The sequence below is a fragment of the Nelumbo nucifera genome, chromosome 1 (assembly GCF_055504915.1).
Source record: "Nelumbo nucifera cultivar China Antique chromosome 1, China Antique-T2T, whole genome shotgun sequence".
Taxonomy (NCBI): domain Eukaryota; kingdom Viridiplantae; phylum Streptophyta; class Magnoliopsida; order Proteales; family Nelumbonaceae; genus Nelumbo; species Nelumbo nucifera.
Genome location: NC_142649.1, coordinates 196349900 through 196494078, shown reverse-complemented (window position 1 = coordinate 196494078; position 144179 = coordinate 196349900). Strand labels below are relative to the sequence as shown.

The window sequence follows — 144179 nt, the reverse complement described above, 5'->3', positions numbered from 1 at the left end:
GAATTTAATTCCCAGTCTCCCCTACAAAAGTAGCCAGAAAATTTACCCATTGAGCTGAGCTACGGTGAGATGATGCAAAACATTCCCTCTCCTCAAACCCAATGCAATTAAACGGCCGAGGGAAAATCCATTCATCCTTACAGGGTTACATTCTTCAATCAATCTCTCTAGTCCGTTGTACACCAACACGCAGCTCATCCCGTTGGACCCGTTCCCATATTCTTCCAAAAAAAAAAAAAAGAACATCGGAGGGTGATATTCTTTAAGACCATTGACTGAACTTTGCTTTTTGTTACCACGACAAAAAAAAAAGGTCAATCTAACGGACTCAGAACGCTAAATAACAGATGGGAACGGCTCTGATCAGACAGTTTGTGGCCCGCAACGTACGACAACAGATGAGGTTCAATTCAATCAAAAACCTTTCGTTCATCCCACAACATATGACAACTTTCCTTGTACTAGATTGGGTACTGTACTGGTAATCTCACCTTTATGACCATTGACTGGATTGGACGAGCTGTAGTATCGAGTGCATATAACGTGCAACTTCGATATGACCACAACGATCACAATTAGGGTTTTTGGAACATGATTTCATTCTTTTCATCTCTTCTGGAGGAAGCCTCTACTCGAGAAAAATTCTAAAAAGCATCTTCTCCTTCCAGCTATCTAAAGACAAGCACAAAACAAAATCAAAAGCAAAACCAAAATTTTAAAGCAGGAATGTGGAAGAGCCTTCATCAGCACTCTTCTCGCAATCCCATCTCGCAGTTGGCTCTGAAGAAAATCTCTTTTCTGTTATTGTTCCTCTCTTCCCTCGCTAACCATTCTCACCATATCAATGCTCATACTTTCATCTACGGGGGCTGCTCTCCAGACAAATACCAACCCAGCTCGCCCTTTGAAGCCAACCTCAACTCCCTACTGTCTTCCATTGCAATGTCAGCCTCTCAGTCTGCTTATAACAGTTTTACTGTGGCAAATGGCACCTCAATGCCGGCGGATGCAGCAGTCTATGGGCTATACCAATGCAGAGGTGATTTGAAGACAAGCGACTGTTCGTGGTGTGTCCAAAACGCCGTTAGCCAGATGAGTTTGGTGTGCCCTTACTCAATAGCAGCTAGTTTACAGTTAGAAGGGTGCTTTCTAAGATACGACAATGCCAACTTCCTGGGGAAACTCGACATGGCACTGGTATACAAAAAATGCAGTCGCGATACTAGTAATGATGTTGAGTTCTTTAAGCGCAGGGACGATGTTCTTGCTGACTTGCAGGGAGCAAATGGTTTTCGAGTTAGTAGCCTGGGGTCTGTGGAGGGTTTTGCTCAATGTTTGGGGGATCTCAGTTCTGCCGATTGTTCTTCATGTCTTTCGGAAGCCGTCGGGAAGCTGAAGAATGCATGCGGCTCGGCATCAGCAACCGATGTCTACTTGGCCCAGTGCTATGCTCGATACTGGGCCTCTGGCTACTATGATTCCCCTTCAGGTGCAATTCATAATTTCGTATTACTTCTTTTGCGTTTTTCCTTATATTTCCTTGCTTGTGACTTGTGAGTGTGTTAAGCAGAAATATCAGAAAAATTTCACAGAGAGAGAGACATTAATACCACTAGACGTAGAAGCGGCTAAGCTTCAGTTGATGATCAATTATAAGGTCGTATCCACTACGTAAATAGTTCAACAATCTTAAGCTACTAAGTCTAACTACCAAGGTCGTATCCACTATGTTTGAAGGGTTACTTCTGACTTCCTTTTATAACGTTCAAGGCACTGCATTTTTCTGTTGATCCCATTTCTTTTCTTTTCCTCTTTTTCTCTTTCCTATACTTTGGCAATTGTGCTGTGCCAGCACTCGGAATTTTTTACTCAACCGATGTTGTTTACGGTTTCTTTCTTCCCCTTCTTTTTTTATGTCAATATATACATACTTGTTAATCACTGCTGCTAACGTCAAAAGGGATCGAGGGGTCAAGGGATGTTTGATCCTCGCTTTGCTCCCTCATTAGGCATAGTAATTAGCGCTTCCACTTTCATTCAAATATCGAAATAATTAAATAGTGTTTCTTAAATATACATATATGTGTCTGCATTTCCTTTTCTCTGATGAAGATGTTTTTTGGCTTTCTCATCGCACCCCAACAACCAATGGATGAGAGAGAAAGGCATTGAGTAGACTTGCTTAATTGTAGAAAAATTCCCCTTACTACTTTTGCTTTTTATGGCTGCCTGCAGATTCCTCCACCGATGACCAAATCGGAAAGACGGTGGCAATAATCGTTGGAGTACTGGCAGCGCTCGCTCTGCTCATCGTCCTCCTTTCCTTTATGCAAAAAGCATGTGGTCAGTACTTGTACTTTTCCCTTTTATTCCCTCTCAAATTCTTCTTTCTTTATTCTAACCAACAATGTTCTCCACAGCTTTTTTTTTTTTTTTTTTATTAATTTCAGTTCTTTCTTATTCCTCCTAATAACCCAGGTCCCAGCCTTCAATACCATAGCTAGATGTTGTTCGTCCTTGCATTCAGGCTGAGAGGATAAAGATGAAGATGATGCAGGTCCCTACAGGAATGAAATGAAGATGTCTAATTCATCTTTGTAGAAAGGATCATATGCTTGTTTAATAATTTGTGAGAGTGCAACCAATTTAAAGTTGGAACTATGAACTATCTCTGGCATTGAGTCTCTAAACTCCACACTTTTCGAGAAAAAAAAAACAAAGCATACTGACTTCTTAAAAAGAGCCGCAAGAAGCTTGAAATTCCCCTTCATGAATACTCACTTTACTGTTTTGTTTTGGAAAATGTTAGTATGTGGAAACCAGAGCATGAACTGTCACCACACAACCCCCCTTTTTGACATGCGTTTCCCTTGATTCCAGGTCCCATCGGATTCCACCAGGTACCACCAAGTTAGAGACTGATTTCCTATGTTTTAAAAAGCGGCCTGCAAATAGAACCGTTTTTGTCTCTGATAGTTGGGTCACCGGTTCAACCATCCGGGTTGAACAGGTGAACCTATGACATCATAAATAAATTAATAAGAATATAAATCATTGAGAAATATAAGGGTTAGCCGTAGAGCCGTAAACCGAGCCATGCTGCTAGCGGTCTGGCATGACATGGGCCAAGCTCGGCACATCCCATCACTGTAGCACACGGGCCACGCCAGACATGGCAGGGAGGTATGGGTCATGACGGGCTTAGGTTTTCAGGTCCACGTAATATAGCATTTGGGGACTTGTTTCTGTTTTTTGAGTCTTTTTTGCATAAATACCCCCAACAATTATAAATATAAACAACTAGTTACAGGGTATTTATGTATTTTGACTTGGGGGATGACAACAGTGCCCCCAACAACTATATAATAGATAACTTAAGGGACATTTTGGTAAATTGATAATTAACTTTATAATGACCAAAATACCCCTCTTGACAATTAAAAATGGTTAATTTTTTGGTATTTTGGGCAACTGATTTAATTTCAACTCCTATAAATACCTTTATCCTCCACCATTCTCATACACTCGTACTCCCATACTCTCAAATACTCTCTTATACACTCTCCTAATCTCTTTACTTTTTAATTCTCAGTTTTATTCAAATTTCAATAAGAAGAAGACTTGTTTAAGTATCTCAACTTAACAATTTGGGAGGCTTGGTGGTTTCAACAGTTTAAATCAAGTTGAGATTTCGAATCGGAAGATCGAGTAAGTTGCAATTAAATTAATTTTATTTTTTTTAGAGTTTTAATACTAAGTGGTTGGATTCACTCAAAACCAATTTCCCAACCTACTCAACTTTGATGATGTTTAGTCACAATATGGTAGTGTTAGCACCAATATGGATGCTACTAATATTGCAGGAGTTCCCACTCTTACTACTACTATTAGGGGAAAGAAAAAGCACAATATGTTGACTAGCTCGGTCTGAAAATTATTACATAAAAGAGGTTGAGGGGAAGGGAAAAAGAGTTGTTTGTCGTAAATGTATGAGTGGTTTTAGTTATAGCAGCAAAAGGTGGTAACTAGCCATTTGAGCAAACATATGGCCACTCATCAAAAAAATGAAGAAGAAGAAGGTAACAATCATCACAAACACAAATTGCGTGTGAGTTTTTTTGGTAAATTTAGATACTCTCAAGAAAAAATGAGACAAAAAATAACAAAATATATTATACATGTTAAACAATCATTTTTATTAGCTGAAGACACTAAGTTTGAAAGACTTTTACAACATTCTATAAATCCCCAACTTAAAAAAGTTTTTAGAAATAATATTAGATAAGATGATTTAAAAATTTTCATTTATTTTCTACTTTATCAACACTTAATTCTAAAGTTGCAATTACTTCTGATATTTGAACTTCTAAGTACAATATAAATTATATTTGTCTTATTAGACATTTTATTGATAAAAATTAGCTTTTATAAAAAGAATTTTAAGTTTTAATAGGCTTAAATGACCACATATTGGCCTAGCAATTGCTACAAGTATTTTAAATACTTTACATAAAAATGAAATTGAAAATAATTTTTTTTTCTATTATTTTTGATAATTGTAGTAATAATGATTTAACAATAGATATTTTAAAAATTCAATTAAAACCATGTTTAAATGATAAGTTATTTCATATTAGATGTGCATGTTGCATCTTAAATTAATGTGATCAAGATGCCTTAAATATTGTTTCACATCATATTTCTAAAGTTAAAAATTGTATTATATATATTAGATATTATGGAATAAGAAAACAAGAATTTAAATATTTATGACAAAAATATGGTTTAGAATATAAAAATTATGTATTAGATGTTCAACATATGTTAAATTCCACCTATTCGATGTTAGAAAGTTTTATTTCATACAAAGATATTCTTACTAATTTTTATAATGAAAAATGCCAAATGATTTTATAAGTGGAGATGATTGGGGAATGACAGATTGTATAAATGCTTTTTACAATTTTTTATGATATGACTAATTAATTTTTGAGTGTTTATTACAAAAGTAGTTATATTTTAGTTAATAATTTATTTATGATAAATGAATGTTTTGCAAAATATAATAATAACTCAAATTTTAAATGTATTGTTGAAATAATGGAAGCTAAATTTTAAAAAATATTGGGAAAAAAATTCTCATCTTTATTGCTTAGCTACAATATTAGATCCTAGGATTAGGAAAGATCATTTAGATGCTTTACTTGAATCGTATTGTGAAAATACAAATATTAAAATTGAAAATAAAAAATAAAGAAATTATTTTATTGCTTAGATACAATATTAGATCCAATGATTAGGAAAGATCATTTAGATGCTTTACTTGAATCATATTGTGAAAATATGAATATTAAAATTGAAAATAAAAAAGAATAAATTATTTTGTTGCTTAGCTACAATATTAGATCCTTGGATTATGAAATATCATTTAGATGCTTTACTTGAATCATATTGTGAAAATACGAATATTAAAATTGGAAATAGAAAAAGAAGAAATTAATAATTTATTATTTAAAATGTACATTTTATATGAATCTCAATTATTAGGGCATAGGAAAACTTGTTCAGGTGCAACTTTCATTTCTGAAACATCTAAATTTAATAGTGGAAGAAAAAATTTTTGGTCTTCAATAAATAAAAGGCGGAAATTTACTACCACTTCACCATTAAGTTCATTTACTAAACTTAATTTTTATTTACAAGCTTTTTTTCTAATTTAAATGATTCCTGATTTGAAGGAAATAAATAATTTTGATATTTTAACCTATTGTAATAAACATGGATAAAATTATCCAGTTTTTGCCACCATGGCATGTGGTCTACAAACCCCTCTGGTGTTTATAGTTCCACCGTAGTCTTGTTTTAATGCAGGTATTAAGATGCTAATTAAATGACAAAAGAAGCTATATGAATGATGAAAGGCCTAAGATGTGTATATGTTTGAAAGATTGGCCGGATGCTGAGGATGGGCTGTAAGATAAAGGAGGGCATGACACTTCACTTAGGTTGCGTTTGAAAAGGATGCAAATGGAGTGTAAATCCCGTTTCAGGGTAAATTTGCCTGTGTTTGGCAACATTACGTTTATGCATTAACAAATGATAGAAAACACGTTTTCTAATGCATATTTACATTGATAATAAAAATGTAAAAGTACATCAATAAAAAAGAAATAAATTTGCATTCAACTTCATTAAATTAGACTACTATTAATTTCAACAACAACAACCATTTTTTTCTTTCTGTAAAGCTTTCAACCACATACAACCTATATAGGAAGGTATTTACAAAAGGCATAAGAATGAACACATATTTTACATTGACCTGTTACTCATATGAGGCAAGCCTTGGCACTTGCACCATGATCAAGCACTATAACCTAGGTTTGAAGGATTCAGTGACCCCGATGGACGTCCCCTACAAGCAGCCATACAAGCTTCCTTCATTGCATCCTGTGAGATACCACTGTTGCAAATGTTTGCAAGTGTACGCATGTGTTTCATCCCATATTGAGTCAATGACCCACAATGTGATTCTAACAGCCGGACCTGTGAACCAGTTTTTTATTGTTAGGTCAAGACAAAAATAATTCTTTCTGGAATGGACAAATCAAAGATCATGCATATCAAGTATTCCAACATTGAGCTATTTGGGTTGTCATGGCTGCCCAAATTCAATAAAGGAAACGAACATGGCTACCCAGATCATAAATTCATTTCTTCAGAAAAATTCCTTAGATAAAGATAAATCCATTTCATTTCCAATCGAAAATCACTAGGTCGATCGCTCTACCCATTAAAAATTTATATTCAAACTACCCTGTGTCAGAATTGCCTTCTACTATACTTTGCTGACATTCTCATGAGGCATTATAATTTCTTTGCCTATAATTTTGATAGGCACCTTAAATATTAGGAGCAAAATAACCTCACCCCCCAAAAGCAACAAACCAAATAGAAGGAAAAAAGAACAAAGATACATTACCAATGCTTTCAGACAATCCCAGTTATCAACCAAGGGCCACCCAGATGGCCTCACGGCACTGAGGATAGAAGCAGCTCTTTCAGGTCCAAAGAGAAGATTGCCGATCAACTCAACACTACCATCCAGATGAATTCTATGCTTTATTGTCTCTGCTATTTGCTTGAAAATTTCTTTTTTCTTTTTGGATCCTTCCTCTGACTTCTTGTACTGGAAAAGTGGAAAGCAAACAACTCGTTGAGAAGAGCAAACGGTAGGAAAGAAATAGGGTATGTGAAAAATATGAGAAAGCTAGCCACTGATGATAAACCTTCAAATAGCTCTCAAATGCTAATCTAAGAAAAGTTGAGCGGTCCTAATCCTACATATTCACATCGAACTTCTGGCCATAAGGATTTTATTTTGAAAATTTTTAAAAGAGCATAATCAGTCAACTTTATGACATCAATATTATTTGGGTTAGCTATCTAAATGTTATATTCACTAGGAAGTTCCTGCTTTCAAATAAGACGATGGGCACTTCAACTCACCCTTTGCCACAAGAAGAGGAGATCTGCATCCCTTTGGTTAACAACATCCATATGGAATTGAAGGGAGTTTTGATTGATTTTCTCAGTATCCTGGCTAAAACCTTGATATAGATAAAGCTTCTCAAATTTGATGCTTTTGTTCCCATATTCCATCACATGAGATCCAACATCATAAGTGTTGTAATTGGAAGCCCGATATTTTACCTGCACAAATGAAGAAAAAAATTCAGCTTTGTCTACATTTATTGAAAAACAATTCCATTCTTAGAGAACTAAAGTCCAGAAAATTGTGTTATCTATATCTTACATTTTGATACTGTTGTTGTATTGTTTCTTCCTTCAGACTGTGGATTTCACTGCAATAGAAATAAGCAAAGGTAAGTCAAATAAAAATGCAAGTGATGTTTTTATTTGATTGCCCAACTATTCTTACAACTTTTACACTTTTACACTTTATTTGATTGCCCAACTATTCCTACCCCTGAGTTATGTTTATGCATAAAGTTGTCCTGAACAATTAAAATCATTACCTGAAGTCATAACTCTTCTTTACCTCTAGGAAATAACCAAAGACATGAATACAAGAACTGCCAAATCTGAAGACAACTAGATACCTTAGTGAAGTATTTCTTTAAGCATTATACTTAATCCCTACTTTTTGATAGGCAAACACTAAAGACTAGGACCGAATGTTGGTCCTAGCCATCCAGAATTTGGAAGAGATGCACTGGATACAGACCTATCCTCTAGCATTTTTAGCATGAAATGGCCACTCTCTAATGCAAACCATTGTCTTGACACTTGTCATCCTGAGATTTTACCATCATAGCAACCAGCGGCTCTTAGCTATGCAAAAGCTATATTTTAAATAGCAGAAGTGTCTCTATCTCTGCTTTGATCAGTTTCTCTGCAAATTTGTCTTTTAAGATATGCTTCCTGAGGCTCAGTTTGGAAAGAGTGCAAATAAATATGTAGAGTGCAAAACCTTATATTTTGTATTAATTTGTATGCATCTGCACTGTACATATTTGTATTTGTACTCCTTCCAAACTAAGCTTGAATGATTTCTGACATTTTTGTCACCTTGATGACAAACATTATCAAGATAGGGATGTAATTGATGCTAATTCCAGATATGTCAAGGAAGGCACTAGTATTCCAAAATGTCATATTTCTGAAATTATGAATGGAGGTTTCTGCAATTTACTCATACATGGATAAGATCATAAGAACCCTGAGACTGGACCAAAAGCTATGCCACGAGATTAAGATTCAATTAAAAGAATTTCCTATATAAGACTGTTGGATGGAAGACATGAGAAGCTATATGCACACAATATTTAGCCATACAGTTACAAAGTAGGTTTACAGAAGTGGGTAAAACAAACCTCGATACTTTGTTGAATGCCATACAATGTTTAAAGCCCATTGTAATACTAATCAATAGTAGGGTTACATGAAAAGGTGAAGTTTAGCTATCTTCATATTCATAGGTCCACACACTACTATTAACTCTTAAAAAGTAGCAGCAATTTTACCTATCTTCCATCCAGGCAACGCTGTACAAGTCCCCCAAGCAAGTTAAGAATTCTGGAGGTGGAGAAGGTACCATCCCAGGACAATAAGTTCCCCAACTGAGCTCCTGAGCATTTGATGCTGTTGTAACATAAATATCCAAGTCTTCAGTCATTAGACCTTCAAAAATACTCCCACTCTCACAGGCCTCAACATATATAACCTGCCAAATACATAAGAACAATGTAACAGTGACAAATATCATTCTAACCGAGAACTTCTGTTGTATTGTTGGCCTTTTTATTGGATGTGGGGAAGGGGGGAAGGGGAGGAATGTTTCTCTCACCATCTCTTTGTAACCTCTAGCTGCATGTTTCTTCTTTAAGACCTCAATGAAATTAACAGCATAGATGAAAGGCAAATTGGGCATTCCTAAAAACAAAAGTGAAAAGTTAGCTACACTGCTAAATCCACCCTTATTGTTAGAGGTGTAAATAGATCTACTAAAATTCAGATCAGGGTATATCCCTATCTGATCAAATTAGAATTGGGGATATCCAAATTCAATTTGATATCTAATGGATCCTAACAGATTGGATCAAGCAATATCCAAATTCAATCAAATAAATGGATGACATTTGCAAATCCAACCCGAGCTAATTATGGTTTAACGTATTTGTAGATGGAGAAAGGAAAGACTTATCATACTAACCAAGCACACCTGGGCCTCCATGGTCAGAGTAATAAAAGAAGATTCTGTCATTTGGTTTGCTATCAATGACCTTACCACTTCCACCCCGTACAGCTCTCTTATCACCAAGAAGTACTGCATACAGGTTCTTAGCAGTGACATTCTCCCCTGTGTAGTCCTGCCATGTGAAAATTTTAACAATGTTTTAAGAAAGGAACTGAAATCAAAGGGGGGCAGGGGAAGCAGTTTCACTATGTAAAATTATTGAATCAACTTTTCAACAATGTTGCATAGGCGTAGAGACAAGAAGAAGAATCTGGCGCATGTCCAGGAGTCTAATTCAACAAGAAGAAAAAAAACAAACAAGGATTCATAAATACATCTGTAGAAAAGCATAAAGGCCTCTTTTGCTTTTCAAGAAGTTACTTACCCGGGTAAATACACTTACCCATGTTCTTTTATTTTCCAGATAAATAAGATAATGACTGTTTTAGCCATAAATAACCATTATTAAAGGGGCAATGTTCTCCCATCCAAGTGTAGGCAACTTTCCTCATAGATGAAAAAGTTATTTACCCATCTAGAAGATGAGCTCTAGGAAAATAAGGCCCCATTCGCTTTTCAATAAGTTGCTTACCCGAGTAAATGCAATTAACTGGGTAAGTTTTTCCTAGGAAACACTTACCTAGGTAAGTGCATTTACCCATGTTCTTTTATTTTTCAAGTAAAAAAGGAAATGACCATTTTAACCATAAAAATTCATTATTAAGAGGGCATTTTTGTCTCATTCAAGTGTTGGAAGCTTTCCCCCAAGTGGGAAATGGTACCTAGGAAAATAAACTTTCACTAGTCCCCACATTAATCTGAAAAAAGAATATGGGATTCTTGGTCTCCCCCCTCTCAAAATCCTAAAAAAGAACACCCCCTAAATTTTCTATGAATCTCACATAAACGTGAAAAAAAGAACATGGGTATCTTGGTCAATAAAACCAAAATCCCATTGACCAATTTTCCCCTCTCTCAAAATCCAAAAATCAAACAGGCCCAGAGTATTAAAATGGATTCCCATAGTTTCACAGTGGGTGAAGAGCTTTTGCTTGCAGAGAATCCCCTTTTTGATAATGAGGATTCTACTCCCCATAAAGTAGCTGAGGGTTGCCCTGTCAATGGACCAGATTTGGTTCAATTCAATCTGAACCCAATGGTAATCCGATCCATGATGTTCAAATCCAATCCAATCCTATGTAGGCATTTATCCAAGTGGCCATAACCCAATCAAATCAATCCACTGGATTGGATTTTGATGGTTTTAATAAATCCAAATCCAAAAAGACCCACTAAATTGATAAAAGATGCTATTGAATGTTATTGGATTAATCCAAATCAATGGAATAAGTAGTAACAGCCTTTTTTGTTTGAATCCAATCCAATTTAAGTGGATTGGATAAATTGGATTGGGACAGCAACCAATCCATTAACTATGCACACAGTCAATTGATGAATACCGATCTATTATTGAGAATATTATTGAGAAAGAGATGTAGGAAAATTCTTGTAATGGTAATGCCGTAATGGAATCAAAAAAGGATCTTACCATTTATTATAAGAAAATCACTTGTCTTTTTCATGGGACAACTGAAAAATCTCACCCACAAACTACGTGGGACCCGATGTAGGCATACCGATACAAGCAAGGAAATGATAACTTTAGCATCTATAAGAAAAAACCGAAATTAGTATAGAGATATCAGATATGGGCCTTGGCCGACAGCTCCGGCAGACCAGAATCCCCTGGTCACAAGACCATACAGCCGCATATCAGAAACATTATGTTGTCATTTCACGGTTGTTGGCTTGTTGCTGCTCTGTGGCTGACTTGTGTCTCTCGTACCTAAGCCTAACATATGGAAATGGCCCGCCGCTACAAACGATGATACGATTACGAGCTGAACAGGTCGTCTGATTATAACCGACAGCCGGGGTAACAGCCCCGCCTTCATCCTCTTGCCATCTTGGCTAGTTGGCTCTAGGCTTTCTACGACTAGGAGCAATACTACCGTTGTCAAACGAGAAAAGGTTCCAATTCAACGGTTCTGCAGCCTACTACTGCTACTACCGGAAATAATAAATAGAGAAAAGGGCGTACCATTGTACCGTACCTTAGGGACGCCAGCGTAGACATCTTGACCTTGTGGATGGTTGATGATGATTCCTGGCCTGGGATTGAATTCACTGTAGGCGATGTCATCGTACATAAACACCACTATGTTCTCCTCCTTCAATCCTCCTTTTCTCAGCAGCTGATAAGCGTGGCATACGTCCGCCTGCATCCATCCGCCACACACACAAAAAGTCAGAACGAGATTATTTTCGTTCGTCTATTCTCTCTAAAGTCTAATCTATCAACCCTGGCCATCGATTCTATTTTGTGTATCATCACTTGGTTTTCACGCTAGCTACCTACCAATAACCAACTCGCCAAATCCTTCCTTACCTGATGCCGGTAATTGCCGAAACCCGAAGAACCGGCAACGAGAACAGCCCATCTCGTGCCGATTTCCTCCCCGTTCTCTTCCCGTTCTTCCTTCTCCGTCGGCATTCTGATCCCCGCTTCCCACCTCTCCAGCCGAGCCCGAGCTGCCTCACCGTCGCCGATGGCTTCCAAGAGTAAAAGTAACACCACAACTGCCGACTTGATTACAAATAAAGCAAAGCCATCCATTGCCCATGAATTGGCCATCCAAAAACAGCGGAGTAGGAACTGTACAGTAACACGGGCTGTCAGATAATCAGAGGGGGATGAAAACAGGATTATATTTGATCGCGCAGAATAGAGTTGTCAAGTACATGCATCCAAGAGACTATGAATTGAAGTGTGTATGAAAGTAAAAGAACTGGACTAAAAAGCGTGTCCGTAGCTGGGGTGGTTTCGATCGAAGCTGGGTTGGGTTGGGACTTGGGAATTGGACTTATTTGTTTAGGGTCTGGACTCTGGAGAAGAGATTGATTAGAGACGGATGTTGCACAAAGTAAGCCACAAACCGAAAGGAAGTGCAGTGAACGTGGTATTAGTAGTGGGAGAGAAAAAGTTAAACAGTTGGAGTTTTCTACATGACATGAACACTTCTTCTGCAAGTGGGTATCTGACAATTACGTCAGAAATCAGAAATCGGAATTACTTTGAGAATCGTCCTCGAATTGGAGAAAGCCGTTTTGTACAGTTTCAAAAATACTCTTAATCAACACAAAAGTTAATTAAGAGTGATCTTTTCGCAAGTTGTGATTGGATCTTCTGCTCATCAGATGTTTTTAAGAAATTAAAATATAGACTTATCAAATGTAATATCGGTTGATTAATTTGATAAAGGGAAATAGTCCAAAACCCAACATCAGTTTTTCGGAATTCTCTTAAACCCACCAAAACTTTTTAAAACGTCAAAAACTCACCATGTTACCGAAATTTTATTTTCCAAAACTCACTATCTATTACACCACCGTTAAAAGCTGAATGATCCAAATTGTCCACGTCAGCCTAAATGAATATTTTATGACTAACTGCCCCTGAATGGTGACTCAGCCTGTTAAACAAATTTTTTTGACCGAAATGCCCTTAGGCGCCCAAAATGGCACAGCAAGCCGAATGATCGAGCAAGAGAGAGAGTGAGGAGAAATCATGTCTGGTTTTCTTTCCTTCCTTCACAGTGCGTTCTCTTCTTTACAACAACTCACTCTTGGACCCAAATTCGTAACAGCGAAAGCAAGTCCATCTCTGGTTATTGAAGCAAAGGCCACAGAAAAAGCAGCTGTAATTGGACAGGGGTTCGTCGCTATAAGTATAACGGTTCGCAACACTGCAGGAGAAATCAAGCACCAGGCAGTGGCGGTTCGGAATGGAGCAGACATGTCGATGCCGACCTTCTACAGTTGCAGCTTCGAAGGCTACCAGGATACCTTATGCACCCATTCCCTCGGGCAGTTCTACAGGGAATGTGATATATATGGAACTGTGGACTTCATATTCAGAAATGCTGCCGCTGTTTTCCAAGACTGCAACATATATGCTCGGCTGCCGATGCAAGGCCAGTTCAATGCTCTCACGGCCCAAGGCAGAACAGACCCAAATCAGAACACCGGAATTTCCATTCACAACTATAAAATTATGGCAGCTCCAGACTTGGCTTCTAGCAATGGCACCACAAGATCTTATCAGGGGCGGCCATGGAAAGAATACTCCAAGACTGTGTATATGCAATCTTTCATTGATAGTTTTATAGATCCTACTTGATAAGGGGTGATTTGGCCCGACCTCATAACTGGGTGACACATGTATGTGACAACTCAGCAAGTATCAGCTTGCCATAGAGCAAGCTCGGGTACATTAGTCCCGAGCTGAAGGTACTTCGGGTTGAGTCCCTCCCAGTTCACGAACTAAAACAACAGCACCGAGTTCTCAGTAGTCCGAACCCAAGGAAGTGGGCCACCTCGAAGATGACTTGCCTCGGGCAGAATCACCTCAGCACGCCACCAGTAGCTCGTCGTCAGGTAGCCCGACGTCTCGCAAGAAGCTTCCTGCCTAACAGGACCTTACCTGCCAACCCTGAAGACTGCATCCACGTCCTTTGTCCAGCAGCGCAGTATCTGCCAACCATGAAGGCTGCACTCATGTCTCTCGCCTGGCGGCGTTGTGCCTGCCAACCCCAAAGGTTGTCTCCTACTTGGCGGGACCGTATATAAAGACTTCAACCCCCCAGGGGCCAAGGTATCGCATATTCACCACTCTCTAGCTTTCTCATCTTCTTGCAAACTCATTCTCTTCCAGTTCGCAACCGAGTACTAACTTAAGCATCGGAGTGTTCCCGCCGGATGAACAACCCCGGATTCCTTCATTCTCTCTTCATGCAGGTATCACTTGCCCGTCGCCAACTAGGAGCCCAGTCACTTCCAACTAGGAGTGGCCGGATTGTACATCATCACCACTGGTTGGAGAGAATGGTGTAGTGACTTTGCAGTGAGCACGCTCTACTACGCAGAATACAGCAATACAGGACCCGAAGCAGTGACAACAGACAGTAACCATGAGATAGATGACACAAACGCAGCCGATTTCACTGTCTCTAATTTTGTAGTAGGTGGCTATTGGTTACCTGCCACAGGACTGCTTTATAGTGGAGGCTTGCTGTGAAAAACACTCTGAGTCTAAGATGGGTTTTACTTCTATTGTTCATCCTTTTGTCTCTTGTTTTGTATCGATGGTTTTAGTTAATTAAATAGAGATGCTAATCCTTCAATTCATAATAGCTGAATGAAGAATACGTTCTAATGACTGATCTTTTAATAACCACTAATTAAGCACAAGAGTTCATAACCCTATGCCTTATCTTGATTGATGATGGCACACGGACACACCTGTCAAATTTGTCTTAATGGATACTGATAAACAGGATAAGATCACATTGAGAAAATTTATTAGGTGGCTAGCTAGCTAGGGTTCCCATGGAGTAACTAGTTCAAGGGTGTTCTTATCAAATGTGTTGTCTGGATTCTGAACATGGATAAATGAACATTCAAAATTGAAATTGCATTCTCAATTCATTGCACCGTGGAGCTTCATAAGAAATATATTTGTGGGGAGACTTGCTCCAATGAACTTCCATATGGTCTCCTTTCTTCCTACATTAATCATTGATAAATGCATAGTCATAGCACTAATGGCTTATGGTTCCACCCAAAAGTAATATTCAATTCTCCAATTCACTGAGCTCAAGATAAATTCTTCCTTAAGACCTCAACTTTTAGTTTCTTGATTTATGACTCACAGGGGTAGGGATGCAAATTGGAAGTTTCAGATGTCCATAGATAGTGAACTCCAAGGGAGCACAGCAAGCAGTCCTTGTGATTGGACACTGTGTACTGGGGCAAATAATGTTGCCCAAGAGGTCCATTTCCTCTTTTTCCCATGGCTCTAACTGTGCAGGTTCAGAATCCAGTACTCCAGACTCAGAATAGTGATCAGCAGACAAGAGTGATCAGGGTGGTGCCTCACAATCGTAGGTCTGCAACTGAATCAGCAGCGCGGATTTTCCAGTCCATACGAAAAGAGAGGCAAAAATATGATTCACATTTCATTTCAGAGACACATCCTGTTCTTCAATCTCAAACAAAGGGGAAGCAGCGGCCGAAAGAGCAAGAAAGCAGAGGCTAATGATTGGGTTTTGGGTTGAATAACGACGGGGGTAATTTTAGTATTGCAAAATGGACCGAAAATAATAAAGGGTAAAATGGTAAAATAATGATATCCGTTAGTAAAGCTATTGTTATCTTACTGAGATGGTGAACTTTTTGACGTTTTGAAAAGTTGTGGTGGGTTTAAGAGATTTCGGAAAAACTGATGAGGGGTTTGAACAATTTCCCTTTGATAAAATGAGAAAGATGTGACCCTGAATTTTGGCTCCTTTTACCAGATACCCACTCCAAGTTGCCAAGTGTTTACATATCAACAATATCAACAGACATAATACCATCCACCATGGAGTGATGGAGTGATGGACAGGTTCCTTCCGCCTATTATAAGCAAATGTGAAAACGTTAGCAGATTGCCCATCCTCCACGGCGTCCACGTCGGCTTGACAAGTGGGGAGACCCACGTGTACAAAGCTGACGTGGTATGTGGTGAATGGTCCTCTGCAGAGAGTTGATATTCCGCATGTTTTATATTCGTCTCCGCTAGGGGAACTGATTGACAAGAAAATCTTGGTCCTGTAGTCCACCGAACGAGACAAGAAGCCCGCATTGTTTTATGGGCCCAGGCCGGACCTCAGCTCTATTCTTGGCCTCCTTAGCTTCAATTATTTGGTGGGAACTGTTTGTTAGCAGCCTTCCCCTATAAATCGCATTATGTCCGTAAATTTGGTATCAATTCATGGGTAAGATTCATTCTACCTCTTTGGTAGAGTTAAGATTTTTAAAGGTGGACTGGACAGTTAAAATCTCTTATTTTGTAAGAATTGTTTATTAGCAGCTGAAATGGCTGAATTAAATAATTTATTATTTTATATTTTTATTAAATAAGTTATCAAGGGGATGTGATCTTTTTTCATTTCTTCAATGACTTTGGATAAAGATGAAATGATTATTATACTTTTTATTATTTTATTCAATGTTTTAAAAATCAATTCAGAACTAAAATTGCTTTGCCCACCAGTTTTGAAGTCAGAAGTTCAACCTTCTAGTCCAAACAAACAGTCTATTGCAATTTTAATAAAAGAAGTCATTGTCTGTATCAAATAGATCAAGGTTCAATCACCCGAATCAGTATATTATTTACTAAATCAACATTCAACAGTTTCTTGACAAAAACAAAAAACGGTTCAGAGCTGAAATAGAACCAGATGCCTAGAAGCCCAACGGTTTCAACCATTAGACTCAACAATGAAATTTATCAGCTTGAAAATTCAAAAATAAGTCCACCCTTGGATTCAGCCAATAATATCATAAATAAGTTAGGTGAGCAGACCCACTCAAAAAAGTTGGGCTGTGGGTTTTTAAAATTATTCTTCAACAGTTTTCTAAACATACTCATAATAATGAATGCCATTAAATGCATGCATCAAGCCAATAAAAGCTGAAGAGATGAGACATGACATTGACACCAAGCATGGAATCCCACTCTCTTTTCATCTTTTTTCTTTTCCTGGCCCAATGAGCAAGCTCTTAAACTCTCCACCAATGTCATATCAACAACACGCATAATAACCTTTACTAATATTTTAGGCTATAAATTATAATTATCCTTGGAATGCTTCATTGCTTTAAGTAGTAGGGGTTCAACAAAGTCTGATCCTGATCATGCCGCTATAACTGAAGATGGAACCAGTTTCAAATTAATGAAAAGAACCAGGCTAAGGTTCAACTTGCCAAGTCTGAAATATCGCCATTTATTTACCAAAATTGCAGCTAGATGAGTGGCTATCTAATTCTTCTTTTTCATGTGTTGGATTGTATCTCTTACAACTATTCATATTCTTGTGCATCTCCCCCTGCAGCCCCTGTGACCCTTCAAAACTTTTGGTCTTCTTGGTTTTTTGATAAATTATTTATTTAGGTAAATGTAATTATTTAGATAAGTTTTTTTTTAAAAAATACTTATCTGGATAAATGCATTTATCTATGTTCTTTTATTTCTCATGTAAATAAGATAATGACCATTTTAGTCATAAAAAATTATTATTAAAATAGACATTTTTGTCCCATTCAAGTGTTAGCAATTTTCCTTCTAGATGAAAAAGTTATTTACCTATCTACAAGATGGATACCTAAGAAAATAAACTTTCTTAGCCCCCATATTAATCTGAAAAATGAACATGAGATTCTTGATCAATGGGAATCAAAATCCCATTTAATAGTCTAATCAAATTTTGTACGAAAACTGTTTAGACAGAAAAAACAAATAAGGTTTAATAAAATCTAATTAAATTTCAGAGATTATCAGACTTCAAACTTTAAAACGCCACCAAAAGACTGAAATCCTTGCTGAGGCTCTTGGGGCAGGCATTTGAAATCCCATGTTAAATAAAGAAGATGCTCCGATTGCGAAAAATCACAACTCATAATCACAAAGTGTTTTGTATTTGCAAAAAGACACCTTCTAAAGTTATAGAGGAACAAAGCGAGTAAGTTGAACAAAAAGTTGAGTTCTGCTTAGTGATTAAGCTAGGGATTTGTTAGTAATGGAGTATAGACTAGAGAGAGAGAGAGAGAGGTAAAAGTAAAAGCAAAAGGAGAGGTGCATTTTAATAGTAAGGATTAAGGAACACACATGTGGGCTAGCCCCGCCCCTTCACCCATTTTCCCCCAGCCAAAAGCTCCAAAACAATTAAGTACATGAGGAAGCATCACTGCATCAGTTGGGTGGAGATGGTTTGGGGGGACCCATATTTGGCACGATGGCAGCATTCAGCAATCTGATTTGCTTCTCCGTAACTATATGGAGCTCTACCTCTTATCTACAGGTAATGATATAGATACGTTTGAAAAGTACAGAGATTTTTTTTTTTTAATTGAATATAAGACCCGTCAACCGTGACTTACAATAGTGTCTGTCTGTCTGTCTGTCTAATCATGGAATTATAGTTAGAGGTCTGTTGCCGATTGGTTCTAACTGGCTGACCGGTCACACTTCGATAGTTCGATTATTAATCGGTTCTATAGTAAGGACTCAAAGCCAAACGAATTATTAGTTGGGATAATTAGGCCTGACTCAATTATACTTGGTAAGTTGATATAATAACAACTTAGAACATCCGAGCTCTTTCCCAAGCCTTTGAGCAATAGCATTGCACTTTGGGAAATTCTCTCACACACAAAGAAGATAAATAGAAACAGACAGACACATCTATACCTGGCAATTAGGTTGGGTTCGGGTTAGGTCAAGGTGCTTTGGATTGATTTTGGGTTGCGTTGTCAAATATTCGGGTTAGGGTTGACTCATGGGTCAATTTGGGTTATCTCAAAAAATAATTAAAATTTAAAAAAATAAAGAAAAATTACATAAAAAATGTCAAAATTAAAAGAATTAATCTTAAAATTCCAAATATAAAATAAAATACTTGAACATTTAACAATTTAAAGAGTAAACAATAAAAAGTAAAGACTAAATAGAAAAATTAAAGAGTGGAAACTTCTAACAATGCATAAATAATCCCAATTAGACTTGACAATCAGGTCAGCGGCTTGACCAATGACCCAACCCAGTTTTTTCGGGTTGGGTCGATCGTTTTTACATTCGGGTAGCTAACTATGAGACCCTAACCCTGTTTTTTCGGGTTGGGTTCGCGGGTTGAATCAACTTTTTGCCAGGTCTAGACACATTTATGACCGATTATGATGCTAGACATGATACCAGAAAAACTTACAACCCATCAACAGATATCATAAAAATGGTAACCAATCAAGTGGGTTATCATCAAAACTCACGAGGTTTTAATCGGTCAAAACCTTTCCAGCATCATAATTTTTTCTGCATCTAAATACAATTTTTTCTTAAATATAAATTTTTAGATGTAATTAATAATTAGTTTAAATGAATAGTTTGAATGTGGTAAAACCATTGTTTTAAAAGGCCTAAACCTCAAGGCAAGTCTAGGAAAAAAGGCCTAGCCCCAATAACTAGATCTCAATAGCAAGGCTTAAGCATTGAATTGTTTGAGGCTTATGCCTTTGGGCCATTGGCCTCAAAACGTCCAACGCTTAGCCTCAACTATTTGGCATTCTAAATCTTGAATATGAAGGTTTATATAGGGGTAAAAGAGAAATTTAAGACAAAAGAAAAAGTATGTCTTGTTTTGTATACATTGGTGTATTTAACAAATAAATGCATATAAATGTGTAATAAAATAGATTGCTTTATTTTTCATACTTTATTCTTACTCACTTTCCCATTTACCCTATACTTGAAAATATTTTTCTTCTACAGCATATGTATTAAATAGATGGTTTAATCACTCTTCACTAATGCATACAAGTGCAAAAAAATAATATGATTTTATTATTATTTATGCAAGGTTTAAAATATTGATTGATATGATACGCCCCATATCAAGCACATCATACTGTATCTTTGGGATATTTCTACCCCTTTTAAGGTGTTTTTTTTTAACTTTCTTTAATAATTAAATAATATAAACCTAACCTTGCTGTAAAATTTTGAAAAAAAAAATAACAGAAAAGATGTGGATGGGTCAAAGTGTTGATACTCATACCCCTTTCCGCATATTAGGGTGCATCAATAATTTGAATAATGAACCCATGTCTAATATATCAAACAAGTCAAATAACAACTTAATTTTATATTTTTCATGTCTTTTTTTATTTATGGATTATATCATTTTTTTTTGCTCAAGGCTTACACCTCACCCCTATAAGACTCAATCGCCTCGTCCCTGCCTTTAGCCTTTTAAAACGTTGGGTGAAACCTTAATTATTTTTTTAGATCTTGGGTAGACTCCATGGTTTTAGAAACTATCAGAATTTCCGCTTCTTGGCTTGGCGGGTAGGCGGGTAGGCCTGCTTCTGAATTCTGGTAGATTGTTAACCACAAAAGCCCAAGAAGTGTTCTACCTCGTCTGATCATTTGCAGCCCAAAAAGCTATTGAGGCCAGGTCTGGGCCAACTGAACTCGTAATATGCTGGGACTGGTCCACCAAAGGCAAATTGCCATCCCATAGGCCTAATCCCGATAGATGTTTTACCGCCTAAATCTGTTTGCAGCCCAAAGAGTAAGGCAGGCCAGGTCTGGGACTCTGGGCCTACTGAACTTTTTAAAATATGCTATGATTGGTCTAGCAGATTCAAATTGGCATCCCTGAGGCCCAAGCCCAAGAGATGTACAACCATGTTTTAGTATTTTCGAGTTCAACCCAAAGGGCAAGGTAGGCCAGGTGTGGGCCTACTGAAGAATTAATATACTGTGATTGGTCCACCAGAGAAATATTACCTTTCCCGAGGTCCAAGCCCAAATGTTCAACCGTGTTTCATTATGTGCAGACCAAAGAGCAAGGCAGGCCAGGTCTCGGCCTACAGAAGATTCCCAATATATTGCGTTGGTCCACCAAAGGCAAATTGCCATCCCCCGGAGCCTTGCCATGAGCCCATTACTTAACCTTTTATAAGTTGGGCCACCGACTTGGGCCAAAATGCCCAAGGCAAGAGCTATGTAAAGCGAGTTCTTTTGTAAGCAGCTTTATATGCCATCATTAACCATATCTACCAACTGCTTGGTGGCTCATTCAGTAATCAGTATGGCCGCTAGCTTGTTCCAGCAGAACTGGGATTGAATTCTTCTGCCATCAGGGTTGGGGGAGGGGTTACTATCAGTCCCGATGAGCAGGGGAGAAAATTGTACACACCGGGCTGGATTATCACGAATGAATACGCCAGTGCTCAATACAGATGGCCCACAGTAAACACTGGCGTGTTCACTCGTGATAGGTAACCCAGCCCAATGTGTACAATTTTTTCTCCAGCCAATTCGGGCTCAGGGATTATGGGTATGATGATGGACTACCCACACATCCCTCGGTTGTGTAGTCCAATAAACCAAAATAAAATAAACATATATAGATATATACCAACGTGTGTCCTATTGGTAGGATCTCGTGATTGGAAGTCAGTTGATTTTAACTGCAAAACTGAAAAACTCAAACGACAAACCTATAGAAGTAAATAATGAAAATTGATAGTATGTTGAAAAGTGTTAATATAAGTTTTAAGGTAAGATATAAACACCTCCTTTGAAGTTTTTGACAATCATAAAAACCTCTCCTATAGTTTTATTTTAACAAATACCTTCCTTGAATTTTTCAGAAACTCGACAAAAGCTTCCCTTCTGCTACCTTCCCAGATGGAAAATGTTAGACTGATGCACCAGTTTTTTTCTAAATATCCATTCTACCATTTTATAAATTATTTTACATAAAAATTTACTGAAATAATCCCATTTTAACTCAATAAAGAAACATATTTCAGTAATTTTGTATGTAAAATTACCGAGATGATCGTTAAAAGAGGTTCAGTAATTTTGTATGTGAAATTACCGAGATGATCGTTAAAAGAGGTTTTTGTTGAGTTAAAATGGGGTTATTTCAGTAATTTTGTATGTAAAATAATTTATAAAATGATAGAATGTGTGCTTGAAAAAAACTGGTGCGTCAATCTAACGTTTTCCGTTTGGGATAGTGATGGAAGGGAGGTTTTTGTTGAGTTTCTCAAAAGTTCAGGGGAGGTATTTGTTAAAATAAAACTATAGGGGAGGTTTTTATGATTGTCAGAAACTTTAGAGGAGTTTTTTTTTTTTTTTACCCTAAGTTTTAAAACTGGAAAATGTTTGTACATCAACTTATGATATACTACAAAAAGACACCCAGCCAAAGCCTGTACCCAAACATTACTATCAAGGAAAAGTTTTAGGGCCCGTTTGGTGCGTCTTTTTGGGAAGATCTTTTGGTAGCTCTAACAGTCAAAAGACAATCTGAGCAGCCCGAAGCATGCTTGGTAGACACGTGTCTTTCCATGTCTTTCCGCACAAAAATAAAATGCGAAATATGCAAAAAGTTTCATTTGGAGCTTCCCAAAATGAACTTTTTGTGTCTTTTCGATGCTCTGGCTTTTGACGGCTAAATCTTCTGTGAACCAAATAGAAATAGACCGAAAATTGGCCTGCTCAAATTATAAAGAACCGTAAGACCGCACAGAAAAATATGCCAAACACACCCTTAATTTCCTTGCCGATAGAGCTTTGGTCTGGACATAATGAAACACGGTAGAACATCTCTTGGGCTTGGACCTCGGTAATGGTAATATTTCTCTGGACCAAAGCTCAGAAATCCTTTTTTGCTGTCAAGAGAAGCTAATGGTGCAGTTCATACTGCTGCAAACCTTGGTAGACTTTGTAGCTTTATGTCCAGTACTGACTCAGTTCCTATCAGTCTTTCTAGTGTCTTAACCTTGGATTTCTTTTCCTGCTGTCAGTTCTTTTTTTCCTTTATTTTGTTGTTTCTTTCTGTTTTCCTTTTATCCTTGTTGTTTCTATTGTAGTTGTTTTCTGTTGGTTAATGGAAATGCTTTTCAAATATATATCCATCACGTTAAAAAGTTCAAACTTCAAACCTGAATTTAGGGAAAAAGATAAAATAAATCAGACTGTGTAGAAGGTTAGCTCAAAAGGCACCTAATATAAATCTCAAGTTTAAGAAGGACGACTGCACATTCATGTCCTGAATAGAAACCATTGCGTGAAATTTGTGGATCCTAACCAGTCCATATACTCTTTTAGACTTAGGCCATAGGTCTTAGGTGAGGTTTCAAGAACTATTATTGTCAAGTTGAGATTTGAAAAACCACAACTGCCATTGATAGAGTAGCACTAGCATTAGGTGGGGAGGTCTATGAAAAGAAGACGTCGGAGTCGGAGAGGAGAGAGCCCCCTTTCTGGGTGATACACATTTTCAACATTAAGATTTCCATGTTGGACCCAATCAAAGTCTTCCTACCTAATCTAAGCACATGGGCTTTCTGGTATAGAATTGAAGTGGCCAAAAGAATTGCGAATAAAAGAAATGCAAATGCTAATATATACATTAAGGGTATGTTTCATTTGGAAATTGAAATCTATCAGAATCGGAATCAGAATGGTTTATTCATCCAGTCTGTTTGATTCAAATTAGAATCGGAATCAGTTGGAATGGATTCTCATTCCCTCAAATGGAGGAATGTCATTTCACCATGAGTGAAAATGGGATTCCGATTTCATCTAACCAAACAATTGAAATTCCGGTTTCAATTCCAGACTTTTATTCTTGTAAACCAAACGGACCCTAAAACCCTAATTTGAACCCAAACCTAGCTTAGCAAACACTGCATTAGTGCTTTTCTCTACATCCACTCCATGTCTAACTATGAGATGAGGGCTATGCCTGTTCTATCTTGCATCCTTCGCAAGTTTCTTTGATTCTGAATGATTTGAATTTTGAAGCTAGCCAAGTATTAATGTGTGTGTGTGAGAGAGAGAGAGAGGTAGGTTTATGGCTTGGACAACTATGCATTTTCTTCTAGTAGAAACATGCTAGAGCCTAGAGTGCATCTGGATTGATTTCTCTCTCCCTCTAGAATTTAAACAAATATCCAATACGGATTAGGTAGGTACACATGCACACTGATTAAGTACTTAGAAAATTTTTTAACACCCGTCCTTTAAAATACCCCCAATCTACTCTTGAAAAAAAAAAACAAATTTTACAATTGTCAGAACATTTATTTAGTGCTCATTGAACATGCTGTGCCTGACTCCAACTTATGGTTGAACTGAGTTGAGACCTCTTTCCAATAAAAAACCATCCCAACACTCTTTCAACATGATCTGTATACACAAATCTCACCATAAAACTGGAACCCACCATTTATGAGATGTCTAGACACAAATGATGTTAAAATGTGTTGGATTGCATTTTTATTGGGAGGAGATCCGGACTCAGTTTAACCACTGACCAGTCGATCAATCTCCTAACCAAGTTTCTAGGTCCATTTTAGTTCCCTGGACTATTTATTTGCATAAAGAATTAACTTGGTCAATTACCTGACTACCCAATTTGTATTAAACTGTTTAACCCAGTTAGTGACTCATATGTTAGATATTAATCTTGTTTTTGTGTTTTTTAGCTATTTCGTGATTAATAAGTTCATGACAATTAAATTCTCATCTATCACTTTTATTTCCTTGCAACCCCACGATGAAACATGAACACACTAATGATAGAAGAAAAGAAACAACTTATGATTTTTTAAATTTATTTCCCTAACTGGTGTATATAGGGGTGTCAATTGGACTGGATTTGGTCCAATTTGGTCCAGTCTAATGTGAGTCCATTACAAATGGACCTGATCCAATCCAGTCCAATGAATATTTTGGACTATTTTGTACTGGTCCAAAGATTGTTTAATCTGTTCAAATTCCAGTTAATTTAGATTGGTTTCAACTCAAACCTGGTCCATTGACACCTACATTGACACCTATATTCTTATTTTTTATAAATGAACTAGATATTGACTCAATCTAATATAAATTCATTATGGATGGACCAGGTCCAATCCAATATATCATATTAGTCCATCCAGTCCGTCCAAATTCAATATGTCTTATTGGTCCGTTCAAATGGATTTTGATTTGAACGGAGTCCAACCCAAAACCGATCCATTGACAACCCTAAGTGTATATATGTTAAAGTGGGGCTCAGAAGGGGGAGGCAAATAGGAGTGATCATGGGCTGGGCCCGGCTTTGCACCTAAGATTAGGACTATATCCTTGGCCTGGGGGTGGCCTGGCCCAGGTTACAGGCCTGAAACATAAGCCCAGGTTGTGCCTGATTGCAGGCCTACAGTTATTATGAATAAAATATTAAATATATATCATTTATACATTAGATAGTATATGTAATATATATAATTAGGGTTGGGGTCGGGTGTGGACTTCACTTCCGATCCCCAATCAGGTATACCTATTAATTCCATCCCCATCCTATTCCTGCTAAGGCAATTTCCATCCCATTCTCGCTTGATCAGGGAGATTGGGTACTTGGCAGGGATGAAAAAATTGTCATCCTTACCCTCGGATTATATAGTTCCATAGAACAATCAATTTTAAGTCCAATTTTGTGCATCACTCAGGAGCCTGCTAGTGTGTATGTATGTATATATATATGGCTCAAGCCCGGACCTGAAAGCCAAAGCCCAAGTTATGTCTAAATACAAAACTAGACCAAGCCCAGGCTGCGCTGAAAATGGTCGCCCCTGTATCAAATATGACATCCCTTATAAGTGTCCCCTTACACATTTCATGGAAATGGGACACCTTTTACAAACAAAATGGAAGTGTAAAAGGTCCAAACCCAATAAAACTTTCGACTGTCCACATTAGATATCGTGGATTGTCTTTTTTCTTTTTTTTCTTTTCAAAGGTAGGCTCTTCCCTATGAACAGGAAAACTTTGGCTGTTCAGGAAAACAACATACCGTTTGGGTCGAGTGTAGAATCAGTCCTGAATCGATTATTAATCAGGACACATTCACAATTTTGCAGAACCAGAACCGTTCCCGTTAATAGTTGGGTCTATTAGGTTCAGACCGCAATTATACCAAAGCTATATTTATTTATTTAAATAATAATTTAAATTTTAAAATTGATAATATAACATTAATAAAAATGATAGAAAATACTAAATTATTTATATGTTAATAAATTAATCATTTTTAATTAATATTATCTTATTTATTATCTATCAAATTAATCATTTCAAACATAAAATATATAAAAAAAATTAAAAATTATTATATATTTAATAAAATATTCAGTTTCAGGTCTGAGTCAGTCTGGGACAAACAAGATTTGGAACTGACCCAATTATTAATCAATACAAAATCATAGGACCAGAACTATTATAATCCGTTCGATCAGGACAAGCCTGTCAGGTAGACTCCACCCATTGACAGCCCTACAGACATCTATTAAAAAACGTTAGTGCCAGCTTTTTGCAAGCAGCTCCAACAACTCTCTTTCAATCCTCCTTCCAACCCCCATTCCATGAGTTGGGATCTCCTACCAACAAAATACATTCTAACACCCTACCAACATGAAACTAAGACTAGCCATATGAGATGTACATTGTGGGAACATGTTAGTAAGGAATGGGAATTTGCTTCTCACACCAACTTCACAATACATCCCACTATGTATAGGGAGCATCTCCCAATGAATAACAAGATACAAGTATGGGAGTCTCGATGTGCAGATGAAATTTGTTGTGGGGTTGGTTTGAGGAGCAGATCCGAAATTATTGGTAGGGTCTTGGAGTCCGCCTTGTGACTACTCGGGATCTGCTACCCACAAGCACCACTACCATGTATAGAGAACATCTCCCCATGAATGACAAGGGAGATATTCCCAATGCACAATTGTCATGTCCCATGGGTAGAGATGTGAGAACATCTCGTGGGTAGCAGATCTGAGCTACCTTGTGACTGATGAGTCCGGATGTCTTGCCCACGAGAATTCTGCCCATATTTATCGCAGCCACACATGGAGAACATCTCATCCTCTACATAGTATTATGCAGGGGGGATATTCCCAATTCATGAGGGGTAGTGTATTGTGGGCAGAAGATCCGGAGTCGTGACTGACTTTCAATGCTGGTCCATAGGCAAGACCAATAGTCTTTGTCAAGACCACATTGGCACCCCACATGCACATCTCACTGTGCATTGGGAACTATCTCCCATACTTATCATTGGGAGATGTTGGGTGCTGTGGGGGGGTCCACAAGCGCCCTGTGTGGGACGCCGATGTGATCTAGTCTTCATCGGCATCGTGGGACCCACATCACACCAGAGAGAACCACTCCCCTTTTCCTATGAGCTATGACTTCTGAAAAGTTAGGGTAATGGGAAAAAAAAAAGTGAAAGGGGGGCCTTCTTTTAATTAAAAAGAGGGACATATAAGAACTTGGTAGGGTAATGTAAGCATGTGCGGTTCAAAACAGCCAAGCTTTTCGAGAGAGAGAGATGTTGAAACTCCAAACTGTCAAATTTAGACAGCCAAACTTTTTCCTTCAGACGTTATTAATATGGAGAACTAATGGATATGGCTAGTGACTTTCCATTATTGGTCAACAACTTCCGGTAAAATTATCCATGCATAATTTTATTTTGCCTGAGTTAAAGAATTTTTGTATGTGATGATTGAAATCAATAAATTTTTTAATGGAATTCCAATTTCCAAGGCTAGGCAATATAAACAAAGAAACATACGGCACTATATCCTGTTTATTTTGCTTTGATTTTTGTCTGTACTCCTTCCAAACCGAGCCTTAATTAATATTCTCAACCTCTGTTTTTAATTAAACTATTTGATTTATCATTTATATGAAGAGGATTAACATATATAAAAATATAATTATAATACTAAGCATTATTTGAAATCTGTTGTAAGTTACATTAATAATTCATAAAGAATGAAATTTCTCTTTCGGAGAGAATTTTATTTATGTTACAGGTCAATACTACTCGACGCACCATGAAAATAGGCCGCAGAAGTTCTTTTCTAATTGCTTCTGTGGTGAGACTTCTCACTTATTGTAATTGGCTGAATTTCCACGCTACGTTAGAGCAATTCAAAGGCCGGAAGTGAAAGGAACGTTGGTGGCTGGTAGCCATGCACCGCCAACGATGAAGCTTCCTACGGTGAACTTGGATGCTTCGGTTACACTGGTGATGACATGATAGCCACCCCATTTCACTCGGTTCGCCGTCGACGAACCGGGCCCTGTGTTCTGATATTCTCCATAGTACAATGTACTGAGAGCAAAGCTTCCACTCCACGGCAACCAACCGGCCGGCTGAATCAAGCTATCGAGGAACGTCTTGAGGACGACGGTTCGAGAATATTGCCTCCATGGCCTTCCAAGGTATGTCTTGACGGAGCTCTGAACTGGCTTTAGGTCCGAAGCGGCTGTTATTCTAGAGTTGTGTATCACGATTCCTGTGTTCTGGTTGGGATCACTCCGACCTTGGGCTGTCACAGTAACGATGCTGTTCTTGGGCTTCCTAGCAAACATGTTACAGTTCTGGAAGACAACAGCTGCATTCCCAAATATGAAATCAACGGTACCATATATATCGCATTCTCTGTAAAATTGTCTGTTAGAGTGGACATAGAGAGTGTCTTGATATCCTTCGAAACCGCATCGGTAGAAAACGGAGAGATCAGACCCCGAGCGGAGCGCCACCGCTTGGCCGTTTGCTGGTCCAGCACTGTTCCGGAATGTGATGTCACGGGCAATGAATCCATCCCCCAGCACAGCTGAAATTCAAAAAATATAGATATCTTTTAATTTGAAATTTTCATTTCTAATGCAGTTTGAGCTACTGTAGCGTCGGCAATGTGTGGGGTCGAGTTGGTTTGATACTTTGATAAATATCAAACCTAAACCCTCTAAGTATACCTAAATTTGTCAACCCAAACCGAGAAAAAAAAAAAAAAAAACTTATCTCGTTATTTATTACAAGACAGCCAGACATATGTCCATTATATTGTAGAAAGAGGAAAGTCTTGGATTTTAATTTCATCCATGGTTGGGTTCAGTACTGCCCAACTCAGATTTCAGACAAAATGTTACTATAACAAGGTTATGTAGATTGTTGGTTACATGGGTGGATTAGAACAGGTTAATCTTATAGAGATAGAAAAGAATAATACCCAAGTCATCAATGAGAAATTTTATAAGGTTGGTTTTGGCTTTTAAAAGCCTGATGATGAATTGATGAGGGGCCAAACATCATTAAAAATTGTTTTTTTTTGTGTGAAAGGATATGAAAGCAGCTGGCAGTCGTTTTAGCATTTTAGAGGAATCTCAACAACTTTGAGGTATCACGTTAATGCTATCATAGCATTCCCGAAAAGGCAGAAGCCCATCTTCAGCTTTACTGGAAAAAAGAAACTCCTTTGTCGATATCTGGATCGATAAGCCTTACCCGGTATTCATTATCAGAATGTCCGATAACAAACCAGCTTCTCAAACATGAAAAATGGTAAAGACCCATCGAAGAAGCGCACCTTAAGCCCCGAACGCAGCCTAAAAATGTCTTAAAGGCCGCTCAATAAGGACCCTTTGTCTATTGCTCCAAATGACAAACGTCCTTAATTGATGATCGTGTCAATAAGAACAAAGATCACTGAGTTACTTAGGTATATAATATAATAACTTCACCAAGAAGCGACCTATATATATGTTGAAGCTTTCAGTCTAAGCAATGCAATATTGATGGGTAAAGTAAACTAAACATACAACCACAGAGAGAGAGAGAGAGAGAGAGAGAGTTTTGTGAAGCTTACCAACGGTAGCAGAGTTGAAGGTGGTGGAGCCTCCTCCGACGCTCTTGCTTCCGGTGATTACAGTCTTTCCTATGCCATCGCCAATAAGCATAATATTGTTGAGCTTGTTTCCTATCTGCAGGTTCTCCTTGTAGGTCCCCGCCTTGACATAAATCACAAATCTGCCGCTCCTCTTTTGCTTTGACGCAGCACTAATTGCCTCGTTAACTGTCTTAAAGTTGCCCGACCCATCTTGCGCCACCACAAGGTTTGCCTGCGACGTCGGAGAAGACGTCTGCAAGAGCTTTCGGTCCCCGGGTTTCACCCAGCTAGGGAACCCTTCTGTATATGCTTGTGGACTAGGTGGAGGTTTGTTAATTGCAAGGCTATTGCTAATTAACTTGGATACATTGTTGGACATAAGAGGCAAGACGTAGTCTGTGACACCAAGCTCCATGAAACCATTGCGGCACGTCTCAAGGTTGGTGAGGGCGGTGCTAAGCCATGTTTGGAAATCAACATCAGTGCAACTGGCACTGGGGTTGACAGTGCGGTTCAGTCGAATGATGGTGTTCTCGTAGAGCTCAAGACAATCGACCCATGCGGCCTTCTCCTGGTGATTCCGGCACTTGGGCCCAAGCATCATATTGTTGTTTTCTGCCCGAAGGGCTCGATCCAAAGCAATCTGCATTGACAATCTATTGAAGTCGGAATGACGTTTTAGTCCGGAAGAACGAGGGTTGTGACTCATATAGAAATCACAAGGTTGGGGGTAAGGTGTTTGGCTGCACCACAACTTTACGTTGGGGGGAATGTGATCAGAGTATCCTGGAGACAAAAGGAAGGAAATAAATACAAGTGTTAGAATAAGAGGGAGCGCCATGGCCGGAAACTCTTCTCTTCTCTGTTTTGGGTGGATACTGAATGTGGGGTGTGTCAGTGTGAGGATCAGCTAGGCTTTTGGCTGGGTTAATTTACATGGAGACTCGATGGACTCTTTTTATAGAGAAGAGAAGATACCAAATAGTAATAGTACAGATGAACAAGCCGAGAGCCGACACTTTCCTTTTCTTTCTTTCTTAATTTCCGTTTTTTTATTTTTAACTAGAGTCTAGAGCACAAAGAATGGGATGTTAGAGTAAGGAATAACAATAGAAAATATGGAATGATGAAGCAAAGAGTATAAATATGTGGGAGCTTAGACATATATAATTTTGTTAAAGCGAGTTTCCATTCCATTATTTGACTTTTCTTATTTGTTGACTTGGACAGAGGTGAACCAACGTCCCTGCCCTTTTATCCTTACTATGAGCCCCCAAATAATAACTCCCCAAGATAGTTATCAAGTGTATATGTCCCACCTCCACTAATCTCTCACGCCATGCATGTGCATGGCTGACGTGTAGTGTTCATATTGGTTAACCAGCCCCTGTATAACACAATAAACCACCCACATCCACTCTCCCATTTTATTATTTCATATCACCATTGACCAACTTGTCACAGTTGATGATTTCTATATCCAGTGATTATTATATATAATAGGCTCATTTATTAGGGCATTCCTAGTCCTCATATATATCGAAATTGAAACATTTGTATGGTTTGCAACCGCTTTACTTAATCAACCTTCCATCAAAAGAGTTTTAAACAATTTCTAACGGACAGGGCATAAAATCGATCAAGTAAAGCAGTTGCAAGTCATGGGCATGGTCGGACCAAGGTTTTTAAAACTAACCCGGAGAAGGAATTAGTCGGCCCATTTTGATAAAAAATAAAAAACAATCCAAACTATTCAAACGGTTTACTAACTAAAATCAATAATTTACCGACTACAATCAACGCTTTTTGACAAAAAATCAATTTTAAGACCAATTTTCGGTTTTTCCAATCCAATCCAGTTCTGAAAACCATGGGTCGCACCAACGCCCATCTGTTTAACGAGGACTCCAAACTGTAAAAATTTTAATTAACAAGAATGGCAAGTAGTTTAGAGAAAATAAAAAGTATAACCTCCCTATATATCGGTCAACATCAGGTTGTTGACGTGATATTTAATCAAAGAGCAATAGACCATTAACACTTACATGTGAGTCTGTGACCCACCGATTTTGACAACAAGCACCACTTGTATAATTGATATCCCCCCCCCCCCCTCATGTAGTTCGCCCCAAAAATCCAAAGCATGGTACATAATATCCTATCTGCTGATACTCTTCATTGCGTAGCTTCTACGCTACACGCCTAATAAGTTTTATTTGGCGTGGTTTCAGATAAATAATTTGCTAAATTTTGTAATTTAGGATTGGATTTATGAAATTTGTTAGAATTAATTATTCTATTTGGGGTTAGAGTAATATCGAACTTAAAAATATCAATTTTTCAAAAAGTAGAATTTTAAACAACGTTTTTAGTTGATAATACGCTCTTTTCGGTTTAATTGTTCTCATATATAATTCGAGCCGATAATTCACACTCAACTCTGTAATTGTTGTAAATACCTGGACCAGACCAGATCACAGTTTGAACGGACTAGTTCGATCCACATGATAATTGGTCCGTCCGTCATGGTCCCTCCCAGCAAGGGCTTGAAAGGACCAGTTCACACGTGTGTGAATATGAATGAACATTGTAAAATGATGATATTCTATATATTTGCACTGGTTAGGCCACAATTATTAAATCCAAAATATTTTGATAGTTTCATATAATATCAACATATATTTAAAATATATGATAATTTTTCAAATATTCTAACATATTAACACATTAGAAGTAGGAAGTAGTTGCTTAAAAAAGAATCAACACATGTGCTTTTAGAAGTATGGAAAAAATTAAAAATCAAATCCCATAACGTCAAATCCAAATCAGCAGCCCTATGTATATATATATATATATATATAACAAGAAGATCCACATCATCATGCCTCTCCTTGCTCCAATCCCCCTTTATAATTTTCTATTTTTTGAATTTTTTAATTCCACATAATTACCAATTAAACCAATAAAGAAATAACATAGGCTTAATTATTTTTTAATATTTAGTAAATTGGCATCACTTTCCCCCACTTTCTCCTAAAGTGTCTCTATTTTTTATTTATCTCCAAAATTATCTCTAACTCCTATTTATCTCTTAAATTATCTCTAATTTAGTAGAAAGATTCCCTCCTAAACTATCTCTAATTCCTATTTATCCTCTCCCCCACTTTTTATCTACATCTATCTAAAGAAAGTTTTAATTAAAAAAATTCATAATTATTTAAATATTATAACAAAATTATATACTAACATTAAAATATTTATTCAAAACACAAAAATTAATTATAATAGATTTAATAATATTCATATTATTAATAGTTTTATATTTTTGCAAAATTCATCATGAAATTTTGTAGTAACAATATAAATTATAACTTTACAAATTATTCAATAATAAAATTTTAACATTAAAAGCAAAATCTATTTAAATATTTTAATAACTAAATATATTAAATAACAAAAAATTTAAAAAATTTAAATAATTATATAAAAAATATATTTAATGTTACATCATAACATTACAATAAATAAAATTCGAATAATGAAAATTTTTAAATATTTTACATATTATTTAAATATTTAAATAATGAAATATTTAACATGACTAAGTTTTAAATAATTAAAATAACGGAATTATGTAATGAATTTTAAAAACAATCTTAAAACTATAAAATAATCATAATAGATTTCATAATATTAATATTAATAATAATTTAATATTCTACAAAATTAATGATGAATTATATGTAATAATAGTATTAATTAAAATTTTATAGGTTATTAATATTTTCAAAATTTAAATAACAATATTATTTAAATATCTAAATAATATTGTAAATAACTAATTTCACCTTATATCAATTAATAATTATAGAAAATAACTTTCAAAAAAATAATATTTATTAGTAATAATTGTACATTAATAGTGTATATTCATTATATATATATATATATACTAAAATTAATTGTTATTATATTTTTATTTAATATTTATTGTATTTTTTGATAAATATGTTTTCAATAATTATTCGCAAATCTGTTTTTGTTTTGTTATTTAATAGTAAATTGCCAATAATTATAGGAGATTAAACAACTATAATTTAACTTTTGAAATTTAATTTATCATATTTTTTATATTTTTTATAAATTTATTTTTAGTAATTATGCATTTTTTATAATTTATTGATTAATATTTATTAGAGATTAAATTATTATTTGAGACTACACTATTTATTGACTAATTTAATATATTTTCAGTATTTATTGTATTTTTGTAATTATTATATTTTTATTAGATATCTATTGTATTTTCATTATAAATTTATTTTCAATAATTGTGTATTTTTGCTACAAATTTTCTATAATTATTGGAGACTAAACTATTGTTATTTATTAGATATTAGACTATTAATTTATCTGAAATTAGGAGTATTCAAGGATTGGTTTGATTCGGTTGTAGGTTGTTTCGCCAACCAAATCGACCTGGTTAGGTCGGGAGTTTGTCACTAGAAACTGATTGACCATTAAACCCACCAACTTGGGTTGTATCAATTTGGGTCTATTTTTACTTAGTTTGTATGTTCAAAAGATTAAAACTTAAAATTTAAATTCAAGTTTAATAAATTACAGTGTTATTATTAAAAATTAAATTTAAAAAATTAAATTTATGATATTAAACATTTTAGACTAAGAAATATTGGAATTTTTCCACTTTCTCGTATTAAAAAAATTTATATTTAAAATACAAAATATTAATATTTAACTATGGTCAAGTCGGTTCAGTTGTAGTCAGTTTACAAATGACCAAATCAAAACTAACCTAACTTGGTCAATTGAAAAATTGCAAAACCAAAACCGATCAGAAATACTAAAATACTGACCAACTCAAATTGAATTTGATTAAATTAGTTATTAAAAATTAAAATATAAAATAATTATACACTCCTATATATTTCTATTGTTTAATTTTCGCTTAACAAAATCCATACATTACACGAGTCCCCACTGGTTGATATATAAGGCTCGTGTATATAATGTATACAGAACACTCGTGTAATTCATCTGTGATTGATTGTGTAATCCGTTTTACACGCCAATGTTCACAGAGAAAATTCAGAATCTTTATCATTTTGTCGTTGTTTTATTCAGCATTGCATGCCGATGGTTCCATCCATCACAACGTGTTGTTTGGGCTTCAAAGTGAAAAAAAAGAAAAAAGAATGCTAAATTGTGATCCACATTGCATTGCAAACCGAGTATATAAGTAAGGACCCTCCCCAAAATTGAAAAGGACATTACAAAGTGCAAACCAGGTGGCTGTGGTCATGGGTGCAGAGAAAAAAAGGAGAAAGATGGTAAAAATTGAGAAGGACGTTGCAAAGTGCAAACCAGATGACTGTGGGTGGTCATTGGTCATGGGTCCGTATGGGAAAATAAATAATAATACAAATCAATTAATTGCTCGTTGACATCTCCATTTGGATATATGGCTAATGAGTCGGGATATGAATTCTATAATTAAGTCCCCCCTCCGGAACCAATTAATATCTAATGGACATAGCATGCAAACAACCGTGCCCATTTGATTGATTCAACGCAGTCCACAAACTACAGTTTCAGCAGTATTGGACCAGCTTTGGAACAAAAACCGAAACGCCGAATCAAACTGTTGACCTCTGAATTGGATCATTACGTGCGGACTTGTTTACGCTAATTGGTATTTAAAAAGTGAGTTGGTTTGGTGTTGGGCCCTTGGAATTTAAAAAACTCAATCGAAACGCAATAAAGGATTGATTTTCTCGGTTCAACATCAATTAATTAATAAAGCTGTATATATATTAATGACTTAAGAGGATAGCTAGCGTAGAAGTACTTGTGAGTAGAAAGCTTCCCTGCATGTGCTTGCTGACTACAACTGTAATTCTCTTTACAGTTCTCGCATGTAGAAAAAAAAAAAAAAAAGGTAATAGATATGGTAGCTAGCTAACAGCCTAACACCAACCCAAATTAAAGGTCTCTGTTCAACGTCCCTCATCCTGATCTTGTATTGTTTTAATTTTTAGGTTTTATGTTAGGAAGCTTCCCTGCATGTGCTTGCTTGCAGGCACGTCTCATGTACCCAACCGACAGGGTAAAAGATGTGTTATGTGTTATCCCATTTTCATTTCATTGTAATTCTCTTTAATACAACTCTTTCTATTTCATTAATTGAACGACAATTTGCAAGTTCGCCGCATATATGTATGATATGATATCCATGTCTGTTTTTATGAGAACTCGTAAATTCTCTCCATCGCGAATTTGTCATACCCATTCCTTTGTAGTTTGTATTCAGATAGGGTGGTCATGAGCCTATGAGTTATTCGAGCTTGGTTCAGATTAGTTGCTTTGAGACGAATTCGAGTTTGATATATAGGCTCATTTATTAATTGAGTTAAATTCGAGTCCAGTGAAATGATTTTTAATTTTCATTTTTAATAGTAAATAATTTTTTGTCTAAAAAATAATAATTTTATACATATAATTTTTATTTTTCAAAAAAAAAAACTTGACTTATTGTTAAACTCGAATTCAAGCCTCTAACTCGAATCAAACTCAATCTCGAACCTGATACTATTCTTGCAAATCAAACTTGAATAATCAAATATTCGACTTGGCTCAACTTGAATCCATCTTTGATTAAAGAGCAAGCTAAGTGTATATATATATATTTACTGTACGTATCCTCCAACCAATGTGTTTGTACTGACACTGGGGTATGCTATGCAAGTGGAAAACCACGATCTCCAAATCGATTTGCAATAAGAATAATCTGGAGGTTTTAGAATGGCGTATGCGGATTTGATTTCATACACTTATTACATGTGAGAGATCTGAGCCTAGCGATTGGGACGACCGGACGACAGAAAGTGCTGGCCCATTTGCCCTGTTTGGAAAACCGGGCCTACTCTCTCAACAGAATATAAGCCATTACAGCCAAAATTTTTAAATCAGGAAGGAGCTAGAAAACCCAGGAATCTCCACAATTCCATTCATTTTCTCTACCTTTTATTTCAAACCAAACACAGCATTAAAGTATCATTGGGGCACAAATATTAGGTGTAAACAGGAATACTTATTTTTTTCATTAGGAAGAAAACACCCTTCGATTTTCACAAATTATAAGAAAACAAGTCCTCGTTGTTGTTTAGATTTTGCTACTTGGTAAATGTAAACCATTAATTGTGTATGTACCCATACCTCATATAATTATATTGAAACATTGACAATGATTATGATGAAAATAAAGGGATAAAAGACCATCGAAATAACACCCGTGACAAGAAGTGATCAATTGCAAGTTAGAGGGACCAGAAGGCTCAGGTAGATCTGTTCATGAGCTGGGCTTCAGCTTCAGCCCATAAACATTCTATATTGTAGTAAAAGTTCAACCTAAGCCTGGTCCAGGAGTAAAAGTTTTGGGCCTATGGATAACCCAAACATAGGGGTGCAAGTCAGGTAAATTGGGCCAGGTTTAAGTTTATAAACACAGGCCCAATCCTAAGAATTGGGTATAAGGCCTGAGCCCTGTCCAAGCCCAAGGTCAAGCCCGAATGTTCAACTTAGGCCCGGCCTAAACAGAAATTTGATGCACATGGGTTGGGCTTGGGCCCAGTCTAGGCTCAGGTTGGTCAATCAGTCCACAATAAAATTTAATCTATATATGTATGCATGTATACATATATGTATGGTCTATAAAAAAAAATATGCATATATGTACATAGGCGAGTCAGGCTTGGGTTTGTCAATTAACCCACAATAAAATTTAATGTAAATGTATGTATATATGTATGCAGGTATACATAGGTGTATGATTTGTCAAACAAATATGCGTAATGTGTTTCTATTATGCATATATGCATGTACATAGGTGGGTCGGCCTCGAACTACCTAAAGGCTAGGTCCAAATCTAACCTTAAAAATAAAAAATCCCAAACCTTTGAGCCCAAGCTTAGCCTGAGGATTGAAAATCTAAGCCCAACCCATGTAAAATTACAGGCTGAATCAGTCCGGGTTCAGGTTGGACCCACCCAAGTTGCACCCTTACCCAAACATAATTTCGATTTGGGTCTCTAGCCCACTAGCAGTTGAAAAAACATCAATTTGGTCACAACCCATTCGACTTTAGTTATTGACCACTTGACCTGATCAATGGGTCAAAGGTTACAAGTTACAATTTGTATGTAAACTTATGGAGGTCTTAACTTTACAATCAATTATTTGATTAGGGTGGATTTTTATTTTTATTTTTATTTTGGATAGCTTTTCGCAATCTATATGTCTCATGGGACGGAAGGCATCTTGCCCCACTATTTTTACTAATTTTTGGCCTCAAATCTCAATTTCTTAGCTTTCTTTTTATTTATAAGAATTTAAAAATAAGATAAAAATATAAATTAAACCTAATAGATAGATGATGCATCACGATTGGACTCATTTGACCAGGTCGGTTAAGCTGCTAAGATGTGAAACAGAAGGAAATAAAAAATTAACAGTCCAGTCTTCAACCTTTCATCCTTGTGGGTTGGATTTTAAAACATTGGTAGGGATGAGACTTAGATGATGATGATAATGACAAGTTTCAATGAATAAATAAGTAGGAAATAACCCACATTGCAATCCATTATCCAGTTAATTATAGTTGTTGTTCATGAATTCAGATCATAAAACTTTAAGATTGTGTTTGTAATGCAAATAAATTTGTACTGATGCAAAACTATGGCAGTGCAAATGATTTGGGTGTAAATCCTGACTTATTTTTGTTTCAATTTTTAGATTATTTTATTTGATTGCAGTACAAATGAAATAAGTTAAGACATAAAGTAAAATCCAAAATAAAATTAAACAATAATTTGCATTTTTTTATATTTGCACTCCCATATATTTATAGTAGTACAAATTGAATTAAAATGAGAGCTCTACCTAGTATCTCTAGATCGTTGTAAACTGCCAATTTAATTAATTACTCTTCCAATTTTAAGATCATCAATTATAATCAAACGTGCAATTTCAGTTGTTTGGATAATTTGCAATTCATCATTACGCACACTTGCAGGAAACACTAACCCAAACCAAGTTATGAATCCCCTAACCCTAATCCTAACCTATTCAAAAGTTTAAATTGGATTGGGTTCAGTTTGGATTTGGATTGGCCCAAGATCTCTATTTTATTTTTGCCAAATTTACTTATTTACTAGACTCAAGGGTTGAATTAAATTTAGTTTTAGAATTATTATATGTAAAAGGATATAGTTATCACTATTTTTGAAAAGTTTCACCATTTAACTTAAAATTGTTATTGTCATACATATAGATAGATAAATACATATATTTATAGATACATAGTCGCACAAATAATACATCTTACATGCGCATATATATATATAAACTAGGTTTAAGTTAGGTTGGATTAGCCAAAGGCGCCTTGCCACGCTATTTTTGCAAAGAAAATAAATACATTTTTTTACCTCAATTTGTAATTTTTAATATTTTTATACATAAAAAATTAAAAACTGAATTAAAAAGCATAAATTAAATATAAAATAATGCCTATATCATGCCTAAAATATAATTATACACTATCCATTGATAAAATATGTATTTGTACATATATACACTTAAAATATATAAACATTGATGTGACACAGTCTGACCTGTTCAACTCTGGCAATCGAACTGGAGGCCCGCAACCCAGAGGCAAAAATGGTTCAGCCTCTAGGTCAGTTTTTAAAATACTGCTTTAAAATGCAGCACCAATAGTTTTTTTTTTCTTTACCTATGTAAGTATTTCCCAAGAAAGATATATCCGGCTAAATGCATTTGCCCATGTTCTTTTATTTTCCATGTAAATAAGGCAATGACCATTTTAGCCATAAAAATTCATTATTAAAAGGGGCATTTTTGTTTCATTCAAGTGTTGACAACTTCCCCCCAAGTGGGAAAGATATTTACCCACCTTGGATATGGGTATCACTTACCTAGGTAAATGATACATAAAACTTTTCCCGGTCCCCACATAAATCTAAAAAAAGAATACGCGATTTTTTGTTAATGGAAATCAAAATCTTATTGACCAACTTTCCCCCCTCTCAAAATCCAAAAAAAAAGACCCTTGCTACCGAGAATTTGGAATGGTCGCTCGGTTGGATGGCCTAAATGGGATTTTTTTGTTTTCTTTTTATTTGGTAACTGCAATAGACCTCATGTGTACCCTTGTTTTGTCTCACCCCATAATGGCTTAATCTCAGAAAAAAAAAAGGAAAAAAAAAAAGAAGGGTAAATTACAAAGACCCCCCTGTACTTTGTTTTGCAACAAAGACCCCTTGTACTATGACCATGAAACAAAAACCCCCCTTGACCGTTAAGTTAGATGATGGAATGCGTTAAATTATCAAAATACCCTACTAAATTTTTTCTATTTTCTTTTTTTGCCCTTTTTCTCTTAAAACCTATTTAACCTATTGTTTTCCCTTTCTTCTCTTCTTTTCCTCTCCCTCACCGTCCTCTCTTATTCTTTCTCTCTCCCAACTCTCCTAAATGAAAGGATAGAGGAAATCCATTTATCATCTTCCCTTTCTTCTCTTCTCCATTCGAGCCAAGAACACTATGAACATAATGCTCACCAACGTGCTTGACACGGCCGCTGGGAGTCTATTTTACTATCTCTTCAGGTTCGCCTTTGTCTCTAGTTCTCCTTCCAATGGCTTCATCGGCCGTCACTTCTTGGGCATGAAGGTGTTCCCGTCAAATTTGTTCGATTACAGTAACTTCCTGTATTAATGGGCTTTTTCCATCACTACTGCAAGGATCACCAGCAGTTCTATAGCGGAGAGAAACCCAGTTCGTCGCTTACCTCATTTACTCGGTCGGACTGCAGTGACCACGACCTTGGCCAGTTGCATGGCTGCGCTGACCACTCTGTTCGGGAAAAGGTTGATTTCAGGACACTAGAACATTACCGATGTGTGCAATGGATTGCTTGGTGGGTTCACGGCAATCACCTCTGGCTGCTCAGTGGTGGAGCCATGGGCTGCTATCGTCTGCGGTTTCGTTGCCTCCTAGGTCTTGATTGGATGCAACAAGCTTGCTAAGAAGTTCAAATATGATGACCCACTAGAGTCTGCGCAATTGCACGGTGGCTATGGAAGTTGGGGTCTTATATTCACGGGCTTGTTTGCAAGGGGCATATATGTGCAGGAGGTATACCAGGCCACAAGGAGGCCATATGGTTTGTTCATGGGAGGAGGTGGAAAGCTCTTAGCTGCTCAAATTATCCAGATTTTGACGATTGTTGGGTGGGTGAGTGCCACCATGGGTCCTCTATTTTATGTGTTAAATAAGATGAATTTGCTGAGGATATCGGCTGAGGATGAGATGGCCGGAATGGGTCCTCTGTTTTATACCATGATGAAGATGAACAATCGCAAAAGTAGGGAAGTTTAATGATGAGAAGAACAGAACCAGCTAATGGCACTCCCGCTGCTAATCGAAGTCCATCACAAGCTGTGTGGTCATTTGCCGCTCTCGATGCAAATCCCAACCTCCTGAACCTTCATCGTAACAGTGGGTGAGTGCCACCAAGGGTCCTCTGTTTTATGTGTTAAATAAGATGAATTTGTTGAGGATATCGGCTAAGGATGAGATGGTCGGAATGGATATGACCCGGCATGGTGGCTTTGCATATGTATACCATGATGAAGATGAACAATCGCAGAAGCAGGGAGGTTTAATGATGAGAAGAATAGAACCAGCTAATGGCACTCCCGCTGCTAATCGAAGTCCATCACAAGTTGTGTGATCATCTGCCGCTTTCGGTACAAATCCCAATCTCCAGAACCTTCGTCGTAACAGCTATGGCGCTCCTGGAACGCCCAAAACCTATCATGTTGCAATTTCACGGTGGTGGAAGTTGCCTATCCGGCTGCATTTGAGGATGGGTTGAAAGTTTTGAACTGGTTAGGGAAGTAGGCAAATGGAGAGAGAGAGAGAGAGAGATCTGGATTTGAAGAAAGCAGTAATGGAGAGAGAGATCGAGATTGAATTAAATGGGTTCAATCCCGACACTGTTAAGGGGAAGGGCGAGAAGAGAGATCGGGGGAAAGAGAGGAGAGAGAGAAATGTGAAGGAACGGAAGGGTAGTATCAAAAGGTCGGGGAAGATGAACAATGTTTTTCTCGTCTAATTATTACAAGGGTGGTATGGGGATTAAAATATATTGTAACGACCTTTTTGAATGGAAGGCTAATGAAAGGGGGTCTTTGTCTCACGGTCATAGTACAAGGGGGTCTTTGTCGCAAAACAAAATACATGGGAGTATTTATCACAGACCCCATAGTACAAGGGGGTCTTTATAATTTACCCAAAAAAGAAGGCTTCTGCAGGCTCTTTTGACAGCTGACAGCTCAGGCTGTCAAATGTTGGCAGCCGAAGTTTTCCTTTTATCTTATCTTATGATACATAATGTCATTAACGACGAAGTGAAGGTCATGGCTCTAGATTTGCTACAAAGAGAAAATGTACAATGGGATACAAAATTCAATCATGAGTAAACACATCGGATTCTTGTACATCTGATTACCGCACGCATAGTTTATGTGTTTACTCATGATTGGGTATATTATATAGCAATTGATACATAGCAGCTATTATGTAAACTAGCTGTGTCAACTGCTTTGATCAGGTATCCATCCTTGCGCACTTATAATCCTTGGGTGCTCTTCCCTCCTAATTTTTATTGTTTTTTGTTTAAGCCATAACTTAAGATTTTTTTACATGGCTTAATTTGTTTGACCGTATTTTGGTCGTGCTTATCCATTTGAAGTGGTGCCGACGTGGCCGAAGTGGTAAGATGGTCACAGATGTGGCACGTGGTACTCGGGGCCTGCTCAATCATAACCTGAACAATTTTAACAATTTTTCTTAGATTTTACAACTCTCAAGAACTCTCCAACTTAAAAATTTGCACCCATTAGACTTGAAGCATGAACCATGGTTTTTGAACCACAATTGATCTGGACAGTTGGACCATTTGGCCCAAGAACTGTCCAGGCAACCGATTCAGTTTTACCCCAAACCTGATTCCTGGCCAAAAACTGTTGAATCGGTCAACGACCCATTAACGCGTTTGACTCATTCAACAGTTTTTGCCATTTTTATTTTAATTATTTTTTAATTTTTTTATCAAAATGGCCATTCGTTCAAATTGAACGATGGAACCATCGACTGTAAACCAGTGGTTAGAACGATTCCAATTCTGGGTCGTATTTTAAAACATTGGTATGAATAAACATGGGCTTACACACGGGTTCGGATGTAGTAGGCACGTTAGATAAGCATAATGAGTGAGCACGTAATAGTTGTGTGACACGTCTTAGTTAATGCACCTTTCATCCAAACATTTTTGCTCCATTAGACGGAAATTATCCATTATTTTATTATCTTTGTCAAAATAATTAAAAATAAAAAAAAAAAAGAAAAAAGAAAAATATAAATGAGTCCCAACTCCCAACATGTTTAGGTTTTCCTTTTTCATTATTTTTATTTTTAATTATTTTGACAAAGATAATAAAATAAGGATAATTTTCATCTAATGAAGCGAAAAAGTTTAGTTGAAAGGCGCATTAACTAAAACATATGTCACACAGTATTACGTGCTAAAATTTAATTAGTTATAATGGGATAAGATCACTTGGTCAAGAAGGTTGTGATACCATATGTCATATACCTTAAATCTTAACCACGTTAGGTGAGGTCCATCAATTGGTTTTTATTAGAGAATTTGAGGTCATTCATTGAAAAAGAAAAAATGTTATTGGGTTGGTTGTTAATTGAAGCAGACTCGTCAAACATTCGGGTAAGAATTGAACGTTGATCCACATACAGGTTACATTAAGAAATATTGAAGTGTTTCAGAGGCCCGATTTGAACGGCACACCTGTTGCAGGTAACCAGGAATCGCCGGAAATAAACTTCCCTACGGTGAACTGTGAAGCTTCAGATGATTTGGTTATAACGCGATAACCACCCCAATTGACTCTATTTGCTGTCGAAGAACCTGGCCCGTAGTTTTTATACTCTCCATAGTACAATGTATCCAAAGCAAAATTACCACTCCATTCCATCCATCCAGCAGGATCGACCAATGTATCGATATATGACGTCAGATAGACGGTTCGAGAATACTGCTTCCATGGTCGTCCCAAGAATGTCTTGAATGAGCTCAGCACTGGCACCAGATCTGATGAAGCCATGATTCTCGAATTGTGGATTGAAATCCCAGTGTTTTGGTTGGGATCTGTTCGTCCCTGCGCCGTTACCACATTGTTTTGGTTGTCCATTGGCCTTCTTGCAAAGATCATGCAGTTTTGTAAAACTACAGCAGCATTTCCAAAGATAAAATCGACTGTGCCATATATATAGCATTCTTTGTACAACTGTCTTTGAGAGTGGACGTATAGCGTATCCTGATATCCTTCAAAGCCACAACGGTAGAAGACAGATAGATCAGAGCCTGATCGTAGTGCCACTGCTTGATGGTTTTCTGGACCGGCCGTGTTACGGAATGTAATGCCCATTGCGATGAATCCTTGCCCGGTGACCGCTGATACATAGCCATAAAATTACAGGAAAGTTAGTAATCGGGTGATAATCATCAGAAATAACGTAACTTGGGCATGCAATTAATTGGATGGCTAGCTATGATCATGTCTTAGTGTTCCACCATTTCTTTATGATCGATGACAAATTAATGTAATTGCTAGAAATTAAGAGATAATTAAATTAATTCAGTTCCCTTACCAACAGTTGCAGAGTTGAAGGTGGTGGAACCTCCTCCGACGCTCCTGTTACCGGTGATAATCGTGTTCCTCATGCCATCCCCGACGAGCATGATATTTTGTAAGCTGCTTCCAATCTCAAGATTCTCGATGTAAGCACCTTTCTTCACATAAATTACAAACCTTCCGCTTCCTGTCCTTTGCTGCGAAGCAGCACTCAAAGCCTCTTTAATGGTGCGGAAATTTCCGGACCCATCTTGTGCGACCACAATGTTTGCTTGTGAAGCCGGAGAAGATGACTGCAAGAGCTTCCGGTCACCAGCCGATACCCAACTCGGGTACCCTCCTGTGTAACTTTGGTTCTGGGTTGTAGTAGCATTGTTATTGATCGCCAATGTATTGCTAATCAGCTTGGAGACATTGTTGGACATGAGAGGCAACATAAAATCTGAAACCCCGAGCTCAATGAAACCAGTCTTGCAGGTCTCAAGGTTTGTAAGGGCCGTGCTAAGCCATGTTTGGACATCGACGTCAGTGTATCTGCTATACGGGTTGAGAGTGGTGTTGAGTTGGAGAACAGTATTCTGGTAAAGCTGCAAACAGTCAGCCCAAGCGACCTTCTCTCGCTTATTACGGCATTTCGGACCGAGCCACTTGGTGTGGCTCTCGGCACGAAGAGCACGCTCCATGGCAGCTTGCAGCGACATCTTTCGAAATTCATGTTTTCTTTTGGGAGCATTAGAGCGAGGATCAGGGTTCATGGAAGATTTGCAAGTATCAGGATACGGGGTTCTGTTGCACCACCAATTTACACCGCCGGGGACATCGTGGGATGCAGCAGCAGACAGAATTAAACAAGTGAAGGGTAGGAATAACAGAAACAGACTAAGCGTTATTGTGGTGATGGTTGCCATTAAACAGGCGTCCCTGAACAACCAGCAACAACCTCGAGCTAGGCTTTCTGTGTGTAAGGGGGAATTAATGGTTACCTTTATATAGGATAAATTGGAAGGAATCCATGACAGGCTGTGAGCTGATATCTATATACATGTAACAATTTCCTTGGCACATACATAATATAATTAAAAGGAAGGCAGTAGCATCAAATAAGTTATTTGGATGCCATGTTGCCTCATCTTTGACTTCAATATTTTGAGGGACTTATTGTGGGTTTTTAAACTTTGTTTTTCTGGGTCACCTTCACAAATCACAAGTCCAAACGCGTAGTTTGGTTGGCACTGATGAGAACTTGACTACAGAAAAAAAAAAAAAAAAAAAAAAAATACATATATAGCGAGGAGATTCAACCTCTTTTACGTGGGTGGGCAGTGGGCACGAACACGATTACGGTCGCCATGAGCTTATATGTGTTATGACCACGCGTAGATGTTTTTGCTTGATCAAAGTGTTGATCTTTCGATATCAGCGATGTCGTTATAGAAAATTTGAAACACTTTGAAATCGGAGGCTGCAGCTGTTTGGTTATTGTTTTTTTTTTTAAGTTTTTTTCAATTATTATGCAATTTAAGAGTAGTTTTGGTTACTTTATTCTACATTTTAACCTATGCGCGCTGCTCTTCTATCGTCATGAGACAGCAAAACATATTTAATCCATAAACTTGTAACAATAATCTTTGATCCGTTAGAGGCTCCTATTGGCATTAATTGACCTAATTAGGCACTATTTATTAAGGAAGGCATTGGATTAAGAAACAGCAGCTGGGTTTATAGTCCCTAAACATCGCCGGAACCGGTGCCCAATTGTCAATAATTCTTGCCTTATCTTTTAATCAAATGGCTCAATCAAACATGTTTTATTGGTTTGCAAAACTGAATGAAACATATTCATCAATTATTGGGCTTAGATGAAGATGAAGTGAACTCATCTAAAAGTTATAACGAATTAACTAGTATCATGAAAGTGATAAACAATTGGGTGGTATTTATCAACATTGGGGTGCAATTCAGGCAGGGTGGGTTAAGTTGAAGGTCAATCAAGGCCCAACCCTAAAATTGTAAACCTCGGGCTTGGGCCTGGCCCAACCCAAGATCAGGCCCAAGTTTATCAACCCAATATAGCTTGGACTCAGGTTGGGCCAAGCGAAGTTCAGTCAGGTTAAGCAGGTTCGTTGGGTTTGGAAGAATTTATGAACACACTTTACAAATTTCATTTATAAAGATAAATACATGTTTAGTTAGTTTATAAATATATACATGTATATATGGTTATGATTAGAAAATAAAATATGGTTTTATATAAATATAATGCATGTATGTATGTATGTATCTATTTGTTCAATTCAAACATGCTCAGGTTGGATTGGACCGGGTGACTATCCCATGTTTAGGCCAAGCCTAATTTTTTTTTAGCTCGAACCCTGCCCACAACTAAAATATTATGCCAACCAGTGCAAAAACTCGGGTTCAATCAGATTGAATTCGTTTTAGACCCGCCCAAATTACACCCTCTAATCACGATACGCGAGGGGGGTTGATTGGTCAGAGCCCTTCCAGTAAGCACAGTGAGGCCTAACCCGGTTCCGAGAATCACCGAAAGGTATGTTAGAGTACCTTTTTTAGGAATATGTTTAATTAATTAAATTGTACTTTTATTGATGGAAGAATTAAACTGAACTTCCCCACTAAAAGATAAAAGACATGAAACTCTTAATTTAGTCACAGAAACTCTTAAATCCATAATAATATCATGGTATGAGTATGACTAATAAGTGATAATTATTAATTTGTAACACTCCATGCATCAACATTTTTGAAATTAAAAGAACATATACATTGTGGCATGGATAATTTGCTAATTGCCATCTGGCAAGTGTTTGATGTTGGATTCTTTGGATTAAACAACTATCTATATATCTATATATCTATATATATATATATATATATATATATATTCCTACACACGCGTTGTCTACATTACTTAATTAAAGCGATAATAATCATTATCTTCATTTTCTTTTCAATACGAGCATTTGGGCCAATAATGATATTATAATATAGTTACAACTTGAAAGTTGAAACCGAGGAAGAAGGGAAGGATGTAGTTACGAGAGTTCCCCGCTTCGGCTTTGGGGGTCCGAAAAATATATACATCTAATACTCTTTCGTAGAATTCAAACCCCCTTTTTTTAATGTTCCAAGCAGGCAAGATCAGAATACAGCTTGCCATCTGACAAAGCGTTTGTATATGCATTTAATTCACACAGAGAGCTGTATAGCAGAAGGTGAATTAGGATCTACACTTTCTTGGATGACTACTCTTTAGATTTCGTAGTCAACTATGCAATGGCAGCTAAATCACTATACATATCACATATGGCAATAGAATTAATTTTATCACAAAATCAAGACAGAACAGCTGAACAAGCTACTGTATCTTTATATTTTAACTATCAGTTTTGTCTGATTGCTTTTAACTTTTTATTTCCAGTTGTGAGAAAACCATAAATATAGTTGACATCGATCACATGGTTTTCTTGGAAGGAACTCAATTTGAGCTGATGACGAAAAACTGCTGACCAAAGCATTCAAAATAGTTTATATTCTACATATATTTTTATGTGCTTTAATAATAAATGTATCCTTATGATTAATTTTTGTAACTCACAGGGTCAATGAGAAGCATCAAGCTATGGCTAGAACTTAATTACTTCAATATATAACTATGAACATTTATGGAGATACTGTTTTTGCTATTTTAAAAAACAGCAAGTGTACGTGCCCACAAGGATGCAACTAGGGGTGTTCAGCATGTTGATCATGGTTTGAATTTTGCTACAATTTAATGAAATTTCGATATTACTTTCAACCAAAGTACAGCCCATAATTTTATTTATTTAAAAATTTTGAAATATCAAACATCTAAATGAAACTATTTAAAAAAGTATAAAATACAGGGAATACATTGTTTAAGATGATGACATGATATCTAGAGGAAACCTAATTAAATATCATATATCTAATTAGTATAGATATTGTTGGAGAAGATACATTACAACAAGGTTCAAAGTATCAATATGGTCGTATCGTATCGGCACTTAGAAACGGACAAAACTCTATTTTTTTTTTAGTTTTTTTTTTTCAAATTTGGTTTTTCGGGAAGCTTTTAGCATGTTTTTTATTATTAAAAAAATTGGTGGTTTGAAATACCTAGAAAACAAGCGTTTCGGACCATATCGTTTTCAAAAGATACGATACGATACGATACACCTGATACAGGGCGTATCGTATCGATACTTTGAACCATGCACTACGGTAGCATAAATGAGTATGAAAAGCAATCTCAAGACAGCAAGAAACTTTCCCCTAAGTGTGTGTGTTAAAATGGGTTTGTCAACAATAATGACAGAAGATAAACAATTCAGCCAAGTAATAGAAAATACAAATAGTAGTCACCACACAATAGTACACCAAAATTTTTACGTGAAAAATTCTAAAATTGGGGAAAAACCACGGGACCTATAGCCCATAAAAATCTTCCACTAATTCAGAAATTAATGAGTACAGCAGTCATCTTTAGTAGCAACTAGAGGTTTACAAACATCAAGGAAATAATCTTTGGCTCACAAGTATAGCATTAACATCACCAAATGTAAGATGGATTCAACAAAAATAAAGTTTTGGATCTCACCAAGTTACTGTAAATATGAAATTGAGAAAAAAGGAAGAAACAGCCAATCTAAACTAGAGTGAGACTCTTGACTCCTTGAATAACACTTAATCACATCAAGAACGGGCTTGAAAACACATCCAAACTTGGCCTTGAATGGAATAAAAACCAACTCTTTCTTCTCTTCTTCACAAAATTCAAAACCCAGAAAAACCCTCGGTTCCCTCTCTATTTTTCTTCTCTCTTTCTCACTTCCATGGTTACGAAATGGAAGCACACCAAATTAAAAAGGTGGGAGCCTTTTTGGCTTCCACAATAGGACTCTTTTTTGGGAGCAAGAAAAGGTGGGGTGGGCCCCTTATATGGGTTGGACCCACACCCAACAATTCTACCCCTCCGGTTCATATGGGGGGCTTCATCAAACCCGTAGCTTCTTTGCAAAATTCAAATTTGTTTCTAGGCAAGTACTTTGTTAACATATTTGCACCATTCTCATTAGTATGAATCTTCTTAATATTCAGTAACTTCATATTTAATACATCCCGAATCCAATAGTACCTTACATCAATGTGTTTGGATATTGAGTGAAAATTTGGATTTTTAGAGAGATTGATAGCACTCTGACTATCACAATAAAGAGCAAATCTTTCTTGTTTCATGCCTAATTCTTGTAAGAACTTCTTCAACCATAGGATCTCCTTACAAGTTTCTGTAGTTGCAATGTATTTTGCTTCTATGGTGGACAATGCAACACACTTTTGAAGTTTGGATTGCCATGGAATTACTCTCCTACAAAGGTCATTATGTATCCCGAAGTGGACTTTTGGGAGTCAACATCATCAGCCATATCTGCATTTGTATACCCATCCAACATGACTTAACCATTCCCGAAGCAAGAGCATATCTAAGAAGTACCTCTGAGATACCTAAATATTCATTTTACCGGTGCCCAATGTTTTTTGTCGGGGTTAGATAGAAGCCAACTAAATATACCAACAGCATGAGCAATGTCTGACCTCGTGCACACCATAGCATACATTAAACTCCCAATTGCTGATGCATAAGGCACTTTCTTCATTTCTACTTTGTCTATCTCACTTGTAGGACATTGTTTAGTATTGAGCTTAAAATGACCTACAAGTGGAGTAGTAACTAGTTTTGCATTGCTCATGTTGCATCTCTTAAGAAACTTTTCAATATATTTTTCTTGGGATAACCATAACTTCCCATTTTGTCTATCTTGAAAAACTTGCTAAGCTCCGTTTTCAACCAATCAATCTTGTTAGAAGCATGGCTAACTATCAACATAAAGAAAGAGAAATGAAATCACCATCAAAAAATTTCTTTACAAATACATAATGATCTAAAGTGGTCCTAGTATACCCATGATCAACCATGAATGAGTCAAATTTAATATACCACTACATTGGTGCTTGTTTCAATCCATACAAGTTTTTCTTTAACCCGCACACCAAATGTTCTTTGCCTTTTTCTTTGAATCCCTCTAGTTGCTCCATATCAATTTCTTCATCTAAATCACAATGAAGAAAGACAGTATTCACATTAAGCTGTTCAACTTCCAAATTTAGACTTGCAGTTAGTCCAAGTACAACTCGAATAGAAGACATTCTCACCACAAAAGAGAACATTTCTTCAAAATTAACACCCTTTTTCTGACTAAAACCCTTCACAACCAGCCTTGCCTTGTATTTTAGTTGTGAGCCACTCTCATCAAATTTTAATTTATAAACCCATTTATTTTTTAGTGTCATTTTCCCCTTTGATAATTTCACCAAGTCATAGGTGTGATTCTCATGCAAGGATTGTAATTCCTCTTACATTGCTTTCAACCACTCATCTTTCTTGTCATGTGACATAACCTCTTGATAAGTCTCTAGCTCCCCCCATCTGTCAACATCACATATCCATGTGGAAGATACCTAGTGGAAAGTCTTCTCTCTTTAGTGGATCTTCTAGGCTAAACTTGTAGTGAAAAGTCTGGAGGTACTTGTTCATTCTGTACTTCATCTGTATTTTCATTTATAGGAGTTTCATCATTAACTACATCATCATGTTCATAAGGAACATCAATAGAGGATTTTGATTTCTCGATTTTCTCTACATCCTCAACTGTTTGATCCTCAAGAAATACATCTATGCTTCTGATCACTTTCCTGTCCATTGGATCACATAACATGTACCTAAACTCTTTATGCTCATAACCTAAGAAGATACACTATCTAGCCTTGTCATCAAGCTTGATCTTTCATTTCTAGGAATATGAACAAATGTCATGCAACTGAACACTTTCATATGACTGTATGATATGGCTTTCCCTATCCAAACTCTCTCTAGAGTATCTCCATTCAAAGGAATTGAAGGGGAAAGGTTGATGAGGTCAACCTCAGTTCTCATAGTCTCACCCCAAAAGGATTTAGGTAATTTAGCATGAGAGAACATACATTTGATTCTGTTAGTAATTGTTCTATTCACTCTTTCTGCTATTCCATTGTGTTGAGGAGTCTTAAGAACACTTTTCTCAAGCCTGATAGAATGGATCTTATAATATTCTTGAAGAGAACCCTAATATTCACCTCCATTATCAGCTTGGGTGCACTTCAACTTTTTTCCTATTTCTCTTACTTGAAAACATCATTGATCATTGGATTTCAAGGCAAATGTCCACACTTTTCTAGAGTGGTCATCAATAAATGTCACAAAATATAATGCACCACCAAGTGATTTATCTTTCATATAACAAACATCAATGTGAACTAAATCTAAAATATGAACCTTTTTAGATTGATGTAATTTATGAAATGCAACTCTACTTTGTTTGCTAGTTAAGCAATATACACAAGTTTCAAGAGGCATACCTTTCACATCAGGAAGAAGTTTTTCTCTAGAAAGTATCTGGAACCCTTTTTCACTCAAATGTCCAAGTCTCAGGTGTCAAAGCTCAATGGATGAATCATGAATTCCATTCACCTCTCATTTGCTCAACCTTACTTGAATCACATAAAGGGTATTGTGCTTCTTCCCCTTTGCCATAATAAGTGAATCCCGACTGAGCTTCCATTTTCCATCATTAAAGGTGTTTGCATAACCTTCACCATCTAACATGTCAGTGGAAATAAGATTTAGGCGAATATCATGAACATGTCTAACATTTTTCAAAAGCAATTTACAACTGGTATTCTTATCTAGACAAATATCTCACATGTCAACAACCTTTGATGTATCAACATTCCCCATACGAACATGTCCAAAATCACCTATAGTGTAAGATGTGAAAAGTTCACCTTCGAGAGTAACATGAAAGGAGGCACCTGAATCTATAACCCAATCACTGTCTGGACATGCAAAGTTGATATAGTAATCATCACAAACAATAATGACATCACCCTTGACTACAACAACTGTAGTATCTCTTTCTTCTTTCTTGCTTTCGCCTTTTCCTTTGGCTTGTTCTCTTTTCTAAATCTGACATCCATTCTTGTAATGTCCTAGTTTATTACAGTGATGACATAATATTTTTCTTAAACTTGGATCTCCCTCTAGATTTATCATATTTGTTACGATGACCTCTACTCTTACTTCTTCCCTATCTTTCTTTCTTTTCTGTCACAAGAGTTTTTCTAAGTTCCTTATTCTTTCCTCCTCGACTCTTCATTCAACAAGGCATCTTTGACTGTATCATTGGTTACTATGTCATTAGGGGCTGAGTTACTAACTGAAACCACCAAAGTTTCCCAATTGTCAGGCAAGGAACTAAGTAGCAACAAGGCTTAAACTTCATCATCTAGATTCAATCTCATAGTAGTCAATTGATTTATCAAAACTTGAAAATCACTCAAATGTTCAGACATGTTAGTTCCATCTTTATATCTCAAGTGTGAAATTTTTCTAATCAAGGGAGCCTTATTTAAACTCGTTTTCCTTTAATACATAAACTCTATTTTTTTTCCAAAAAACATTAGCTTTAGTTTCTTATGCAACATGGTGAAAAATACTATGGTCGATCCATTATCGGATTTAACGTACAATTTTCCTATGCATAATTCCCCATTCATCACTTGGCTTTGCTTCATCACCTCTTATGGGTAGGTACAAATCTTTACAATAAAATATGTCCTTCATTCTAGGTTTCCAAATAGCATAGTTCGATGAGGTCAATTTGATCATAACACCTAAGGAGTCCTCCATTTATATCAACACAAACAATTAATTTAAGCTAACCAACTCGGATACCATTGTTGGGGAAGATACAATATAGTAACAGAAATGAGTATGAAAAATAATCCTAAGACAGCAAGAAACTTTCCCCTAAGTTTGTGTGCTAAAATGGGTTTGTCAACAGCAATGATAATAGATAAACAATTCAGCCAAGCAACAGAAAATACAAATAACATTCACCACACAATAGCACACCAGAATTTTTACATGGAAAACCCCAAATTGGGGAAAAACCACAAGACCTATGGTCTGTAAAAATCTTCCACTAATTCAAAAATTAATGGGTATAACAGCCCTCTCTAGTAGCAACTAGAGATTTACAAACATCAAGAAAATAATCTTTGGCTCACAAATACAGTATTAACATCACCAAATGTAAGATATTCAAAAAAAAAATAAAGGTTTGGATCTCACCAAGTTATTGTAAATATGAAACTAAAAATAAAATAAGAGAACTAATAACTAGAGTGAGATTCTTGACTCCTTGAATAACACTTAATCACATCAAGAACAGGCTTGAAAACACATCCAAACTTGGCCTTGATTGGAATGGAATAGAAACCAGGTCTTTATCACTTCCGTGGTTATGGAATGGAAGAAAGCCAAATCAAAAAGGTGGGAGCCTTTATGGCTTTCTACAATACAACTCCTTTTTGGGAGCATGAAAAGGTGGAGTGGGCCCCTCATATAGGATGAACCCACACCCAACAGATATATTGCAAACTAAGGATGAAATATGGTCATGAATAATTGTTGAATTAATTTATGGAATTTATGATGATTTTCTTTCTTTTATTACTTTATAGAGATGAGAAAAGAAAGTTGATGGAATTGTTCCCTTTTTATATATTTTCCATCAAACCAACACAACAATGCAATCATTGATTTTAGGAAAAAACAAACTAGCAGGGAAATGTGATGTATAAGATTTATTAAGCGAAAGCAAAACAATTGAAACACATAAGAGTATATAATTTTTTTATATTTTAACTTTTTAAAATAATTAATATATATTTATATTTTGTGTCCGACTATGATATAGGAAAGATATGATATCTGAAAAAATTTTGACCAATCAACTGCTATCACAAGTGTGGTAGCCAATCAGGTGTTATTTATTAAAATTCATGGGTGAGTTCCCACATCATAGATTTTCCCTTATATTTTATATGTTACTTTTAATAATTTTTCTACAATAGAAAAATAACAATAATTAATTTCAGCTAGGGTTGTTCATCAAACTGATGAAGCCGACCAAACCGACCATCTCGACCCGAGTTAGTCGGTTTTCTAGTATTTCCGATCGGCGTTGGTTCAACAATTTCCTAACCTGACCAAGTTAGATCAATTTCGCTTTGGCCATTTGTAAATCGACCAAAACCGAACAACCTAACCATAGATATATTAATATTTTATATTTTTAATATGGGAAAGTGGGAAAATTCCCATATTTCTTAGTCTAAAATATTTCATAGCATAAATTTAATTTTTTCATTTATTTTTAATAATCCCATTATAACTTTTAAATTTATTTTTTAAGTTTAAAACTTTTGAACCGACCGACCAGACCAAAAATCGACCCAAACTAATACAACCCGGGTTGGCCGATTTTCATTAATGGTCAATTGGTTTCGGGTGACCAACTCTCCAACCTGACCAGGTCAATTTGCTTGGACGAACAACCTACAACCAAACCAAACCAACCTGTCAACACTTCAAATTTCAACTAAATTAATAGTCTAGTCTCTAATAAATAATAATAGTTTAATCTCCAATAATTAATGAAAAATTATAGGAAAAATACACAATTATTGAAAATATGTTGATAATGAAAATACAATAATTACAAAAATAAAATAAATATTAAAAATATGTTAACTAATCAATAAATAGTGTAATCTCAAATAACAGTTTAACCTCTCATAAATATTAATCAATAAATTATAGTAAAAATACAATAAGTACAATAAATTAAAACTTAAAAAGTTAAATAAGAGTATTTTAATCTCCAATAATTATTGAAAATTTTTTGTTAAATAACAAAACAAAACTAGATTTATACATAATTATTGAAGATATATTTATCAAAAAAATAATAAATAATTACTTAAAATACAATAAATATTAATTTTAGTATATATAAATATATAATGAATATAGACTAAGATTTTAAAATTGGTATTAATAAATATTTATTTTTTTGAAAGTTATTTTCTAGAATTATTAATTGATATAAGTGAAATTAGTTATTTACAATATTATTCATTTATTTTAATAATATCATTATTTAAATTTTAAAATATTAATTATTTATTGAATTTAATAATCCATAAAATTATAATTTATGCTATTATTACATAATTTCGTTATTAATTTTGTAAAATATTAAATTATTATTAATTTGAATATTATATTATAATTTTGTGATGAATTTTTTATAAATATAAAATTATTAATAATATGAATATTACTAGTGGGGACCCATGCCATACACGGGAATACCTGAAAATTCAATATGATGATAGAAAGGATTAAATTAAAATGTAAATTTGACCTGCCTCCATCCCGTGAGGAGATGAGGAAGACAACAAAAAGAACATACCACTACAAAGAAATACAACAAAACCACAACTAGTATAGAAAGTATAATTATAAAAATGGTAAAACCCCAAAATTTTCATTCCATAGGTGAGATCAACTCTTTTTCCTTACATAAAATTGCTAAAAGGATATTGGGCCAATCTATCAAGGCAAAACTGGAATTGTTGTGGTTGGTCAAAACAAACAAATATAACAAGTCTCCATTAAATATCTCTACTTGGGCTCTCCATTATGAAGTGTTAATTGTCTATCAAAGATGATTAGGAGCAAAACTCTTAGTACATCACATGGTAACCATTAAAGTATTATCCAAGATCAGTGAAAAGAAAGAAAATCATACATGCCAAAAAAACCATAAGTGAAATAAATATGACTCAAGAAATTTACTGATATTTAAGAGAGAGTGCTGGATTATAGATACACCAATAAGATTGTTAATCCCGACTAACAACAGCAAAATATGATAATACAATAATGGAGACAATCCTGCAGTAAATTACATCACTTAGCCTAATTTCAACTACTCATTAACACTGAAAAAGATCACCTAATTAAAGATCTTAATGGCTTCCTTGAATAACTTCACTGATGAGATCAACCTTCAAAACATCAGGAATAAAACCAGCACCAATTCCTTGTACTTGTGCAAGCTGCTAACATTTTAAAGTATCCCTTAGAAGGAAACTTGAAAGATAGAAAAAAACAATATTCATGGTTTTTAACCACTATGCAGACTTGCAAAGACAAACAGATAAAGCACAATTTCCCCATCAAACAATTACACAAATTCAAAGTCATGGCTATATGACTAAAAGCGTACAACATTAAAAAGTTATCCAAAATATTGTGGAGCCCATTAACTTCCTTCATTACTTGCAATTGCAACAGACTAAATATTCAATTCCTTTGCATCATTTCAAGCGAAAATCATGCACGAAATAGAAGTATAATCATTTCCTTGTTACGAAATTGGTTTTAACTAAGCAAAATAACACCTTCCAATTGAATCGTATGGAGATTTAGCATAAGCCCCAACTAAATCCCTTCAACTAAGAAAAATAAAAGAAAGTAGCAAGCCTGTGTGATGCACAGGGGTGAAAAAAAATTTGATGGTGAAATAAGTAAATGACTTTTTAAGAAAAAAATAATGTCATTTTTAATACAAAAATATTAAATATTAAAAATTAAAATTTTAAATCAAGATTAGATCCCAATGTTAATTTATCTTCCCAAATACAAAAATACTAAACAATTTAAAAACTAAAAACAAAACCGAATAAAATGTTTGTTCATTTTTATCAAAAACAACTCTGGTAAAAATATAAGAATTTTCAATATTAAAATGGAATGAACTACTTCAAAGGATTAATAAAGAAAATGAGAAAGTAGACTTGTTAATTATGGGAGGACATGCCTTACAAAAATGTGGAGCCATAGCAAAAGCCTAGCCATAGCCATAGCCAATAGCAACCAATGTTTTTGAACCGTCGTTGACCCGGATGGTCGGACCATTCGGCTCGGAAACCGTCCAAGCAACTGGTTCTATTTCACCCCTAACCCGTTAATGGGTCAAAAACCGTTGACTTCGTTAGAAAATCGCTGACCCAGACAATCGAACCGTCAACTCGATTGACCCGGCCAGCGGTTTGCTATATAATGTTGTAGAACTCAAATCTGAGATCCGCACGAACTCAAATCTGCGATCCGAGAAGGAGAAGAAGAAGAAGAAGAAGAAGAAGAAGAACTACAGGTGTTTAGACTTTAGAGAACTCAGATCTGAGATCTGAGATAGATCTGAGATCCAAGAACTCAGATCTCAGATCTGCATCTATTGCCGTCACGCTTGCCATCACCGTCGCCTATGAGCATTGAATCCTCTTCCTTCTTCCCTCCTCTCTTTCCCTCTTCTTTCTTTTTTTCTCTCAGCCAAACCTGGCTTTTCTCAGCCAACATCTTCCTTAAATTCTTTCTTACATGAGTTTTGCACATTAGGGCGAATCTCATATAAACATTTGCCCTAATATGCAAATCGTTCGAACCATTCAATCCAGATGGTTGAACCGCTGACCCGAAAACCAGTAGCTAGAACAGTTTCGTTTCCGGGTTAGTTTTTAAAACCTTGATAGCAACAGCATAAGTTGTTGGCTCCCCAGCCAAAGCTTTTCCGTTTTCTTGCCCTATATTTTTCAAGAACTGGGACCAACTTGGAGATCTTGGTTTCAAACATAAAGGCATCATCCTAAGCACTATAATCAAGCAAAAATATGAATATATTAGCTAATTACTGAAAATGCAAAAATAAAAATATTTTTTATTAATTTGATGAAAACTAAATACCAAAAATAAGAAAACAAATTGATATTCTTTCAGTAATATCAGTAGTTAATTTTAAAATAAATATTAAAATAATATGAATAAAAATAAGATTAATATTCTAGTGGAAAAACAATATCTGTAAAAATAAATTTATTCTTTCAAAATTCGGTTAACTTGTAAATTTGTAACTAATTATTAATTACTGAAATAATATAAATAGTTTTTATATTAATTGAAACTAATTATTAATTATTATTGATATTACTGATATAAACTGAATGCTTTGCTCTAAAGTTCCGGTGCTGGATAGTACTAGGGGTGTTCAAATTCGGTTAATGAACCGAAAACCGAACAGAAGAAGCAAGTTCGGTTTGGTTAATTTGGAAAACGGTTTGGATCGGTTTTTTATAAGCAACTAATTCGGTTTTAGGTTTGGTTTGCAAAAAATTTTCAATCGAACCGATATATATATAAGTTGAGGCATTTAAAATCTGGTTGGGGGTATTTGGGGAACTGCCGAACTAAAATAATTATGAACAAAATTTAAACCAACTCCAACCTTTCAGCTTCTTTGGTTCTTTTGGCGCATTTCCTTTCCAGTTTCTTCGCCTTTTCATTTCCAGCCAAACCTCCTGAGTTCTGAGTTTCCAACTCCAAGTTCGAACGTCTTGATCATTCTAGTATTCTCCAAATCTCCAACGTCTAAACCAGTAAGGCAGTAACCAGTCTTCTTCAGGCTTCCTTCTTAGCACGAGTGCACAGCACCACTTCAACTTGTGACTTCGTGATTATGTGACTGTAAGTCTATAACTGTGGCTGTGAGAGACAAAAACAGATATAAAGAATTGTCAACTGGGCATTCCAGAATCTAGATTTCCAGTGCTCTACTCCATTTTCATTGCTGTTGTGTTGCGTGCTACCTGCTAACCACCATACCAGTTGCAGGCTTGCAGCTGTGCTCTGTCATTCTGAATTCCAGCTACCAGTTTACCACTAATGTGAGTTTTCACCCACCCACTAAAAATCCCATAAAGTCGAAAACCATTATTTAAAACCTCAGTTTTTAAAAAACTGAAACTATGAATTCAATTGTGTTCATTAATAGTCTATTCATTTTTAGATTCTTTGACTGCCTGATAAACATGGATCGGCCATTGAGTTTGTGACGATGAAAAGTGCAGACTGTTAACTTTTCTGTCCCAATCAACAGAGTTCAGATCTGCTCCCAACAAACACTTCCAATACTGTCCCAATGGCCGATCCATGTTGGGTAATCTCTTAGCTTTTCTTTCAATCAAACAGTGTTCTTCATCCTGTATTGTTGATTATAGAAATGTTAGATACAAAACTAAGAAGTCAGAGCTTTGTTGTATTGGCATCCCATAGTCCCACTCTTCTCAGTGCACTAAAGAGAATTTGACCAACATATGTTTGAGAAAATTTCAATTAATTAAACTTGTAGTATAGTTGTTAGCACTTAGCAGTTAGCAGTTAGTTCAACCAGACACTAACAGGATGCATGCCAAGAAGAATATCATATTCTCTGCCCAAACAAACTTTAAAATAAACTAAAATCTTATATATATGGCTAGCACTAGCATAGAGCTGGACTAGCTGGTACTCAGACTTTAGGATCTCATGTTTCTAATCAGAAATGGTAATCTTGCCTTTACTTAAAGAATGTTTTTTGTGCTTACTATTTGATCACTAGGCTCAGTTTGGAAAGTACAAATGCAAATGTATATAGTACAAAACCTTGTATTTTGTATTGTTTTGTATGTATTTGCACTTTACAATCTACATATTTGTATTTGTACTCCTTCCAAACTAACCTAAGGGGTATTTGTTGATGCAACAATCATATCCGTTTCAAAAAGCAAAATTATGCACCCTTAAGTTGGTTATTTGTTATTTATCTTGACATTGATTAATTGTCTAGTTGTCTCTCACCCATTAATCTAATTTTTTTTTATTAAACTGATTTCTAATACTGAATTCTTTTTCCCTTGGGTGTCTCAAGTTGGGGAAGGTGCAAATAAAGATGTAATTGCAGTCGAGGTTGGCGGTACAAATTAATAAGAAACTAATGATGCAGCCACAAAAAAGAAGGAAACACGTAAGAGGGCAAAGATGAAGGTTAGATCAGAGGTATGGGATCATTTTACTAGACTTGATCCAGATGAACATGGGTTTGTTAAGGCTAAGTGTAATTATTTCCCTTCAACTTGTAACTGTGATCCCAAGGTAAATGGGGCTAGTAACCTTTGGAATCACATTAATAAATGCAAGAGCTACCCTTACAAGACTACCAATGATTCAAAACAAACACAACTCAACTATCAATCGGGCACAATGGAGGGAGAGGGTAAGAGTACTCTTACATATCAAAAGTTTGACCCAGATGCTTTAAGAAAGGCCCATGCTCATATAATAATTGTTGATGAGCTCCCCTTTAAGTTTCTATAGAATGATGGGTTTAAACGATTTTGCGGGCTTATGGAACCAAAATTTCGAGTTCCATCAAGAGTTACAATTGCTAGAGATTTTTTTTCAACTAAAGACTTTCATAAAGAAAACAAGTCAAAAGAGTTTGCCTTACCACAGATACATGGACTTCATTGCAACAAATTAATTATATGGTTCTCATAGTTCATTTTATAGATAATGATTGGAAAAAAAAAACTTTCGAATTTTGTTCCAATATCTAGTCATAAGGGTGAGATGATTGGTAAGGTAATTGAGAAATGTCTCCTTAATTGGGGTATTGAGAGGATTTTTACCATTACCAAGGATAGCGCAAATTCAAAATGATCAAGCCATTACTTATATAAAGAAGAAAATTAACAAATGGGGAGGTAGTGCATTGAATGGAAATTTTCTTCACATGGGTGTGTTGCTCATATTCTTAACTTTATTGTGCAAGATGGCTTAAAAGAATTGAGTGATTCGGTTGTGAGGGTAAGACAAGCGGTTAGATATGTCAAGAAATCTCCATCTAAGCTATAAAATTTCAAATCTTGTATTGAGGAGAAGATACAAAGAAAGAAGTTGTGTCTCGATGTCCCTACTAGATGGAATTCAACATGCATGATGTTAGAGGCTACCCAAAAGTTGCAAAGGGCATTTGATTGAAGAACAAGACCCCTATTATGAAAGTGATCTTAGGGAAAGGGAGGGAAAAGGGAAACCTAATGATAAAGATTGGGATAATGAAATAAGATAGGTCATATTCTTCGAGAATTTCTATAATTTGACATTACGTGTTTTTGGATCTAGATATGTGACTTGTAATGGCTTCTTCATGAAATTAGTAACCTCAGTACCCTCTTACAAGAATGTTATAAAAGTGATGAGCTTGATTTCAGTATGTTGTTTTATAAAATGAGAGGCAAATTTGATAAATATTGGGGAAATCCGGAGAAGATGAATATAATGATTTTTGTTTCAGTTGTGCTTGATCCATGGTACAAAATGGAGTAAGTGGAGTTTGTGGTTAAAGAAATGTATGAAGCTCCTTTGGCTTTGACGATTTGTAAGAAAGGTGAAAGAGGTGATTTACACTTTGTTCAATGAGTACAAGAATGATAATTCATCTACAAACAAGCAAACAAGTGACAAAATTCAATGTTCAAGTATGGTGGATGATGGAGAACCACCACAAAAGGTAAGAACACAAGATCGTTACAAGAGGATCAAGTCTACAAAGGATGGTGGGAGTAGCAAATCAGAGTTGGATAAGTATTTGTTTGGAAGTGAAGAGGATGATAATGATTCTTTTGATATCTTAGGTTGGTGGAAAATCAATGCCCCTAGGTTTCCTACACTTCCACAAATAGCATGTGATGTGTTAGCAATTTTTGTTTCTATGGTTGCTTCTGAATCGGCATTTAGCATGGGAGGGTGTGTTCTTGATCCATTTAGGAGTTCTTTGACTCCTAAAATTGCGGAGGCTCTCATTTGTTCTCAAAATTGCCTTTGAAATTCTTATTTGCCTAACTATGAAGAGAGTGTGGATGAAAGGTAAATGGCTTTATTGCTTTTTTATTATTTTAAGATTTATAATATTTAAAATGTGCATTGTGAACGTCGGGAAAATGCCTTCGCCGACTGTTCACTTCATAGCTCAAGTTATGGAGTTGCCACCCATCAGACATGGCTAACTAGCAGTGATGGAGCTCTCGGATTTGCTTTCAGTAAAAAAAAAAATCTCAAAATAAATAGTGACTCCACACCACTCCGCTAAGGCAACGCTCATCTGGGTAAGTTGAGAGGGAGAGAGGGAAGGGGTTAGGCATCCCTCTCTCCTGTTAATGTGAATACCGAAATCCCTTCTTTGTAATTAAATTTTTTATTTGATTTTGCTTCTAAAACAAAGAAATACAACAGGTCAGTGGATTGGAATCCGTATTTTCTAGCAAATTGGGAGAGTATGATTGAAAATGCATCTTCCCCTCCTTCAGACCAACCCCTTTTAGACATAGGAATCTGAGTAAAAGGGTAAGAATCCCGACCTCATTTCTATCAGAGTCCCCACCTTCGGACACGGCTAGTAAGTCTAAGGAGCGGAAAGAGTGACATAACCTCCTCCAAATGCTAGATAAGACCCAAAACAACCAAAATCCAACTATAGCGAAACTAAGTCGACAGCAAGAAGGAGAGGTAGAGAAAACAAATGCTACACTATCAATCTTTGTTAATCAACCAGCAAAAACGACCCTAAAAAATACACAAATAAAAAAAAGGGGGAGAGGTAGAAGATTTACCTCTTGTGGCCTTTACAAGTATCAACAACGTTGATATTCGCAGATGGGTTTGAAGTACTCGAGTGAACGAAGTGGAACTCTTTGGTCGGCAATTCAATAGATGACAGTAGGGAGCAGGTCGATGACAGAGAAGTGGTAGGTTGAAGATTTAACGGCAGAAGTGTGATGGATCAACGACAAAGAAGTGGTAGGTTGAAGATTTAATGGCAAAGGTGTGATGGATCGATGGTAACGCAGGTTGAAGCTCACCGGACAATGGATGATAGCACAATTAAGGAGATGAGGATTGTGGGTGTTGCCCTGAACCACCGCTCTTCTCACTCTCTCTCAGATTTTCCTCCCTCTCTTTCACGGTTCTCTCTATCGTCTTTCTCTCTGTTTTCTTCTCTCACTCGAACTCCCTTTCACTGTCTCACCTACTCAACTCGAGGGTTTTCACATACCCCCAAGGTGCTCCACCCCTCTTTTCTTAGAACGATCGTCCCTTATTTATAGGGAGAGGGAAGGGTGGCTTTTGCAAAACCCTAAAAAAAGGGATTTGAAAGGTCGGGGTTTAGATGAATAGGGAGGTTTCGTAACTTGGGGTCTGAAGGGTAACTTTGTAATTTTGGTAAGAAGGGCAATTTGGTAATTCTAGGGGATTTTGGGGCTTCTTAGCAATTTGGGGCAAAAAGGGGTAATTAGGTAATTTTGAGGGGGTTAAGTGATTTAGGGGTTTGAAGGGACATGTTTATAGGAGTATTTTGATAATTCGATGATGAAGGGCATTTTGATAATTTTGGCTTTGAAGAGTATTTTGGGAATTTGGTATGAGGGGTATTTGGGAATTTGGAAAAAGGGGTAATTTGGGAATGATCCAAAGGGTAATTTGGGGTAATCTGGTCAAGGGTATTTTGGTAATTTTAGGGATTTTGGAAGGAGGGGCATTTTGATAATTTTGGTCTAGAGTAATTTGGGAATTGGTCAAAGGAGTACGAGTAATTTTGGTTAAGGGTATTTTGGGGATTCTGGGGAATTTTGGAAGGAAATGTATTTTGGTAATTTTGGAAGGAGGGGTATTAAGTCAAAGGATATTCTGGGAATTGGTCAAAGAGGTTTTTGTATATTCTGGGTCGATTGGCGAGGTTAGATTGGCTCAGCTAGGCTAGGATGGGGAGGTTCTAGAAAAGGTTTGATACTACTAATCTAGAGCCCGGAACGGAATCTAGGTGTGATCAAGGAGCAAATAGGGTCTATTTTGGATGAAACCTCTCTAGGTAGGGCTTTTGGGTAGTTTGAGGTGATTAGTAAGGTTAGATTGAGCCAACTGGGCCCAGATCGGGCAGATTTGTAATCCGGTCAATCTTGGGCCTTAAAATGGAATCTTGGTGCGATTGAAGGATAAATGAAGGCATTTTGCGCTGAGATTTCACAGGTGGGTGTTTTGGTAGGTACTGAGTCTAATGGCTGTGTTTGATCTAATGGTTGAGGTTTAAGTGGAAATCGATCGGGACCACCGGATAGGTATCAAGCAAGTTTGACAGTAAATCTAAGGGATCTCGAGGGAAAGTTGGGATTTTGGATGTTTCAAAGGGATCAAAAGGGTCTGATCGGGCATTTGGGGCAAATTGGAGGTTTAGGCGGTAGACCGAGCAGAAATCGGGTGCTAATAGATGCCCCCTTTGTTATGAGGTAAGAAACTACGAAACAACAAAGACCAAAAAAAGCACACAAAGTTTTTTGCGAAGGGTAAGTTTGGAAGATGAAACGGAGTTCCCGTGCAGCATCGCTTCATCCTGTTCAGGCCAGTTTTATTATTGGCAAAGTGGCTTTTCCTAGGTATCAAGAACCTTCAAAATCTAGGCTCCTTTGCCATAAAAGAAGACAATAAAACAACTGGCAATTGCTTCATACTTCTCCAATGCAGGAGAAGACTGAATGTGCCTTAACTCCTCTAAATCTTTCTTCAACTTGGCTACATCTTCACAGATGGGAACTACTTTCAATGCCAATGATGTGTTTGCTAAATGCTCGTGTTGATCACCTGTCTCAATGTATGATTCTTCGGGATTCTCTGATCTCAACCACATGATGTGCTTCGAATTCTTCTTGGTACTAGATGCCATGGTCCTGAGGTAACTTCTCTGGTTCAAAAATGGCGGTTGGAATTTCCATCTTTAATTTTTTATTAGGTTTTTCTCTTTTTGCTTTATTTGCTTTTTCTGCTGGATAACTAAAAGGAATGAGAAAATTGTTAAGGGCTATGTAGTGGGAGGTTTTATCTGAGGCAACTAAGATGGGATATGCATAATGCAAAATGTATGTGAAACCATGCAATGCCAATTAAACATCGAGAAAACAATGATGAAACTGGCCTACCCCTAGTTCAAAATCGGATGGGGTGAACACCTAGGCAGATGAAGAAATATGCATGTGGCTAGGAGTGGGTTGGCCACCTATGAGGAGGGCAGGCTGCTATGAGCTGGCTATCTACTCACTAAACTCAAGGGTAGTTATGGGAGGGTGAGAGCTAAGAAACTGACTTGATAGGTGAATTTATTAGATTCTAATCAGGGGTATCTAGTGAGGGCATTTTAGGAAGATAACTTGAACTTGCCAGATGGTTGGAAAAGTTGCTAAATGCTGCTATAGTTAACTAGGCTGAATCATTGCAAAATGCAATGGGATGCAAACAAAGTGGACCTATGTCGTGAAAACATAAAAGAAGAAACCACTTTCGAAATACAACCAAAATTGAGGAAAAACTCGATTCAGATTTATTTGGGTTATCACAAGCTTAAGAAAAAGATTCTCACCCTATAGAATTTAAGAGGGTAAACAAACACACCAACTTCAATCAAGATAATCATAACTAAAGTATGCAAAGGGATCTGATTCCTTATTATTGTCGTTTACTTTTTATTGTTTTATTATTTTTCCCTTTTTATCAATTTTTTCTTCCTTTTTATTTTATTATTTTCTCATCTTTCTTGTTTTCTTTTGATATATATTTTTTTCCATATTTTTTATGATCCTTTCTCATGGTTTTTATCGACCATTATTTTATTTATTTTTAATTCCCACTAGTTTAAAAGACATTAGATTTCTTGGAGAATTTCTTCTATTTCTCTGCTCTCATTTTTTTTGTATTTTTTTTTATTACTTTTTGAATTATGATTCCTCTTGCCTTATTTCTTATGTTAATTCCAATTTTTCCTTTCTGTTTTTTTATCTTTCCCTCTTGTATTTCATGCTTTTCTCTCGCTTTTTTCTTTTGAATCCCCCCTTTTTTAAACTTTTCACTTGTTGGTATTTTGTATTTTCTCCTTTTTTTTGTTTTTTGGATTTTTTTGTTTTTTTACTTTTTCCTTTTTTATGGATTTTATCTCTCTTTTTTGTTGTATTTTCTGGATTTTAATCTTTCCCATATTAGTTTGGATTTTTTTCTTATTTTTTTATTTCTTTTTTTGGATTTTCCTTATTTTTGTATTTTTGCATGCTTTTTATTTTTTCTTTTCTTTTTTTGGTTTTTCTCTTTTTTTTTAATTTTGGATTTTCTCTTTTTTTTCAGATTTCTGGATTTCCCAATTTTATAATTTTCTATTTTTTGTAGTTTTCATCTTTTTTTGGCTTTTCTCTTTTCTCTTTTTTTTTAAATTTTTGGATCTTCTCCTTTTTTGTATTTTGTATTTTTTTTCTTTTTTTTTATTTACGCTTTTTTTAACTCCTAATAGGCCCCTTTAAGATTGAATATGCAACAAATGATGCACATGGGTTTGGGGTGTGATATCTAAATCATAGTTAAAAGGCCACCAGTCTTCAAACCTCCACCCATATGGGCCTCTTAGGTTACTGGCTAGCTGAGAGCTTTCCACCGGCCTCATCGGGTGCCTTGTCCCGATGGCTCAAAGTGTACCGGACTCTCTCCTAATAAAACAATAGGTTCTAAAATATCTACATATGTAATGCAATGTGCAAATGCTCAATGTTTCAATTTACATAGAAGATAAAAACGAAATAAGCAATCACACAAGAAGTATGATAGTGATAATATAAAGCTAAAAGCACAGGCAGTGATAATTTGATCTCACATCAACTAAGAAATATAAAAGCCATTCTAAATATAATGCACGTGCTAATCAAAACAGAATTTTTAAGCTTTTTCCCTCCAAACTTCAGCAAGAACCCACTTATTCTTAAACAAGGACCCTATTTAACTACTTCTTTTCTTCATTATTACATTTTTTATTTGTTTATTTATAAGAACCCAACAATTTTGCTATATTGACAAATCTACCCTCCTCAAAGATCCCCAAACTTGCATCAACAATCACTAACTTGCTAAACTCAGGAAGACATGTCCTTAAATGACTCGCTTGTCCCCAAGTGGGTTGAATCTCACAGAAATACATAGACTAACCACCATGCTTCAAGGTTTGGTCCACACCGCTCTGAGAAGGAAATATAACTCTCTTATTTCAAAAGGCATCCTAGGAGCTATCCCTGGCCCCCTGCTACGTTACACGACGGTCAGTCCTGGTCTCCTTACGGTCCCAACCTGTACTGGCTTAAATTCCCAACTTCAAGCTTTCACCCTTCCTAAAGCAACGTCAACTAGACTGTTAAAACATTCATCTATCTACGCCTAAGCAGCTCTTGTGAAGATGGGCTTGACCAAAAATATGTTTTACACCGACCACCCTCGGTTACTCTTTTTTATTAACTAGCTGAATCCCTTAACAGTTAATGCCTTCGAATACAGGTTCAGCAGCAAAACGGGAGATCCAACCGAGACCTACAGACACCCGTTGAAATTTCAGCTTAACTTTGACTTAGAGCTCCTAAGTGGTGTTCTAAGACCCACCCAAGACAGCCGGTGATGCTGCTAAAACAAAACATTCGAATCTGGATACAAGAGCTCCTAAGAATTAAAAACCATTATTTTGAATAGGTGTTTAGTCCTGAAAACAGTGGGCGCTTAAAGGTTACAATTTATTCCAACATCTTTAAGAAAGAAACCAAGGGAGTGGGGGAGCAGAAAAATTAAAAGGAGAGAACAAAAGGTAAACACTTAAGGCATATATGCATGAACAAGGATATTTACAGGCAAGATCTACCACAAAAAAGGCATACATAACAATTGCTCAAAGATTATCCTGCATATAGCATTCATCTACTGATATGGCAAACCAAATTTCTGGTCTCAATCAAAGATAACCCATAGATGATAAATTGAAACCAGATGGGAGGTCAGAATCAATATGGGCCTATTCCAAACTTGTGGATTCAGAATATGAAAATGAGTTCATTACCCAACATGAGATCTAAATGTGACAACACAAATTATTGAGAAATCCAAATCAAACTCTTCTTCTGTACCACTTGAAAACCAAGATTGGGCAACGGATTAAACTTCAAAATCAGAATTGTACTTTTGGAAACCTAATTGCAAACCAAGCAAAGTTTTGAAAGACTAAGATCATTCTTCTATAAACAAAAATTGCTTTAACTAACGAGAAGCTTCTAATCATATAGAGATTTCATTATTTGAAAAGATCAAGCAAGATAAAAGGGAGATTTCGAAAAAAGAAGTATAAGCCACTTCCTCTTGTTTGGTCAAATCAAAAGGGCAAATAGGAAGGACCACATAACTTGCATACTCATTCAAAATATGACCAAGCGATCTATATCCACTGGCGGCAGTATTTATCAGACACGGTCATGGTATTAAAGGACCACTTGGCCTACACTTTGAATGGAAAACACAACCAAGACACACAGATTGACAACAATCACTGTGATCAGCAAGGCAAGTAACCACAGGGAGAACTCAAGAGATGGGCCCAAGCCAGCCTCTCGATCTAAAGTAGGAATCGATTTAAACAAATATTTCTACCCCAATCAAGGCTCGATTCAAAAAGATTTATAGAAATGCACGTTAAATTCCAGTTAAGTCCAGATTTGATTTTGGAACCATTATCAGAAAATATATGGATCTCAGTCTGAATTGAACCAAAAGATAGTCTTAACCTATGTCCTAACTTGAATATTGTAAAGGAGAATAAAAGGAAATTGATGGTGCGTGATCCAGATGCTCCTAGCTGTAGGGCAGCTCAGATGCCTGTTGCTAAGTAGGTCGCTCGAACTATAAAAAAAGGGAAGTATCAAAGAACCCAAAGTGGCTAACCCGGCGAGGTCGCTCCAATGCTTAAGTCAGTAATGGTATATGCAAGCAGAGAGTTTGAGAACAAGGAGAGCTAGAATGCACTAAATCGCACGTACCTTTTCGTGTCATTGGGGTTGGTGCCTTTATATAGGCTTTGTTTGGTATGGGCTTCACGCACCACATCCGAAATTTCCAGGAGGTCACCTAACTGGTCCGAGATCCCTGGAGGTAACCGCCACGCACGTTGGCCATCCTCCAGAACACTCAGTACGTGGGCCAACTTTTGAGAAACTTGAGAAGGTCGGGATGTGCATACCAAATTTGCTAGCGAGCACAACTCGTAGGTCGCCTCCTGGACCTCAGTCAGGTTTGCAAGCCCTCGAGGGAGGTCGCTCCTCGCGTCAAGGTCACATCGGCCAGTGACGAGGTGCTACAAGTCAGCCCTAGACGAGGTACTCCTAGCCAGCCTAAGTTGTGGTTGAACTCGCTAGGTTGGCAGTAAAAGTAGGTCGCCAGGTCGGGGTGAAGATGAACTACGATCTAGGACTCCAAATCATCACCTAGGTGTCGTCCAGCTGTTTCAAGATGCCATGTGTCACAATGTCATTAGAGGGTCAAATCCTCCCTCATCAATTGCCCTCCACTCCCGTGCTGAAAGTAGCTAGGCGAAGGGAGTAGATTGCTCCTTTTACCCCGAAATGACTGATTCAATAAGCTTGTAGTCGTAATCATTGCTCCAATTTGCTTCTCAGGTCGGAAGAGTCCAAGTGTTTGCAGCCTTACACAAGACCTCACCATCTTGATTATCGGGGCACGAGAGCGAATTCATACTCGAGGAGAAGTGGAGCAGGTACCCCGAGGACATCTACCTTATTAGGGATGGAACCGTCAAAGGGTTCTACAATCCGACCATTACCTCAAGAGCGAAGTTTATCATGCCATCCTCAAGAGGGGATTCTGTGTGACTATTTTATCAGGTCGCTCCACCTAGGTAGACTTCGACGCAACGTCCTTCGAGCTGGTTCTCAAAAGAGTACCAACGAGTTCAATGCGGAGCCTGAAACCGAGGTGGAGGTCTATTGTGAAGAAATCAACTAAGTTTGTGTCTATCATGGTGCTGAAAGCGAACTAGTCTTTCCTTTGTTCTCTTTCTCATGCTAAATGCGAACTGTTTTTTATTTTGCCCATGCAAAAGAGACGACTAGGTCTTATATGTTGTAGAGGTCTTTTATCAACTTGGCACCTTAGCCCTTAGGCTCTATGAGCAATTCGTGGTCCACTCTCCTTATCCTTGATTTTTCCCATGCAGAAGAGTCGACTAGGTTGTAGCACATCTATGACGAAGAGGCGATTGGGACTTAACACGCCTATGCCGAAGAGGTGACTAGGACTTATCTGCCCATGCCGAAGAGGCGACTACGTCTTGTATTGTGCCGAGGTCTTTTGTCAGTTCGACACCATAGTCCTTAGGCTCAAGGAGTGACTTATAGTCCTCTCTCCTTATCCTTGGTCTCACCCATGCCGAAAAAGCGACTTGGTCTCATGTGGTGCCAAGGTCTTTTATCAGCTCGACACTTTAGCCCTTAAGTTCTGGAAGCGACTCGCGGTCCACTCTCCTTATCCTTATTTAGCTGACGTGCGGCCTGACCTTTCCGCCTAAGCGAGTGGTCATTCTGTAGTAACTTCTCATATGGTTGCTTCTATGTCATCCCATGGGATTATCTTCCTGGATGAGTGCTTGCAAGACCATAGCGTACATGTTCTGCCCCCCCCCCCCCCCTTGTGAGGGCATAATGTTGTTATCGGTGTGAGTCAGAAGTTTGGGGCCACGGCTGCGCTGCATCAACCTCGTAATGATGCCGGTCATCCACTCCTACGAGAAGCCACAGGGAGCTCGACATCCGAGGGCAGATCTACTAACTGTAAGTCGCCGACTCGCTCGAGAACCTTGAGGGGCTCGACCCACAAGGGCGTTCGCATAGTTCGTAGGCCGCTAACTCCCGCGGGAGCCACGAAGGGATCAATCTGTAGGGGAGACCTCGCAAAGAGAACTGGTGAGTCTTATCCGGGCTAAAATAAAGTCGGCAGAGCTGCTTAGTCTGTTGGCTATCAACTTCGTATAGGAACCATGACTAGCTCGACCTAGGGGGACAGCCTTACTCCGAGGTGCTTGTCACCAGACTACTGGTTGTTAAGGTCGTTTTGTTCTTGCCTATTCTGCATCGACATGCATACGTCAAGCTACTCCCATGCTCACATCTAGAAATTCATGCTTCATCTCATGGAACTGCCACGCTTTGATCCCGACGGGAACTGCTGATGGCTCTACTGTGGGGAGAAGGGCGTTCACATGCAATAGCGGGGCATTTATCTGGGGCACTGGGGATGCTGAGTTCGGCCTGAACTTGTTTGATTGTCACAAATAGACCTATTCATGGACCGGGTGGCCCGATGGGCCGGCCTGACCCCCGGATGGGCTTGAACAAGCTTTTTGGCCCACAGGCTTAACCTCGAGCCAAAAAGCCCAGCCCGCATAAAATTTGAGCTGGGCTCGGGCTTTGCAAAAATAGCCCGGCCCGACCTATGGTTAAACCCAAGTAAAAACCCTATGTGATGTCCATTTGAATAAATTTTTTGATTTAAGAAGGTTGTTGATTTACTTGTAGGCCCATTGTTCATTTAAATAGGGGAAAAAACATCTGAATTAAAATAGGTAATGTCCATTTGAATAGAGAAAAATTCAAATTTCTTTTATTAGGTCGGGCTTCGGGCTCGGGCTCAGGCTTTGAGCTTTTTATCAGGGCCGGGCTTGGGCCCAAATTGTAGGCCCGTTGGTCAGGCTGGCTCGGGCTCGGGCTCGGGCCTAACATTTTTCTGTTAATAAAGAGTAAAAGCCCGGTCCGAACCCGGCTCGGCCCGGCCCATGAACAAGTCTAGTCACAAGGGAGTTCTCTAGGTTCATCATAGATGTTTTTGCCCCCTAGTAATTAGTATTCGTGTTGGGTGTTGAAGCTCCTCAAAAGTTCCTTTGAGTTCATAAAAATGGAAATTAAAAAGTGAGAACCTTAATTTCTAAAAGGTGAGATCTTTAGTTTTTTAGAAGATGAAGACTTAGCTTTCAGAATGAGAGAACTTAGCTTCTTGTAGTGTTTTCCACTGACGACGCCAATTGATGGTGCGCGATCTGGATGCTTCTAGCTGTAGGGCAGCTCGGACGCCTGTTGCCAAGTAGGTCACTCGAACTGCAAAAAAATGGAGGTATCAGAGAACACGTAATGGCTAAACCGGCGAGGTTGCTCCGATGCTTAAGTCAATAATAGTATATGCGAGCTGAGAGTTTGAGAACAAGGAGAGCTAGAATGCACTAAATCGCGTGTACCTTTTTGTGTCATTGGGGTTGGTGCCTTTATATAGGCTTTGTTCAGCGTGGGCTTCACGCACCGCATCCGAAATTTCTATGAGGTTGCCTAACCAGTCCAAGATCCCCGGAGGTAATCGCCACGCACGTTGGCCATCCTCTGGAACACTCAGTATGTGGGAGGTTGCATACCAAATTTGTCAGAGAGCACAACTCGCAGGTCGCCTCCTGAACCTCAGTCAGGTCAATAAGCCCTCGAGGGAGGTCACTCCTCGCGTCAAGATCACATCAACCAGTGACGAGGTGCTACAAGTTGGCCCTAGACGAGGTGCTCCTAGCCGGCCTAAGTTGTGGTTGAAGTCGCTAGGTTGGCGGTAAAGACAGGTCGCTAGGTCGGGGCGAAGATGAACTACGATCTGGGTCTCCAAATCATCGCCTAAGTGGCGTCTGAGTGTTGTCCAACTGTTTTGAGATGCCATGTATCACAATGTCATTGGAGGGCCAAATCCGCCCTCATCAGAAATCATTCCCATGAATTCAAATTATTCGTGTGCATGGTGTCACCAAGCTTTGCACAGATTCAACCTGGATATTCGATTTCATAGTCCATTGACCCAAGAAAAAGGGGTCTCCATTGAATGTCGAAGTATGGAGATACCAATACCACAGATCCACCATTAGTCAAGCCATGGGCTCTTATTCGAACGTCATCAATGTGCTAGACAGGAGACCAAAAGTCACTCCATTCAAAAACCAAACTCATAATACTAATGATGCGTCATTTAGCATCCAATACGAAAAAATTTTAACATGAAATCGAACTTTCTTCCAAAATTAAACCTACGAAATGAAGTAGTACTACCAGTTGATTTGAATCTATCCAACAAGTGATTGACACAGGACATTAAGGAATGATTTCATGGAAATTCGTTCTCATTGCACAAGTGGGATGTTATTATTGTCTACTGTAAATCTAACACAGCAAACGACACCCAGTCTAGCACAAAATGTTGAGCAAATCCATCATAATTACCAGCATTTCAACCATGCAAACATGTAGCACTAGTGCTTATCTATTTATTTATTCATTCCTTTGTTTCTGAAATATACTCTCTACTGATCTAAACTAAGCACGCCATTTAACACAATAAACAACAGAGCTGCTCATTTAGATGCATGCTGTTTTCCTTAAAGAAACTCCATCAAAACTCAATCTAATAAAAGAAAACAATAATCCAATTGCAGCAAAACTCAAACCCTACCTAGTTCAATCCAGAATTGATAGCCAAATGAAATTAAAAACTTGCAAATACTAAAATGTTGCTTAAGAGTCAAAACTGGTTGCTACAAGTGGAACTGATATGGGAAATGATGTTCACACTGTTTTCAAATTCTCCAATGGAGTCGCCATTCTGTGAAAGTCTGGAAAATGCCTCTGTCGACTGTTCTGACTATTCACTTCACGGCTGAAGTTATAGAGTCGCCACCCATCAAACATAGCTAACTGGGAGTGATGGGGCTCCCGAATTTGCTTTCGGTAAAAAAAAAATCTCAGAATAAATAGTGACTCTATACCACTCCGCTGAGGCAAGGCTCATCTGGGTAAGTTGAGAGGGAGAGAGGGAAGGGATTAGGCACCCCTCTCTCCTGTTAATGTGAATACCGAAATCCCTTCTTTGTAATTAAATTTTTTATTTGATTTTGCTTCTAAAACAAAGAAATACAGCAAGTCAGTGGATTGGGAATCCGTATTTCCTAGCAAATTGGAAGGGTATGATTGAAATCGCATCTTTCCCTCCTTCAGACCAACCCCTTATGGATGCAAGGACCTAAGTAAAAGGGTGAGAATCCCCACCCCTTTTCTATCAGAGTCCCCACCTTCGAACTCGGTTGGTAAGTCTAAGGAGCGGAGAGAGTGAAATAACCTCCTTCTCCAAATGCTGGATAAGACCCAAAACAATCGAAATCCAACTACAACAAAACTGACTAAGTCGAAAGAAAGAAAGAGACGTAGAGAAAACAAATGCTACACTACCAGTCTTTGTTATTTGATGTAACCGTTTCTGGTCACGTACCATTTTTTGTGATGTATAATTTTTTTTTTGGCTAAGTACCTCGTTATTTGACCCGGTGGTGACGTGCCTTGGTGATGAGCTACTTGGTGGCGAACTCCCTGGTGGAGAACTGCCTGGTGGTGAGCTCCCTAGTGGAGAGCTACTTGGTGACAAACTGCTTGGTGGCAAACTCCCTAGTGGAGAACTGCTCGGTGGCGAGCTACCTGGTGGCGAACTCCCTGGTGGCGAACTCCCTGGTGGCAAACTGCCTGGTGGTGAGCTCCCTGGTGGACTTGTCATTTGACCTACTCCTAGGCGGCCTACAACTCAGAGGAAGGTGGAGCTCCCTGGTGCAGCGCAACCCGACTACCCTCTGCATGAGGTGGTCTCCTCTCCTTTGTAGGCGGCAGGAGCTGAGGGACCTGCGAGAACTGAATCAGAGGACCTGGGAGTATTTTCCCGGTGGGGACTCTCCGATGCCTAAGTTATCATTCTGATTACAGAGAGCTTGGAGAGAAATGAGAGAGCTAGAGAGCAGGGGTTACCATCCTTTTTTTTCCCTTTTCCCTCCCCTTTGGGGGGTGAGGTCTTTATATACCGGAGTCCTCGCGGGCTACGTGGGTGAAAAGCCTCCAAACGGTAAGACTTGTCACATCCCGTAAGAACCGGGGTACGGTGGTGAACTCCTCGAGGTCGTCCGACTGGCGCTTGTGTCAGGCGGCCAGGTCGGCGCCTGGGCCAAGTTGTCAGGGCGGCGCCTGCGTCAGTCGGCAGGTCGATGTCTGGGCCAGGTTGTCAGGTTGGCGCCTGTGTCATCCGGCGGGTCGGTGTCTGGGCCAGGTTGTCAGGTCGGCGCCTGTGTCATCCGGCGGGTCGGTGTCTGGGTCAGGTTGTCAGGTCGGCACCTGTGCCAGTCGGCGGGTTGGTGCCTGGGCCAGGTTGTCAGGCAGGAGATCTCCTACGATACTTGGTGACGAACTGCTTAGTGGCGAGCTGCCTATGCAATGCCGAGTTGTCTAAGCTGCCAGGCTGAGGGTGAGCTGCCTGTGGCGAGCTGCCTGTGGCTAGCTGCATGTGGCGAGCTGCCTGTGGGGAGCTGCCTGTGGCGAGTTGCCTATGGCGAGCTGCCTGTGGCGAGCTCGAGCTGCCTATGGCGAGCTGTCTAGTTGTCAAGAGGCTACACTTAGTTGGCATGAGGTGCCAGGTGTCACAATTTCACTGGAGGGCCAAATCTGCCCTCATCATTATTCAGCCAGCAGAAACGACCTTAAAATATACACAAATAAAAAAGGGGGGGAGGTAGAAGATTTACCTCTTGTGGCCTTTACAAGTATCAACGATGTTGATATTCACAAATGGGTTTGAAGTACTTGAGTGAACGATATGGAACTCTTTGGTCGGCAGTTCGATAGACGATAGTAGCAGTGGGAGCAAGTCGATGGTAGAGAAGTGGTAGGTTAAAGATTTAACGACAGAGGTGTGATGGATCGACGGTAGAGAAGTGGGAAGTTGAAGATTTAACGGTAGAGATGTGATGGGTTGACGGTAGCGCAGGTTGAAGCTCATCGAACGATCGGTAATAGCACAGTTAAGGAGACGAGGACTATGGGTGTTGCCCTGAGCCACCGCTCTTCGAACACTCTCTCAGATTTTCCTCACTCTCTTTCTCGGTTCTCTCTCTCTGTCATTTTTCTCTCCGGCACTCTCATCTCTCTCTATCATTTTTCTCTCTGTTTTCTTCTCTCACTCAAACTCCCTTTCACTGTTTCACCTACTCAACTCGGGGGTTTTCCCATACACTCGAGGTGCTCTTCCCCTCCACCCCCTTTTCTTAGAATGAGTGCCCCTTAATTGTGGGAAGAGGAAAGGATGGCTTTTGCAAAACCCTAAAAATAGGACTTGAAAGGTTGGGGTTTAGATGAATAGGGAGGTTTCATAACTTGGGGTTCGAAGGGTAACTTTATAATTTTGGTAAGAAAGGGCAATTTGGTAATTTTGAGGGCTTTTGGGGTTTCCTAACAATTTGGGGCAAAAAGGGGTAATAGGGTAATTTTGAGGGGGTTTGGTGATTTAAGGGTTTGAAGGGGCAGGTTTATAGGGGTATTTGGATAATTCAAGGAATAAAGGGTATTTTGGTCATTTTGGAATTGAAGAGTAATTTGAGAATTTGGATGAGGGGTATTTGGGAATTTGGGGAAAAAGGGTATTTTTGGAATTTGGAAAAATGGGTAATTAGGGAATTGATCGAAAGGGGTTAATTTGGGGTAATCTGGTTAAAGGTACTTTGGTAGTTTTGGAAGGAGGAGCATTTTGGTAATTTTGATCTAGAGTAATTTGGGAATTGGTCAAAGGAGTAGTTTGGGTAATTTTGGTCAAGGGTATTTTGGGAATTTAGGGAAATTTTGGAAGAAAAGGTATTTTGGTAATTTTGAAATGAGGGGGTATTAAGTCAGAGGGTATTTTAGGAATTGGTCAAAGAGGTTTTTGTACATTCTGGGTCGATTGGTGGGGTCAAATTGGCTCAATTGGGCCTAGATGGGGCAGTTCTAGAAAAGGTTAGATACTACTAATCTAGACCTCAGAATGGAATCTAGGTGCGATCAAGGGGCAAATAGGGTGATTAGTAAGGTTAGATTGAGCCAATTGGGCCCGGATCGGGCAGATTTGTAATCCGGTCAATCTTGGGCCATGAAATGAAATCTTGGTGCGATTGAAGGATAAGGATAAATGGTGCGATTGAAGGATAAATCCGGTCAATCTGATTAGGAGTTTCCTTATCCAAATCACTATTTGGATCTGGACACTCTGAGTGGATAGGGACAATCCCTTATCCTATCTGCTGATCTAAATCCCAAAACCGCCCCTCTTTAATTAATCATATTAAACCAGTTCGAATTGAGTATCCTTGTATGGCATGACGTGGGACCCAAACTGCTGCCCAGTTGGGTATCCTTGTATGGCGTGGGACCCAAACATTAATCTACACATCAGCCACATGGGTTCAGCCCAACCTCTGTTACAAGGCCTGGCCGAATTCACTATAGATGACAGTGAACCCCTGAGCCCATCACCATGGGCTCTTAATGGGCCCAACATTTACACTAAATGGTCATTGGGTCAAGCCACCTTATAAAAACCCAAGGACTGTGGGCAGATGCAAGATTAGCCCATCAGGTATTACCCTCAATGGTCTTACACTTAACCTCTCAGCCCATAATGATCAAACACTGCCCGACAAGAGACAGTGCTGCACTCTTTACTCACATGGATCCCGGGAATTAAAACATTTTGTAAACATTTTAAAACCGTAATATATATATATATATGTATATGTATATATAAATATATTTTGCAAAACAAATTTCAACGATTGAAATTGGTTGCCGGCAGCTTTGGTTTCCATCAGAGAAAGTGCATCCCCGATCATTCACTTTTTTCGACAAAGGGGCTGATCCTGTCACTATGATCACCTACTCAGATGAATTCTCGGACTGTCCCAACATACCCAGGTTTTGACTCCCTCTAAGGATCTCACTGATTAGCATATCAAAGATAGCCCAATCCGACACCTAGTGTAGTATCATAATCGAGTATAGGGGTCAGGTGTAACATTTCAGTTTTGCCCATCTATCTCCAAGGTCCAGGGCAATACTGGAATTCTGGTCCGGTTCGGGGTTTCAAGAAAACCCACATTGCATGTATCTCAGGTCTCACCCTGGCAGTTGAGACAAGCCACCCTAACCAACTTGGCGGCACATCAGTGTCAGCTTTGGTAGGATAAATCTCCCCAGATCTATCCAACGACCGTGAAGATTCTAAACTAACACGAGTCTCATACGTGTCCAGTTTAAGGGTATTACACAGAAACTCACCATAATAACATGAATCAAATATGTACTTTATTCCTTTACATTAAATGCCATAATGTACATTATTCTGATTGGAGCTAAGGGCATACACTGTCTAACAGCTCCCACTTGCACTTAGGTCCAATATGGTATAAGCCAAAGTCTCATGCTTTCCACGTGTTTGTCAAACAATTTCTGTGCCAGTGGCTTAGTCAATGGGTCTGCTACATTCTTCGCTTTAGTCAAGCCCAAGTCATAGATGTCGAGCCCAGTTTGTCCATACATATTTCTCAAGCATCAGTTTGTCCATGAGAAATAGATGTCGAACCTAAGCCATTGCTTTAGTCAACAAGTCTGCTAGTTGGAGCCCGAAAGAGACATGAGGAAGAGATATGGTACCCTTAAGAAGAAGATCGTGGAAAAAGTGGCAATAAACTTCTATGTGTTTGGTGCGATCATGGAAGACAGGGTTGGGAGAAATTTTAATTGCACTGACATTGTATGCATAGAAATGAACAACTTTAATGGAATATTTGGTCACAATAGCTTGTTTCTTTCACTTCTACGAGATAAGAGAGTTGCCTAAGAATACATACCAGCTAGTAGTGGACGATCGGGTGTTAGGGCATCCAGCCCAATCAGCATCTGCATATGCCACAAGGTTAATAGAGGATGAGGAAGAGAAGAATATCCCATGTGATAGGGTGCCTTGCACATATCTAATGATTCGATGAACTGCAAATAAATGAGGTTGTCTTGGGGAAGACACAAATTGGCTCACTATTTGAACTAATAAGATATATCTGGCCGAGTCATGGTGAGATATATTAATCTACCCACTAGTTGACGATAGAGGGTAGGATTTTCAAGAAGAGACCATCATCTTTGTTGAGTTCCACATTCAATTATAGTGGGTATCCACAATCTTAGAGTCACTAAGATTTGCCAGTTTAACGAGATCAGCCACATACTTTTGTTGGTTAACAAAGTAGCCTCAAGAGTTTTTGCTCACTTTAAGTCCCAAGAAATATGTTAAAGGCCCCAAGCCCTTCATCTTAAAGGACTCACCGAGTAACTGTTATAGCCTAGCAATTCCTTTTGTATCATCCCCTGTAATGAGAATATCATCGACATAGAGGAGTAATATCGTTATTCCCTGCTTCCGCCTTAAGATGAATAAAGAATAATTAGAAGAACTCAGGATTAAGCCAGCATCAATGATGACAGGTTTGAACTTCTCAAACCAAGACCTAGGAGCTTGCTTCAAGCCATAAAATGACTCCTTCAGACGACAAGTTGCGGGTTTGTACAATATCCAAGAGGGGCTTCATATAGACTGCCTCTTTCAACTCCCCATGGAGAAAAGCATTATTGACATCCATCTCATGGATTGTCCACTGTTTGGCTACAGATACAACCATCAGAAGTCGTACAATGGTCATCTTAGCTACAAGAGCAAAAGTCTCCTCATAGTCTATCCCATATTCCTTTCTGTAGTCTTGTGCAACCAACCTAGCGTTGTATTTGTCTAGGCTTCCATCAGATTTTAGTTTCACAGAGTAGACCCATCAACTTCCTATGAGAGATGTCTCAGGTGCAGCTTTGACCAAGTCCCAGGTGTCATTCTCAATAAGGGCTCGAATTTCAAAATCCATGGCATATTTTCAGTGTGGTTCTACTACAGCCTGTTTGTAAGATTTGGGAATGTCTATAGTAGATAAAACTAGGGGTGTTCACATTAAATGTCAAACCGGCCTGACCCAACCCAAGTTGGTCAGTTTTTTAAACCACCGATTGATTTCGGTTTATATGAGAAAATAAACCAACGACTCGATTCGGTTTTGTATGAAAACCAAAACCAAACTAAACCGATCCTATATGTTTGAGTAATTATTAATTAGTCCCTACCATATATATATTAAATGTTGATATATTTTATTTGTGTTTTGTTTGAACTTTGAAAAAAATGGTTATTTATGATAAAAACTAAAAGCGTAAAACCAATACAACTATAATACAATGGTACAATATTTAATTCATTTTTGTATATATTTAAATATATATTGACAAAAAAATCAGTTTTGCATAAACTAATTGATTTAAATATATATTTTGATTTTCTATAAAAACTAAAAAGAAATAAACTTAAATATAAATAAATATTTAGAAATATATATTTTAGTTTAAAATATATATAAAAACTGAGTAAACCGATAAACCGACCCTTTATGTTTGGGTCGGTTTTGCTTTAGGGTCAGTTGGTTTAAATTTAGTCAATAAGTAAACCGACTAGGTCGGGTCGGTTAAAGAAAATGACTCAAACCAACCCAACCGACCCGTGAACATCCCTAGATAAAATAGCAGAAATGGAATTATGGCTTGGTGAAAACCCATAACAGTCAGGTGGGCGAGAATTTCTAGAGAAATGGCGTAAAGTGGGAGCAGTAGGTTCAAGGGGAAGGTCAGGTACACTTATTGAGGCAACTGGAGTGACCGAATCAACAATTGGTGGCGGAGTAGAGGGGGCATTGAGACTGAAGAAGGTTATTGCTTCCTGAAGTAGGTTTGAAGTTGTTGCGGATGTGACAAAGAAATATCTGAGGTACTTGTAAAATCAAAACTATGCAACAAAGAAATGGAAGGAGCCAATAATTTTACAATATGTTAAAAAAAAACACACTTTCAAGAAAAACTACATTACGAGAGATTCTAATATGGCGAATAGAAGGATCATAGCAAAGGAACCCTTTATATTTAGAAATGTACCCCATAAAGACACACAAAGTTGCTTGTGTAATTAATTTTATGCGTTTATGGGGTGGAAGGTAGACAAAACAAACACAACCAAAAAACTTGAGCATGGATAGGTCTGGGGGTTTGTGAAAGAGAGATTGAAAAGAATAAAAGTTATTCAAAACAGATGATGGAAGACGATTTACGAGATACGCAGTAGTGCTGGCTGCCTCCACCCAAAACCAATAGGGTACATGGGAATCCCGTAGAAGTGTTCTGACTACACTCAAGATATACCCATTATTCCTTTCTGCTACCTCATTTTGTTAATGGTGGCAAGTTTAGGTACAAATAAGGTTTTGGATAAATGAAATGAAGATGACTTAGAAGTAGATAAATACAAATCATCACAACCAAGTATATCCAGTTTTTCACCATTTGCAGTGATAATGTGTTTATTGGGAAGATGGGGTTTGGGATGCTGACCGAGAGTGGCCTTTGTCGTATGGTTAGAGGCTCCTAAGTCAATAAACTAGAGATGGTTCGGTGAAGGGCAATAGGTTGGTGATTTACCAGACAGACCAATAGCAGAAAAGGCTGAAGAGATGACCGAGGAAATGAGCCATCGAATCCGTTCTTCATACATGCAGCCAGAGGTGTAGTTTTGGCCATCCATAGAAGTAATAGAGGAAGAGGCATATGAACCATCTACAACAGTCTGATAGGCCTTGTAGCTTTCTTTCTTCTGATTTGACCCATTACCTTTTTGAAGCCGGGTAAGACATTCAATAATAATATGGCCGACCTATTTGCAATATGTGCATGTGTTATTCTTCTTACAATGGGAAACAACGTGCCCATACTCTTTACATTCATACCATTGTACTTTAGAGAAGTCCTTCTTCCCTTTTGGTTTAGTTGCTAGGAAGACAACATCAATGTTGGAATATTTCCTTCCATCCAATGTAGTTGTGTAGTCAGTCTGGTTTATACTCTCAAAATCTCTCCAAGGATAGTATCTAAGTCAAAAAATGTTTTTCGACTCAGGATTTTAGATCTGACAACTTCAAACTCAGTACTTAGGTGCATTAGGAAATGCATAATTTTTCTCTTGTCAAAGTGTTCGTTCATGTGCTTCACATAACAGTAAGAAGGATCCTTTTCCATGTAAACTAACTCATATTTTGTCCAAAGATTGATAAATCCGACATAATATTCATGGACCTTTTTATCCCCTTGATAATATGAGAAGATGTCAACCTCTATCTAATATTGTCTAGAGGTGTTCGATTGCTGATAAGCTTTTTCGAGATACTGGTCATAGGTTGTCATGTACCTTCTCATGGAAATAGCAATATCAATTTCGACTGAACCTATAATCCATGACACAATTTTTGTGTTGTCAATCTTCCACTAATTTAGTCCCTTAACATTGGAGTCGTCAAGTTTAGATACAGAGCCATCCAAATATCCCTAAAGATCCTTAGCTTCAACATGGAATTGAAAGTTAAACTTCCATAATGCATAGTTTGTACCATTGAACTTAATAGAAAGAACCTCCATCATTTCTAATGCCATTGGGAGACAAAAGGGCAATTACACACACTTCCAGAAAATCAATAAGACTCAAATAAGAGGAAGAAAAGGAGAATACCTTTCAGCTGATGTCCAAAAAAGGTAACTGTAATGTTATGTCAAACTAAAAAGAAAAAGATGGTAAGGGTAAAATTGGGTTTTAAAAAAGTATACATCACATGTATATGAGTTTTGATAGAATATTAACGAATGCTAATGGTAAAGGTAGAGTTAGTCAATTGTTAGAAATAGTGGGGCTACTTTAAAACAATATTGAAACAGTAGGGTAGAATTAATCAATTTCCTAAACCTTAGGGGTAGTTTAAAAAATTTGCCCTATTTTATATATAAAAAACATAGGCCCAATAGGGGTGCTCACGGTTCGGTTAACCAAAACATGGGGTTTTTTTGTAACTGAATCGGTACTACCGGTTTTTGGAAAATCGGTAACCGAAACCGAATCGAAACCGACCGGTTAACTAGTTGATCACTTTGGATTATAAATATATATAAAATATTATATTTTAAATAATAAATAATATATCATATACTATAAATAAATATATGTATATATATATTTATATATAATGCATATTTATTAATTTATAATATAAAAATATATATAATATACATAATATATAAAAATATATGTATACCGGTCGATTTGGTTAACCGTCGGTTTTCTATATTAGTTAACCAAAACTGGACTGATACCTTCGTTTTTTTAAAAACATCGAACTGAAACTGAATTGACTAGTTTGGTTAACCGATTTTTCAATTCGGTTTTGGTCAATTTTTTTTTGCTCAGTTCAATTTTGCTCACCCCTTGCTCAATTAAGCTTGGCCTACCCAATCCCGGGCTTAGATTTTAGGCCTAAAACCCAGGATAAGCTGAGCTTGGGGCCTAGGCTATCGCTCTTACCATAAGTGCAAAAGCCCCGCTCAGGAGTGCAAATCAGCCCCCCACAACATCTCACAGTACATCCCTGTCGTATATTGGGAATGCAAACGCAAATATGTACACTACATATTTACCCATTTTTCCGTTTATGAATGCAAACATGGTTCACATTTTAAACTGTTTTTGCATTCATCTTGTTTGATTGAAATTAGTACAAAGGTGTGGGTCCATCGTTAAATGCTCCAACTATATTATGCTCCAATGCCTCAACTTTGATCAAAGAGTTAATTATCAAATGAATACAAAATTGTATCTAAAAAATAGGTACAATAATACTATATTTTTAGAGTACAAAAGTGTCAGAAAATGCATTTTTACTTTGATAATCATTACATTTTTATATTTCAAACAAACGCTCGCAAACGCAAATCGAAATGCATAAATACCTCGATTCCGCATTTGTATCGCAAACAAATGGAACAGTTATCATAGGTGCTGGTGAGTCACGCGAATAGTTTTACATCGGAAAAAACCCGTGCGGCGTCAAGAACAAGGTAGGCAACAAGCCTTCTGTGTCAGACCGTGACAGGTGGGTCCTGGCTACGTAGTGTTTTTATCTCTATTAACCTTTGCGCTTATATACGATCATTTCCCGCTCTGGCTAGGTAAGGTCGTGGTTGTGCAGTCGTGCAGTCGTATGCCGCCAGTCCCGCCTCTCCATCTGACCATCACTGTAGCTTATTTCCTTTGTTGCTTATACCTATATAAAGAGGTGCTTCCAGCTTCCCCTGTTCCGGTTCGACATTTTATCTGAAACCCTAGCTCGTTATCGCGGAAAAACAAACATTTAAATCACCAGGTAATGCTATGAGCCCTAACAGTTTCAGAGGTTTAATACAAAGATTCTGCTAGATTTCTGTCTATCTTGATTACTTTAAGGGATCTCAAAAGCTCTTGTAGGACGTTCAATCATCACTAACTGAATAACCCTGAAATAAAAGTTCTAATATGCCTTATTTCATCCATTCTCCTGTTGCTAATCTTTTTTCTCTACTATTATTTCTCCTCTTGTGAAGCAGTTCTTGTATTGCATTCTTACAAGCATAAAGAATTGGTTCATTCAATGGACGGAGTTTCAACTGCGCCGGCTGAATCAACATTATCTTGTGTTCGATGTGGCAAGCCTGCTCATCTTCAGTATGCAATTATTTGCCTCTTGAACGGCTGCAATTTTTTCCTTTGTTATGATCAACAATAGAATGGAAGAATAGTTAGCTTCCACCACCTGAATTAACTTAGGAGATGGGATTGTAATTCCTTGCTCGCTCTCCGAACTTGGAGTAGCACTGCGTTTTGTCTGATTTCCACATCATTTTTTTTTTTTTGTGGTTTACTTCTATTACGCCTCCCATGTTATGGAGAAGTCCATATAGGTTTTTGTAATGTTAATGCAACAGCCAACCAGCTAACCAACCGACCGAACAAAATGTTGATATAGGATTACGTGATATATGTTTTCAGCAAATATCTTAATAAGTGGGGGGGGATTAAATATGGATATTTTCTTGCGCTCCTGACTGGCTAAACAGGGGCATGTTGATATGTTAGTTGGTACTTGACTTCTTGCTAAATCTGTACCTCTAGATAACAGTTACACATAAGCCAGTTTCTATTACTTCAATCTGATTATGGTCTACTATTTCATAGCCATATTTTTTTTTCTTTTTTTGATAGGTTTCATGGCCATGATTATTGTATACATTAAAAGATAAAAGCTAGGGAAAAGGATTCCTTATGTAACTGGTTATTTGTAAAATGTAGATTATTTTACTCTAGTACTATTGGTTAAAGTATTCCAGTAACAGCATTCGTGACTTTTTGTTGAAATGGAAAAGTCTCAGTGTGAACATGTATAGCAAACCGAATGAAGATCCAACATAACTCTCATCATAAATACATAAATTAATTAACCTTAAAAGCAAACAAGTCACCTATTGCCTATCTCAATCTGCTCCTGTTGCATGTTGCAAGCGAATTCCTCTATTGTGTTTACTGATCTTTTAACCCCTTTGAATGCCGTGTTTATTCTAAATGCCACAAGCTACCTTAAAATGAAGGAGCTCCAATGGGCTTGCATCCAACCCCACATCAACTTAATCTAATCTCCCTCTCCAATTGGCCCTGAGTATATTACCAGCAAGGCACTGAGGCAGCAACATCTCCTATATGATCTCTGAAGGCCTTTCCTGATATTCTGGAGAACAATATTCCATAATAATGTTGTATGCTTTGTTTAAGTTTTTTCTCAATATTTCATCCCAAAGCTATGCTTCTTGGAGTAATTTATGGCATACACAATATGCTTCTTGGAATAAGTTATGACATTATTTTTTTAAGTATGCACTACAATGTGGTGCATACTATCACTTTAGATATGCCAGTGTCATTTAGATTGCTCCTTATGTTTTCAAAAACTTCTGGATGAAGTTCCAGGTTGACTCACTGCTTCACCACTTGCTTGTCTTTATTTGTTAGTATATTGTAATTTTGATATCCTTGCCATTTTCACAATTTTCATGTATGCAGGTGTCCCAAGTGTGTGGAGTTGAAGCTTCCTCGTGAAGGTGCTGCTTTCTGGTTTGTAACTAATTTTGGCATTATCTATATTGAACCATTTTTGCCATTGTTTAAATTCTTATAATTTTGAATACATTAAAATGCATTGATTCCACAGAAATCATGGAAATTGCAAGAAAATATATTATGCATATATACTAAATATGCATATTTAGAGGCTAATTTTATGTCGCTGAATTGTGATGAACAAATTTCTGTAGCGAGACAATATGTTCAGAGCTGGGTGTCTCATGTTTCTTGCCTCCTCTTCCTTTTTGGCTAACACCCTCCGTCTGTGTGCATTCTGCATGCTTTTTACGGCATATAAATATTTATGTATAAATGCACGCTGTGTTTGGATTTCTATTATTGATAAAAGTGATCAAAAAATCAAGGTATTTTTTAGCTTAGTAGGGGAAAAAGGTGGAAGAGGGTGCATTTTGAACATGGTAGGTTTGAGATACGATGTCATAGTCACTACCGTTATTGTAGTCATTGTCCAGACCTCATCTAATCGTGCGCAAATAATGATTTTTTCAAGTACATAACAAATGATTATCTTAGAAGAGGCTGAAATACACAAAAATGGCTGGAAGAGAGAAAAAGTTAGGTTGAAGGATAAATTGACACCAGAAAATAAAACCTCAGTCTGGATAATCTCTCTGAACTCAGAATTGGCAAGATGTCTATTAGCTGGTTAATATCCCTAGGCACACAACAGATGAGACTGTCATCACTGATCCCAAAAAGTGACACTTTTTGAGTTGTTTTCATCTAAAATTCACAAACTCAAGAGTGTATTATAGCCAATATGCCACTGAAAGATGAAGACACTGTGTCGAGGTTGTGAATCACAGATCTCGTAAGGAGGCTTACACTTCCTTGTGCTTGGAAGGCTTGTGCCTCTTATGTTCTGAACTATGCCTCATGCCTCTGCATTATAAAACATTGGGTCAGACTTTCCCAATTCTTACACACTAAAAGCACTCTAGACCTGCACCCAAACCTTTGTAACATTCAATGCAAAGCGATGGTTAACCCATTTATTATCAGCCACAATGCTAGCAATTCATTGTTGTTTGTTGAATAGATTATGTCACGGGATTGTGAATGCATATATGGAAATTGTGTGAACAAATCTCTTTCTCTTTCTCCATTTTTTCTTGTGCCCATGTATGTATGTGTTTGGTGGTTCATATAAGATGGCTTCAATTTATTTGGGATGTAGGATCCAATTTTACTCCTCTACTGATTTCATGTCACTTGGCAGCACTCAGGATTGTTTCAAGGAGTCTTGGAGTTCTCATAAGTCTGTGCACTTGAAAGCAAAATTGTCTGCACTAGGGACAGGAACTCCAGATGAGCAAATTTCATCTGCACTTAATGAGGGCTGGCTTTATTGCTTAAAGAAAGGACAGGCTCGAACATCAAAACTTCCTCATTTTGACTGGACAGGGTATTTCTCGAGGATTTCTGTCTTTTTTCCTACAAGGCTCCAAGTCTCCATACAGTGAGAAACTGTACAGACTAAACCCAAAACTCAGGCCATCAGAAACTACAGAATCCCTGTTTACCCCTGAAACGCATTCTCCTCTCGGATGAAAAGTTAGATGTTTTGGTTCTTGAACAAACTATTGGCCACAGCCCAACAACATATTCTCGTCACCAATTTTCTTTTCATATGATTCTGTAGCTATGGCCTATCGTAGAATTGTAGTTACAGGTGATTTGGATCTGAAAATGTATCTTGCTCTTGGTGATCCCTTTCTTAGTAATGTGACCCAAGAATCTACTTGACTTCAACAGCTTATCTAGGTCTGCTTCTTGTTTGTTACACATTCAAATGAGACTATTTTATTCTACTTCTCTCTGACCTTTTCTTTCTTTGATTATGATACTGTAGCTGAAGACATTCTCCTTTCATGGTGTTTTGACAGTTAAAGTTGCATCTTTTTCATTCACAGGGCACTAAGGCCATATCCTATGTCAAGCAGACGTATTGTTCCTGAGCACATTGACAAGCCTGACTGGGCAATTGATGTAAGTTTGTGTAAGATACTAATTTTTTTTTTTTTTTGATTTCCTTTGAAGGGCTACACAACGGGGGGTGCAGATGGGATTTGATCCCAAGTCCCCCCTATAACCAGCAGGAGACCTTTCTAACCAGCTAGTTGGCACCTCGATTAAAGACACTGATTGTTGACCATGTTGATAAGTTTGTTTGACATGAATTTTATGTTATGGCTGTCAATGAATCTGATTGGCTTGTTAGCTCAATCTGTTAATCCTTTTTTTTTGAGAAGTGAAATATCATTAAAGTAGAAAACATGTACAACAAGAAGATGTACACAGGGATTTACGGCACACTGCCAAAGCAACCCTGTACCCTCTGAGCCTTATTTACAAAAAGATTATCATAATAAAAAAGAGAACTGAAATTTATATCCCAGAAAGCCAACAAAAAAATTTGCCCATATTTTCTGGAAAATTGAATCTTAAAAGCTTCTTTTAAGCTTGAAGGTTTTTGCATTTCTCTCCTGTCAGATGCACTAAAAAACTGCTGCCCTAGCCCCTGGTCCACCTCTATCAATCCCTACTCTAGCCCTTGCTTCCTAAACCTAATCTGTCAATCCCTTTCCACGTCTGGGACTATTTTATAGGTTTGATGGTGTGGCCCTCGGCCATGTATTACTCATTTATTTCTTTTATGGTGTATGTGGTATTGTTTTTGTTCTTCTCTTTTCAGGTTTATATTTTACTTAATCATTTTAAGTAATTATTTCAGTTGATATAAACCTAAATGTCATTCTTTTTACAAAGAGTCTTCTTTTAAGTTGACATCCTTGGCTATTGAAGATTCTAGACCTCATATTATCTCGTCCTCTTCGTTGTTCTGCAAACCTGTGCCTCATCTTAACAGAATCAATTCATTAGGGTTTGTTCCTCTTAAATCTACTTTTGATAGGATAAAACTATCTTTGATCCTTCTGTGATCCAACCCATTGACAGTCTACATATAGAGCAATACAGTTGCATTATCATGTTAAATTATGCCTTTTTGAATTGTTGTATTCAGTCATGAATATATAGATGCTAATGTTGGAAAGCAAGCAATCGATATTATGTTGCTTGCTTTTTGCTTCTCTCTCTCTCTCTCCCTCTACTTATAACTTCCTATATGTTTACCTATTTCTTTTGGCAGGGAATCCCTAAAATTGAGCCCAATAGTGATCTTCAGCATGTTGTGGAGGTAAGTTCAGTCTGATTAATAAGATGTTTGGATATGATGAAGTTGGACATTTTCTGGAAGAAACACAACTTTTCTTTGTGTTGGCATGGTTTTTTGAAGGTCAAAACTCCAGAGCAGATTGAGAGAATGAGAGAAACTTGTCGAGTAAGTTCTTGGTGCATAGAACTTCTTTCATTCAGAACTTCTTTTCTCATCTTGACTATCCACTAAAAATGTATAATTATCTTTTTTGGGTGGTGCTGTGGGCATAACACATCTTTGATAAAAGGGGCACACTCCTCATTATAAGCCAAAGAGGACTTGTTTTAAAAGACAAAGAATACACATGCATAAGCTTTTATCATTAGAAATGGGGGTTTCTCATCTTTTCAAGGGTATGTGCCAAATCATCCCCTCCCCCTCTGCTAGTGTAAATTGCAAATGCATATGGATACAGGCACTGTCCATCTATATGAGAGCATTTTAAAAGATCTGTTTAGAGCAGAGGTTATTTGGACCTATTCCTCTAGAAACTATAGACACCTTTATAAACTAGACAACAATGACATTTCTAGTTAGCAATTAAAATAACCCCACCATGGAACAGCTGCATGAAAGAACAGCATGAATTGAGCAAGTGCACAACCCCTTCTGTATCTTCAGAAATATGACTATTTCTTACCAGCAGTATACTCAAAAAGGATATAACCAATGTTCTGAGAACCGGACCGGGCATAGAACCGGAGAGGGGAGAGGTTCATGGGTCAGAGGTTCAAGCAGGGTTGAACTGTGATGGCGTGGCATATACATATATATACTAGGGGTCATATAAATATTATATATATATATTACATTTTACAACTTCTAATATACTTTAATATGGTGTATTGATGGCATGTTCCTTTATTTTTAAAGCAAATGATTAGAGTTCAAGTCTCTTAATTTACATTTTCTTTAAATACATGTGTAATAAAGTAATATGTACATTAAAGAGTCATTAATTGACACAAGTTAATAGGCGGATTAATGGTAATTAAGCAATACATGAAAATAAGAGGTCTGGATTAATGGTAATTAAGCAATATATGAAAATAAGAGGTCATAGGTTCAAATCTTGTTAAGCACATTTTAGACTTTCTATTAGTTAAGGACCTAGGCAGTTTCATGAAACCGGGACCGGTTCACCGGTTTTCCAGTTAAACTGGCTGGTCAGCTGGTTTTCATTGGTTTTTAACCAAAGCGGTTATTGGGGTATGACCGAACCGGCCAAGTTCCCGGGTCATTGTTCAACCTGTCCGATCCAGTTGTCTAAACACTGGATATAACAGATTGCAAGACAGCAAGAGGTAGCCATATATGCAAAGTTTCCCCTCCCATTGCTATTGCATCAAAGTGACTAGACATAATCCTCGAATGTGCCATAGAGCATATATTAAGATAGGTGATAGAAATGCCATTAGTTCTTGTCTGAGTTGTGATGGAGCTGATGTATCAACAGATTTGCATATGTCATGCACGTATGTATGCAGAACTATGCTCAATAAAGCACTGCCCTCACTTAGTCACTCCTAAATATTTAAGGTTGGCTGCACTCTGCAGTAATCCTGTTTTACTATTGAACTTTATAAAGGGCTCTTTACTGTTTGAACAGTTTTTCTCCTACTACTTAGCTAACTTAAAGAATTTTGTCAAGAGAAATATCCTTGTAGGAATGCTGACTTTTGCTGGGATCCATGATCCCGGAATAAACTTATTTGAGAAAAGATTCTATGGTTGACATAATTTAAAGGAAATAGAAAAAACTGGATCAACCGATAATTAATGATTAATTATCGGTTGCCAGTCCTTTTTTTTTTGAACAGGTAAAGTATAATTCATTGATAAAAGATGCTGTACATGAGAGAATGTACCAAAAGAAACTTTACGCCCCCAAAAAAAGTCTATATACAAAAAAGAAGAAGAAAATATAACATTTTTAAATACAGGATGTAAAGAAAGCCAACTCCTCAAATCCTCTATAGCCCTGTTAATCACTACTGATTCTGGTGAAGAAGTCTGCTTGAAAATCCTCAAATTTCTTTTTGACCATATGGCCCACAGTACTGCCAGTGGGACTGCCGACCAGCAGACTTTCCTCTTCCTTGACAAGCCCGAAATGCCCCAGATCTTGCAATAGGTTCCTAGCTGAGAGGGGGCTACACCAATGCAGATTGATAGCCCTTAAAAGTGGCTCCACACTGTTGAGCTGAAACTACAGTGCAGGAACAAATGGCTAGCTGACTCATCCTCCCTGTTGCAGAGCACAAATAACCTGTCAGGGAGAAGTCATTATGTACTGATTCACTTCATTACCATTAGGGTTAGGGCTGTCAACAGAGTCCGAAAGTCTGATACCTGATCTGACATTTGATCCGATTATTTCAGATTCTGGTGGTTAACTTAATTGGATTGGACACAGATTTGGCCTGATTTAATTTTATAATATACATATTATATAACCATAGGCACACACACCTACATATCTATATATATTTTTAGTATATATGATTATATAAAGTTTATAATTAATAAATTTGGTATTTTATATGTCTATAGAGTAGGATTTAACAGAATATATCATCATGATCATCTAATCCTTATCCCAATCATATGGGGTTCGTTGGCTACATGAATCCTGTAAATTTAATAATAATAGGAGTGCAGATCAGGGTACATTTAGTATTGAAGATTAAGAGATAATTCAATGCGACCTCTTCCATTATCTTGGTTGATTAATTCATAACAACGGAGAAATTTAGGAGGATGTTGTCCATATAATTAGTTGTGGGCAACGTGGAGGGACACATCCAGAGTCTTATGTGATAGGCAAATACCATATGGTTAAAAGGAAAGTTCCATAAAACAGTTGTATGGTTATTTATCAAAAATAAATAAATAAATAAATAAATAAATAAATATAAATAAATAAATAAAACAGTTGTATGGCCAGCTATGTTGTAAGACTGTAGAGTATGGTGAAGGGCAGTCAAGAAACAATATGCGCAAAAAAAAGTGGCAGAAATGTGTATTCTGCAATGGATAATGGGAAAGCTAGAAAGAATAGGGTCAGAAATGAAGTCATTTGAAGGAACTTAGCAGTAGCTCCAATAAGTGTTTTTGGTAATGAACTCAAAAGATTCAAACTTGTAATGTAAATGTTTGCCTTTTGATTTAGGGTGTTATCTTGACACCTGAACAGCTTGTATTTGTTTTTGTTTTATTAAAATTTTATTTTTACTCTTCAAAAAAAGTGCTCATCCTAATAAGCATTCATGAGTGTTTGGTGAAAAAGCACTTATTTCAAACAAGGGGTCGTGTAAATTATTCATAAAAAACAGGGGTGGTATAAATTTGAGCTTCTTGAATAAGTACTTATTTTCAGGAATAGGCACTTATTTGGGCTTATTAACCAAATGCTGCTTATTTGTGTGATCCTGACAGACTTATCCCAAAATAAGTGCTTATAAGCACTTAAAAACAAGCACTCCCAAACATAGTCTAAGATGGTTTGGTCTTGTACATTGAAGACCGTCTACAACACTCGTAACTCTGTAAGGAGCGATCTCTTGCAACTTGCAAGTTGAAGGGACTAGAAGGATATGGGTTGAAGTAGTAAGCAATGATTTTAACTACACCAGTATGAGCTATTCTTACACCATTGGTCCCAAGCCTGGACAAAAGTGGAGGGTTGTACCAGGTTGGCATCAGGCATTAAAACGTTTGCCAAACTCTTAGGGTCATGGATCTTTAATTGTCTTTTTGTGCTCATGGAACTAAATAAAGCAGAATGGTGAAACAGGATCCATGTAGCTGACCCTGGATAGCTGGGACTAGGCTGTAGATGATGATGCTAATGAGCACCAAAATACAATTCAAGATTTATGACCATAAGACAATTCAAGATTTATTTTATATGTATGAATTAAGAGTGGTTGACCCTTTAACATTTGAATTAGTTTCTTTATTTTAAAAATGATGAAGTAGGCTTGGATAGATGAAATTTGATAGCATTTAACTTCAATCTGGGGCCCCTAGATCTGATCAGATTGGATTCAAGTTGTGAATAATTGGATCAGATTTGGATATGACTGAATATGGTCCTAATCTGGCCAGATTACCACCCTAGTTAGAGTTGCACATTGTGATGTAGGACAGATAGGTGCTATGGGAGCTAGGTGGACTGAGAGCATAGAGGAATGACTCAAGGAAATAAGTTGCAGCTTTAGGAGAGTTTATCCAAAAAGTTTAACATGCTAAGTTTGGCAACCAATCAGTTTCTTTGCTAACATTAATTTGTTAAAACAAAAAAAGTAGGTCTAAGAATGGTTTTTGCCTATGAAATTCTCTATGCGGATTTGGAATGAAGGACTACCAAGAAAATACCCCTATAATAGGAAATCCAAGAAATATCAAATAAGTTCTAAAAAGTTAAGAAATATTCTATCATTCTGTGCTTTGCTGGACTTCCTTTGAACCAAAACCATCTTTCTCCTTGTCTTGACACTTTCTAGTGATTTATCAGGCTTGTGGGAATTTACAGATTGATTATTGAAGGGGATTCGAAGGGATGGCTGGAAAAAGGAGAGGGGGGTGACTTGGCAACTAAGGAATGATTACTGAATATTTCTGTGGCTGTCAAAAGACATGAACATCCAAGTATATTGGGTTAGAAGATCTGCAAACAGCTTGCCAGACAATTTAGCTAAGCAAGATGTTCAAAGACAGTTTATGTATTGGGCACAATTGTAATATGGGTTGGGTGGCTTGCCTTGTATTCGGCATGCTTGTGGTTCTCAACTTCTTGTGGTTGCTGAAATAAAAGTCTTGTGGGAATTATAATGTGTTTCATGAGGAAAATCTAATTTGTCCACAAACTGTTTTTATTCATCGGTAATTTGTCCATAAATTTTGCTAGTCACTTATCTGATCCGGTCCTCTTTCTCTGTTTTTCTTCTTTTGCTCTTCATGGTTCACATCAAATTTGAGGATGGTCTCATGTGTTGAGATCATCTAGATGTTGGTGTATTATATTAGAGTTGAATACCTTCTCCCAAGTAGTGGTAAAGCTGAATTTTGATAGGTTTTCCTTCGGAAACCTGGGGCCATCAAACTTTCAGGGATCGCAAAGTAGATTTTTCCCCCAATTAGCATATTGAAGCTTGGTGAGGTCAGAAGACTGTGGCTAGAAATGAAGGCTTCAGGGTATAATTCATAATGACTACTGGACCAGCTAAGGCAGAGCTTCTGGGTGACTGACACATTTGTTTGATGGATAGTTTTTGCCTGGGGAAGGGTGTAGATCAGCAGAGAGGGCTGACTGAGTTGTATTGGGTACACCTGGTCATCTGCTTCATTTCTTGGTTTTCTCCTATGTGAGGCTTTGTGAGCTTGAATTGCTCATCCTAGGGAAGTTAGATGTTTCTACTTATCTACTCTTTTGCATTAGTAGAGTTTATATAATTCTATTATTGATCCCATAAATATTCTTGTGCTCCTGTACTGATCCAATAAGATGCATGTAGTTGGTCATGATTCTCTCACCCCCTACCTTTTTTTACAATTATTATTTTCAGATTGCTCGGGAAGTTTTAGATGCAGCTGCACGTGCTATTCGGCCTGGTATAACAACTGATGAAATTGACAAAGTGGTTCATGATGCAACAATTGCTGCAGGTAAGTCATCTTCATTTAATAGTGAGTATTATTTTGCTAAATGCATTTGGCCATGTCTCTATTTTTTTCTTATTTACTGAAAAAGCTACTATTTTTTTTTTTATCAATAACACCAGCTTCATTAAATTAAAAGGAAAAGAGGGAATATGGATATAAAAGGGGAGATAAAATATCTTAGCTCCCCAAAAACAGAAAACAAAGGGAGTGCAAAGAGAAAAGATTAAAAACTAGCCCAAAAAACAGACTCCCTATTCACTCCTTGCTTGGCCAACTTATTCGCAAATGAGTTGGCACTCCTCTTCTCCCAGCTGTACTGAATCTCAATGTCCCTACCCAGCCATAAGAACTGTTTTTTTTCATTGTTAAAGTTCCACAAATCACTGTCCTCTGTCTTCAACCAACTAACCACCACCTTCGAATCACCTTCCAGGATCAAACAACTGATATTTAATTCCTTTGCTCTTCGAATTTTTTCAAGCGTTGCAAGGATCTCAGCCCTAAGAGAGTCACCTTCTCCAATAGGGCCAGAGAATAAAGCAATAACAATCCCTTCCTCATTCTTGAAGACTCCTCCAATCCCAGAGGGCCCTGGATTCCTTACACTGCTTCCATCAAAATTCAGCTTTATAAAGCTCGAGGGGGGAGGGGACCAAAATGGATAAAGAGTTCTCTTGCGTCTAGCATTGGAAGCAATTTCTTTCCAGTTTCTTAGCAAGTCATCCATAGGAAAATTTGAAAACAACTCCATAGATTTTAGCCAGTGGACAACCCTTAAAAGGATTCAATCTAACAATTATTCCAATGCTCTTTCCTTGTCGGAAAAAATGCGTGAGTTTCTTTCTTCCCACAATGACCAGCATACTGCTGCCCCAATACACCTCCACACAGTCTTCCCTCGCTTCCTAGGCCAACTGAAAAAAGGAGAAAACAAACCTTGGACAGTCTCCGGAGGATACCAAGAACACCCAAAACGGGAGAAAACCCACTCCCAAACAATTTTAGTAGCTTTACAAGAGACCATGAGGTGGTAGCCAGATTCCCTATAAGCTTTACAAAGAGCACATCTATTAGGAAGTAGACAATAGTTGGGTCTCTTTTTCTGAAGTAAGTCTAAAGTGTTTATTCTTTCCAGGAAAATTTCCCAACAATAAAAACCAACCCGAGGAGGAATAGGCATGCTCCAAATTTCCTTAACCGGAAAGGACAACCCAAAGGGGATAGGAGGCTGAGTTAAGGTTTCAAAGAATGAAGCACAAGAAAAGGTACCAGAGCTAGAAGGGGTCCAAAATCTGGTGTCTTTCTTAGCAGGGTTTAGGAAGACAATCTCAAGGGAGGCTAGCAAAGTTACCAAGCTATCCATGTCTGTATCCCTAATTGCCATACGTAGGCCTAGGTTCCATCCAAAGCCAGAAGTGGAGACTGAAGGGACCAAGAAAGAAGATATGGGTTCATTTTTCAAGTCTAATAGAGCATACGAGGAAGGAAACTGGTCCTTCAGAGGAGAATCCCTGACCCAAAGTTGTTCCTAGAATTTTATTTGATCACCAGAGTTTAGATCATACCTGATCCAAGAGGAGAAAATTGGAAGCAGATTGTGAATGGATTTCCAAGGAGAAGCAGCTGAAGCCCTTGCAAAGATTCCAGGATCCTAGCCATTGTCTTCCAGCCCATGAATGCTAGCCACAATCTTAGTCCACAATTTATCCCTTTCCAATGAAAACCTCCACAACCACTTCCCTAGTAGAGCCATATTCCTTTTCTTGAAATTACCAATCCCAAGGCCTCCTAGTTTTTTACACCTAGTGACCACCTCCCAACTCACCCTATGATCTCTATTCTCCTCTTCAGGCTCCCACAGAAAGTTTCTTATTAATTTTTCCAAAAGATTGGAAACCTTTGAGGGGATCTTAAACACTGACAGATAGTGGACAGGTAGGTTAGATAGGGTAGACCTAATGAGAGCGACTCTCCCACCTAAAGAAAGATAATTTCTCTTCTAGACCGCCAACCTCTTCTCAAACCTCTCCACTACTGGAGCCCAAAAGCTAACACTCTTAGGATTATCTCCTAAAGGGAGGCCCAAGAGTGTATTGCACAACTTAGCTCACCTGCAAATTCCCTTAGGTCCCTTTTTCATTCACATTCACTCCCGCCACACAACTCTTATCAAAGTTCACCTTGAGGTTAGATATCTGCTCAAAGAGTTGTATTGTCAACTTTAGATTCCGGATCCTATTGAAGTTCCCTCTTTTATAGAATAGGATAGTATCACCTGCAAACTGTAGAAGTGTTAAGGGAACCTCCTCCCTTCCTACTCTCCACCCTCTTATCAAATTCCTCGAGTCTGCTCTATGGATCAATCTCCCAAGCACATCAACAATCAGGGTGAAAAGAAAAGGGCAAAGAGGATCTCCTTGTCTTAGACCTCTCAACGCAGGAAAAAGTCAACCACAATCTCATTCACCAGGATAGAATAATGACAAGTCCTAACACAACCCCAAATCCACTTACACCACCTGTCTCCAAAACCAAAACTCCTCAACACCTCCATCAAGAAAGACCAATCAACCAAGTCATAAGCCTTCTCCAAATCCAATTTGCAAACCACTCCCTTCTTCTTTGACTTCCTAAAGCTCTCCAAGCTCTCATTTGCAATGAGAATCTGATCGGTGATCTGTCTTCCCTCCACAAAAGCACCTTGGTTGGGTGCAATAATAGAGGGAAGCACCTTCTTTATCCTGAGAGACAACACCTTTGCAATGATTTTGTACAAGCTAGTCACTAGACTAATAGGTCTAAAATCCTTTGGTTGTGATGCATCTTTCTTCTTTGGGACTAAAGCAATGAAAGTTGAGTTCAAGCCCGGATTTATTAAATCCCTCCTATGGAACTCCTCAAAAACTGATCTAAGATCATTCTCCAAAATATCCCAACAGTCCTGGTAAAAGGCCATTGTGAACCCATCTGGACCCGAAGCTTTTGTCCTATCCATTGAGAATACTGCTTCCTTTACCTCCTCCATATCAAAACTTTTTTCTAACCACTCTTTCTTTTCTGCACTTAGAGTCGGCCAATCCAATCCCTCCAACCACACTCTCCCATTCATAGGCCTTCTAAAAATAGATTTGAAGTGGTTTACTAGAGCCTCTGCAATTTCTGCCGGGTGAGACAACACTGCTCCATCAACTTCCAAATTAGAGATGAAATTCTTCTTTCTCCTCCCATTTGCCACTAAATGGAAAAACCTTGTGTTTCTGTCTCCCTCCTTTAGCCACTTACACCTGGATTTTTGTCTCCAACTGATTTCCTCCTTACCTCCATCTGCCTCCTCAAAACCCATCTCAACTTCCTTTCTTCCTCTCCAGAGGAACCTCTCTCTTCCTTCAGGTCCAAATCCTCGATTTGCTCCACCAGAACTTGTTTTCTCTCTTCTAATCTTCCAAACCCCAACCTATTCCACCCCTTTAATTGTGATTTTAAGTATTGGAGTTTGTTGTGGAACCTCATTCCCTCCCAATCAACTACCGGATTAGCTTGCTCCCACCACTCTCTGATCTTCTCAATGAAACCCAGATGAGTCAACCACATGTTTTCAAACCTGAAAGGGGTAGGCCCAACTCCTCTTATTTCCTCATTGACCAACACTATAGGCCAGTGGTCTGAAGTAAGTCTTGGGAGAGCCCTAGAAGTAATATTCTCCCAATCTGTTGAGAACAAAAATCTGTCCAACTTAGAGCAAATTGACCTTGATTGAAGGTTGGACCAAGTGAAGTTATTATTTAGGAAAGGAAGTTCTTTAAGTTCAAAAGAGTCCACAAATTGGTTGAACTTCCTCGTACTTGTTGTCACTCTCTGTCTAGGGTTGTTGGTTTCCTTTGTAAATCTCACTACATTAAAATCCCCTCCCACACACCAAGGTCCATCCTAGAAGCCTCTAATGTCACTCAATTCTTCCCATATTTTCTCCCTTTGCCTATAGTCATTGGGGCCATACACATTTGTTAGTACCCATTCATACCCATCGTTCACCTGTCTGAACTTTAGGGAGACAGAATGATCTCCAATTAGCTCCTCCACACCTATGAGTAAATCTTCTTTCCACAAGGTCACAATTCCTCCTGAGGAACCCTATGAGGGAGCAGCCACCCACTTTATACCCCTAGAACTCCACACACTCCTTGCCCATCTGCAATAAAAATCCATTCTTTTGGACTCTTGAAGCATTACCACATCTGGATTAAACTTCTTAATTACCTTTTTAATTGTCGCTCTCTTCCTAATGCTGCCCAACCCCCTCACATTCCAACTTAGGATTCTCATTGAAAACTCTTAGCCTTAACCCTAACTCCTCCAAGATCTATTTAGACCCTTTTCTTCTATCCCCTTTCACTTCAAACTTTTTGTCTCCCTCAATATCTCTTTTTAATCTCTCCACTTCACTCAACTTTCTATTCTTCATCTTGCTGTCCTCTTTTTTTTGCATGTAGGCTTTTAAATCATTCGGGTTCTTCAGCTTGCACCCCAACTTTTTCACAAACTCTGCAACTGATTCTTCCCCACTAGTTTCCTCTTTTTCTAAAGTTGCACTCTCCTCACTCCTAAGAAACTTCTCGTTCCTTCTCACATTACCTTCAACAACAGCCCTTTCTGTCCCCTCCATGCTCCCTCTCTGCATTTCCTTCCTCTCCACTTCACCCAAAAGGCTCTCTATGATTTCCCATATTTTTGTCTCTCTGCAAGTTTTCTCACCCACTTCCCTCCTTGTAGACGCACTGTGGCTTTCAGACCAAGGGCTTTCGACTCTTGGTTGGGAAGAGAATCTGGAACAAGGGACATAGAGCGCTCATCAGTAGCCAAAACCGAATTGACAGAGTTGAGGGATTTACTTGAGGCAGAGATGTGAGGAAAGAGCATAGGCGAAGGAGTGGTAGTCACTTTCTTTTTTGAGAAATTAGAGCACTCTGTCTCCCCGAGTTGGGGGAAGAAAATCCCTGTCGCTGTATCAACACAAAGACCCCTTTCTGTACCCAAGTATGTACCTCTCTGTGAGGTACCCTTGTTCAGCTCTGAGAAGACCCGAGCGACCTCCTTTTCGGCCTCTTGCAAAGCGCTAGAACTAGGGAAGGGCTCAGCCAAATTTGGGTTAAGATCATTCACCCACTCCTCCCCCTCCTCTTTTCCCTCCCCCACCGAATCCCCTACAAACAAACAATCCAGGCTGAAAGAATCCCTGTTCTGTTCTTTAGATAGAGCTTCGTCTGCGGCACTGCCTAAACTCCCACAGGCTTCCGATCTTTCATCATAGTCAGAATCTGAGCCGTAGCTTATCCAACCTTGGTCAACCTCTTCCTTCTCTTCTGTTCTAACTCTCAAATAGCGCGGGTTAGGGCGATCAGGAACGTTGTGTTTTTGCGCGTCGCCGGCTGGCCGTTGGACCCAGCACAGAGGAGGATGGCGTCCTTCTGCCTTGCTCACCATCTGAGCCCCTCCACAGTCGAGAGGGTGAGACCTAGACAATGATAGATGAATGTTGCCATCTATCATCGCCCCATGCTTGCCCCGCCCCACGTGATGACTTAAGTTGTCACATGGTTTTTTAAAAAAACCACCCGATGCCTGCCCTACCCCACGTGAAGGATCACCCACTGACCCGTCCGGCCCAACCTTAAAGCCGGTTCAGACAATGACTTTGAGCACACCCGAACCTTACCCCTTTTAGCCACGTCAACATAGGACGGGCCACCCTCCTTAAACAACCCAACTTCAAAAAAATTTGAATTAGAAGCCTTAATAGGAAAGCTTCGAGACTTGGGGCACCCCTGCGTCTGTTCCCCTTCCTCTGTAGTTCGCCCACATGCACCAGGCTTTCCCGCCAGCCCCTGAAGGCTACGTGTACACCAATTTGCAAACTCGTCAGCTCCTTCAACCTCTGTTCGTCTTCCCCAGAGCGAGGCTTCATCTTCTGAAGCCAACCAGACCTTGTACCAGGCATCTTCTGAGAGAACTTCGAAGGCACACGGCAAGTACTCCGGCTTGATCCCAGCAACCTTAAGTTCCACAGCTCTCAAGTTTCTTAAGTTAACCTCCAACAGAACTCCACCCAACGCTCCGAAAAATTTCCTTAGTATTTGATCATTCCAAAGGTTGAAAGGAATACCGAGAAGTTTGATCAAGAAGCTGCCGACTCTAGATTCAACATCGTTGCAAACTGGAGCCTAGTTCTGGACCTGAATCAAACTTCCCTCTACAAGGAATGTACTGAAATTCAGTTTCTTATCACCAGTATCTAATAAAGCTTTCTTTTCAGCAAAAGGCAACAACACTACATCTTCATCTCAGCCCAACCTCTTTGCAACTACTTCTAAAACCTTCGTCCAATCTTCTATCACCTTATCTGCCACTAGGACCATCCTCTTCTCCCAGCTCCCACTCCCTTCTTCCAATGCTACTCGTCGGAGGACAGTCGAGCTAGACACCAAAACTTCAGGGTAATGCTTAAAGCAGGGCACCTGATTACAAATGACAAAAGGATTACAATCCTTCAAGCCAGGGACTTCTTCCACTCTCCCTTTGACCTCCAGAAGAAAAGCCTGAAGATTAAAAGCGAAGGAAGCCCACCCTCTCCGTTTCTGGCCTTCCGGAATACACAACACTTGCCTTTTGTTATTACCAAAGAGTTCGGTAACCATTATAAACCACCCGTTTCCATTCCTCTTTAGCACAGTTTCGAACCTCTTACTCTCACAGGTCAACAAGCTTCTCCAACCTTCCCGTAAAGAATTAACAGTTCCATCTACAAAACCTTTCAACCACACACATGCCTCCTCCGGTAGGAGAATCGTCGCCCTGCTCCCTTCTCTGATTTTCAAGTGAACCTTCCCCTTTGTCCTTCCCTGCTCGAACAGGAAAGATTTGGCTTCAATGATCAACTCCAGTCTCCATTTGCCCGCCAGCTTGAACTTCCTCTCCTCTCCCATGGTTTTTGGCAAAACCTCTTAGGTTGCACTTACACTGTCCTACAATAATCAGTAATCACTATATGTTAGTGGACTGATTGTGCCCATGGACCAAGAGCCACTCCCAAATCCATATCCTCAAATCTGAGAACCAAAAGCTACTATTTCTTTACATTATAATTTTTACTCAAGGAAGAGAAGCATCCCTCCATCCTTTCTTTAATATAGGGGTCAATTAGTGCCAAGGAGAGAATCCTCTTCATGATTATGCTTGGCATTGAGGTCTTTGATATAGTGTGTTTAGATTTGCTGAAGAGTTTTCTGCTCTATGATCCCTCAGGTTACAAAATGTTCCTTTTTTTTTTTGGATAAGCAATAATACTTTATATATATATATTTATTTATTTATTGAGAGATAAAACTGTACAAGCAGACAGTTATAGCACAGCCTAAGCTGACAAAGTCATCTTTCTTCATTGACATGACAGGTTTACAATGTTCCCCTTGGTCCTGGTTCATCCCACATTAAACTGTCCTAGATACCCGACCTTGCTAATCAGCTGTCTGCCATTCTGTTTGCACTTCTTGGGATCCACTTGAACAAGTAGTTCAAGTTGGAGGCCATGGCCTTGGCATGTATTACCAAGAAACGCAAGGCCCAATTAACATTTTGCTTTACTTTTCAACCAGTTTATCACTGCTTGGTAAATCACCATCTACTTACATACTTGCCCACCCTGCTGAAGAATCAAACTTTGATCCTATTAAAGTATATGTTGGCATCGATGCTGGAAAACGGTGCTGCTGATGTGTGGGTTGGAAGCACTGTTTTCTGAGAAACAGTGTCTTTTTTTTTTCTGTTTGGAAGCGTTGCTGCCAGGTAGGACGTTTCCTGGAGCAAAATCAACACTTTCTGTTTGGTACTAGTGCTCCATGTCTGTTTTCAGCACTGGTACCCATATTATGAAGTCTACGTCACTGCCACATCATGTCCTCGTTGGCAGCAATAAGTTGCAATCCGAGAAAATGCCAAATTCGGCATTGCTCCAAACCATGCCTTCTCAATTTTCAAGGTGTGGCTTGGAGCACCGTTTTTTATGGAAAAACGGTTCCAAACAAACAGGCGTTTCCTGGAACACCATTTTTTTCTGACGTGGCGCTGATGTGTCACTGTTTTCTGGAGCAGCCGCATCGATGCCAAACAGACGCTTAAAGTCCTTGATAGTTTCCAATTCCAGCTTGCCAGAAGTAGCTTAAAATGATATCCCCATGTTTCTAAGTATCAATGCTCATGATATGTAAAAAATTATGTATTGCAATTTTTCAACGGGAAAATACTCTTTTATTTTATTTGTTCAGCCTTGTATTCACAGTAACTGGATAAGTACATTTGGAGGGGGTTTAAAATAGTGTGTTGGTGGGTTTAAAAACTGATACATTGTGACATTTTGAACCTTGATGTTCCCCTAATATCCCTAATCATTTCTATATTCGAAACTCCTGTGTTAGCTACACAGAAACATCAAAGTTGTACCTTTCCTTGTTCAGGGGTAGTCCACTTGGCATTGACCTGCTGTCTAGTGGTAGGAGTTATTTATAATAATGGGCTGGGCTTAGCACCTACGATAAGGGCTATAGCCTAGGTTCAGCTTTGGGCCTATGTCACTATATATATATATATATATGGCAGGGCAAAGATTCTAGGGTAAATAAGGTGGAAAGGCAAATGATGCATATTTCTCCAGAAAAGGTCTTCCCAAAAGTTCACCCTTACCCCAGAGGTAGAACAATATTTGATGTGCCGGTTGAAGTAGTCATTAGTCAAATAGGAAGAACGTCCACGACAACATGCTAGCAACCAGTTTTGCCTCTCTTTCTAATCCCCTGTACATGCCCATCCATGAAAGAAATCTTCAACTGATGCTGAGCAGCAACCTTTCACCCTAAATATCCCCAGAAAACAGGCCTTTTAAAGATCTAGCCTCTTCGACCTATGGCATAATTTCTAGGACGATGATCTAGACCAATTCCATATCTATTCACAAGCTGAGTGTTATTCAATAAATAACTCCAGTAAGGTAGTAATTTCTAGGAATTGGTGACTTGATTGAGAGAAAGAAGTTCAATCATTGTTGCATTATACAATCATGTGAGAGGGGCTGGATCTGCTTGTTGTTGCACACTCTTGATTATTGGATCTATATTAAATTGCTTGATATCTCCAGTGCCAGGGCCCAGTGGGCCACTAGTACTCTGCTTTTGCAATGTTTTGAAAGATTGTATTTAATTTTTCTTCCTATTTGCCTCAACACATGGACCTTTATTTTTTGATGAGTCTGGGCTGGGGTTACTAGCTTTTTAGGAACTCTATTATGTTCTACCTAACAGATAAGTACCAGAAAATGTAGAGAAGTGGTCTTAGATACAGGAAAAGCTACAATAGATAAAGACGGGGAATATATTTCTCCTAGAGAAGAGTTTATTGGAGAATCTTGAAGGAAGATTGGAGTATGCGGTGCTGCATTATCAAGAGCAAGGGAGAGCTTCATATGAGCAGCTGGAACGCTGTCAACATCTATCTCCATCTGTTTTGATATCTTTATCTCTTTTCATTTTCCGATGAGATTTTGGCTTTAGAAAGGCTTTAGCACTTGCTTGTATAAGTTATACAGTAGGGAAAAATCAGAGCCTTTTATTGTAAAATTTTCCTTAAGTTGAGATTATCAATACTGGTGAGGTTCATAAACAAAGAATGGAAGGCTTGATGCTTGCATGCATGATGCATCCCATAATAAGATTGATGAGAATGCCAATCTTGTCTCTTTACCTTTTTTGTGATGATCCATGGAATATTCCCTTATCTGGTTCATGATGTGATCCTCATTCTGACATCATTGAGTTGTTTGAGATCATAGATATAACCCCTCAGAGTATATGGTGGTTCATACAAGTTGCAATATTATGATTTAGTCTGGAGGAGAGGAGCTGTAGATATTTTAATGAATAGAAGCACCAAGTTGAAATTATTGTTTATTTTCTTTCTTTTTTTTTGACAATTGGAAGCTGGCATCATTGTTGATTTTGTTACCAACAGAGTTGTCCATTTATGAAAAGAGAAGAGTTATTCCAATAAATTCAATTATTAGAGGATGATAAAGTGTTGCTAGGTACTTGCTCTGTAACAGTGCATGACCTTCTAGAGGGGGATAAGGTGAGGATCAGGGTCAATTGGGGTGGGGTGTGTAATAAGGAAGATCCGTTAGCATTCCTGCAAGGGCTGAAGGGAGGGTAGTCCTTAGGGTTATAGAGAATTCATATTAAGAGCAAGTACTAGGTGGTTTTAGACGGATGCTTTCTTCCTTGGATGGCCACTTGGTTCTTCAACATTTAATTAAAAAAGCAAGATCTTTGGCATAAAAAATGAACCTGTTAGAAGAATCCTAAGGTCCATGGACATGGACACACCTGTAGATAGGCTAGCAAGAGGAATAGATGGAAGGAGTTTGTTGTGTTTGGATAGTACAATTCACAGTAAGCTAGTCTTGATTGTATTATATCTTTTTGAGAAACAACCTACCTTTTTCCAACAAAAAGAAATATGTGTTCACATTATGGCAGTCTGAATTAGTTTTTACAAGTATGCTACTATATGCCCACAGGTGTGGATGTGGGCTTACACCACATGATTGAAGATACATCACACTAAACATGGCTGTCATGTCACATGGAATTATCATGCAATTCAGCTGCCCCACACTCATCTGACAGTGTTAAACATTTCAGTTCTACACTGGTATGTAGCAAACCAATCCTTCCATGTGGAACAATGGTAGCCCATTTGTTTAGATAATATGGAAGGCTTGTTTCCTTGTAGGTATTATACTCAGGATGTATAAATAGATGCTAATAATGCTGTCAGCAAGGATGTTTATATTGGAAGGAATTATTAAATAGTGCGAATGAATAAGTTGAGGAATGTGGTTGCTAATAAGACAAGGGTGCATTTATTGGAAACTTCACAACTCGCCTGTATCTAAAGGAATTTAAAAGTGGCATCCTATTTAAACATTTTATTCCTTTTAGTTGTCAACATTTTATTCTCTAGTACAACTGGGAAATGACTTCACAGATTTTCTTTATAAGCATGTGGTATTCAGATTGAATATGTATTAAGGCATGGAATATTTTACTGCCCTTTTTCTTCTTATATTGTTGCATTTCCTCTCTCTCTCTCTCTCTGTCACTCTCACTAATACAACTTTTTTGCACCAATTCCTCCCATCCCAAAGGCAAAGAAAAAGATGTCCCAACATTTTCTCTCAGAAGACATGGGTATAGACCTGGCAATTGAGTTGGCTGGGTCAGGTTCGGGTTGGGTCAAAGGCACTTTGGGTTGCTTTCGGGCTGGGTTGTCAGATGCTAGACCCAGAGGCACTTTGGGTTGATTTCGGGTTGGGTTGTCAGATGCTACACCCTAACCCTAAATGTTCGGGTTAGGGTTGACCTATGGGTCAATTCTGGTCATCCCAAAAAATAACTGAAATTTTAAAAAATAAAGAGAAAATACATGAAAATGCCAAAATTAAAGGAATTAACCTTAGAATTTCAAAAATAAAGTAAAGAAGCTTGAAAATTAACAATTTAAAGAGTAAACAAAAACAATAAAGAGTAAAGACTAAATAATAAAAATTAAAGAGTGGAAACCTCTAACATTGCATAAAAAGTCCCAATAAAACCTGACAATTGGGTCAGCGGGTTGACCCATGACCCAATCCAACCCAACTCAGTTTTTTCCGGGCGGGGCCGGGTTGGGTCATTCTCAAATTCAATTAGTAGCTAAATATTGGACCCTAACCCTCTTTTTTCAGGTAGGGTTGGGTCGGGTTCTCGGGTTGGGTCAACTTTTTCCCAGATCTACATGGGTATATATATTATTGATATGATAATTTGTGGGATTTCTCAACTTTTTCCTGTTTTCTTTTATCTATTACTATTGCCATAATTTGTTGTGATTAGAAATAATATTCATTTATTGTGATAGCTACTGTTCTATAATGTTTTTGGATAATAAGTTCTGTTTTGTTGGCTTTTCAGGAGGATACCCATCTCCACTAAATTATCATTTCTTCCCAAAATCTTGCTGCACGTAGGTATTTCTTTACTATATGTCTCATTTAACCAAGCCTCAATTTTAAATTTTGTCCAAGAATATGTAAAAGCATTCACCTAAGGAATTTTCTTTTACTGTATCGTTCATCTTGTTGGTTGCAGGTCTGTTAATGAAGTCATCTGTCATGGAATTCCAGATGCCAGGTATATATTATTTTTTAAATAAATAACATTGAATTCCATTGATGTTAGAAGAGAAAAACAATACTACAATGCTCCCCAAATGCTTGGAGAAATAGTAGACACCACAGTCATGGTTTCTGATCTGGTTACGGATTAAATAACCACTCAGCCCTTGCTGATCAGAAAAAAAAAGAACTGATCAGGCCTTTGCGCCTGATTTTGGGTGCTGCATGGTGTAATCCATGTAAGAATATTTGAATCCTAAAGACAATGGGGTGATAATTCTCAAGTATAAAAAATAGTTTAATGTCTTTTCTTTTTATAGACATAAATGTATTTGTTGATGAGGATTTAAGGGGCTGAACTGATGAACCAAAGTTGCATGTGTAATTATTCATCAAATAAAAAAGTTGCATGTATAATTGTATCTAGTAAGCAATCAGAAGGATAAAGGAAAAACATACAAGAAAAGAATGATTGATTGAGATTTGTTTTTTCCAATCTGTGCTGGACATATCAAATTTGCTTTCCCTCTTAACCTCTACTGTAATGGAAAACCAGAAACATAGGAACTGAAAATATTGTCTTCAAGCATCTGCCTATTCTGTTCCTTGCAAATAGTCTGGGACAAAGCAAGGGGAAACAGGATACGCAGAATGTTTCCCCAAGACTGCACCTTCTCTTGATCCAGATAATGATCAATCATAGTTGTCAAGGCGATGCCTAGTTAGGTGCCTAGGTGACAAGTTGCCCTTGGAGGCTCACCTCACCCAGTCACCAAGCAGTTTTATATACTGTCTTATAAAATACTTTTATATTGTTATTTTTTTGTGATTATAATTATAAAATAGACATTATTAAACAAAAATATTCATTTTGTTTTTATAAACTAATTTCTTTTTATTATTTTCTTGTTTGTTAGGGTTTAGTCAACACAAACATTGATAACTGCTGTATTGAACCCTCAGTATCTTCAAAATCTGAACCAATAAGGGAAGAACTTAAAATTTTGTCTAACCAACACATTTCTTCTTCTACGTCTTCTTCTTCCACCTTTTCTTTTCTTCTTTTCCTATAACAAAAACAGGGGTTCAGCCCCTATACTTTTTTGAATTTTCTTTTCTTTCTTCTTTTTCTTCTCATAAATATGTTGATTTTCTAGACTTAAACATGAAGTTTCTAATTTTCTTATGAAAATTATGGATAGTTGTTAAGGAAAGATGGTTATGGAACCTAGGGAACTACCCTGGATATGTGGTTTTTACTTAAAAAAAATCCATTGCCTAGGCAACAAGGCACTCCCCCCCCCCCCTGTCACCTAGCCTCGCCTTGGCGCCTTGAAAACTATGTGATCAATTCTACCTTTCTCATTTAACCAGACACATCCATAAAATGGAGCCTCAGTTATACTTTGTTTGGTGCCTGCAATATTTTCTTTCTCATCTGGTGTGTTCACCCATTAGTCCTTTTCTTATAGGAGATTGGAGGACGGTGATATTGTAAATGTCGATGTGACTGTCTATTATAAAGGTGTCCATGGTAAGAAGCTTTATGTTGGTCATTGATTCATTTGGATAGCATGCTGATATGTTCTGAAAAGCTTTATATTTGACTATTTTTTGGACAACCATACAGGGGATCTTAATGAGACATACTTTGTGGGAAATGTTGATGAAGCATCTAAGCAGCTGGTTCAATGTACTTACGAGTGCCTGGAGAAAGCTATATCTATAGGTATGCATTTGATTCATGTGTTACATACGTGTTTGTTATTCATCTTAGTATTAAAACTAATGGTTTCCCATTTGATATTGCTGTTAGTATTCAGCACCATGACTTTTTTTTTTCAATTAGTAAATTCTATTAATCACATAATCTTAAGACTCCAAATTTAGCTACAATGCATAGAAAAATTAAGACTAAAGAATATATAACTTTGTACTGCATTGCATTGGACAAGGTTATGACTTGCAGGATATCAGAGCAAGCTGCATATGGAAATCTAGGCACTTTCAGTTCCTATGGCTTCATAACTGAATATGATAAAAAGGTTACAAGTTGGACTTTCTCGTGGGGATATAAAGATGCATAGATCTTATCGATTAATACAATAAATTTTTTTCTCTTGGGTAATGTTGGTCTAAAGGTCTTGTGCTTCTTCAGTATAACATTCTATTTTTTACAAGCTTCTTACCCTATTTAAATTTGGTTTAATAGGTAATGGATTAAAATGCAGGTACTGGATCTAAGCTGATGGTGCTAAATCCATCTCTAGGTGTTTTTTTTTGACATACATCTCTAGGTGCTGTCACTTAGGCTTTGTTTGGTTTGAAGGAAAAGTTAGGGAAACCTATACAAGGTTTGTATCCCTACCTTTTCCTTAAAAACAAACACAGCCTTAGAGAAATCTAGCAGTGCTGATTCCATTAGGATCTTTTTTTACAACAGATACATTTCTTTGTTGAGTACTAGGTTATTGAATCTGTGTTATTATCTTAGATTTTCTTTTTTTATTGTTCATACTTTCTCTTTTCATTGTTGAATCATCAATAACCTTCTCCACTTGTTCTTTTCTCTTCTTACCTCATTGTTTTCCTTTTATTTCTGCTATTTTTCATTACTGACTGCTAAGTTATGCAATATTCTGATAGTAGTTCAACAGTCACCCCCATTGGTCATTTCCTAAACATTTCACTAGCAATTTCAGACCATTTTTATGCATGTTTCAGTAGTGTTTCCCCTTGTTTTCTTATTTTCTGGAAATCTTCCAAGTTCTGTCCACTCCCTTTTGTTGCCAATACTTAAGCCAAGTATTAAAGGAAGATAGTTGGGGACCTCGTAGTGTCTAATTCCAGCTTGATCAAACCTTTTACAGCCACCTCAATTAGATGCTGTTAGGATCAGCCCTGCATTTGTAATGATGATGATATCATGATACTAAAATAATTAGGATAAGGCTTTTCTGAGTTTAGTTGTGTTGTGCCTTGGAATTTAAGAAGTCATGCACTTATATTCAATTATATGCTCTGCAACTTTCTTTCCTCTTCAAATTAATATTTATTACTCGTTGGAATTGTTCATTCTTGGAAGGAGTGATGCATCATAACTGAATCAATTCCCAACCCTCCTTTTCCTCCTTTTTGTTGAGGGGATTACCTGGCCTTATTGATTGAATGCATTATAATTTCTTGTTTGTGTTGAAACTTTCATAATTCATACATTCTTGGTCTCTGAATCAGATTTCTGGAATTTATGCTTGGTTAGTTTTTATTATAAATTGTTAATCTATTAGTAGAAACTTAAATAATTGCATTCAATAAAACAGCACTCAACAGAGTGGAATGGTAGAACGAGTTTCATGTAGCCTATCTAGGACTTGGGAAAAGTTTTGTTAAGTTAAGTTAGAAATTTAAACTGATCCTGAAACTTTGTACTTTCCTGATCTCAGTTAAACCTGGAGTACGTTTTCGTGAAGTGGGGGAAGTCATTAATCGACATGCTTCAATGTCAGGGTTCTCTGTGGTAATATGCCTACATTTTTTGCAATCATGACTTGATACCTTTTCTCTTAAAGTAACCCAGCAAATATCTGTCACATTCTTATCTATGGGATCTTGTAAAACAGGTGAAATCATACTGTGGTCACGGTATTGGAGAACTGTTCCACTGTGCCCCTAATATTCCACATTATGGAAGTATCCTTACAAGTTACAAAGCAGCCTATTATTTTCCTTACATATTCCTTTTGTTTTGTGGATCTTCTCAGAAAAATAACCTGTGTTATTTAGTGCCAAATGCCAACTTAGGATTATGTATTGTGATTTGGTTCATTGCTCTCAGCGATTTCTCCTTTAGTTTTATGTTTGCTAACCTTAACCCAGACAGGAAACAAAGCTGTTGGTGTGATGAAAGCAGGACAGACGTTTACCATTGAACCAATGATCAATGCAGGTACATTATGAAATTTAAGGAAATAATGGGCTCTTGTATTTAACACTTTTAGGTTTGATAATAGATGCTAAAATATTTTCCTTTATAGGAGTCTGGCGTGACCGGATGTGGCCTGATGGATGGACAGCTGTTACTGCAGATGGAAAACGCAGTGCTCAATTTGAACAAACACTTCTGGTAAAATTTTAATTTTTAATAGGGTTTAACTATAAATCCAGAAAGACATGATACCAGAAAACTTACATCCAGTCAACCAGTTTCATAAAAGAAGTGAATGGTCATAGCTGTTCTGGTACCATGCCTTTCTGGTATCATTGATTTTTCCCTTTTGAATATTCCTATTTGACTGCAATGATGATTTTTTGTCTTCGAGTTTTGTTCTTGCTTACTTAGGTGGCATTTGGCGAGTCTTTCTGGATAGATCTTTCAACAGCCCTGTAGGCAAGAAGACACACTGAGATTTTGGGTCTTGTCTTTAAAGACCAAGATTGTTTGGTAATGTCTTTGTCTACCGGACTGTTAAAAACAGCTGAGAAGGCCATTTTCAGCATGGAAAGACCAAAAGCTTCATTTGAAGCATGGTAATGTCTTTGTCAACCGTGCTTGTCTTCGGGTCTTTTGGTTTACACGATACCGAACAGGCAAAGACCATTTTTGGTCTTTTGAGCTTCCTGCAGACCAAAAGACACATAAACACCACCTAAGTTTTTGAAATTAAGCTACTGTTTGAAATTGATACAAGTTGTTTTATCTGTTTGAGAAATAAATAAAATAAAACAAAAAGTCAAAAGGATAAAGGTATAGATGATCTCAAGTTTGTGGCTTATTGATCTTCTTATAGTGGAGCTTCTCAGGAGCTTCCTGCAAAGAGTTTGTATCATCCTTTGTTTTCTTTGGATAGATGATACTGTTTTATTAAAAAGAAGGGTAAATTCCAGATTAGTACCCTGTACCTTAGGGGTAGTCTCAGTTTAGTACCTGAACTTGAAAACGTGCTACTGCAGTACGAGAACTCCCAAACTGCCAGTTTAGTCCAAAATCATTAAGCAACATTAAGTGACATGTGAAAGGACGCAAATGCCCTTCAGGTGTCATCTAATTTTCTTATCAACCAACCAAATGCCCAAATCTCTTAAAAGATGACAGGGAAGCAAATAGATAGCCCTCATAAATCTCATTTCCCAAAACAAGCGTCAGTTACCACTCCCACATAAACCCACTTAAACAAAACTCATCCAGATAAAAGTTTACTGTAGTAGAGTAAAGAAAGAAATACTGAATGCAAATAGAAACTCAGGCACCCAGAGAAGAAACAAAGAAATCAGAGAAGGAAAAAACATAAAATGGCAAGCATTAGAGAAAAAAATCTCCTGGAACAGTACACTCTTAATGTTCACGAAAAAGGAAAGGAAAAAAAATCCCAAAACCCACTTTAGAAACCAAGAGATGAGTGAGAAAAAGGAAAAACAAAAAGCCAGGGAAATGAGCAAATGTGAAACAGAAACCAAAATACCTCCCTTCAACACAACCAATTTCTAATAATAATTGTTTAAAAAATGTAATTTATAATTAGCTTTTAACTTCTAATTATAATAATTGTACCTCCTCGAAACAGCCCTTCATAAACAACTTAACAAAAATATCGGCAGTGGTTGAAACCACATCCATCTCAGAAACTTTACCAACAATCCAGGCATGTCAATGCTTTCCCAGCACAACTCTGGTCTCTTTGTCCCTAGATTGTGATAATATAGTAATCAAGAACAATTAAATAAAAGACCTGCTCCACCTGATTGCATGAATCTGCTAGATTACTTTTGTACTTGGGTTTTACTTTTTCTTCACATTTGAGATAGAGGGAGAGGGAAGTGCACAATGTGTACGAATCTGTACATTACGGCTGGGGTTCCACTGTTTTTTGGCTTGTTATTTAATTGGGCAATTTGTTCAGAAAGGGGCAGAAACTGGATTTAATGGGTGGCTGAGTCTCTGCCTCCCTCACCCTCCGTATACATATTGAAGACTAACGAGTAACAACCAACTAGAGAAGGTTTCTGGATAGGCATAAGTGAGGTGATAAGTCTCTTCAGTTTCCACCAAAAGTTTTAGTTGGAATAGTTAATTAACTCAGAGAATATTATAATTGGACAATTGTTGATGGTTCAGAATGGGGATTATATCATTTTGCTTCTTATTTTAATCCTCCCAAACAAAAACTTTTCTCCTACCTTCATTCTCTTTGAAAGAAGTTAGGGATAACATCACTCTACTTCCTATTTACTTGTCAAATACAAACAAAACAAAGTTGAACTTGATTCTAAATCCGACCATAATTTGCTTTCATCCCATTTGCACTCCCATGTGTATATTACACTATTGCAAATTTCATTTCTACTGCAAACAAATTGAGCCTAAGGCTCAGTTTGCAAGGAGTACAAATACAAATATGTACAATACAAATACATACAAAATAATACAAAATATAAGGTTTCGTACTCTACATATTTGCATTTGTACTCCTTCCAAACTGAGCTTAAGGCTCAGTGTGGAAAGAGTGCAAATACAAATATGTATGGTGCAATTACAGGTTTAAAATAGAAATACACAATACAAGGCTTTGTACCGTACATATTTGTATTTGCACTATTTCCAGTTTGGGAAGACTGAAGAGTGTAAATACAAATGCTGTCATTTTTGTGAAGCCCAAGGAGTTTTCTTTCTCTATTCAGACCCTTAACTGCCAACCTTATGGTGTTTGGGTCTCAAGAAACAATAATTGCACCTTGAAAGTCTCCAAGAGATGCCTCTCAACTGCAGCAGCCACTTTACAAGGAATGAAAAAGCTGATAGGGTTCTTCTCTGCCTGGGAGCATAAAAGGCAAGTGATTTTTGTATGGTCCATTCCTCCTTTATTGAGGTTGTCAACTGTGAGGCATCTACAACAAGCAGTCTGAACCCAGAAAGCTAACTTTAGAAGGTGCTGCTGACTGCCATACACTTTTACAAGGAAAGGGGCCATTTTTGTTGTTGTTTAGCCTGAGCTAGTTGTGAATGCTCCCTTATGATCCCACAGCCTTGTTCTTGAATCTCTATGAGATGAGATGGGCTCTTGTCTACTAAGCAGTAACTATAGCATACTATACCAGAATGATAATTCTTCAGCTTTAGGTGAGCATATTTTCTTCCAGTCCACCACAGGAAGCCCTAATTGATTTTTCCAAAATGTATGCTACATTGGCACTTCTAGAAAACAGAAGAGATACAGTATTTTGGTAAGCTTGAGAGTACATTTGCCAAAAGAGTGAGTTAGCAACTTTTTGATTGATACCTGTTTTCTCAAGATGCCAATATCTTATCAAGCCTGTCAATTATTGGGTCTCAGATGGTCTTGGAGTTGTATTTTGCCCCCAAAAGATGCTTAGATATTTGCATGGCAGGGTCCCCACATTTCAGCCCAAGCAAGAAGCCGAAAAATTTAAGTTCTCTTCCTGAAACTTGCATAATCTCACTCTTTGAATTCGAAGGTCTAAGTCAACGTCAAACCACCTTAGAATACAACTAGGTTTTCCACTCGAAATATCATTTGTACTTGAATTATCATTTTGCACAAAATGAATTAATGGCCTTATATTTTGTGGTTAGAATAGTGATTGTAAAAAACGAATTTATAGAAGTCGTACTCACTGTATATAGGCTATAAAAATCCAAGTGGTTATACTTTTGTTTTGCCTTTTATTTTACTCGTTTTTACAACCATAAATTCTTCTTTTGTTTTGAGATTCTGATTGTAAATATAATTAATGTGGCACTTTGCTAAATCTCGCAATAATGGATACTTATAATTAACAATTATAAATATGTGATTTGAAAAGATATACGCTGGTATCATGTTTTGAAACAAGATATCATGGATCTATGCTAGCTACCCTTGTATTTGTGATTTTTGATCAATGCTATGCCTAAAATTATTGCTATACAATCCCTTTCGCCTTGATATAAGATGCATGAAGTGTCTCCATTGAACTAGTTTCAAAAATTTCCCTTGTACGTGAAAGCTCTCGACATGGGTTGAATGAGAGTCATGTCCATTGAATCACTGATTTCTTTATCGTCTTCAAGACGCCAAGCAACTAAACTTTTACATGTCACTTTGATTTGTAGATATACTATCTCAATTGTTTTGTTCAACAACTATGACTTTTTGCTAAAGAGATGGGGCACTTTGAATGTACTACTTACCCCAGATCTTGTTTTGCAGGTGACCGACACTGGAGTTGAAGTTCTTACAGGACGGTTGCCTAGTTCGCCCAAGATGTTCCCTTGGCTCAGTGCATGACCACCCCAAGCTCAGTAGCAGTTTGATGTAGGTTACAATCGGCGGATAAGAACTGAAACCAGCTCTTAATGATACAGTCATGTCAGAGAATGGATTGGCACCATTTCAAATGAAGCAAGTAGTGATTAGATGGGTCCATTTCACATCATAGATCACCTGCTTGTAGGATTCAAGCGTTAACTCTTGGAGCAATTGTGATCAATGGGCTGTTAAGCTACATGTTCTTTTACGCCCAATTGGGTTTGAGTATGATATCCCATGATTTTGCGACTGCTGTTTTAAACATTGAGACATGTATGCACCACTGTCGAAGAATGGCCAATCTGTAATTTATCTTAAAATAAAATTGGAGATGCGTGTTTTTCTCTTTCTTGAACTATGTGACAAATGATGAAGTGGCACTTTTCCTACCATCTTTTCTGCCCTGGGAATTGCACTATTCTGTACGGCAATGTGCGCTGGAAAGCTCAAGTTAATGGAGGTAACAGTGTTGGTCTTGGATTAGTTTTTTTTGGATAAATTTCTTAAGTTGCCCTTATGGTTTAGCTAATTGATTAATTGTACCTTTAGTGTTTGAAAATTGATTAATGCTACCTCTACTCTTTCTCACAATTGATTAATATTTCTCTTACAGTTAGCGTCTGTTAACAGAGACGAAAAAGACTATTTTACCCTTTATTCTTCAAAGTTTCAAAGTAAAACAGGAAAAAGGGAAAGAAACGCTGAACTCAGAACTTGTATCCCCATCACTTTTGCACCTAAAAAGCCCTTTGATAACATCAGCAACAATGAACACCGTCGAGTTGATGGCGGAGAAAGCAAAGGGATGAAACGACAACAATGAAGACCCCTTTGTCTGTATGGATTTTATGACGGATAAAGCAGAGAGGCCTTGTGAGAGCTGAACGTTGTGAACCATGGGTGTGGATTTGATGAATGCCAAGCTAGTAACGAGAGTAGACTTATTTAATGTAGCCTGAGATGGAGAATTAATGCCAACATGGGAACAAAGGATGATAGAGGAGTAGGGGAGAGATTTCAATCAGTTTCAATCATCGACTACTAGCTTCGAGCGGCAATGACGACCGGGGATATAACAGAGTTTAGTGAGAGGAAATAATTTGTTCTGCCTGCCGGAGAATCTATGATTTGTCGTCGCTATGACGTCTAGCTCAACTTCGGGAGTTTAAAGATGATGGTGAACAATGATCCAAAATGCAAAAATAAATGAGGGAAGGGGTGGGAAAAAATATCGGGAAGATGAGGGAGAGAGGGGAAGGAGAGAGAGGGAGAAAGAGAGAAGTCGGTATTGAGAGAGAGAGAGAAGGCATTATATCGTGTTCAAATCCGCCGCTGCAATGAGTTAAATATGCGGTGGCGATGACCCCTCTTTGAACGAAAACAGAGAGTGTCGCTGCAATGAGTTACATTACTTTTCATTGCCGACCTCTGCTCGAACCAGAAGCAGCGATGGCAATTCTCTCTGATCTCTCTTCTTCTCTCACACTTTCTCTTCTTTTTTTTTTCTTCTCCTTCTTTGGCTGGTGGAACCGGCATAGCCAAAACTAGTTGGCAGGCAGTCATCGGCAAAGGTAAAGAGGTGGAATGAGATGAAGCAGAGACGGTGCTACTGCAACTTCTGGCTGAAACCGGTTTCATGCCCCTGCTGTATAACTGACCTGCAACTTCCTCCGTCGTTGTATGCCTGATCGGGAATTTTGTCGTTCAACTTGCAGCTTCCGGTTTCATGTAGTTGGTAGTTTGAAAGGAGGCGTTGAGTTTATTGAGCTGTGGATTTGAGAGAGAAAAGAGATCAAAGACTCTTTGTTCTCCAATACTCGGATTTGTACTGCAGGTGCTCAAATCTATGTTCTATGGAAGAAGAAAAAGAAGTGGAAGGAGAGAAAAAGAGGAAAAGAAAGAAGAGATCGGAGAGAGAACTTGCAATTGCCACCCCTGTTCTGGTTGCAAGATTAAAGAGATGAACAATGCGAACTTGTACTGTAGCTGCTCAATAGTCGCTGCCTTGTCTTTGGTCTCCGTGTCGGATTGAAAACCGCTCTTCTCATTCTCGTGCGCATGCTCGTCGACTCGGTCGTCCATCTCCATAAGGAAGGGGAGAGAGACCAGAGGCAAAGGGGGAGGTCTGAGAATGGAGAGAGAGAGAGAGAGGCCAGAGAGAGACGGACAGAGGTGGAGGAGGGGGTATGAGAATGGAGAGAGTGGGGGCTTAGGCCTTAGGGGATGAGAGTAATATTGGGCTTAGGCCTAAGGACGGGTAGAATTAGTCAATTGTCAGAAACAGTAGTAGTAGTATTAGTCAATTTTCAAACAATAAGGGTACATAGTCAATTAGCTAAACCATAAGGATAGTTTAAGAAATTTATCCTTCTTTTTTCTACACTTTTAATAGCAATTGAAGTGGCTGAACTGAGAAGTTTATAACTTTGATTTTTAGGCTGTTTGGTTTGAAGGAAAAGATGAGGAAAGGAAGGGAAAATATCAAAACCTATATAAGGTTTGTAAAGGTTTCCTTACCTTTTCTTTTCTTTTCCTATTTTTTCCTTCAAACCAAACATAGCCTTAGTAAATAAGGTTTTAAAGTATGTTGTGTGCTCCTTAATGGCTGAAGCTGAAGTTGGGTATTTACTAAAAGATGAAGCAAAAGTCATTCAGTCCAGCAGCTTCTGCTTCAACCGTTAATCAAACAGCCCTAGGTTTGGCATGTTTTGTGCGGGGGTAGGGCTGTCAATGGACAAGATATTGATCCAACCCAACTGGGCCCAATGAGTCCATTACAGATGGATCAGGTCCAATCCAAACCGTTGAATAATTCGGACCATTCTGAGCTGCCTCAATTCAATGTCTTTACCATCCATTCCGTTCAAATTCCTGGCGTTCTAACTTATGCCTCACATGCCAACCACCATGTTCTGTATGTGAGAAACGTCTAATTAGATCCAGTCCAATATAAATCCATTACAAATGGATCAGGTCAATCAATCACCATTAAGTCTGGACTTGTTCAATGTAATATATCTTGTTGGACTGTCCAACCCATTCAATTTGATTTTGATTTGGACGGGTTTAATCCAAATCTGGTCTATTAAGTCTGGACTTAGGCCTCACACCCCTAGGTGAGGGAGTGGAGTGTTGTTTGAACTTTGAACATGTGTTCTTTTTTTTTTTTGTTTTTTTCCAATTCCCACTTATATGACAAGTTTTGGATCATATCTTATTTGATGAGCAAGGTTACACCGGACGCTTTAGCTGTTCAGCCGGCTGTGGAACCAATGATAAGGTTTCATGTCAGTATTTAAGTACATGGGGCCTGCATCTTTTACAGTGAGACCCATGAATTTATTACTGACATGGAACATTATCATTGGTTCCATAGCCCACTGAACAGTTAAAGCATTTAGCTAATCTGCATTCATATTTAATCCTAGAGATTGAAGGAAGAGATGTGCTCATGAAAGAGGCGGACAACCAAGACATAAAAATTTAACTGTCTTTTTATAATCTCATTTTAGATGATCCTAAATATCCAAAGAAATTAAATTTGAGGTATGTATGAAAAACCTAAAGAGGTACATGCCCCAAATGTCTGGCTGCAAAGGAGCACTCAATTTGCATGGGTTACCTTCAGACTCAGTGGTATTGGCATCGTTTACCTGCTATTGAGAAAGAGTTAAATAATTAGGTAATTACCAGTTTGTCTAATTTGCACTTCGTAGTAGTTAGGGTTGCAAATTCATATATACTTAAAATTTATATTATATCTATCATTAGAGTTGGTCTGAAGGTTGTATTTTCACTAAATTGTCATACGTTCAAGTTTTATAAAAGAAAATGTCAATTCATTTTATTTATAACATATAATATTAAAATTATTTTTAATTCATTTTATTAATAGTATATAATATTTTGATTGTTTTAATCTAACTTATTTATACTATTTACTATCCGATTATAATCTAAATTCGATTTGAATCCGCTAGATATCCTATGATATGGTTCGATTTCAATTCGAATATAAATTAATTAGATTTCGAATTGCCTTTGACTAATAAGCATGAAATTCGGGAGTTCCTCATATGGATCTCAGTAGGTTTATACTATATACGGATTGCTAAAAATTATGACATTTTTTAGCATAACAAGGGGATTATCTATCGAACTTGCTGGACTCTTTCTCAATGGGAAAATAATAATTGTTTTAGTATTGAATTGAATATGCGTATTCAGTAGGGGTGTCAATTGGACTGGATTTGGTCCAACTCGATTCAGTCTAATGTGAGTTCATTACAAATTGATCAGGTCCAATCCAATTCAATGAATATTTTGAATCATTTTGGATTGGTCCAATTTAATGTCTAGATTGTTCAATTTGTTCAAATTTGTTTTAATTTAGATTAATTCTAATCCAAACCTGGTCCATTGATGCCTATGTTTTTATCTTCTATCAATGGATCATAATTTGGCTCAGTTCAACCCAATCCATTATAAATTCAATACAGATAGACCAGGTCCAATCCAATCCAATAAATACTTAGGACCACTAAGTCTGGACTGGTCCAATTCAATATGTCTTGTTGGTCCGTCCAATCTGTCCAAATTGATTGTAGTTTGGATGGGATCCAATAGAAAACCAGTCCCTTGACACCCCCAGGTCTTCTCATATGGTCTCTAGGCATTTGATTTTCTCCTTGACACAATATTTCATTTTTCGTGATGAGGATACAATTGATGCTAACATTGGTTCATTTGGGTTTCTTTGTTTTTCTAATCAAAATAAATAGGGCAAATTTCTTAAACTACACTTACTGTTTAGCCAATTGACAAACTCTACCTTTACTATTCATATATTGTCTTAAAATACCCCTATTGTTTCTAACAATTCTCATCATCGTTAAATGCTAATGGAAAAAATAAAATGTCAAATCTGCCCTTTATTTTGATTCAAATTTTCAAAATAAAATCCAAAGCCAAACCATTGTACGATTTGTTGTAGCCAGACAAAATGGCCTTTGGTACCGTTAGACATGGTGTCGAACTTAATGGACCTGCATTGCATTGCGAATTTCTCAAAGTCGGCCGGGAATGCCACACCGGGACTTGATTAACTATTTAATCGATCTCAGTACAACCTATTCCTGTGTTGGGGAATAGCAACATTATCATGTTGAGATTATAGCCAATGATCAAGGAAATAGCACCACTCCATAGTCGATCCTACGTTGCCTTTACAAACACTAAGGGCATGTTCGTTTCTTCTTAACTCTTATATCTTAAGATGAATCTTTTAACATTAAGAGAAAAATGGTTGTTCGTATCCTCTTATCTCTTAAAGTGCAATCATACAACTTTTTGTTTTCCAATAATACCCCCAAAAAGACAAACAAAAACTCTCATATATGGGGTCAAAATGAATATTTGATAAATTTCATAATTCAAAACGACATTCTTTGCATTTAGAGTTTAGAGGAAAGAAAAGTTCATCAATAGCAATATACCTCTTAATGTAATTAATTGCACTTTTGGATGTCAAACTTCAGAGCAAACGAACTGGCCTTAAGCGATTGATTGTAGATGCAACGAAGAATCAAATTACCATGAACCCGACCAACACTGCTTTCGATGTAAAGCATAGGAAATTTGGTGATGTTTCTATTATCATGGTAACCTATATGGTGAGGAGAAATAGTTTGTGGCTGAAGAGATCTCATCTATGCCGAGGCCTATCTTGGTTTGACTTTTAAGAACGTCGTTGTCATAGTACACACCTACTTCTCTCATTGTCAAGCCACAAAGGATGCCAACCGAAGTCAGAGAGAGAGAGAGAGAGAGAGAGAGAGAGGAAGAAATTGAAGAGCAAAACAGGGCTGGTCGGTGATAGGGGAGAGAGAGAAGTTGCAGTGGCAGATCTGTATCTCAATGGTTGTTTGAAGAAGGACACTGTTGGCGGTTAGAGCTACAACGAGCAGAGAGAGAGAGAGAGAGAGAGAGAGAGAGGAAGAATTGGAAGAGCAAAACAAGGATGGCCGGTGACATGGGGAGAAAGAGAGAGAAGTTGCAGTGGCATATCTGTATCTTGGTGGTTGTTTGCAGAGGGTCACCGTCGTAGGTTAGAGCTGCAACGAATTGCTTCTCACTTTGTCTTTGAGTGGATTGGTAACCTGCTTCGTTCGGATGAAAGTTGCCATTTCTCTCACCGAATGAAGATATTGGGAAGAAGCATATATAGCTTTGCAAGCACAAGTTCCGGGGTGAATAAAAGAAAGCAAATCTTCCTGAGGTTCAGACGACAAGCATTGACATGCTCGCGTTTTCGATGAGCATCAGCATTGGGGTGAAGAGAAGGGTATTACTGGCATTTTCTCAAAGTATAACAATCATGTAGTGTGGCATGTGAGCGGATTATGGCTAATTGTGATGAAACCTTAATGGTAGGGGAGTAATTAGTCAATTGTTAGAGAAACAATAGGGGTACTTTAAGATAATGTATGAACAATAAGCGTAGAGTTTGTCAATTAGCTTAACAGTAAGGGTAATTTAAAAAATTTGCCCAAATAAATATTTGGGAATTTCTATGGTCAAAGCTCTTTTCAAATTTTGAAGCATTAAAAGAAGCCAAACGAAAGAATTGGAATCATATCGGATGTCTCTTGGCAATCTTTGTTTTTATTAGAAACCATTAGTGTAAGTGCAGATACATGTATAAATAAAGGTAAAGATCATAGTTGTCAAGGCGACTAGGCAATTTTTAGAAGTCTTCTTGCCCAACGTCTGGGTCTTTTTGTATTAGGCGCTCACCCATATATATGTTATATTATTTTTTTGAATGTGCATATGTATTATATCATTTTATTGGTTTGTTTTATCTTATTAGAATACACCTTGTTGATGTTGTCATTTTTTATTAAAGTAATTCTCTTTTAAATTAAAACTAGGTAAGTTTCTTTTGGTTTGAGACTTTGAGTTTTGAACAGAGAGTTGAGAAGAGAAAACGACAACCGAGAAGTTTCCATTGTTCAGTCCAAGTAGTCCAAGACCTCCAGGTACATTTTTTTCTTCCTCCTCCTTTTTCTTCTTGAAATATTTTTGGGATGAAACAGGGGCTTTGGCTTCTCCTCCTCCGCCTTCCTAAAATTACACTAGTATTCCTTCTTTCTTACTATTAACAATCTTTCTCCATTTTTTTTAGCATGAAATAGGGTCTCCACCCCCTTAAATACAATCCACATCGTCCTCTTGGACAACTTATGTTGAGAATGAAGCATGTGCTCCACCCCTTTATTTTTCACTCTTTTCTTATCTACAATCCCCCATTTTTGTTGGTCTAAATGCTAGCTATGGCATTTTATGTTTTATTTGAATGATTTTATTGCTAATAGCTAGCATATAGATATATTGATTAGTATAAAAACCAATAAAGTAGCTTAAGAGGGGTAGGGATATATATTTTATACTTTCAAATTCCATCGCCTAGGTGGCTAAGCACCCCGTGGTCGCCTAGGCGCCTTGACAACTATGGTAAAGATATGAGTTAGTATTATACAATAAAATTTAACTTTTATGATTTGCACCAAAACCATGTATTTTATATTATAAATTAGGAAGCCAAGGCTATAAAGATATTGGGTCTGTTAACTTCATATATGTCTCTAGAAGTTCAATTACCCTACCCATAAATTAGCATAATATGGTAAAGAACAGCATTTTGATGGATGGTTTGATGAACCTCCCGTGTGGTTGGAAGACTGCTTGCACATGTAATTTTTTGATAATTTGCTGTAATATATTTTGTTAATCTAGTCTTTAAAAAAACGGATAAATAACTGCTTTTCAATTTACTCAAAATTTTTTTACCAAAAAGTACTCAAAAAATTATGTAGAATTGAAGTTCAATCATAACTAAAATGGTTTAATTATGTATTGTTGAGGGATAAATTACCTACTAAAAAGAAATCTCCTGATTGCCAAATGAAGATGAATCCACTATGTCGGCCCCAGAATATGAGGTACATATATTTATATGAAATGATTAATAGCCGAATAAGTTTAGGCCTCTCATACGGTTTCATTGAAAAATGACAGGGTTATGCATGCTAGTACTTCGGAACACTGTTCCATTATAACGCTACAGTGTCTCATTTCATGGGAGTTGAGGTTATAAAGTGGGACCCAAGGTCATAGCTACAGAGATTAATGATAGGGAAATAATTTGAAAAGACTTGCATTTGCAGGTGTAAAAGTATGGAGGAAAAATATAGAAACTTTTTTTATATAGATAAATTATTTATTTGGGTAAATGCGTTTAATTTGAGAATATTTTTTCTTAAAATTTATTTAAATAAATACATTTACCTGTATTCTTTTTTATTTATCAGAATGGACCGATTATACGATCGAACCATCAACCCAAAAACCGGTGATCAGAACGGTTTCATTTCTGAATCGTTTTTTTAAAATTATGTTTATACGTTTTCCTACCTTTACCAATGGCATTTCCTTCTTTTTCCTATCTTTGCTTTCAAATCAAAACTGAAATTGGTGACAGCCCGAAGGGTCCGACTTTCCGGTTCGACCCGATCCAATCGGAGTCCTAAAAACTGTGCCGGTCCGGTCTCACTGACGGGTAACGGCCGTGCTCACTCGTTTTTAATTTCCCTTCCCACGCTAAATGCGAAATGGCGCAGCGGTTTCTCTTTTCTCCATTTGCGAGTTGCGACTTCCGAACCTTCCAGAATGTCAATAGATCCCTCCTAGTCCTAGAAAGCTCGAACTCCCCTCTCACAACTCTCTGTCTCTCTCTCTCTCTCTCTCTCTCTCTCTCGTTCCACCCTTTTAATACCAACAAATAACAATCGTCTCTCTCCAGAAATAAAAAGACTCTCCGAGTGCTCCCGCAATCCGATTTTCAGAAACATCTCAAATTTTGTAGTTCTTACACAGCTAGATTAGGGTTTTGGGCATGGCGGAAGAAGCCAAAGCCAAAGGAAACGCGGCCTTCTCCGCAGGTCGTTTCGAAGAAGCTATTCGTTTCTTCTCCGAAGCAATCAGTATCGCCCCGACAAATCATGTCCTATACTCCAACCGTTCTGCGGCTCACGCTTCTCTCCACCATTATTCAGAAGCCCTCGCCGATGCCAAGAAGACGGTTGAGCTTAAGCCCGATTGGTCAAAGGGTTACAGCCGTCTTGGTGCGGCTCACATTGGGCTTGGTAGTTTCGATGAGGCTATTTCTGCTTACAAGAAAGGTCTCGAGCTTGACCCAAACAACGAAGCTTTGAAATCGGGTCTCGCTGATGCACAGTCGGCTGCATCTCGATCGCGCGGGCCTCCCCCCTCGTCATCATCGCCGTTCGGGAATATATTCGGAGGGCCGGAGTTGTGGGCGAAATTAGCGGCTGATCCCACGACCAGGGGTTTTCTCCAGCAGCCTGATTTCGTGAAGATGGTTCAGGATGTTCAGAAAAACCCCAACAATCTGAATTTGTACTTGAAGGATCAGAGGATGATGCAAGCTTTGGGGGTTGCACTTAATATAAAAATGCAGACTCAAAATCCGGAGGATATGGAGGTGCCGGAGGCGGAGCCTGAGCCCAAGAGGCACCCAGAGCCTGAATCGGTGAAGCAGCCTGAACCGAAACATGAGCCTGAACCAATGGAACTTACGGAGGAGGAGGAGGCAAAGGAGAGGAAGGCGCAGGCTCTGAAGGAGAAGGAAGCAGGAAATGCAGCCTACAAGAAGAAAGATTTTGAGACGGCTATTCAGCATTACACCAAGGCAATGGAATTAGATGATGAAGATATTTCTTTCATCACTAACAGGGCAGCTGTTTACTTGGAAATGGGGATGGTATGGTCTATTCTTGTTCACTATCCATCAGCACTTGATGTTTTTCTTCATACACTACAGTTATAGTGCTAACTTTTATTCTTTCATTTTTTATAAGTCTTGCTTTTTCACTAGTTTAATTCACGGAGAAGGATGCATTATTTATATGTTTGGGATGTAGCCTGTATATATGATGTCTAGGTATACTATCGTCAAAGAGAAAGTGTTGCATAATTTATTCATATTCAGTGGTTTTATGTAAGAGAAAGTGGACTTGTGAGTGCTAGGATATTTAGGTTAGCTAAAGACAATCGAATTCTGAATGAGGAAAATTTTAGATAATAAATTGTGGTTAACTATAAATTTGACTTTCTGGTCATGGTTAAAGCTTGCAGGTTATTTTCTAGGAGATACTTGTGGAAGAATTAGTGCTCAAAATATTTTCTGATTGGTACTTCGTTTCCTACTTGTCCCCCTTGCCTGGTTACTGACACTTTGTATGGACTTATGTAAATGTACTCAGTTTGAGCATCTTGAATTCCTCAGGAATTATTATAATGCTTGTCGGAGCATGGTCCTCTTTTGCTCTTGGTGTTTTCTCAAACTTCGTTTAAATGATTTGGTGCCTTATTTGACATTTTTCATGCCTTTCTGTACAAAGTGGTAAAACCTATAGAAGTACCACTATACATGCTGATAAAAAATATTGGAATATTGAAAGATAATATTTTGCTCCGGGACATATGTATCTATGGGTGACAGCAGGGGTGCAGTCAGGAATTCTCGTTGGGGGGGGGCAAGGTTTATAAGAAAATATTTGTGTATTTTTTATCATAAAAGTGACTTGATGTTAAATATTTAAGGAGTATTAACAAGTAAAATCATCTAAACAATAAAAGGAAATTAAAATTTGAGGTTAGGTTTTGTATCAGGTTTAGTGAATGTTCCACCTAAACAGACTTGCTACAATATAATATCATCAATTGCTATCCAGTGTTTTAAAAGTGCAAGGCGCATGGGCCAATTTGCGCTCAAGGTGAGGCACACACCTTTCTGAAGCAAGACACAAAAATACAAAAAAAAGATAAAAAATAAAAAAAAGCAAAAACAAAAATATTAAACATAATATTGATAAAAATGTAAACTTAAATTTTAAAATAAATGTTTTAAAAAACCTATTATCTAAAATTAAAATACATAAACATAACATGTAAAGTGTATTCAAATGAAAATTTAAAAATAAAATCAAACATATAAAGCATTTTCAAGCATGCAAAACCCATAATCTCTTTTTTCCTCAATTGCATTACTTCAAGTGGCTAATGTGATTTTAAACATATTACATTATTGATTCTACAAGCTGCCTTTGTGCCATGCCCCTTGAGGCAAGCCCAAACAAGTCCATGTTTTTTTTTTTGATAAATGCCCAAACAAGTCTATGTTAGGGTCTTAAATTCTTAGTTCTCATACAAAAAATAACAATTTTATAATTTTAATTGTTTTTTAAGAAGATATTTTATTAGGGTGAATGAATGAACAACATTAGCAAATAGGGGGTTCTTAGAGCTTTAGTGAGCGAGTGAACTGGATTGGGGGTCTGGGGGTTCTCGGTACCCCCTATTTGCTAATGTTGTTCATTCATTAATCCTAATAAAATATATTTTTAAATTGATCAAAAAAAATATTTTCTTAAAAAGCAATTAAAATTATAAAATCATTATTTTTTTTTTGTGTGAGAACTAAGAATTTAGGACCCTAACATGGACTTGTTTCGGTTTGCCTCGAGGGGCGTGGTATGGGGCCCCGAACCTAGCTGCTAGTTTCAAAAAAAGGAAAAAAAATGTGAAATTTTCAATAGGCACACGTCTGGTCTGAGGTGCAAGGCACATCAGGCGCACACCTAGGCGGACCAGGCGTGCTGTTATGGGCCCGGGAATAGGATCTCGTCACGGGTCGGTCCATGGGGAAAACCCTCTGTTTTCCCTTGTTCCTCCCTGCTCTTGATGGACCTATCTAGGCGCCCTAATGGTGATTTGTTCAAGAGATCACCTAACTCTCCTTTACTCTCTTTCTTGACTGAATATTCGATATCCTCATTCAATAATGGTGTCTCCTTAAATAGGAGATTACAAGAGTCCTAATCTTAGGGAGTCTCCTTGCTGAATAGGGAGACTTCCAATTCTATCTTGCCAAGGATAAGATAAGCTAATCATAATCTGATAACAAGATAAACTAATCATAATCTGATAACAAGATAAACTAATCCTAATATGATAATAAGATAAACTAATCCTAATCTGATAATAAGATAAATTAATCCTAATCTGATAACAAGATAAACTAATCCTAATATGATAATAAGATAAACTAATCCTAATCTGATAATAAGATAAACTAATCCTAATCTGATAATAAGATAAACTAATCCTAATCTGATAACTTACTAACAAGATAAGATAAGAGCAATAGAATAAGATAAGAACAAGCAAGATGATCTAATCTAATCTGGCGGTGGGTCAGGTTCCTGTTGCTGCCGGCGGCGATGGTACGTCTTTCCGAGGAATGTGTCCATAACACGTGCACCTTTTGAAAGGGCTACGCCTAGGACCTAGGTGAGGCGCATACCCTAAAATGCACCTCGCCTGTGCCTAGGCACAACTTTTAAATCACTGTTGTTATCAAGAATTTTTAACTAAATACATAATTGAGGGCATGGAAAATAAACATCTTAAATACCAATAAGATGAAGAAATTAAGCAATCCAACTCACCCTTAATGCTAGTTGGGGTTGGCTACATGAACCTTGTCCTGCATGTGCTCTATCAACAATCCTGTTTTCTATCTAATTATAAGTTATTGAATACTTTTTTTACCATGTTGGATAATATTTTCATTGATCTTCCCCTTGCTCAATTAGAGCCTCCAATTTGCACCAATTCATTCCTCACTAGTGCTTTAATTGGTAGTTATGCACATAAAATAAACTAGCTAAGTTGCTTTACTCATCTTTTTGCTAATCGGAGCTACTCTTAAGTCCCTTAAAATGTTCTCGATTCTGATTTTGTTCTTTCTAGTCCTGCCACACATCTCATCACAGCTATCATTTTAGAACTTACTGTTTCTTGATTTTAAAGCACTCTGTCTGGCATAGCAATGATCCTATAACCGTTCTACAGGATTTTCTTTTAGTCTCATTTGGTATATGCTGATCATGCTGCAAGCTAGATGCACTTTTTTTTTTTTGATAATTGAAAGATAATTTCATTAACCAAAGAAGGTGAGCTGTTACATGCATCCCTTGGAGAGGTGCGAGGTGCAGCCTCTCCTAAATATTACAGATAAAAAAGAAAATAGTTATGAACTTGCCCAAAATAGCTCTTCCCTTGATATCCCTTGTTTGGCAAGAAAGCCAGCGAAAGCATTTGTCGACCTACCCACCCATTGGACTCTAATTGTCACGTGTCTTGTTAACCATTTCACTTTTTTCAAAAGATCCCTATAGCTCCAAATAACTGAATCTGGGTTCATCAACCAACCCTCAATCACCTTAGAGTCCCCTTCAATCAGTAATTTCTCTACCCTAAGTTGGTTGGCAATTTGAATTCCTTATACAGTATCCAGCAACTTAGCCCTTGTAGAATCACCTACTCCCACCAGGCCCAAAAACAGTAATAAGATATACCGTTTCCAATAAAAAAACAGTGATAAGATATTGCTCTCCTTAGTTCTCAAGACCCCTCCAATCCCTGACTCTCCTCGGTTCTCAAACTAGATGCACCTCTTAAGCTACCTTGTTCTAATCCAATGGGCTACCACTACTGGTAGTTTGGGGCATCTCTTGATCATTATTACTAATTGCACTACCATGATCCAAAATATTTTTGCAGAAATTGGAATGCACATATTCTTAGTCTGACTAATCTTGAAACATTTTGTTTCTAAACTCTAAAGCATCGTATTTTAGCTTTGCATTCCATCGTTAGTCTTTTCAATCAAAATCATATCATAAAAGAACAACATACACCATGGGGCCTCCTTTTAAATATATATTTAGTTTGCCTTTTATTGTTTTAAATGTCTAATTAGTCATCTATACCTGATGCAAAAAAGAAAGGGACTGCCATAATTAATGGTTTTTAATGAGAGAAATGTAGCAATCATAAGTGGTGTTTTAAAAGCGCAAGGCACAAAAATAGCACAAGAGGCATTCTGTGCTCAAGGCACAAGGTGCAAGGTGCAAGGTGAGGCACACACCTTTTTGAAGCAAGGCACAAAAATACAAAAAATGTCAGAAAACTCAAAAAGTGCCAAAACATTCAAAAAAATGCAAAAAAATAAAAATATGAAACATAATATTATTAAAAAATATAAACATAAATTTTAAAATAAATGTTTTAAAAACCTATTATCTAAAGTTAGAATACATTAACATAATGTATAAAGCACATTCAAATGAAAATTTATAAATAAAACCAAACATATAAAACATTTTCAAGTATGTAAAACCCACAATTTCTTTTTTGTTCTCAATTGCATTACTTCAAATTGCTAATGTGATGTAAAACATCTTGCATTCCTAATTCTATGACCCGCCATTGTACCAAGTTCCTCGAGGCAAGTCCAAATAAATCCATGTTAGGGTCTTAAATTCTTAATCCTTACACAAAAATAAATGATTTTATAATGTTAATTGTCTTTTAAGAAGATATTTTACTAGGCTGAAGCACAAGGTGCACCAGGCGCACGTCTTTGGGAAGTGCTGCGCCTAGGACCTAGGCAAGGCACATACCTTAAAATGCACCTCACATGAGTGCCTTAATATGAAGAGACAAATTGATCTGGTAAATGTCTTTGTAAGTACCATTTACATGCATTCTTTCCCTTGTAAACTAATTCATGAAGTCATTTATTTACTAGAAAGTATCTCCCAAGGCATAGGGAATGACAGAATAAGAATTATGTAGCTGATCATATTTGGTTAAGGCTTTATCCAGTGAGATGCTTTATATAATCCTTGAAGTTATTTGAAGGTAAAAGGTTGTTAGGAATTCTTACACTGCTTCTATAGGTAGAAGCTTGGTATTTGATGGTTCTTTCAGTTTTTTTTTTTTTTTTTTTTTTTAATCTTCATGCATTAAGGCATGATGTTTCCTGATATTCGGCCAGTATATTCATGTTCATTGTGTTGTACTTGTTTACCAGTCATCTTTATTTGGAGAAAACATCTCTGTTCTCTACCTTAATTTGAATGTTTTATATATTAAAATGAATTCTTTGGATTTTTTTTTGTCATTGCTTTGTTTAGGTTAGTGTATTTTACACACCCTGTGAATGTTTGTCAGTGGTTGATGTCTATGCTACTATCATTTCAACAATTTAGATTGTTTCCCCACTTAGTGGTAGGCTTCCGAGGTTGCGACTGGTTGAGAATTTGTTTTAAGTTTTTTTCTTAGAACTCATTTAATAGATGTCTTTTTCTTTGTTCTGGTTGATGATGTGATTTATTTCTGACTAAATGCATCACTAACCACAATGGGAAATTTCTGGAGTTTTTCCCCTCTTCTTCATCAAGACCATATTTTGTAAACCTTGCTATCTCTGTGATGAATCATGACTGTTAAGGGAAGGTTGAACCACACATAGACATTTAGTCTCTGATTTCTCTTATAGCTACTCTACTTAATATTTTCGTTTAGACTTTCTATCAGAACTTAACTGTTGATGTTGGTGCTTTCTGTCTCTGTTATCTTTCTAACCTAAGTTGTATTTTTTACAGTATGAAGAATGTATCAAGGATTGTGACAAAGCAGTTGAGAGGGGAAGAGAGCTGCGTTCAGACTTTAAGATGGTTGCGAGGGCATTGACAAGGAAGGGAACTGCCTTGGTGAAAATGGCCAAGTGCTCAAAGGATTATGAACCTGCAATTGAGACTTTCCAGAAAGCTCTTACTGAGCATCGCAATCCAGATACATTGAAAAAGCTTAATGATGCTGAGAAAGCAAAGAAAGACCTAGAGCAGCAAGAGTATTTTGACCCAAAATTAGCAGATGAGGAGCGTGAAAAAGGTATGCCCTTACAATTGGTATATGGTGATACTTATGTAATACTTGATTTTTTTGCTCTTGTATGCATAAATACGGTGTTAACCAAAGTGGGGGTATCTATATGCATGTTTGTTATAAGGTGTCTTCTCTAGGGAGGGGTATCTATATGCATGTTTGTTTTAAGGTGTCTTCTCTAGGGAGAGGTATCCATATGCATGTGTGAGTGCATTTTAGCTGTCATGGTGATCTTTCTGGTATATGTTTCAGAAAACTAAAAGGAACTTTAGTTTTCCAATTTCTAATTGCAATATGGATAATTACTTGTATATATACCCAGTGACTTAAAAGGCGTGCCTAGGTGCACAGACGAGACACATTTTAGGGTAGGCGCCTCGCCCAAGTCCTAGGCACAGCACTTTCAAAAGGTGCACGCTTGATGCGCCTAGGCATGTGCCAGATGCGCCTTGTGCCTTGGCCTAGGCGTGCACCTTTTGAAAATTATACGCTTTTTTGCTTTCTTTTGAACCTAGCGGCTGGGGCTAATGCTAATGTTGTTCATTCATTCATCTTAATAAAATATCTTCATAAAAGGCAATTAAAATTATAAAATTATTATTTTCTTTTGTGTTAGAATTAAGAATTTAAGACCCAAACATGGACTTGTTTGGGCCTGCCTCGAGGGGCATGGCACCAAAGCGACTCGTAGAATCAGGAATGTAATATGTTTTACAACACATTAGCTACTTGAAGTAATGCAATTGAGGAAAAAAGAGATTGTGGGCTTTACATGCTTGAAAATGTTTTATATGTTTGATTTTATTTTTAATTTTTCATTTAAATATGCTTTACACATGTTTATGTATTTTAATTTTAGATAATAGGTTTTTGAAACCATTAATTTGAAATTTAACTTTATATTTCTTATTAACATTATGTTTACTATTTTTGATTTTTTGCATTTTTTGAGTTTTTTGGCATGTTTTTTTTGAATTTTCTGACATCTTTATCTATTTTTAGCATTTTGTTTTTAAATTTTTGCGCCTGGCTTCAAAAAGGCACGCACCTCGTCTTGTGCCTTATGCCTCGGTGCAAATTGGCCCTTGCGCCTTGCACTTTTAAAACACTATATTTGCCCTAAGGTTTGAGGAAACTACTTATGTAGACCATTAGTTCATAACCTACATATATATACCTTGTAAGATGGCCTCACATAACACATAGTCCATCTGTTAAAATGTTTATGGCTGTTTCATATGCCCATTAATTTTTTTCACAATCTCATTTTTACCCTCGTCTTCTTTTCCTATTTTTCCCTGTTGGTCCGACTAGGCACTCCATTTTCCCCACCTGCTGGTTCCCTCCCTCCCTCTCTCTCTCCTTTTTCTCTCCTTTTGTTCCTCATTTGTTCAACAGTTTGTAGGTGAAAAGGAAATGGGGAGATATTAATTTTGATTAATTTCTACAAGGGGCACACCTTGGAAACTAGATAGTGGAAAAATGTAGGAATTTTACAAGGGGCAAACAGGGAAAACAAAGAGTGCTTTGATCGAGTGGCGTTTACAGCGACAGAGAAGGAGAAGGCGGTGGTGGATAGAGCAGCGGCAGTGACTTTAACCTCTGCCCCCTTTTTTCTAGAAAGTCTATTAAAAGCTTTTATTAACCACATGATTCTACTCTGAAGTCAAAATCTATTAGTGCTTAATTTTTCCCTTTTTCTTCTCTTTATGCATAAAGACCTCCATGAGAAGGGTTGCAAAACTATCTTCATAGGATTGAAGGTGGTTAAAAAGAAAACATATTTTGGAATCATCCTCTTTGTGATGTGCCGACGTATTGGGAAAGCAAAGAACAAACATATTTTTGAAGATTATGGTCGAGAAATAAGCTAGTGGCTGATATTGGTTCATTAAATTTTTTTTTGGAGCTCTCCCTTGTATCAAACTTTCCCAAACAGAGCGAGCCAACAATTACAAGGCCCCTGGCCAACCCACCCAGAAGTGGGATGCATATATACTTGTTTGGTGTTGTATTGTTCGCTATGCTGACAGGGAAGTCCATAGAATTCTATTGATAAAAAAAAAGTCCATATAATTCTCATCTCCAACCACATCAACAGCAATCAGTGTGTGACCTTGGATCTGGTGAGATGGATGGGGAAGGGATTTGAAGAGGAGGAGAACCCGTTGTTGGAGGTGGTGGACTCTATGCTGCTCAAGGAAGTGCATGCAAAGAAGGGGGTGCTCACGGTGTTCCATGGGGCTCTTGCATGCATGGAACCAGATCTTGATGTGAGACCCAAGGATGAAAACAGTGTTGGAGAATCTTGATAGGATTGGCATGTAAAGAAATGAATTATTAATTCTTGTCACTTCCAACCAGCAGATTCCTCATTCCTGATCAGATTGTTCGAAAGGTGAAAATACGTAATGATCTTGCTATGTAGGTATATTTTTTCCGTCTTTTATGTGGCAAGTTTTTTATATGATTCATCAAAAGTGGTTTTTTTTTTGTTCTTGTTTTCCTCCTAATTCAAGAGAAGAATTAAAATTAAAAAAAAAGAGGCATTACAGAAGTAGACCGCATATCATTTAAATTAAAGGAAAAGAAGAAAGAGCTTGTTCAAAACCTTCTTTGTTCAACTTTCTCAAGAACCCAGTACTTTGATCTCAATCAATCTTTGTTGAACAATATTTTCTTCTGCAATCATTGTTTCAAGCTTGAGCGAAAATAGTGAAGGAACCCCAAGTTTTAATGGTTTTGAAGAAAGGGGTAAAATGGTCTCGAAAATAATTAGAAGGATAGGTGTGTCATGTTAAAAGTTTTAAGTCGCACATGTCGTGACATGAAACACGGATAACGGATGGAATGCTAACGACAGGGATGAATGGCAGTTATTAGGAGTTTAGGTACTGCAGTGAAGTTCAGGTACTAAACTGAGGCTACCCCCCAAGTACTGGGTACAAAGCTGGAATTTGCCCAAATTAAATTAACAGTTACGGATACTTTGGTCCTTCAAGTTTTTTCTGTTAGACTTAACATTTGAAAGGTCAACATAGTTTATGTAAGTAGTTTTTGAAACTACAGGGTATATAAGCAGTTTCTTCAAACCTCAAGGTATAAGGCTTTGTTTTATTAAAATATTGGTGAAAAGTGATTGGCTGCTTTTTTAGATTCAAACATGGTTCATCACTGAATTTTGTTTTCTCCAATGTGAATTGGATTTCTGGTTTTAATAAAGCATAGCTTTCTTATAGACACTCTTATCATATTATCTCATCCATTTAAATGTGAGTTGGTATGATCTATAGAGGTTTCAAACGAGCACTTGTGAGGCAGAGTAGCATATTTTGCTGTCTGTGCCATGATAAATTGTTTTTTTTTTTTTTTAAATCAGACTTAAAATGTTCACTTTGTTTTGAAAAAATCCATCGATAAATGTTTTTTGTTTTTGTTTTTCTGATGTGGAATACTTTAGAAACAAGAAAAGAAAATCATTCATGTTGGAGAACAACTCTCCAAATTAGCCAAGTGCTTCCTCTTACCGAATTAATGCCTTCTGTGTCTTAGTAGTAGTAAATAAACGTGGTGTTATAGATTCTCATTTGTTGTTGTACTGTTAACTGTCTAGGTAATGAGTGTTTCAAGGAGCAGAAGTATCCTGAAGCTGTGAAACATTACACAGAAGCTTTGAAACGGAACCCCAATGATCCAAGGGTAATATCATATTTCTCTTTGCTCATGTTAATTTCTGTTAATCAAATGTTGTAATACGATTTGCTTGTTGTTTTGCAGGTGTACAGCAATAGAGCAGCTTGTTATACAAAGTTGGGGGCACTGCCTGAGGGGTTGAAGGATGCAGAAAAGTGCATTGAGCTTGATCCAACTTTTTCCAAAGGGTACACAAGGAAAGGTGCAATCCAATTTTTTATGAAAGAATATGACAAAGCTTTGGAGACCTACCAGGAAGGGCTGAAACATGATGCCAACAACCAAGAGTTGATGGATGGTGTCCGTAGGTATGGCGTGGAGTCTTAATTCAGTAGAGGGGATCTTTTGTTTATATCTTTAGTTGCTTTTTTATTGATGTTTCCTCCATTTATTTACAGATGTGTAGAGCAGATCAACAAGACCAATCGTGGAGAGATTAGCCCTGAAGAATTGAAAGAGAGACAGGTATCTTTGTTTGCCACCCTTTAGCAAATGGTATCTCTATGCTTTTTAATTCATCATTGCTTACTATGATGGTAAAAGGTTAGGCTAGCAAGGGTGAGGACATGGTTTGAGTCTGAGAGCAACCACACCGGATAATTAGGATCAACATTGAATAATGGACCTTGTGACCTGATCAAGGCCAGTCCAAATTCAACCATAGTTGGATCGAATATGGGTTAACCCCAATCCACTCAGCTCTAATCCAAATGTGAATATTTCAACCATGGTTCTAGTGTTGTATTTGTTCTATTAGAGATATGGATTATTTTGAAGTAAAATCATTCTAGTTTATTTTATTAATAATACAAAAGTATTCCGATTGTTTTTAGTAAATTTATTAAGTACATATATACTATTTGAACCTGATCGAGTATGGTGTTAACCTGATGGGCAAGATTGAATTCCAATCTGATATTAGATTGATTTTGTTTTTTTTTTTTTGGGGGGGGGTAGCCATTAACCCATCTCCTACCCCATAAGCCTTGTTTTTTAACCGTAATGTCCAGACCTCTGCTGCTTGAGCATTGTTTACTATCTTTATCAATGTTGTTTCTGGTTGTTATTTGCGCAGGTTAAGGCAATGCAGGATCCAGAAATCCAGAATATCCTTTCTGATCCAATAATGAGACAGGTAACTTGATGGTGTTGTTTTTAGTTTGTGCTGTGCATAGTTTAAGCGATACATTTGCTATTGTACAGGTGTTGATCGACTTCCAGGAGAACCCGAAGGCTGCACAGGAGCATCTGAAGAACCCTCAGGTGATGCACAAGATACAGAAGCTGGTTAGTTCAGGAATTGTTCAAATGAGATAAAGAAACCTTGAAAGCAAGAACATGGAAGGTGACAAGAACAAGCATCAAGCTTTAATTGAGTGTGGTGTTATATTGTGTATTTCTCCCCATGTTCATTTTAGTGGACGTAGTGGTGATACTGATCTTTGGAAATTTTGAATTGCGGTGGTTCAGTTTCATTTTGTGGGGATCTTTGCCAAGTTCAATTTAATCAGTGATTCAGTGTGATGGTGATTTTTTTAGTACTCTCTCTCTCTCTCTGGGTATGCGGGTTTTTCAGTGGGTAATGGAGTCTGTGTTTATCGCTATTCGTTGGAGTCGGGCATATTTGCCGGATTGGCATGGGGTCCGATCTTGAGCAGTTGTGGGCCTTGTGGCTTATAGTCGAGAACAGACAGACAGCATTGTTTGTACCATTTCTGTTGCCTGTTCATACGTGAAACGTTGTGAGTTCAATACAAATTGGGGGAGACGTGTTATCAGTTTATCACATCACATATGATCGTTTCAGCTAGAATAATTAAACATTACCCCCTGGAGTAAGAAATATCAAATTGTACAAACAACCTCCGGACATACATTCTTAAGGTATGCCTATTTCTATACGCTGGAGTCAGAAATACCTGCTTCTCATATTGTAGGGTTCGACTGTGATGTAAAAGATATGATATCTGAAAAATCTGACCAGTTAATCAGGATCGTAAATGTGGTGGCCAATATTTATCAAAATTCATGGATGGGTTTTGATTGGTCAATCAGGTGTTATCAAGGTTCAAACTATTGATACGTATCGGCTAATACATATTGTGCTGGTGGCTTCTTGATATGTCTCTACAGGGATTGTATCGGATCAGCTACTAGTTCAGAGGGTAGTTGGGCCTTAAATTGACCTTTCTGAACCAATTTTGAAAAAAAAAGTAATACATATTAAAAAAACACCGATACAGGCCATGTAGAACCTTGGGTGTTATATATATATATTATTTTATTTTATTTTTATGCGTAAGTATATCGTTATTACATTATCTAGTGCAAAGCACTCTAGTAATTGCATTTGGTGGGATTTTCATTTCCAAAAAAACACATGATAAAAGACAAGAATTTCATGCATGGCAACATTATTTCAGCCAAACGGGCTGATGATTTGCTTGAATGTTATGATGGCAAAAGAGGGTTCTGGGCTCGGCCTATCTCGGGCTTAGTTGGTAGTCACTAATCAGGCAGACCTATTTGGAGGCTTGCAACTTTGCATTGGAAATATATCCCATAAAATAAAATAAATCAGACAAATACAGCCACGCAAGGCTGTTGGAACGGTGTTTGCCTGACCGAAGCCGGCCTCTGAAGTTGGAGTTGGAGATTGAGTATGAATGAGTGCATTCCTGATTGTGATTCATCATCCCCCCGTTTTGTCCGCGGGGCCCAATTACTCCTCTTTGAATTGAGGTTGAGGTGTCGTCTGGTTGATTGGGATTCAAGGTGTTTGTTTTTTTGTACGGGGGATCCTTTGCATCCGTAATACACATATAGCATTTTAATTAGTTTACGTCCTTCGTCGACTACTTTTCGTCATCTTCACTCGTCGTTAATTTATGCAGCCAAAGTGTGCGTGTGTGGGCAAAAAAGGTTAAACGTATGTAATGTAAGTTAGAGAAACGATTGGAGTTGGACTGCATATGCGTGCGTAGCTTGCTGCGCAATGAAACGCACCAACCATTAAAATTGTAAAACGGTTGGTCAAGACTCAAGACTCAAATTGGAGATTGTTATACGGCTCTTAAGTCTTAACTTGGCTAATCAAATTCAAAGGTTTTTTCATATCATAATGGAGCGCATTTATGCATTGTATCTCGCTGTGTCTGCGGCGGTAGATTGGAATTGGTTCAATTCAATTCCCTTGGTTTCTTCTTTTCTGTTTCTCAAACAAATTAAGACTGTGCTTGTGCTAATTCTTTCTAACTTCTTCTTCACGGATCGTATGTTTCGAAAGGATCCCCTTCTACGGTTCCACCTCCCCTCCGATAATTTTTAATATGGGACTTAATTGATACCCCTGGCCTTACAATGAATGTACAAATATGCATACCCAAGAGATGTAACATGCAAAGAGTAGTACATCTGTTACGTGTGATGGAAGGAGGAATTTTAATGAATTTGGTTAACACCTGACTACAATACAAGGAGTAATCAACCTCATCTTTTGCTTCGTTTGTTTGTAATATAATTTACTTGCACCGGTACAATTGCATTAGAAGATTACAAACTTTGATTCACTTTTTCTAATTAATTCAGGAATTATTTTACTTTAATTGCATTGCAAACAAACAAAACATAACAACACCTAACACGAATAATATAAGCAATCCAATTCATTCACACTCCCATACAAATGAAATTGCAACAAACTACACCAACCTCATTCTCATTTGGAGATAAAATTTTTCTACTTTTTTCATTACGTACGGGCAACGTTCAACCTCTCACCTCACGACTCTTTTCAAACAGCTCTTGAAACCATTTGGTTTTCTTAATAAAGCAAGGGTATATAGGTTGGAGCTGACTTAGACTCAAACGTCAAAACCCAAATTTGCTAACACATTAATGAATGTGTGAGAAATAAGGCAACAAACAAGTACGTGTAAGCATTAAGGTGAGATGCTTCTTGGCGTCCTTCATTCATTTATACACTAGCGGGGATCCGTGCAACGCACATGTAGTTTTAAGCAAAAACAAAATAATAAAAATTTAAATTTAATTTTTAAGTTTAGATCTTTTGATTAATCGATGGAATTGAAAACCGATTCAAACCAATACAACCTGAGTTGGTCAATTTTTACTGATGGTCAGTCGGTTTCACGTGACCAATTACCCAATCTGACCGGGTCGATTTGGTTGGCTAAGTAGCCTGTAATCGAATCGAATTGACTTGTGAACACTCCTAATTTTAGCTAAATTAATAGTCTAAATTTCTAATAAATAACAATAGTTTAACCTCCAATAATTATTGAAATTTAAGTGAAAATACACATTTATTGAAAATAAATTTATAATGAAAGTACAATAAATAAATAATAAAAATTCAATAAATAGAATAATTACAAAATACAATAAATACTGAAAATATATTAAATTAGTCAATAAATAGTTAATCTCAAATAATAGTTTAATCTCTAATAAATATTATTCAACAAATTATAACAAAATACATAATTACTAAAAACAAATTTATAACAAAAATACAATAAATACAAGAAGTACAACAAATTAAATTTAAAAAGTTAAGAAATAGTAGTTAATCTCCAATGATTATTGAAAAAATTTCTGTTAAATAAAAAATATATATTTATACATAATTATTGAGAATATATTTTTTTCAAAAAATGCAATAAATAATTACTGAAAGAGAATAAAATTAATTTTAGCATATATAAATATATAATAAATATTGATTAAGATTTTAAAATTATTATTAGTAAATATTATTTTTTTGAAAGTTATTTTTCTAGAATTATTAATCGATATAAGTGAAATTTGTTATTTACAATATTATTTAGTTATTTAAATAATAATATTATTTAAAATTTAAAAATATTAATTATTTACTGAATTTAATAGTCCATAAAAATTATTATAAATTTGTATATCATGAAGTCTATTATAATTAGTTTTCTACGTTTAAGAAAATTTTTAAACTTATTACATAATTTTGTTATTTTAACTTTTTAAAATTTAGTTATGTTAAATGTTTTTTATTTAAAATATTTAGTTATTTAAGTATTTAAATAATATGTATAATATTTAAAAAAATTATTTATTTTAAAGTTATTATGTAATTTTAAATATTTTTATATAATTATTTAGCTATTTCTAATATTTTGTTATTGAAATATTTAAATAATATTTTATTATTTGAATAACATTTAAATTGAATAATCCATAACATTATTATTTATATTGTCTGTACATAACTTCATGATGAATTTTATAAAAATATACAAATATTAATAATGTGAACATTATGAAATCCATGAAAATTAGTTTTTCTTTGTGTTTTTAATAAATATTTTAAAGTTATTATATAATTTCATTATAATATTTAAATAATTCTTAAAATTTTTAATTCAAACTTTCTTTACATAGATATAGATAAAAAGTGGGGGAGAAGATAAATAGGAATTAGATATAATTTAGGAGAAAGTGGGGATAGTGGTGCCACTTGGCTAGACATTAAAAAAGCAAATCCCTCTCTTTACCTACTGGTTGTTAGAGATAATTTAGCCTAAGGTGTTTCCTTATTGGTTTAATGGGTAATTATGTGAAATTAAAAGAATAAAAAAATGAAGAAAATAGGAAATTAGGAAGGGGGGTTTGGAGCAACTAGAATAAACTCTTCCGTCATCTTACAAGGTGCCTCAAGGTAGGGGTGTCAATTGGATTGGATTTGTTCCAATCTGATCCAGTCCAATATGAGTCTATTACAAATAGACTAGGTCCAATCCATTTGGCTGAATACTTTAGACCGGTCAATTCAATATCTGGACCGTCCAATTTGTTCAAATTGGTTTTGATTTAGATTGATTCCAATCCAAGACTGGACTATTGATACTTGTATTCTTAATGGACTAGATATTGTTCAGTCTGACCCAATCCAATAGAAATCTATTACGGATGGGCCAGGTCCAACACAATCCATTAAATACTTTGGACCATCAAGTCCGGACTGCTTCTCCAATTCAATATATCTTATTGGTTCGTCCGATTCATCCAAATTGATTTTGATTTGGATGGGTTCAACCCAAAACCGGTCCATTGACACCCCTACGGGTACGTATTAGTGTATACAGTGAAATAAAATTGAAGATCATGATTTTTAAAACCGACCTGGAGACCGAACTGGTCAGGGGTCCGTTTACCGGATCGAACGGTCCAACAGTTTGAACCGAACGATCAGCCCGTTTTGACAAAAAAAATAAAGAATTAAAAAAAAAGTCAAAACCGTTCGAATGGTTAACCATCTGGGTCAGTGGTTTGCTGACTAAAATCAACGGTTTTGGGCAAATTTCCGGTTTTGGGGAAAACCGAAACCGATCACCTAACTGGTTCCCGGTTTTTCTGGTTCAACCGTCTGATCCGGTCCGATTTTGAAAACCATGTTGAAGATTGAGTCAGTTTGGGTTTATCTCATATCTCTTCTAACGTGTAATTCTCACAATTAAGCAATGCATTTTATTTAGCTGTACTTCTGATATTTGATACAGGGATGCGTGCCCGAGTTATGTGTGACTCACTTGTGAAGATAAATTTCTTTCCAGGATTACAATAACTATAAAGTCTATCAATCTCCTTATCTTCTCAAGTAAAGAGAAGAGATGCATCATCTTCTTAGTTCTTACTCTTACGCTTCTATAGATAGGATAGGATACGACATTGATAGGTCAATTGACAGAGACATTGATTTTCTGGAAATAAGATAATTTGAGAGATGGGTCGATCATCAATTCGCCTAGCGTTGTTTTTCGTTGCATCTATGATCACGGTGCTGGGAGTGCAGGCTTCACACGATTATGGCGATGCTTTGTCTAAGAGTATTTTGTTCTTTGAAGGCCAGCGGTCTGGGAAATTACCCGTTTCTCAGAGGATGAAATGGAGGAAAAATTCTGCTCTTCACGATGGTGATCAGATTGGTGTAAGTGTTCTCTCTCTCTCTCTCTTCTTCCCAGGTGGGAAAAATCGATCTTCACAAACAAATCATGGTTTGAACTATACTGGGTTGTTGAACATCAATTCTCTATTGCCTTCCTTACCAGCAAAACATTAGAATTAATGTGTTTCAACACCCCTATATTTTCTTGCTCATGTTTTCATTTTGTTTATAGTGATTCAGCGCCCATGAAAATGTTAGTTTGATGCAAGAAAATCCCTGTTTCTGAAACCAAAAAAAAAATGTTTTCAACTTTTCATATCTGGAAGACAGGTTATGGGTTATCCGTTATCGTCCCACATTATTCAAATGGGCTTGTGTCCAAAATATAAGGTGAATTAATTGGTATCCATCTGATTAGAATTAATCTCTATCCAAGATGCTCTGTGCTTAATTTATCAAACATAAATTCAAAGTTCAAACTACGAGAGTAAAGAACGCTTTCAAAACTGCACATGGCAAAGAGACCGGTCGTAAAACAATTTGCTTTGTCACTACTTAACAGATCATTATGTCAAGCTTAATTAATCAGATGACTAAGTTCAAATATTATCTACTCATGTTAAAATTTTGTTGTTGGACCGGTTGTGTGTTGATATATAGTTCCTGGTCGTAAGTTTTGGTCCCTAAGCGGAGCCTGCCCCATTTCAGGTCCTGTGGCCCTGAGGGCTGAGGCCCAGAATCATTAATTCCATGTGTGATGTGTCTGTCATGGGTCGGGTCGGATGTATAATACCCACCACAAGTAACTCAGAGGGTGCGTAGCGTAGACGATTGTGATTGTGAAGGAGAATGGGTTATCTTATAATTTGCAAAATGGATCATGAAATCAGGTAGATTTGGTGGGAGGGTACTATGATGCTGGAGACAACGTCAAATTTAGCTTTCCCATGGCTTTCTCGACTACAGTGTTGGCATGGAGCGTGTTAGAGTTTGGCAAGCTCATGGGTCCGGATCTGCAATACGCCATGGAAGCGGTTCGCTGGGCTACAGATTACTTTCTCAAGGCCACTAGCGTTCCAGGCTTTGTAATTGCTCAGGTTGGTGATCCCTACGGTGACCACAACTGTTGGGAGAGGCCGGAGGACATGGACACCCCTCGAACTCCCTACGCAGTTAGCAGGAAGTACCCTGGCTCTGAGGTCTCCGCTGAGATTGCCGCAGCACTCGCAGCCTCCTCCTTGCTCTTCAAGACCTCTAATCCTCGTTACTCCGCCAGGCTCCTCAACAGAGCAACCATGGTAATTAATTATTATTTTACTAACTACTGACCTGCAGGTTTTATTTATTTATATTTATCTCTCTCGATCGATCCCCTCTTATTAACTACTCTTTGATTCAGATCGATGATTTTCTGA

The 144179-nt window shown here is 37.4% G+C and overlaps 7 protein-coding genes and 2 pseudogenes across 12 annotated transcripts in view; 6 read left to right on the top strand and 3 right to left on the bottom strand.

Annotated features, from left to right (window-relative positions):
* The first annotated feature begins 567 nt into the window (after window positions 1-567).
* On the top strand, window positions 568-2764 carry LOC104602280 (plasmodesmata-located protein 8-like). Its single transcript, XM_010265901.3, has 3 exons — window positions 568-1489; window positions 2236-2343; window positions 2479-2764. Exons 1-3 carry the CDS (start codon window positions 727-729, stop codon window positions 2502-2504), a joined length of 897 nt encoding a protein of 298 aa, XP_010264203.1. The 5' UTR covers window positions 568-726; the 3' UTR covers window positions 2505-2764.
* Window positions 2765-6099: 3335 nt separating this feature from the next.
* Window positions 6100-12876, bottom strand: LOC104602279 (vacuolar-processing enzyme). The gene is made up of 9 exons (XM_010265900.3): window positions 12210-12876; window positions 11875-12039; window positions 9737-9893; window positions 9371-9456; window positions 9048-9247; window positions 7817-7865; window positions 7510-7713; window positions 6983-7189; window positions 6100-6546 (listed from the first exon to the last, which is right to left on the bottom strand). Exons 1-9 carry the CDS (start codon window positions 12453-12455, stop codon window positions 6364-6366), a joined length of 1497 nt encoding a protein of 498 aa, XP_010264202.1. The 5' UTR covers window positions 12456-12876; the 3' UTR covers window positions 6100-6363.
* A 512-nt stretch (window positions 12877-13388) lies between these two features.
* LOC104602409 (putative pectinesterase/pectinesterase inhibitor 41 pseudogene) lies at window positions 13389-14000 on the top strand (annotated as a pseudogene).
* A 14197-nt stretch (window positions 14001-28197) lies between these two features.
* On the bottom strand, window positions 28198-31208 carry LOC104602278 (pectinesterase 2-like). Its single transcript, XM_010265898.3, has 2 exons — window positions 30149-31208; window positions 28198-29116 (listed from the first exon to the last, which is right to left on the bottom strand). The coding sequence occupies exons 1-2, from the start codon at window positions 31008-31010 to the stop codon at window positions 28428-28430; spliced, it is 1551 nt and encodes a 516-aa protein (XP_010264200.1). The 5' UTR covers window positions 31011-31208; the 3' UTR covers window positions 28198-28427.
* A 9602-nt stretch (window positions 31209-40810) lies between these two features.
* On the top strand, window positions 40811-42002 carry LOC104602408 (ammonium transporter 1 member 2-like; annotated as a pseudogene).
* Window positions 42003-44027: 2025 nt separating this feature from the next.
* On the bottom strand, window positions 44028-64040 carry LOC104602276 (pectinesterase 2-like). 5 transcript variants are annotated; one of them, XM_088895749.1, is made up of 4 exons: window positions 63523-64040; window positions 52483-52722; window positions 45002-48207; window positions 44028-44804 (listed from the first exon to the last, which is right to left on the bottom strand). In XM_088895749.1, exons 3-4 carry the CDS (start codon window positions 45891-45893, stop codon window positions 44113-44115), a joined length of 1584 nt encoding a protein of 527 aa, XP_088751875.1. In that variant the 5' UTR covers window positions 45894-48207; window positions 52483-52722; window positions 63523-64040; the 3' UTR covers window positions 44028-44112. The 5 variants fall into 5 exon arrangements, 2 of the variants coding, with proteins under 2 accessions (XP_088751875.1, XP_088751876.1); XM_088895750.1 differs by having other exon boundaries at window positions 45002-45940; window positions 63523-64029; XR_016080870.1 differs by lacking the exons at window positions 44028-44804; window positions 45002-48207; window positions 52483-52722 and adding exons at window positions 56803-57096; window positions 59319-59575 and having other exon boundaries at window positions 63523-64002.
* Window positions 64041-84659: 20619 nt separating this feature from the next.
* On the top strand, window positions 84660-116638 carry MAP1A (methionine aminopeptidase 1A). Of its 2 annotated transcripts, XM_010265896.3 has the most exons (18): window positions 84660-84690; window positions 84802-84995; window positions 85216-85333; window positions 86723-86773; window positions 88023-88208; window positions 88717-88792; window positions 89955-90002; window positions 90102-90146; window positions 95594-95693; window positions 107744-107795; window positions 107921-107962; window positions 109419-109480; window positions 109577-109675; window positions 111390-111463; window positions 111567-111636; window positions 111827-111892; window positions 111981-112069; window positions 116151-116638. In XM_010265896.3, the coding sequence occupies exons 3-18, from the start codon at window positions 85260-85262 to the stop codon at window positions 116226-116228; spliced, it is 1212 nt and encodes a 403-aa protein (XP_010264198.1). In that variant the 5' UTR covers window positions 84660-84690; window positions 84802-84995; window positions 85216-85259; the 3' UTR covers window positions 116229-116638. The 2 variants fall into 2 exon arrangements, with proteins under 2 accessions (XP_010264198.1, XP_088751874.1); XM_088895748.1 differs by lacking the exons at window positions 84660-84690; window positions 88023-88208.
* An 8271-nt stretch (window positions 116639-124909) lies between these two features.
* LOC104602273 (hsp70-Hsp90 organizing protein 3-like) lies at window positions 124910-137365 on the top strand. Its single transcript, XM_010265895.3, has 7 exons — window positions 124910-126093; window positions 131849-132137; window positions 135745-135830; window positions 135909-136132; window positions 136223-136289; window positions 136900-136959; window positions 137028-137365. Exons 1-7 carry the CDS (start codon window positions 125206-125208, stop codon window positions 137139-137141), a joined length of 1728 nt encoding a protein of 575 aa, XP_010264197.1. The 5' UTR covers window positions 124910-125205; the 3' UTR covers window positions 137142-137365.
* A 5013-nt stretch (window positions 137366-142378) lies between these two features.
* Window positions 142379-144179, top strand: part of LOC104602272 (endoglucanase 8-like) — a 3837-nt gene continuing 2036 nt past the window's right edge. The window contains exons 1-2 of the mRNA XM_010265894.2: window positions 142379-142806; window positions 143655-144062. Coding sequence (XP_010264196.1) covers window positions 142603-142806; window positions 143655-144062 — 612 coding nt within the window. The 5' untranslated portion in view covers window positions 142379-142602. The remainder of the gene's footprint in view (window positions 142807-143654; window positions 144063-144179) is intronic.

Bases quoted from the DNA above. Each gene is read 5' to 3' on its own strand.
- LOC104602280 (XM_010265901.3), top strand. From the start codon at position 727: ATGTGGAAGAGCCTTCATCAGCACTCTTCTCGCAATCCCATCTCGCAG. The intron at 1,490-2,235 runs GTGCAATTCATA...GGCTGCCTGCAG, and splicing joins CTACTATGATTCCCCTTCAG to ATTCCTCCACCGATGACCAA. The intron at 2,344-2,478 runs GTCAGTACTTGT...CTAATAACCCAG, and splicing joins CTTTATGCAAAAAGCATGTG to GTCCCAGCCTTCAATACCAT.
- LOC104602279 (XM_010265900.3), bottom strand. From the start codon at position 12,455: ATGGCCAATTCATGGGCAATGGATGGCTTTGCTTTATTTGTAATCAAG. The intron at 9,457-9,736 runs GTTAGTATGATA...TTTTGTTTTTAG, and splicing joins TGGAGGCCCAGGTGTGCTTG to GAATGCCCAATTTGCCTTTC. The intron at 9,248-9,370 runs GTGAGAGAAACA...TGTATTTGGCAG, and splicing joins CTAGAGGTTACAAAGAGATG to GTTATATATGTTGAGGCCTG.
- LOC104602278 (XM_010265898.3), bottom strand. From the start codon at position 31,010: ATGGCGCTCCCTCTTATTCTAACACTTGTATTTATTTCCTTCCTTTTG. The intron at 29,117-30,148 runs GTAAGCTTCACA...TTTGAATTTCAG, and splicing joins CTTCAACTCTGCTACCGTTG to CTGTGCTGGGGGATGGATTC.
- LOC104602276 (XM_088895749.1), bottom strand. From the start codon at position 45,893: ATGGCAACCATCACCACAATAACGCTTAGTCTGTTTCTGTTATTCCTA. The intron at 44,805-45,001 runs GTAAGGGAACTG...GCTATGTATCAG, and splicing joins CTTCAACTCTGCAACTGTTG to CGGTCACCGGGCAAGGATTC.
- MAP1A (XM_010265896.3), top strand. From the start codon at position 85,260: ATGGACGGAGTTTCAACTGCGCCGGCTGAATCAACATTATCTTGTGTT. The intron at 88,209-88,716 runs GTATTTCTCGAG...TTTCATTCACAG, and splicing joins CCTCATTTTGACTGGACAGG to GGCACTAAGGCCATATCCTA. The intron at 107,963-109,418 runs GTATATATTATT...CTTTTCTTATAG, and splicing joins CATGGAATTCCAGATGCCAG to GAGATTGGAGGACGGTGATA.
- LOC104602273 (XM_010265895.3), top strand. From the start codon at position 125,206: ATGGCGGAAGAAGCCAAAGCCAAAGGAAACGCGGCCTTCTCCGCAGGT. The intron at 132,138-135,744 runs GTATGCCCTTAC...TTAACTGTCTAG, and splicing joins AGATGAGGAGCGTGAAAAAG to GTAATGAGTGTTTCAAGGAG. The intron at 136,960-137,027 runs GTAACTTGATGG...GCTATTGTACAG, and splicing joins CTGATCCAATAATGAGACAG to GTGTTGATCGACTTCCAGGA.